We start from the raw sequence: 144,179 nt of genomic DNA on the forward strand, positions 1-144,179 counted from the left end.
ACTGGGCAACTTCTTCAGATGCTATGTTACTCTAGGCAGAGGTACTGATCTCTTAGTGTTATAGATGTGGTACCTGGATACATCCTACACAGACATTCAAGAGAGGGAGGGAGAAGCAATGCACCAGCAGTATTCCAGAAATTCTAGAAGGCACATGCTCGGGTTTCAATATTCATACAAAGCCACAGACTCCTTTCGAGGTTCCCTCCTTTGATGACTCACAGATTCCTACCTAATATCAAAACCACTCCTTGAACTTTCCCATGGTTCTGCCTGCTTCTTTATTTTCTAGTTATTGAGAAATCATTGATAGACCTTACAGTACAAGTTTAAGATGTGTTTGAACATATTTATTTTAAAGTGATTACTGCAATAAGTTTCATTAGCATCCATCATCTCATATAGATACAATAAAAAAGGAATAAATTTGTTTTCTTTTGTTTAGAACACTCAGAATTTACTCTTAACTCATATATCATACAGCAGGGTTAACGATAGTTAATATGCTGTACATTACATCTCTAGTACTTATTTGTTTTATAACTGGAAGTTTGTACCTTTGACTTCCTTGCTCCATTTCCCCCTCCCTCAACACCCCACCTCTGGCAACCACAAATCTGATCTCTTTTTCTACAAGTTTGGTTTACAGTATTTGTCTTTCTCAGTTTAACCTATTTCAGTTAGCATAATGCCCTCAGGTTCTATCCATATTGTCACAAGGCAGGCTTTCCTCATTTTCATGGTTGAATAATATTCCACTGTGTGTATATATGTATGTATGTGTGTATATAGATATATAATCTATGATATATTTAAAACCTATCATACACACACACACAATCTCACAACTTCTCTATCCATTCATCCACTGACAGACACTTAGGTTGTTTTCACATCTTGGCTTCTGTAAATAAAGGTGCTAAGAACATGGAGGTGCAGATATCTTTTCAAATTAGTGTTTTTGTTTCCTCTGTATATATTCCTAGAAGTGGAAGTGCTGGATAATATGGTATTTTCTGTTTTTAATTTTTTGAGGAAACTCCATACTGTTTTCCAATGGCTGTACAAGTTTACAATCCCACCAACAGTGCACAGGTACTCCCTTTTCTCCACATCCTGACAGCATTCTAACAGGCATGAGGTGATATCTCATTGTGGTTTTGATTTGCATTTCCCTAATGACTAGAGATGTTGAGCATATTTTCACATAACTGTTGGCCATTTGTGTATCTTTTTGGGAAAAATGTCTATTCTAGTCATTTGCTTAATGTTTAGTGAGGTTTTTTGCTATTAAGTTGTATGAGTTCTTTATATATTTTAGATACTATCTCATAATAAAGTCACAACACTTTATTAATTTAAGGTGTACAACATAATTATTTGATATATGTATATATTGTGAAATGATTACCACAATAAGTCTAGTAAATATTCACCACCTTACATATTTACAATTATTATTCTTGTGATGAGAACTTTTAAGATTTACTCTCTTAGCAACTTTCAAATATACAATACAATATTATTAACTTCAGTCACCATGTTGTACATTACATCCCCAGAATTTATCTTGTAACTGGAAGTTTATACATTTTGACCACCTTCACCCATTTCTCCACCCCTCACCTCCCACCTCTGGCAATCTCCAAGCTGCCTTTTGTTTCTATAAATTTGTTCTTTTTTTTTTTTTTTTAGATTCTCTGTATAAGTGAGATCATATAGTATTTGTCTTTCTCTTTCTGACTTACTTCACTTAACATAATGCCCTCAAGTTCCACTCATGTTGTCACAAATAGAAAGATTTCCTTCTGGTTTTTTTTTTTTTGGCTGAATAATATTCCATGGGTGTGTGTGTGTGTAAACATTTTCTTTATCCATTCATCTGTCAATAACATGTAGGCTGTTTCCATGTGTTGGCTACTATAAATAATGCTGCAATGAATATGGGAGTGCAGGTATCTCTTCAGAATGGTGATTTCATTTCCTTCGAATATATACCCAGAAGTGAAATTGCTGGATTATGTTGTAGCTCTACTTTTAATTTTTTTAAGAACCTCCATACTGTTTTCCATAGTGGCTGAACCAATGTACATTTCTGCCAACAGTGCACAGGATTCCCTTCTCTTGACATTCTTGCCAACATTGTTATCTCCTGTCTCTTTGATGACAGTCATTCTAATAGGTAGAGGTGATATCTCATTGTTGTCTTTCTGGATTTGCATTTTCCAGATGATTAGTAATGCTGAGTATCTTTTCATGTACCCGTTGGCCATTTGTACATCTTCTTTGAAAAAATGTCTAGTTCCTCTGCCCATTTTGTTATTCAGTTTGCTCATTTTTATACTATTGAGTCATATGGGTTCTTTATATATTTGGATATTAACCCAGTATCAGATAGATGATTTGCAAATATTTTCTCCCATTCTGTGGGTTGCCTTTTCATTTTGTTGATGGTTTCCTTTGCTGTGCAGGAGCTTTTTAGTTCGATATAGTCCCACTTGTTTATTCTTGCTTTTGTTGCCTTTGTTCTTGGTGTCAACTCTAAAAAAATCATTACCCGCCAAGGCCGATGTGAAGGATCTCACGCCTAAAACTTCTTCTAGGAGTTTATGGTTTCAGTCTTACATTCAAGCCCTTAATGTATTTTGAGTTGATTTTTCTGTGGGTAATGTAAGAGAGCAATTATTTTCATTCTTTATTCATTCATTTTCACTCATTCAGTTTCATTCATTTGCATGTGGCTGTCCAGTTTTCCCAACACCATTTATTGAAGAGACAATCCTTTTCCCATTGCATATTCTTGGTGTCTTTGTCATAAATTTTTTGACCATATATGCATGGGTTTACTTGGCTCTCTATTCTGTTCCATTTGATCTATGTGTTTGTTTGTTATGACAGTATCATACTATTTTGAGGAGTACAGCTTTGTAGTATAGTTTAAAATCAGAAAGTGTGATTCCTCCAGCTTTGTTCTGCTTTCTCAAGATTGCTTTGGGTATTTGAAGTCTTTTGTGGCTCCATACAAATTTCAGAATTGTTTGTTCTGTTTCTGTGGAAAAATGTTACTGGAATTTTTGAGATTGCATTTAATCTATATTACTTTGGGTAATAGGGACATTTTAACAGTATTAAACTTTCCAATCCATGAGCGTGGAAGTCTTTCCATTTATTTGTGTCCTCTTCAGTTTCTTTCATTAATGTCTTACAGTTCTCAGTGTACAGTTCTTTCACTTCCTTGGTTAAATTTATTCCTAGTATTTTATTCTTTCTGATGCAATTGTAAATAGGGTAATTAAGAAAACACTCCTATCTGATAGTTCATTATTAGTATATAGAAACACAACACTTTTGCATATTGATTTTGTATCCTGCGACTTTACTGAATTTGTTTCTTAGTTCTAAGAGCTTTTTTTTGGTGGAGTCTTTAGGGTTTTCTCTATATAATATTATATCATCTGCAAGTAGTGACAGTTTTACTTCTGCCTTTCTGATTTGGATGCTTTTTATTTGTTTTTCTTGCCTAAATGCTCTGGCTAGGACTGCCAATACTAAGTTTAATAAAAGTGGTGAGAGTGCCATCTTTGTCTTGTTCCTGGTCTTAGAGAAAAAGCTTTCAGTTTTTCATCACTGAGCATGATGTTAGCTGTGGGCTCATCATATATGACCTTTATTATGTGGAAGTACATTTTCTCTATACTCACTTTGTTGGAAGCTTTTGTCATAAGTGGATATTAAATTCTGTCCAGTGCTTTCTCTGCCTCTATTGAGATGATCATAAGTTTTATCCTTCATTTTGTTAACATGGTGTTTCAGATTGCCTAATTTGCAGATCCTGAATCTTCTTTGCATCCCTGGGATAAATCCCATTTGATCATGACGTTGAATCCTTTTAATATATTATTGAATTAGGTTTGCTAATATTTTGTTAAGGATTGTTGCATCTATGTTCACTGGGATACTGGCCTGTAATTTTCTTGTGGTGTCCTTTTCTGGTTTTGGTGTCAGGATAATGCTGGCTTTATAAAATGCATTTGGAAGTGATTCCTCTTCTTTCATCTTTAAAAGTTTGAGAAGAGTTAGCATTAATTCTTCTTTAAATGTTTGGTAGAATTCACCAGTGTAGCCATCTGGACCTGGACTTTGGTTTGTTTGGGAGGTTTTTGATTACTGATTCAATCTCCTTACTAGTAATCAGTCTGTTCAGAATTTTTATTTCTACTTGATTGAGTTTTGGTAGGTTGTATGTTTCTAGGAATTTATCCATTTCTTCTAGGTTGTACTATTGTATGGTGTATGATTTTCATAGCAGTCTCCTATGATCCTTTGTATTTGTGTGGCACTGCCAACGCTTTTTAAAATCATGAGTAGATATTGAATGTTTCCAATTGCTTTTTATGATGCATCATTAAAACAATTGTTAAAATTCTTCTCCTTCATTCTTTAAGCATGTTAATCACACTGATTAGTTTTTGAACACTGGGCCAAGCCAGCATTCTCAAATATAACGATATGAGCAAGATTTATTACATTTTTATATATTGTTCATTGCACTTTGTCAAGATTTTGTTTAGGATTTTTGAGTGGATACAACTGTAGTTTTTCCTATAATGTTTGTCATGTTTTGGTATCAAGCTTATTTAGGCAGTGGGGATTAGCTTCTTTTTTCTTCTTCTTTCCTAATCTCTGAGTTTTAAAATTTACCATTAACCCTTTTAAATGTACGGGAGACTTCACCAGTGAGATTTCTGAGCTGAACTTTTCTTTATGGGAATCTTGTTAATTATAGATCCAATTTATTTAATAGTTACAACATTATTCTGATATTTCTGTTTCTTCTAGTATATTGGAGAATGTGTCAATTTTATCTAACTTATCTAATTTTAATAGATAAGTTTAAAGCTGTTCGTAATACACTTAAAACCTTTTCAATGTTTGCAGCAGGATCTACAACGTTTCCTTTTTGATTCCTGGTGTCAGCTGTGTTTTCTACCTGTTTCCTTTTAATCAGTCTGTACCAGTGTTTATGGATTGTCTTAGTCCTTTCCAAGCACCAGCTTTTAGCTTTCTTGGTCTTCTTTCTAATTGTTTTCTATTTTCATTTATTTTTTTTCTCTTACTATTTCTTTCTACTTTTGGGGAGTGGAGTTTAATTAGCTTTTCTTATTCTAACTTCTTGAGATGAATGCTTAGCTCATTTATTTTCCAATCTTGTTCTTTACAAACATGCACGTTGAAGGCTGTGAACTTTAAGCCAGGCTTTCACTGTGTCCCACCCACCTGATTTATTAGTAGCAGCAGTACCTTTGTAGCTTTGTATGCATAAGCCTGTATTTTATCACTTATTTAAAAAGTATTATTGGATCTACTACTATTTACATTGCATCCTGAGTCTCGAAATTGTTTTCTTTTGTGCTATATGCATATATTTAATAAAAGAGGCGGGGAGCTTTCAGTTTCCCCTTGCCTCGAGGACAGATGAGAAATCCGTACACACCTGCCCTGTGCTTTCCAATTCCCCCCACCTTCGGTCTCCACTCTCCCCACCCAAATCCCACCAGCCCTCGAAGTTCTTCCTCAGCAAGGATTTCCCATCTCTCCCTTCTCTGAACTCTTACAGTATTTGATATCCATCTGCCTTGTCTTACCTCTCCCTACTAAACTGTCTTACAGTGTGGCTTGTCTCATGTATGAGTGAATTTTAAATTAGCTTATTGTGATAGGTAGAGGTTCTGGATCTTTACATGTATCTCGTGTCTCCCTCACCATGTTGCATGGTGCTAGACGTGTGACTCCCAGTAGTAACAGCACCAGACAAGGAAAATCAGTGTAACTGATGGGGGCGTGGCCAGTGCCTGCCCACATGCTCTCAGCGCTGCCCTTCCTGGAAGTGTAGCAGCTTCTGGTTGCAGTCCCCCTGCAACTCTGCTTGGGCGCCTCTCCCTGCTGAGTGTGCTTGATCTGCCATGTTGCTGGAGCGTTGTTTCAGTGGCACATGAGTTAGTTCATCAATACCTCAGTCTCCTCTCCTTGGGTGGGATGACTCTGAGGTGTGCTTTACGCTGTCTCCCAGGATCCCCAGCAGACTGAGCCCCAGGTGCCCGCAGTGGAAATCTCCCAATGAGTGCACCCTGATTAGCTTCCATCCCTACGGTGTCTCACTTCCCCATTTCAAATCCTTCCTGGTATCGCTTCCCAAACCTAGTACTGTTATTCGGCATGAAATCTCCACCTCAGGGAGGTCTGCTTCTGGAAAGACGCAACCCAAGACCATCTGTGGCCTTGCTGTCTTTCTAAAGGGATCATCCTCATGTGGAGATTAATGAGGCTTCAGAACCATTCTAACCATGGTTTCTCCAAGCTAACAGCACAAGAAGAGTTTTTGATACAATTCTTGAAATGAATTTTGCACAGTTTGGTGGTACCCAAGAGGGCAGCTCAGGGTTCCAATGCTGACACCGTCACTCACTGTGTGTGTGTCCATAGGAAAGTTACTCAGTTTGTTCAGATTTTAGGTTCCCAACTTAAAAATGCATAGTCACATCTGGTCCCACTCACCTTGCTTTCTGGGTCTGGGAAGCAAAGGAGAGACTGTATGGGAATGGGTTTTATGAACTGCCGATTACAAATAAAGTGTGGAGTAAAATGGAATATCACCTCTTCACGAGGGACTGAAACTATTCTTGTGATGTTTAGAAAACTAATCACGAGAAACAAAAAGAGGGAAGGAGGGAGGGATGAAAGAATAAACTTGCCCAAAAGATATGTTGCTAACATTTTTCCCTATGACTGAGGCATAAACCCAATTGTGAATTTTATCCAAGTGCCTTGTTTCGCTGAGAAAGAAGTGAGCTGGGAAGGGAAATGCAGAAAGAAAGATTAATGTACTGCATTGATTGTCCAGTAATCTTGGCCCAAAAGAGGAAGGTGACCACGACATAACTCCCCGTGTGAACAGGACTGTTGGACACACCAGGGAGCTTTGAATATTTGCTACAATGCTTACCTGTTTCTTTCTAAATTAATGAAACTTGCCCAACTGCCCCAACCATAATCCTGGAACATCAATGATGAAAGATAATACATAAAATGCTTATCTATCCCTTTAGAAATTGGCCACCTGGAACTTATTACCCAGGACACAAAATACTCCAAAGTTATAAGCCAAGTAAGTTAGACCAGCACAACCACGGGGTAGGGAGCTCACTCCTAGAAATAAAAGGACTCAAGGGAATGTGAAGAAAAATATCAAATTGTAGGATGTTAGAAACGGAAGCAACCTTGCAGGTCAGCTTGTTTAATACTCACCTCTTACAGGTGAGAAAATTGATATCTAAAGACCTGACATGGCCCCATATCACAATGACTTCATTATTTCCACAATATCATCATTTTAGAAATCTGTCACCTTAACTATTCCCATCAGGGCTTAACTCATTTTTAACCTCCACAACTCTGACTGGCATTCTACGTGAGAGGAAGCACTGGCCCACTCTCTCCACGGTCACACAGCCAGTAAGCAGAAACTTGCCTTAAACAAAGCTATTTTGCATCCAACAACAATGGTCCTTTCCATATACCCTCCTGTTTTTCTTGGTTTTAAGGTAGAGAGAGGACAGGGCAGTATTTGACCCTACAGGAACAGTCATTAAAATCTGACCTTCATTCTGAAAGACTACCATTTACTATTTAAAAGGAACACCAGAGGTTAAGGTGGAAATTGCTGCTTATTCAGAGAGTGAGTGAATGAATAAATGAAGGGCTGAAGATATTAAGAGTAAATGAATGAATGGATTTGTAATGCAATAGTTGCCTGCAATTACCTTAAATGTCCACAAGATGTCACTACTTTACACCACTTCAGAAAAGCCATCCACATTCAAATTGTATTCCATTTGATCTTTCGACAGAGATGATTTATCTTTTATAATTTAAAGAAGCTCGGTCATTTCTAATGCCTTTTGACTACTTCCTTGTTTTTTCTTAAATGTACCTCTAGAGAGACTGTGTAAACGTAGACTTTAAATAAGTCCTGAGACTTACTATTCTAATGCTGGAAAATATTAACCAAGAAGCCATCCACTAGATGGGTTCCCAGGCTGCTCCAAGGCTGGAGACCTTGCACGAAGCCCTTCAACTGCTCAGTTCCAAAGCTCCTGTCAGCACTTTCTTGTAATTCTACCGCGCTCAGTGCTTCAGAACTGAAGGAAGCAGTGATTCAGCAACATTCAAAAGACAGCACTTTGGGGTTTTAAATTGTGCTTCCTTTTTTCCCCCATCTTTCTGTTTTATTAGGTAAATTTGATACAATTTGTACATATACAATATATTGCATGTAAATACAGATACTGCACATATTTTTTTAAATTTACATATATGTACTGTTCATTGTTTCTAAGAATAGTTTAGAGCTTTAGTTTTTTAAACTCACACAGTTATCAAAGGACTAAAGCCAATCACAAAATAACAATCAACAGAATGTGGTAATCCAGTCATAACGGACAGTCAAATGTGCTTACACATATTCAAGAAATCAGTCATCTAGGTTGTAAATAATAAGTAGTTCATGTGTGTCCTTTTTTTTTTTAATATTCCATATATAAGTGATATCATATGGCATTTTTCTTTTCTCTTTCTGGCTTATTTCACTTAGAATGACAATATCCAGGCCCATCCATGTTGCTGCAAATGGCATTATTTTATTATTATTTGTGGCTGAGTAGTATTCCATTGTATAAATATACCACAATTTCTTTATCCAGTCATCTGTTGATGGACATTTAGGTTGCTTCCATGTCTTGGCTGTTGTAAATAGTGCTGCTATGAGCATGGGGGTGCATGTGTCTTTTTAAATTATATTTTTCTCTGGGTATATGCCGAGGACTGGGACTGCTAAATCATATAAGTCTTTTTTTAGTTTTTAAAGGAAACTCCATACTGTCCTCCATAGTGGCTGCACCAACTTACACTCCTACCAACAGTGTAGGAGGATTCCTTTTTCTCCACACCCTCTCCAGCATGTATTGTTTGTAGACTTTTTAATGATATGGCTATTCTGGCTGGTAAGAGGTGATATTTCATTGTAGCTCTGATTTGCATTTCTCTAACAATTAGTTGAGCATCTTTTCATGTGCTTGTTAGCCATCTGGATGTCTTCTTTGGAGAAATGTCTGTTTAGGTCCTCTGCCCATTTTTTTGATTGGGTTCCTTGTTTTTTGATATTAAGGTGTATAAGCTGTTTGTATATTTTGGAAATTTGTCCCTTGTTGGTCGCATCATTAGCAAATATTTTCTCCCATTCTATAGGTTGTCTTTTCATTTTGTTGATGGTATCCATAGCTGTGCAAAAGCTTTTAAGTTTAATTAGATCTCATTTGTTTATTTATGCTTTTATTTCCATTACTGCAGGAGCTAGTTCAAAAAATATATTGCTGTGTTGTATGTCCAAGAGTGCTCTGCCTGTATTTTCCTCTAGGAGTTTTATAGTTGTGCTTTCTTCTTGAAATATTTCTCACATTCTCCCTTGTAAGGACTGAAGTTCAAATAACTGTGGTGAGTTTATGTGTTATAAATGCATTTAATACAGAGCATACACTACACTCATAATTCAGTTCAGGGCTGTTCTGTACTTGCCTCTTGAGGTTTCTTCCCCATGTCTAAATTAGAATCCAGTTTATAAGTCAGAATTTCAAGTTTTTACACGTTTTAAAAAGACCACAGTTATGTTAACTAGATTTCAACTTCAGCTGTATTGAGCGTTGACAAAACTTGTTCAATTTCAAGACTTTATTCATGAGATCTCTTGATGCAAAATCAGCTTGCAGATTATAGATTTGTAAAGGTCCCAGCAAGCTTTGAAGTTTTATGTACTTTATTCATGTTCTGAGGGATTCTTTCTCCTAATCTTTCCCCTAATCTTTCTCAATTTTAGTTGAGAAAAAAAATATATTAATAGCAGGTCGAGTCTGGCCACCCTACGAAGGCAGTGAACTCCTTCTGTTACAAAAAGTGAATCTTTTCTGCTTGGGAGTTTTTTGAAGGTGGTTCCACTTGATAGACCAAAAGAGCTGTTTCACTTTCAAGGCTCCTATTTCCTTCCCCAACACTCCTGCTTCCTGAGGGGCTCAGCGGATCACGTAGCAGGCAGAGCAGGTGGTGGGTGAAAAGGCCTGGAGGAGGCAGCCTCGGCTTCCCACGCGCTGACGGGTCGTGGGATGAGTCAAAGTAATTTCTTAAAGAGCTAAAGTTAGCAATTAATTTACCTGTAAAAAATTAACTAAATTATTAGACCATGCTAGCGTCAACCCCCATTACAGCCTCACTGGTTCTCGCTCCTCGGTGTGCTCACTGGAGCAGAAGAGAAAGGGATGGAGGATTTAATGGCTCGAGGACATGCTCATGCCGTAAAGTTAAGTAAAAAATAAAATCCCAAACTCTGCAGGAAGTATTAGGCTTTTGTCAAAATAAGTACCTCTAAAAAGAATAAGAAAAATGTAACTATAAGAGAAAAACTAGAAATATAATAAAATGTCAACAGGCGCTGGGATTCTGGGGGCTTTTAGTCTTTTCATGAGTTTAACAATTTTCTGGAAGGAATATTTTTGATGAAGCAACAACCAGGGTCCACCAAGGAGCGGGGGTTGTTTTCTAAAACTCTGGCGCACTCATTCGCAGAACAGCATGCAGCTGTCAGAAACAGCCTTTGGGAAGTGTATGGAACAACATGGAGAAGTGCTCGTGGCATTTCCGCAAAGCCAGATGCGGGGGGCAGAACCTCTCTGGAAGGCTGTAGCCGAAGGAGGTGACAGTGGCTGCCTCCAGGGAACGGAGCAGGAGCACCGAGGGCAGGCCTAGGAGGGAGACTCATCCTTCTCTGTGTGGTTTTGCAAGATGGTCAGATCAGCACCAAACAAGAGTCCAGTATACCTGGTCTGATGAGAATGTGGACAATGTTACACATTGCAGGGTGAGGGGGATTCCTGTAGCCGCGCAGAGAACAGTGACACGGAGGCAGGCTGCAAGGCCATTCCCTGTATCCAGCTCCTCACCCACGCTTGCACAGAGAAGCACAGAAGTCTGCCGGCTCCAGCGTGGTTCATCGCCGTGGAAACGGAACAGCCTGAAGGTCTGTGATGGGCTGAGTCCCATCCTCCCCACATCCCTGTGCTGAAGTCCTCACCCCCAGCACTCCAGAATGGGATGGGCTACATTTGGAAATAGGTTCTTTAACGAGGTAATTAAGTGGAGCTGAAGTTACTAGGGGTGGACTCTAATCCAGTATGCTTGTTGTCCTTGTAAGAGATGCGAGCACAGACACGCAGAGAGAACCCACGTGAAGACAGAAGAGCAGGCGGCCGTCTCAGAGGCAAGGAGGGAGGCCTCAGAAGACACCAGCCCTGCCATACCTTGGTCTTGAACTTAGGCCTCCAGACTGTGAGACAGTCCAACTTTCCGCTGTCGAAGCCCCCTAGTCTGTGGGACTTTAGGATGGCAGTCCAAGCAGATAGTCTGTTAGCAAGGGATGGATGAATAAAACCTTGGGTACAACAGAACCACTAATTACCAAAGCTGTAAAGAAGATCCCAGCAGCACGGAGTCCAGTGAGCGGACACCCCCGGGCCTCAGTTCCGGCAACACTGGTCCCGGCCCCCTGCACTCCAGTGGCCAGAAGGGCTTGGTCCAGCACCCTGTTCACGGGGAGCCCGACACTGAAGGACAGGGGAACGTGGAGACCTGGGTTGTGACTAGGGCCATGTATAGGGCTGGCCTCTAAACTCAGGGGCCAGAACCTCACACCCCAGAGAAGCAATCCTGCTGGAGCGAGTGGAACTCACTCCTGCCCTCACTTGTTCAACTAACAGTTGACTCCAGTTCCCGTGTGAATCAGGGCCTCGCTAGATATGAAGATATAAACACACCTCGTGGTCAGCAGGCAGCCGGCAGTGTGGTCGGGGAGAGACGAATGGAATCAGGTCACTCAGGACTCGAGGGGTTATTGGGCAGAGGCCAGTGGGGGAAGATGTCACAGTGAACACAGCGTCTTCCATGTTCTATTTCCTCTGCTGGAAAGGCCTGTCAGTTTTGTTCGCTCAAAAAAGGCAGGTCTTCAGGCAGTAACAGTAACTGGTACGAAGGCACAGTCCCGGCTGCAGGGACAGGGCTGGAGGTGGGCAGCAGCACTGCAGGGCGGAAGCGGGCTGGTTAGGGTCAGAGGGGAAGGGGACGCAGTGTGTGCTAGACAGTGGGAGACAGCAGAAGTCTGTATGAAGAGGACGGGCTTGCTGGGCTGTCTGGGGAGATTCTCTAGCCGCAGCTTGGAGAAGTTGCGGGGGGGGGGGGGGGGAGAAGGGGTTGGTGATCAGGCAGGAAACTTGTTCCAGCTTCTGAGGCTTTTCGGGGCCAGTACACACAGAGACAGTTGCAACCCACCCGAGGCTGCAGCTGGAAATGCTGAAAGGTCATTTTGCCTGCGAAACACGAGACAATGGACAGAAAGTCCGCAATGAATGGATGATTGTCACTGGCAACTGCTTAGACTGCGTATATTTGAATGTCAAAAGTGCTTATTCCGATGATTTGCTTTGAAAACAAAAGAGGCCATTTGATCCTCAGGGCACTGTGGGTCCAGAAAGGCACAGAGAAAAAGTGCTGTAGTGTCCAGAAAAGCACTCCCCATCTGCCTCCGCTGGTTGGATCAGCAGTTCTGGAAAAACTGTGAGGTGGCCTGGAAACTGACATGATGCCATGGCACGTGGAGGCCAACTGATACCCAGGGGATGCAGGTGTCCGGGTCCCACGCCGAAACACCCAGTGCTCACCTGTACACTCGTTCTCAGGCCTTAGAGGGCCATGCTCGTCTGAGAAGTCAAGAAGAAAACTTCAGAGGGCTCCACTCAGTCCTGTTTGTCGCAGGCGGTGCCACTGCTGGAAGAAGCGTACGTCCCTGCGGGAGGTACAGTCCCTGCTGGAACGAGAGAATGTCCTTCTCCCCTCAGCTCCGCTACAGGAGAGCTCTGTGATGCCTCAGACAGGTCATGACACTCCCAGGGACTTAGTTACCGCAGATGTAGGGGGAAAAAAGCCAGGAGCTCCCAAAACGGAGATAGGATCCCTAGGCGTAACTCCAAACCAACCGAATCAAAGTGTCTGAGGACCGGGACCCTGGGGTCTGTTCGTAACCAAATACCTGTTGAGGCATCTATTCCCTGCGTAACCCCAAGATCTCTTGCTTTTTAAGATACTTGAATTTCTAAGAACAGGGAGAGAAGGAGACAAAGCACCACCATATTTTTGCCAGTAATTTGGGGGATTCTCATAGGAGGCTTGGATGACTCTGGGGTTTATCTTCCCCCCATTTCTAACATCTACTGCATTGCTCTCTTAGTCTGTCCTCTTCTCTCCTCCCAGTGCCAGCCCAAACCAGAGCCAAGCCCCCCTCTTTAAGATGGAAAGCGTCTCTAGCTCTGGTGGGAAGAGAGGGACATCCCAGGACAGCCCAGCAATTCTCCCCCTTCCTATCCTCCGGAGTACCCCCGATTGGTCTTCCCTCTAGGAACACGCCATCTCAGGTTGCAAGCTTCTGCCGCCTCGTCCTTCTGCTCCCGAGTAGGTCTGGGTAACTCCCCCGAAGTTCTGTTCACTTTTTCCAGCAAAGAAGTTTGCCCCCACAACATACATCAGGTACCAAAAGTCTAGGCCAACCTTTGCATATTTCAAAGCACATTATGCACATTAGAGAAGAGGTCTTTTTAGCAACCCAGGCACTGACAGGATACCTTCTCTAGAAGAGAGTCAAATGATTTGGTATCGTTCCCACCTCACCAGTTTGCTCCTTGCCCTGACCTGCCGAGGGTAAGAGCAAAGCACGGTTTCCATCCCCCCGGTTGATGGGATTCCTGCCGCGGGCAGTCCGCAATCTGTTGTCAACGGCACCTCCATTTCCCCACCCCTGCCCACTGAACAAGCTCCCCGAGGGACAGGGCCAGCCCATCTGCATTTGGAAACCACCGGACCAGGGGAGTTGTAGAGCTGCTTTCAGCCCTAAAGTCCTTTGTTAAAGTGCTTCTGCACCAGGAGGCGAGGTGGACTGAGTGGCTTGGATCCCGGTCTGGCTCTCTGGCTAACACGCTGGATGACCTCGGGCAAGTCACTCAGTCTCTGAGCCTTGGCTTCCACGTGTGCAAAAACAGGATATTAACAGCAGGTTCCCAGACTGTATTAGGTAACGTGAAAGGAATCGCCAGTAACCGCTAGTTCTCTGCCCAGTGCGTGAGAGGTAGCCTTACACAAGCTGAGGGACTTAGACAAAGCTCAGGTGCGCTGGCCCTTCTCTCAGCCAGTATCTTGCCTCTTGGACCTCATGACATCATTCACTGAGCCTGAAACCTTCACTGAAGATCCTTCCAGAGCGGGGTCCAGCCACCCCACTACCTCTATGGGCAACAGTGAGCAAAGCCTGCTCCTCTGGGCGGCTTCTGTATTCACTGGTACTGATTTGTTGCAAAGTCAGCATCCAGTTTCAGAACAAGGGCAGGCTTAACGTCACCTGGTCAGGAGGTTGGCGAGCAGTGATGGGGCAGTGCTGGGTAACCTCCGGGCACTGTGACATGAGGTAGCTCCAAACTTACAGGATGGGTGCTCTGAACACTGGATTCCCTGGGGCGCTCCTGCAGCAGGTGCTCTGATCTTGTCTTTCTGGTCACGCTGAGCTCTTTGAGGGCAGAGAACGGGTCTTTAGCATCTTTTACCTAACAGAATGCCAGACCTTTTCCGGACATGACGTTTGCTAAATAAGTGAATGCGTGAATTAATGGATGGACAGACCGGGGTAGGGTTTCAGATTATTTTAGCTCAACATCACTAATCATCAGGGAAATACATAGAGTATTTTAGATTTGGCCTTTTTGAAAACAAAACCATAAAATGTATTTCTTTTCAGCAAAGCTCATCAACCCAACAGATACGTATTACTGCATATGATATTTAGGACAATAGGAACTCTGAGGCAGTAAGAACAGACCCAATCTTCTGTCTAAACTTTGGTCCTAGATTGAAATTTTCTTCTATTGCTGAATGTTCCCAGGGGAAAAAGGTACTCATCTCTCTTCCATGTATTGTCCTGTCAGTATTGAATAAGGCTTCTTAATACGAAAAGTGTCCCCCAGGACCTAGCACTGCCTGACATACAAACTTTATAAGCCCGGGTCCCCCGGGCTGGACTTGTACTCCGTCGTGTAACAAGTAACTGATTCTAGGCGGTCCCTAAAGGGGCCAGTGGTCCCTGTCTGCCCAGGACTGAGGGGTTGGCAGAGTCCCGGCAAAGCAGGACTGCTGGTCACCCTCGCGACCACCTCCCTTCTCACCATCAGAGTTCTTCTCTCAGAAATGAGGGTACTTAAATACAGTGAAGCCCAGACATAAATCACACTGCAAGTTCCAAGATTTCACTATGATAAGGAATATTCTACACAGTCCACACCAATGGTGATCATACCATTTTTGCTGGCACACAAGATGTGTACTTTCCTTGGTCTTGCAACCTCAAGGTATTGCTGTTGGAGGTGGACCCTGGCGGATTTCAGGCACCTACGTCTCTCCCCCCGTCCACCATCTAATATTCCTCCTGGGATAGTGAAGCTGGGTTAAACTGGGGTAAGCCTCCTACACTGGCCCAGATGGGCTACTTCTTAACTTCCATTGCCTCCCCAGGGACCAGAGCTCAGGTTCCAGCACTTCTGCCCCAGCATCAGGACAGGTGCGTCATGTCCCATGTCGTTGACCAAAGAGAAGCACCAGCAGGGTACCTCAGGGAAAGGCCCACGGTCAGCAGCTTTCTTGGGACGGCCTGGGGTTCAGCTCTCAGCTCGACCACTGAGTCTGTCTGTAGGGGAGCTGGCAAACATCCTCCCGATTCTGTTTCTTCATCTGTAGAAAGGGCTTAAATCCTACCTGCACTGTTAGGGATGAAGATCAGACGTCAAACCCCAAACCCAAACCATCCAAAGTACAAACTGAACATATGATGCTCAACGTTTAAGTAAAACCTTAATATTGTTCACATTTGTTAAAATACACACACACACACACACACAGATATATACACACACTTCAGAATGGCAAGTCTCTACGTACACAAACCAAAAGCAGTTCTTCTCAGAAATATTTCCTTTATATAGAAACGCAGCATTCATTTAGTAAGAAACTAATTTTTTTACCATTTCATTTGATGTGAACAAATTCTTTCCTGCCAAGGTATGTGACTGAGGGAACAACCTGGTGGCATGTACTTTACTATCATTATTATTATTAATTTTCCACAACATTTAATATGTTTCCTTCTCCTACATCGAATATCACCCAACAGAAGTTCCCAAAAGGAGCCACAGCACATTCATTACAAAGATAGAAAAGAAAACTGTCTTTCAAGTTCTGCTTTCCGATAGGATGAGTCAACTAAAACAAAGTCAGATTTAATCGGCTGTGAAACTGAAAAAAAAAAAAAAAGGGCGGGGGGGGACCAGCCCGAACATACATCATGGCCGTGGTCATCAACATGTCTCTGTGAAGTGAGAGGAGAAAAGAACAGTATCTGCCTCTTCTTCCCAAGCTTCAGTGTAACTTTTAAGAAAAATTATTTTTAAAAAGACATGGTGCTGCCTCGGTGCAAAATTTGGGTGTTTGCTCGGCGCCATCCCTGGGCACGCAGAAGGCGCGAACGCAAAGGAAAACACCTGGAAAACAGCAGCCCCTCTCCAACTCCTGGGAGACGTGGACAGGGGACCTTCTGATTTCCAATCCTGGCTCATTTAAGGAGCAAAAGAAGGGTTTCATCCCTGGGGGAAAAAAAACACAGCCAACTTCAGGACACATGCCTGACCTTCAGTCCATCCAAACATCCGTTCACGGTCAGTCCTCCTGGCTCGTCAAGTTTTCTGTATTCTGGAAACTTCCCTTCACGCAATCCCTCCCCGGCAGTCTTCTGAGTGTAGTTACTGTGTTTGAAAACAGTGATGTCGCCAGTCAAAGGACCTGGGGCTCCCGGGGGAATAACCATCTCTGGGTATGTTCTGGCAGACAAGGCACCTTGGCTTCACCTTCTAACCTCTGGAGTAGACGTCCAGGTTTCCAACATCCAGATTTCAGTGGCTGGAAGTCATGCTGGAAAAGCAGAGACCCAGCTGCCCAGAATGCACTGTCCCTGCCATTCTGGCACATTCTTCCCTACCCCACCCCACTCACACGTCCTACAAAATATTAAAATAAATCAACTGGACGTCGCTGATTTAACGGTACAAAAAGGCTTTATAAAAATACTCCCTGCACTTAAGAAACGAAAACAAAAAAGATGCATGTAAACATGGCCTCTAAGTCCCCGGAGAACTCTGGAGTCTCTCCATCTCATCTGTTCAAAGATTTGCAGTCTTATGCGCTCAGCTTTTTTTTTTTTTTTTTTTAGAGGTATCAATCTGTTTTTTTCTTATTAACAGAGTTCAGAGTCTGAGACCGCCTTTGACCATGAGCTTGTGGTTTCATTGGCAGGAACAGGATGATCAGGAGACTGATGATGTGTAAGTAAAAGTACATGGATCTAGGAACAAATACACACACAAATTACATTTCACAGAAGGATACATGTGGGAAACGTCACATGAAGCAATGACATCATCTGCAGTCTGGAGCAAGTGAAGACTCTGCCCTTGGCACTGGTAGACCTGACTGCCCTCGGGCTTGTCTTGATCCATTCCACAGAGAACTCCCTTGGGTGGGTGAGCGGGCCCGGGAAGGACCGAACCCACAAAGCTGGGCAGAGCAAATCAACCAGCCCGTCCGCAGATAGACACGTGGCCCTGTCCCACTGACATAATGAGCATATGGAGAGAATTAACCCCAACAGCTAGAAAGCCACCATATTAAAAGCCTAAGGAGACATGGAATGCAATTCAAACCCTGCACTCTGTTCCCGAGACACAAATGCAACTGTACTGCAGCCAAGGTGTGCACCACTCAAGTGTCGGGGTTCTTGTGTACATTATGTGCCCAAAGAATCTAGATTTTGAATGCCTACTCCATAACGCAAAATCATTTTCCATCCAAACTAATAAGAAACAAGCTTTGCTTCTGAGGTTTGTAGGTTTTACAAGTGTGATATTAGGCACAATCTGGATACTCAATAAATACTGTACATCTCAATGCACGTAAGTAATGAGAAAACATTGCATTCGTACAACTGTTCTATATCCATTTAGAAAAACTGAATTTACACTTTTTCCACTCACCAACTGACCTCTGTATCATTCCCCAGCTTCTACGATCATAAGGTGTGGTCTACAGAACGTCAAGAGCTCTAGCAAAAGCAAACATTTCTTCTTTCAATAAACACTTACTACCTAGGATGTACGAAGCATTAAACCAGCATCTACAGAAAGTGCAAAGTCCCCGCCCCTTTCTCCAAGGAATGGAATGGTAGCAACGTAACCAGCAGAGGGGTCAACAGCCCCAGGTAAGTGATCATCTGATGTACTGTTTAGACCAGGACGTTACTGAGAGTGAAAGACATGCCTACAGTCAGACACGCTGGCTCAACAAGGGTAAACCAGGACTCTCACAGGCACGCTCCAGGCATAGGCAACTCCAGCTTTCAAAGTCTCTCCTAAAATATACTTTGTTCTTGCCTTTTGCCTTAATCTTTTACATATGGCCAAATCTACACTGGAGCAATTATGTTAGATTAAAGTCAAATATTTTGGGAGTCCAGGGGAAAAAATTCAGCCCCCCAGGAAGGTTTACTAACCTATTCTGACATTCCATACTGCTCTCAAATTTTAAGGACTATTTCGTCTTCTTCTTATGGAAGAACTCAGCTAGCATTTACAGAGAGCATGCCAGGACTAAACTAGGTACTCCAGATACACAGATGAAGAAAGCTTAGTTCCTACTCTAAAGGAGTTTTTTGCTATTTACAAAAGTTCCTACACAAACTCTAACATTCTTATACTTTGAAGTTAATAAAATGTTATCTAGTTAAATTCACAGGAAGGTTCTGCTCTGGACTGAATGTGTTCTGCCCCAAATTCTTATGTTGAAGCCCTGACTTCTCATGTGATGCTATGTGGAGAACTAGCCTTTGGGAGGAATTTGGTTTAGATGAGGCCTTGAAGGTGGTGGTGGGGGGGCTCATGATAGTATTAGTGCCCTTATTAGAAAATAAACGTAAATCAGAGTGTAAGCTGTCTCTGTCCCTCACCCCATCTCTTTCGCATCCCTCTCTATGTGAGGACACAGTGAGAAGGCAGCCTTCTGCAAGCCAGGAAGAGTGCTCTCACCAGAAGCCAAACCTGCCAGCACCTTGATCTCAGACTTCCCAGCCTCCACGACTGTGAGAAGTACATGTCTGTTGTTTAAATCACCCCATCTACAGTATGTAGTCCTACCAGCCCAAGCTAAGACAAGTTCTTTCATAATACATTTAAATGTTTACTTGGGGCTCATTTGCAACGTAAGGGGAAAAAAATTAGGCTAAGAAATTTAAAGCTGGGATTTGAAGTCACGATAGATTGGAAAGTGACTAGACGGCAAAATGAAGCCCACCTGACAAATAAATGTCAAGCAGGAAAGGATACCAGGAGAGACAGATTTGCATACAACTGCCATTTATTGCGTTACTGAATAGCCCTTAGGGAGGGGCAGATCTGGAATGCAACCAACCTACCTTTACTTTCATTTCTTTTGTTAGTCAGTGATTGAGATTCTTAAAAAAAACCCTTTTTTTAAAAAGATTCAGAAAACACCTTTAGAGGCAATCTGTAATAATGGGCAACATATGGCTATTAAAATTAGATACAATTGAAAATTCAGTTCCTTAGTCACACTAGCCACATTTATGTCTACACACACTGGTGGCCAATGTATTTGACAGCATTTTGGTCACTGTAGAAACTTCTATTGGACAGATCTGATCTAGATAGGGAATTTAAACTATACACATAAGCAACTATGAAAATGAGATAACACACTAGGTTGAACTATTTGAAATTGACAAAAGTGACCGAAGTGTCAATTTCACCCTGTTAAACAAAGGTGTTTTTTAAAAAATAAACATTTTAGATTGTCTTTCAAAAGAAATGGAAGTCTACAAGAGAGTGATTTGGATTGATAATGATTTGATTCTTTCCCTAGAGCCCCTGCCTAAGTGTAAAAATGCTTAGTTGGTTAAACACAATGCACATGATCATAAAAAAAAAAAAAATCATCCCGTCATGTGATTCACCAAGTAGTAACAGTCTTCCAAAATAGCTTCTCCTAGAGAAATTTTTAGTAACTGCACTACTGCTCTTGCTGTTTAAAGGAACTTTGCATCTGAAACTCGGGTCTTGCTGTGTGAGTTTTGCTAAATTACTCACCTTCTCTGAGCCTCCACTTCCATACATGATAAACAGTGAAACTGATACCTATCCTTCTCTCTTCTCAGCTCACTACCTTCTACCTTGAATTAATTCTTTATTCTGCCCACATGTGTTTCTTGGGTCTTCAGTGCACAGGGCCTCCTCCTATCATGAGGGGGCATATCTATGCTGCTCCCTGTGTCTGGGATGACCCACAGGGCTCCATCCACCACACCCACCATGCCTGCTTCAAACTCCCGTCATGCAGCCTCCAGGATTTAGCGAAATGTGACTTTCACCCAAGTTGGCTTCCTGTTCCCTGCTCACATAAATCTTTGTACCATTCAAAGTATGATCCTAGTGGATATTTACAAATATGTCAGTTATTTCCGGTCGCTTCCATCAAGCTACCCACTCTGTGGAAGCAGGGGTGATTTCTGTCTTTTGCTCCCCCATCTACCCCCAGATTCTAGGATACTGCCCAGCATCCTGTAGGTATTGAGTGGTATTGCATTGAATGCAGGCATTTCTGGTATAATGTAATCCATATAATTCCTTAAAAAAAACTCACATCTGGCAATATCATGTGCTAAAATACCAGGGCTGGGGTGGGTTTTTTGTTGTTGTTTCTTTTTTTTTTTTTTTTTTTTGGTCTCTCTCTAGTTCTTGTTTAATTATTAGTCTGCATAGTGACAGATTTTCCAAACATTGGAGGAAGCCTCATTCTGCTTGCTTAAGGAATGCAAGTCAATGTGTTTCAATGCCTGTTATGAAAAAAAAAAAAAAAAAAGTGCCTCCCTAAAAAAATCTGGTTTAACATAACACAGTTTCTATTTCACTTTGTTCCGTTTCTTTACAAAATACTCATCTCGGGGTTGAGGTCTAGCTCAGTGGAGGGCACATGCTTAGCATGCACAAGGTTCTAGGTTCAATCCCCGGTACCTCCACTAACAACAACAAAAACAAAAAAATCACTAAATAAAACAATCATCTCCTCACCATCAGTAGCAGCGCTCTCTCTCCCCTAGACGGGGGAGGGCATGGAGGAGGTTGGGTGCCTCAAACGAAAAAGTGAGGAGGAGGGCTCAGGGTTACAAGTTAGAAGCAGACAACTCAAAATCTACAAGACTCTGTAACCAGAGTGCCTCACAAAGACAGTTAGTACCAAAGCCAAACCCTTGGACAGCCTAGGCCGATCCCGCAACTGGGCTGAAAGGCTGCTTCAGGGAGCATTAAAATGTACAAGGTGATGAAGGGCAACGCGGACTGGAGGGCACCAAGACAAGGGAAAGGACATGGAGCTGTGAGCAGGTGGGGGCGCTGGAAGGAGGGCGCCGAGGAGGTACCATCAAGATGGAGCCAGGGGCGGGGGCGCCTCTCGGGGGAAGGCACCCAGGGAAGGGCGCTTGATTTTCTCCAGATAGAGCTGAGGGGACTCAGGGCTCCTTCTTCTGTAGCAGCTGAACTGAGGGCTTTTTTTTACTGAGGCTTATAATTCTTTTTCCACCATTCTGGCAACCTTTGCTTAGAAAAATGTGTGTCTAAACCAGCCCACTTCCATGTTACACTGACACAGAACTCCCACGCCCTAACTGTATTACAGAAACAGACTTTGTTGATGAGTGTTGCATAGTTCCCTCTATCTTCTTTTCCTATAACCTGAAAAAAATCCCCCCACTACTAGACACTGATACCTGGACTGGGTTGTGAAGGTTTCTTTGATCACCCCTGACCAGTGCGTCCAATCCTGGACGTACAAATAAGGCATGTTTGTCCTGTTTATTTCTAAGCCACTTTTCTGACGGTAGTTGTGTCCCATACTTAATCTACAGAAGTCCCCACAAATCGGTCAGTAAGACAAGTTAGTATTTATCGAGTGCAGACTACACGCCAGACCTTGGGACTGAGCCCTGGACACATCTGCCTTGCCCAATCCTAACAGAGGTGCTTTGAAATGAATTCTATTCTTACCCTCATTTTACAGTTGAGAAGACACAGGTAACGAGGTTAATAATGTGCCAGGGGTCACAGAACCATTTCTCCAAGAGTAGAGAAATGCAGCGAATTCCACAAGAGTGAAACAATAAAAGCAAGCAAGGATAGGGGTGCAGTTTATCTGGAGGGCTGGTGTTTGAGTATGAGGGCCAGACACCCTTTTCCTAAAGGCCTCTTGTCTGCGGTGCGACCCCCAGGCCCCACCCTCAATGCTGCATCCTACTCTCCTCCACCATGTACAAGGGCGCCCCCACAGGCACTTGCTGGAACTGCCATCTCAGGGGAGCACAAAGCCCTCTGCTGGACCATCAGATCAGTGCCCAGCCCCCGCCCACGTCTGCCCTGCACTCAGAATGCCCCACAGCCTAATCCCAGCAAAAAGAGGCAAGGCCAGTGAACTTACCTGCTGTTGGTCATTTAGACACATCCCTTCCAAAGTCCCTGCCCTAAGCATCCCTGACTTGTGTGAGGCGCAGCTGAAGGGCTCCCAGTCAACTCTGCTCATCTGCACAATGGCCTGTTAGTGTCTCAGCACAGCCACTTCCTCCTAATGCTTTCTCTAGACGTTTTCACACCGAAACCATACACAGCAATTGTCAGTACAGGTCCATTTCCCTTCGCCCACTCCCAAGTCAAACACAGAGAACACACGTTGACCACACAGTGGTCAGGAACAACGGAAACTTACTTGTATAAGCTGATGGTCGGTTCAACGGCAAGCAGAACGAAGGGTGCAACCGTGTAGGAGACGGCCAGCTGTGTGGCAGCCCAGGTGCCCGTGTCATAGACAGCCTTGAGGGCTTTCGAAGAAAGGAAGTAATGTCTGTAGTTGTTCCTCATCTGCGCTCCACGGAAGTCGCCAGGGAAGGGGTGGGAGGGCGGGATAGGAAAAAAAAAACAAAAACTTTTACTCCATGCATGCAGGCAGTATACCTCAGGGACACAGGGGATAAAGGATACCAGCCATCTGACTTCTATTTTCAACTAAAAATACCATTATGGTTTTCTTATCATAGAAAAGGTACACGTTCACTGTAGAAAAATTTTTAAAGACCAACTAAGCAAAGTCAGATATTTTTTTAAACATCTCCCAACAAAAAGTACTGTTTAAAAACTTGGCACATATCCTTCCAAGTCTTCTTCTGTTCATATATATCCATATTTATATTTTCAATAGCCTGTTTTCACTTAGTAACATAGGATTTTTTTCCATATCAGTAAATATTAAACTAAAATTAAACAATTTTAATTAGAGAAAAGTTAGTCTCCTGCCCCCGCTACTGTAAGCACTTGTGACCATACACCCTTGTAGAAAAGTCTCTGCGCTGTTTCCCAATTATTCCTTTGAGTAACAGTAATAACTATAATAATAAGAGCAGGTACCATTTACTGAGTGCTCATTGTGTGCCAAGCCTCTGGCTCAGGCTATACAGGTATCACCTCTTGATTCCCCCAAGTCTGTCATGTAAGCATCATGATGTCCATTTTACAGACAAACAGAATTCTCAGATGGAAAACGCTGGGTCAAAGAATACACTCATTTGTAGGTCTTCCGACACATGGAACTAGATTTGGCTCCAGAAAGAGGCCTAATTTCCAGCACCAAGGGCAGCATTGAAACAATGGCTCTTAGAGGTGGGACAGCCTCAAAGCCGTAAGGGCTTCCGAGGGCTGCCTGGGATGCTAAGGGCCCCTCCTGAGCTCTGAGTTCCTCAGACAGAGGCTAGAGGTCCATCCCTGGGCCGTACTGGGACGCACGTAAGAGATTTTATTAGGTAACTTCCTGGGCCTGACACACTTCATGACTGTTGGAGTTCATTCTCCTTTCAGGAAAAAAAAAAAAAAAAAAAAAGGAAATACTGTACTATCAACCTTCTCCTCTCCATCCCCCCAACTCATTTGTGAAAAACATCTCCAGGTCACCCAAGAGAAGGGCTTTACATAAATCAATGCTTTTAAGGCCCGTTGAGATCAACTGAACTAAAGACATTTTAAAAATAATACTCTGAATATGTTTACAAAATGCTGGCTTTTGTTTCTTAAGTTTATCCTCCTGGTTTTTAGTTTTATGATCCAAGGTGGTATATGAATGGGAGAAAAAACATCTTCACTGGTTTCAATGCACAAATACATACACTATACGAAGTGTGCTAAGCAGACTGAATAGTCATCAATTATTCATCTTGTTCACACATGTATTCCAACAAACCTTCATCTAATGAAAATAAGAATTTCATGGTGGGGGGGGGACTTTAGTTCACTGTGGTAGCCCCAGCACCTACCGGCACATAGTAGTGCTCCTGAAATAATAGGAGATGGATTCAAGAATGAGTGCACAGTTATGCTGGAGCTCCCAAATCCACATCTAAAACACAGTCCAACAAAGTTCATTAAAAGCTCTTGGCCCCTGAATAAGGAAAGCCACAATCATAGTCAAATGTTGAAATGAAATAAAATACAAGCGTTTGTATTTGACAATTAGAATACGCGGAATTGTAATTACTTATACGCATGTTCATCTCATTCTTGGAGGGCAGGCATCATCTGTAGTCTATTACTATCATTGCTCTACAGCCAGCAAATGTTAGGAACAGCCTAGGAACCACTGAAGGCTACCCGAAAAAGCTGGAGAACCAAATTTATAACATTCAACAAGGACTTTACACAAACTAATTTAACTCGATCAGGCATGAGAGGTTAGAGCAGTCTCCAACAGGCCAGTTCCTGGGGCTGCAATTTTCCTGGCTGCTCAGAGTCTGAATTATTTCTAGGTGCAGGATAATGAAATGAGAAATTAGAGTGTAAGCAAAATGAAGTCTTATATTAATCAACAATCATCATCACCTGTAATTAGTAGGCTGCGTTTACAGCCTTTAATGATTAAAAATGTTTTCATCTCTTAAGGTACTAAACATTGCTCCTAAAAGTCCTTTTGTGTTGCAAACACCCTCTGTAAGCAATACAAAAATAAAACGGCTAACCATTTTATGGCCAGAAGTTCCCGTATATTGAAGTATTTGCTTTCATGGGAAGACTTCCGTTGTATGATTTTTCAAAACATCGCTCCCACCCCAACCCCGACTCCTGCTGGGACCTAGAAGATGACACGCATCCAGGCATCCAGTTACTAAGGAAAAGACATCACCACTAGAGGAAGCTTACCGTCCTGGCTGCTAGTGTGACGAGGATTCCAGTTAAGAAGGTGAAATAGTATCCAGGGTAGACACCATGCCACAAGGCAGACAGGATGAAGGTGAGCACTGTGGGGTACCAGGGAACCCGCTCGTAGCACACTCTGTGAAGGGAGGAAGGTACACTGAGCCACAGGCCGAACATACCAGGAACTTCCACCTACACCTGCATCTCTGTGGATCAGAGCATGCAAGCATCACCTGGTCCCCGACTGATAATCCAAGCAGCCTTGAACTTATTAAACACTACCAGATAGGCCGTTCATAGTTCAACCTTTTGGGGAGATGCATGAATCTTTAATCTCCTTAGAACTAAATGATCTGGACCCCATCACACAATATCTAATAAAAGGTCCCAATGAGAGCTCCTGCCTTATAGAAGCTTATTCCACCAATGGCCTGATCTACCAGGAATACCTATGGATAAGTGCATGCCGCTGGCACTAAAAATTTTAGAATCAGGATAAGGGTCTTTAAAAGCAGATATCCACATTTAGTTGAAATTAATTTACTTCTCCAAGCTGGCCCCAATGCCATCTAACTACTCAGCATTGCAACCTTTTTGTCTCTCTTGGCAATGACTCCAGCACAAAATCAATGTGTCCATTATATGACCTTTTCAGTTCTCATGGCATCCACTGGATTCCAGTCCACGAATTTGCCTTTAAGAGTGAGGACATCGTGAGGATCTAGAAATGTCAGCAAAAACCCTGGAGATCGTCGGCTTCTTGGTTGTTTATTAAAGTGACAGGAGACTTCCTCCCAAATTCAGTTTATGAATTGCCAGTAGCCCTGTTAAGGAGCCACCACATGGCTTCCTCAGTGAGAGGACCCAGGTAAAGGATAAAATAGAAACCCCAACAGTTAACACTAACCCAGCCTAGACGGCTGTCAAAAGTAACCAAGTTAAATCCAAACTAAGGATCCTGGCTCTCTCTTCATGGGAAGAAAGTGAATCTGAGGAAGGAAACACAGGTCGGGACCCCATTTGTAATGTTTCTTTTTGAAACAAGAGTTAGTTTGCATGGGCATTTCTTTCTTACCCTCTTTCTTTTTGTCTGAATAAAATATTTCATTTTCTAGAATAATTTAAAAAAATTTTTTCATCTTTTATGTGCACGCACGCTTGTTCAGTCATCAAAGAACATAAACTGCCAGTGGGGACTGTAGGACTCTTATACATTGGAATTACTCAATGTACAGAACAGAGTTTTAGGCAAAAACAATCTGCAAAATTAACAGCAATGACATTAAGGGCAAGTTTTCAAAAACTGCATGTTCAGGTCACTTGCCTGAGTCGACTTTGTTGGGCTCATGATACATCGTCTCTTCTTTTACCCCAATGTTTTAACCTACGAAAAGCGCTACTTCTCAGAAACAGTAGAATCTACAGCCTAATATCTTTACACTCACCTGGCGCTCATAGGATGGGAAGGCTTACTACCTAGAAACTGCCGCCTCAAGGATAGCATGTCATTAGTTCCAAATTAAGGATTGTTTTAAATTTCGGAACGTGTAGAAAAACAAGAAGAGAAATAGCAACAAAATACCAAGTTGAAAAGCATGAACGCTGCGGGCACCATAAAGCTTTCGATACTAGGGATTAACAGCAACCCTCAGTGATCTGACGCTGGCAGTGACCCTCGCTGCCATCTGAGCAAGAGGGTCTCCTGCAGACAAGAGGCAGCACACATCACAGAGGCGAAGAGCTTGGCTCTGGAGACAGACTGGGCTAGTATCGATCACTCGTTCGCTGTGTGACTTTGGGCAAGTTACGTAACCTCTCTGTGCCTCGCTTGCCTCATCTACAAAATGGCGATAGTAACTACCAACATCTCATGGGATTGATATGAGAATGAAATGGGTACCTGGTACACAATAATGGCAGTATTAAATGTTTGATACATTAACAGAAATATGCTACGTTGTGACCTTCTCAATTCACTGTATTTCTGCTCTCTCATTTACACAGCATAGACGTTCATACCAAACAAAAGTGTCAGACGGCATTACTGCTGGCAGATGGCCACTGTTTACCTAATGATGCCCATCCAAGCATACACCAGTGCCATGAGTAATGAGGTCACTGGTGTGTTTCTTACCGCTTCAGCCAAGAAGCTGTCTGAATATTCCAGTTGTCTACGTACATTTTGAAACTTGTGGCAGTCTGGAAGGGAGAAAAATAGCACCTATCATTAGCTTTAAAAACACCCCGAGAAATGGAAAGTCCTCCCCAGAATTTCCCTCGTGGCAGATTAGATGGGCTCTTTCTATAATGATGACTGAGTCGAGAGGAGACAGTAAAATTTCCCCGTGTTTCTAACATCTACTTTGCAACTAAAACTTGGCTTGCAAAGTCTCCATTTTTCTTAAAAGCTATTTTCAAATTATAGGACAACTGAAGGAATGTTCTGTGTGTTTTCCTTCCATTCTGGTTCAACAAAAACTTTTCAGTCATCTGAATTTTAAAACTAAGTACTCTAAAATGGGATTTGCCACAGGAAGGGTTTAATCATGTGAATTTAGCGCCTTTACGGAGACAGTCTGAATTTAACTGTCATCTTTGCACGGACGCGGCCGTCTGTAAACTAGGTCAGTTTTGTGAAGTTAGTCTACAAAACAGCTACAGAGGTTCAAAGGCTTCCAATTGCATCTGGAATAATAAGAGATTTTATGCATGAAGGAGTCACAAGACAAAAGAAAAGAAAGAAACATTGCCCAACTGGCAAGGATGCAGGTGATTCAACCACTGAGGAAGGGAGATCCCAAAATTAGCCATCAATGGGGCTTTCTCATTCAAAATAAAAAAAGACTTATCAGAGGCTGAAGCAAACATCCAAGAACAGAATTCCTCATGAACGTGGTAGGAAGTGCAAATGCCACTTTTTTCTGTTTTCTGTTTCAACCGTAAGAAAACCTTAGGCTACACTTTGGCTTAATCTGTTACGTTTGGAAGGGAGGGAGAGAGAACAGACTGATGACAGATTTTTGTATTATGAGTTTTTAATTTCAAGACCCTAAGGAGTTTTATCCGTCCATGTCTTCTACGGCTAATAAAATGCTATACACACAGCTTCGAGGTGCCTTAACTAAATCAGACTCCCTTGGTTTTCTTTAGCTCCCTGCTCTGTATCAACTTCATTGGAAAAAGCAAACTTTCTTCTTCTGGTTTTCTTTTATAATAAAGACATAACTCAGCCCTTTACCCAGAACACACGCCCACAGTGAGAGGACTCTGTCTTCTGGTGCACTGTCGAGGGGCCAAGTGGGCAGCCCAAGGTCAAGGGGAACCACTCTGAAGGACCCTTGCCCACAGCACTCCACAGCAGCCGGCTGTGGTCCACGAGTTTTGAGGGAGAGAATTTTAGTGGGAAAAAGGAAAATCGTACTATATTGCTCTCTCTCTGGCATCATCCATATAGGAAAAAAAAAGAAGCTTGTGCATTATTTACGCTGCTTTTCCAAAAATGAAAAAGGTTGCTCTGGGGGCTGGAGCTTGTCCATTCAACATGAAGAGATGTCCCAGGCATCAAGAAGGTGGAGGGTGTGTCCCCCATGTCTCCTTGTAGCCTAGTTTCCACCTAATATGGGTGGCAGGTGGTCGTCCCCACATCCCGGGTTTTCTGTTGTACATGCACAGTCCCCCTCTGCCTGGACTCCCTGGTGGCACTCTGCCTGCCCCGTGGTGGGTGGAGAACCATCACCAACAGCAACCATGCGTCACCTGGCTAGAGAACCCGCACTTCTGTAATGTGGAGAATCCGGCCCTTACCCCCCCCCCCCAGCTGCAAGGAGGAAGTGGTTCAAGACTTGGCATTCTTTTCAGCCCCAAGGGATGGCCATGCCAAGGAAACCAAGAAGGATGTAGCCCCAAAGAGACCACCTCTAGTGATGGAGCCATGGAGAACGGTAGTGCCAAAGCAAAGCCAGCAAAAGAGAAAAGCCACACTGACTCTGGTAGCCTAAAAGCATGGTGACCATTCTTAAAAGCGAATGCATGCTAAATGTTTCCAAGGGAGCCACAGAGAACACGTGTGATGGTGAACTGTAACTACAACTGCTAGTCTGTATTCTTGACCGAGGAGAGCAGAAAGTGAGCAAGAGAAAACGACATCTGTACTTTTCGAGTTGATAGAGTAAGAATGGAAGGAACAGAAAGATTTGCCTGGCTATTTTTCAAATCTGTGTGTGTGTGTATCATTATGACCTGGACCATGAATACTGCCAAGAAACTAGGTATCTCAAAAAGAAAAAAAAAAAAGAAAAAGATCCTGAGATAAAAAGTGTCTGGGAGGCTGCTGGACCTGATACTCCCCGAGAGCAGCTTTTCCTGGGACACTGATAATGAACTCTGGGTACCACACTCAAAGCAAACCATTTGCTTTGTTCACCATGACAGCCTGATTTAAAAGCATGATTAACTCACCTCAATCTTCCAGATGTTTAGGTTAGAAAGTAGATCCCAACAGAAATTTCCATTCTTATCCACTCCACTGAAGCCAAAGCCAGCTGCGTTATTCACTGCATCAGCTATGGTTTTTAAAACAACACATTAGGATATAGAACAAAAGTCACATGGCTGCTTTAAAGGACACTACACATCTGTCTAGCTTTAAGATGAAGACAGGCGGTTGTTTCCTTGGAAAAGAAACAAAAAAATTGTGAAGGACCTGGTACCATGATGGAATGGAGTTCTGGCTCTTTGGAGACCTCAACTTTTATTCCTTCACGAGCATCTAGTGAGCACCTGCTAAGTAAGAAGAAAGATGCCAGATGCTCACAGAATGCAAGATGAGAAAAAGAGCAATGAAGGAACAAAACAAAGAAATGGGACAATTTAGTGACCAACTTGATAGAAGAGGAAAGAGAAAGGTAAAAATACACAGAAGCTCAGAAGCAGAGACCAGAAGATCCAGGGGCCCCCATCCAAGAGCTGTCATTAAAGATGGCTGGACACAGGCTGACAGACAGCATTTCATCAGGAGGAGAACCAGCTCTGAAAGAAAATGGAGCTCATTCTGGACGTGTGAAGCATGACAAGCCACTAGGATTGCAGTGGAGGTGGTTAAGACACAGAAGAACTTAGAACCCGGGAAAAAGAACAGAGCTAGAGATGTGAATCTGGGGCCAGCTGCCACAGAGGCCACGTGTGGACACAGTCACCAAAGCCATCCTACCTCAAAGTCAGTCTAAAAGCCTCACTTCCATCATTATTTCACTTCCATAAACTCTAAGAAAGTGTCCCCCAGCCGTATTTCATTTCTAATCAATTCCTTAATGAAATTTTTTATAATCAAAGAGGTCTGATGAAATCAGCATGCTTGCATTATGAGGCCAAGAGGCTAACTTTCTCTTTCCATTTGTCTTCTTTTCAGCTCATTCTGTTATTTTCTTAAAAAAAAATAATTAATCAAACTAATGAAGCCATAGCACTGTCAAGTCTTAGGTCTGGGGGAGATTTCAGAGAAAAGTTTCTTTCCTGTGGCTCCATGCATTCAGTTTTTATGGGCGTTCATGTCCAACTCACGTCAGATTCCTGCAGGGCTACTCTGAAGAAAAGCCACCTGTTCTAAGTCTGGCTCCCTTACTCTTGGCAGAGTTGATGATTTCATCTTGCTTATCTTATGCTTGGCTTCACTGTAAAATGATCTGGTTTCTTTTAGAAGAAAGAAGGAAAAGTACTGAGTTCTGATATGTCTTTCTCCCAAGCTGACTGAAAGGAAACTCAGTGGAAAAGTTGAACAAAGCCAGGACAGGATGTTTCTGTGAAGAAACTGACAGTTTTCAGTGTGTGGCCACAAATGGTGAATGACAGACATAAACTAAACCAGGAGAAGATGAGCTCTTGAGGTCTGTGCTGACAACTAAAACCAGGGCTGGACTGACCATGCGGGACCAGCAGAGCAACCCCAGGACCTTCCCCCATCTCCAGCCTCAGATCTGCCTCACCTGGTCAGATCTAAAAAAAAAAAAAAAGCAAAAAAACTTTTTTGGTGCTTACTATCTCCCCAGGAATCTACAAAGCATTGCATGGACATTTCTCATTCAATGCTCACAATGGTGTGAAGATGATGAGGAAGAGTGGGGGAGGGGCAGGGCTCCCGGGTCCCTAGCTCCACTTGGGAACGGGGTCAGTTCATGGCCAAGGGAGAGTTGTCTAACTTCTAGAAACCTTTTCTCTTGAGCAGAAAATGGATATAATAACGGTACCTATTTTAAAAGGATGTTGAAAGGATTAAACCAAGTTGAGTACACGTAGCGTGCATAGCACAGGGACTGGCCCAGGTCAGCAGTCGGAAAGGTTAGCTGCTATTATTATTATTATTATTATTATTATTATTATTATTATTATTATTATTATTATTATTATTATTATTATTGGTGGTGGTGTTGTTATTACCACCGCCCCAATCTTGCTCCTAAGAGGACTAAAGCTCAGTAATGATGTTAACATGAAGATCACTCAGCGGGTCGACAACGCCAGAATCTGAAGACTAGCCCTCATTCCACAGCCGTCGGAGAGGGGGACGATGGAGAACCAGAAGCGGCAACTCTCAGAACCACCGCATCTGACAACGTGAGAACTCCTGCCGCCCCTTCAGCACATTCTGCTACTGTGTATCCAGGACTGGGTTTTGCCTTAGGGATTCTCCGTCCAAAGCTGTCTGCTCGCATTCTGCATGGCTCTAACATATTACTGAAGATAAATTAATTTGGACACCCGTATTTTAGAATCTGTGATCTTGAGAACACAGCCTGGGCTAAAACTGACCACACTAACTAGTACTAATTAGTAGGAGAGGAACAATCAGCCTTATGCCTTAAGTTCAGAGAAAATAGCCATATTCTTTTTTTCAGGTTTTTTTGGGGAGGGGTGGGGAGTATATTCTTTCAATAGAAATAGAACCAGAACTAGGCTTACACAGTGCAGCTTCACTGAGATGCATCAGGAGGCCAGCTATAGGATTAAATTTATAATTATGTATAATTAGTACATCAATTATAGGTAAACGGTGTTTTAAGGAGATGGATAAAACAATTACTCGGTTAAGCAGCTTAAATATTCCCTGTTGCACTCTTCACTGCTTCTTTATTCATAAAGGATACAAAGGTTAATTTCGGGCCAGCCCATGCAATCTAAACTAAAACCAACTTCAAATTGAGGCCACGCAAATTAATGAACTGTTTCTATGGGAGCTACCCTAAACAATACAGAAATGGGAGGAGGGGGGCAAAGAAAAGACAAAGAGGTAAGTCCATGAGAGAGCTATCCACAGAAAGGGCTACTTCTGTACTCCAGGTACCTGGGCTCATTCCCCAAGTGGCATGGTGATGCCAGACACCCCCTCCCACCCAGATACCCGCCAGCACGACCCGCCTCGTGTTAGACTTTGCCTATGAGACCATGGAATGGCCTTTCTTTCCACCTTAAATCAGGAGCTGATTTAGTCCAGAAGCCAGCCCTTAAGCCCTGGGGTACAGAATGCGGGAGCGCGAAGGGGAGCGGGGAAGGAAAAGGAGGCTGAGTGAAGAAGCAGAGGGTGGTGAAGGAGTGAGAGAGTCTCTGTTACACTTACACACACACACACACACACACACAGTTTAGAGCAAAGCAAAAATGCTACTTCACATAGAAAAACATGCCCGCTATTCCAAGTAGGGTTCCATCCAGAGCAGGTGTAATGCCTACCTACTAAGGAAATTAGTTTTAAATAATAGAGCATCTGCAGAAAAAGGAATCAGATACCAGGAGACTCCGGGAGCCTCCCCCAGGGGCCAGTCCATGTACATCCTCTCCTCTGTGATCCTGCCACTGGGACAGCCCGGGACGCCTGTCGCCTGGTTGGTGGGCTCACCTGTGTTGCCACACAGGGGAACAATCTTGAGGACTGAGATGTCTCACCTCTGAGTTCCCCACAGCACAGAGCCTGGCAATCAAAACTCCCTGAATTAAACTGAATGTGACCAGAAACAATTTCCCACGTGGCGAATTTTAGAAAAGCTCTCAGTCTCTCTCTGATCAAGTGTTACATAAACACTGCCCTGGACTGAACTTACCTCTGAACACTTCAACCTTTAAAAATAATTTGGGTGGGTGCATGGGTACAGCTCAGTGGTGTAGTGCCTGCTTAGCATGCACGAGGTCCTGGGTTCAATCCCCAGTACTGCCACTTAAAAAATAAAGAACTAAGTAAGCCTAAAAATAATTTGGACCAGGAACAGGGGAGAAAGAGACATGGGGAGTTATGACTTTAATGAACAGTTTCTGTTTCAGGTGATAGAAAAAGTTCTTGAGATGGATGGTGGTGATGGTTACACAACACTATGAATGAACCTAACGCCATTAAATTGTCCACTATAGACGGTTAAAATGGAAAATTTTATGTCATGTATATTTTACCACAATAAAAAAGTAGCTGGTGAAAAAAACAATTTAGTAGCTACAAACTTGATTTTAGGGCTAAAAAACTGGGAGCATGAAACGAGAGAAGAGGAACTCAGTTAAGTGCCCTGCCCTCGCTGATGGAATATGGACTAGGCGCTAGGAACCGAGTCCAACAATCTATCAGACTTAATGGGCCAAGTCACCGCTCTCTGACGTCAGGCCCCGGTCACTTTCTGCTAAGGTGTTAAACGTCCCTTCCCGAAAGGGCTCCCCACGTAAACAGATGCGCCGGCCCCGCCTTATCCAAATACTTTACCGTTCTTGGTAAGTAAATAGGTGGGTTTACGGCTCACTTTAGCATAGATTGAAGCTTTCCCAGTCTAAAATTCTTTAAAAGGAAAGAGAGAAAAGTTTAAAGTTGACTAAAGTTATCTCACAGGAAAAAAACAGTGTGATAAAACCAAATTAAGTTCAACTTTCTACCTTCGGAAAAAACCACTTGGAAGTCGGCTTCTTTCTAAGGCATAAAGCTTAACCCACAATGTCTTAAAAAGTGTGACCTAAGGTAGCAATTAGCACACGTGATAGTAAAAGGAAGTCAGTGTGTATCTTGTCTTATGGACAACCCAGAAAAATTACAAGAAATCCAGATCAGTCTGGAGCTTTTCCCGAACTTGGCCCTGCACTCAATAGCCATGTTTCATTGGTAGAAGCAGCAGCTTCCAGGTTCTGACATCTGTTACTAACTTTGGGTTTAAACAGCAGCCAGGATTTCTTTTCTCCTGATCATGGATAATTGAGCATATGGATGGCGGGACGGGGAGGGCTATGCTGCCTTCCATTAGGTACAGGTTTTTTGTTGTTTTTTGTTTTTTGTTTTTTTGGTTTGATTAGGTGATCCACACGTGGCTCTGGCCAAGCCACCCGAGGAGGCCCCTCCCCTCACTCACGTAGCACCACTCCGTGGAACTCACCTAACGTCCAGGCAAAGTAATACTTGGGCTTCGAGGCTTGCATGACAACGTACAGGTAGCAGAGCCGAGCCAGAAAGTTTGCTCTGTGAACAAACCAGTCGTCAGCCAGGCAGGTGGCAGGGAAGGTCTTTGTGAGGGTCAGAAACAACAGGAGAGACACCAAGGTCATGCACAGTTTGTGTATCACAGCTCCCTGAAAACGGGGGGCAGAAAATGAGGGTGAGCATTCAGAAGCCTTTTCCAGAAGGAGTGGTGGGAGGCATTCGTCCTGACGGCAGAGACTGCGTGACGGGCTGCAGTCCGATGCAGGATACACCTCGGACCCTGAGGGTGTATCTGCAACAGAAGACAACTTTCACCAGCAGGTTCTACCGAGGGGCTGGAGGTCTCCTTTCCCAAAACATAAGAGAAATCAATAACCTTCCAGGGTGGCAATCTTCCATCAGAAAGACAGACCCACTGGCCTTCCACTTTGCAGCAGGCAGGGCCCAGGAAATGGGTTTGAATTGCCAGCCAGGAGCACCCAGGCTTAGCTAGGGAGAGTCAACGTCTGAGCCAGGATGTGGGCAGGTCATGGAAAACTTTAGAACACCCTTCAGGATGGTTTACATGCAGTCTGCTCTGCAATTAAGATGCACTGAGGTTTTTAATTCCCCTGGCTGGATTAATTCTGCCCGATCCCCTTGACATTTCAGGGAATGCCAGCTAACAGTTACAGCTCCCGATTTTTTATAAACACACTGCTTTGATTTGTAATTTAGTGACAGCAATAGCACCTCCCTCACGGGGCAGCTTGGGGCTGAAGCGCGTGAGTATTTACAAGGTACTGAGAACAGTGCCGGGCTCCCAGTTAAGTGCGCACCACGATTCACTATGACACCACCGAGGGGGGCAGCAGCTTGTGCGTGCCAGGCCCCCCCATCGGTGTGTCTTTAGCCAAAATGCAGCCTCACCGCTTAGCAATCTCTGTGCACAGAAATGCAAGCGTCTCCTTGGAGAGTGATGTGAAGACTCTCTGATAATATCATTTTTCAAATAAAAGCATGTGAAACAAACACAGCACTCCTGCGACAGAATCTGCCCAGAAACGCCTGTGGTTACTTTGACTTCTCACAGCCACGGCGACCTTACTCTTAGATTGTGTCAGTAAAGCCGCTGGAGCCCAGACTCACCCTGAAGTGCGAGGACCCGACTATGTCAAAGCTCTGAAGATTCATGCTTAATTAATCAGTCACTTACATTTTCAAATACTCAAGATTGCCCAGACGTTTGCATTTTTAAATAACTTATTCTCAATTTCCCCTTTTCCAATTTTCTCCATCCCGTCAATTGATTACAAATTTCCCTTAAATCTATGATATTTGATCTGAATGAATTGAACTCAAGGACAAAGTTCAATGAGTTACCCTAATGCTGACAAATTTGAGATGAATACATTTCAGATTAAAATTAAAATATGATTTCAAAAAACATCTTGAACTCTCTCGACGTCAATAAAAGCAAGCACCAAGCATGCGGGTGTAAAACTGGTTTCCCTTGCCAGAAGCAGGTTCTTCAGTCAAAAGCACATTTATTCTGGTCCCCACTCTTTCCCCCACTACCTTTTGTGACATAGTATCCTTCGGCTGTCTATGAATTTCTATTCATTAAGACAAAATGCCCATAAATCTGAATGTGTTAACTAGCCCAATGCTGAGCACATCGTAGGCACTAAATATTGGCTGGTTGGCTAATGGATGAGTTGCTTCAATATTCCCAGGCAGTGAGCTCCTTTGTGAAATAAACATTTGTTGCTCCAACACAGAGAACCACGGCAAATACAGACCAATACTGGTGTTTTAAAACAAATAGGGGGAAAAGTTATCAGCCAAGCTTTCTGGTAAGGTGTTTGGCTTTTAATTAGAACTGTGTTTAGTGACAGTCAGCCCGGGCAGCAAAGCTCTATTTTCTGGACCTCTGAGTCAATACTTAGCACTAAAAACTTACAGTGGGAGAAGGTTCTGGCAGGCTGTGGAAACCTTTTTCCTTCCAGTTCACTTCCAGCAATTTCATGTGTGTATGTCTCCCCTCAATGAAGGCTACATAATCCTTGAAATTGTTACAAGGGCCAGCTATGACACTCATGAAGTTGAGAAGGTAGCTTAAGTATTCCAAAAAGGAGGGTTTTGCTCTGCGAAAATAAAGTGAAAAAGTTGAAGAGTCTTCAGTCTTTGATTTTTCTTTCATGTTTGCAAATGTGCCCATCGTAAACACAGGTGTTATTTCCGTAGCTTGTTAAACGTGATGTGATCTTTCCTTGTTCTGTTTCTTTAAAAGTCCGCCTAAGAGAGAAATCTAGTTGAAAGGACGTTCATGAGGTGAGTGGCTCAGGGGAGGCGCAGCACTCCGTGGCGCCCTCTGCTGGCCAAGCACAGCTATAACCGCGGAGGACCAGGACTGGGGCAAAGGCACCTCAGGGGCTGGGATATAAATGTTCTTTCCCCACAACCTTGGCTGGCTGTCTACCCGAGAAAGTGAAGGCAATAAAGCTAAGTAAGGCAGGGTGGGAACCAGTGGGTCCAGATGCTTTGAAATGGGAAAACTCCCTCCCAACTGCCAAAATAAATGCAAAACAAATGATGCGTGGAACCGGTTTCCATTTGAAGAGGCCGCATAGGACTATCACTGTACAGTCTCTCATCTGCTCTGGCATCCAGGCACGAGGTCCTGGACAGCAGACAAGGGTCGTGGCAGGAAAACATTCTGTAGAGACCAGTTCTGTCTTGTGTTTTTAATGGCATTTTAAAGGGCATACTCTGCAAGCAGGAAAGAATTGTGGGGAAAAGCTCCCTAAGATGCTATGGCTAACCAGTCACTGGAATTATGCCCTAGAGAACTGACACCCCATGGTGCTTAGCAAAGAACTTGATTCATTAGAACCGTCCAGTGGTTCTCTCTGCATTGCTTCCAGGTCCCAATTCCTTCAGGAAGGGATGAAGCACTCAATCTCCCTACTACCTAGGACCCTCTCTTACACATCCTGGTGGGAACCCCCGCCATGGCTGCACCACTGTCCCCAGAGTGCCACATGCCACTCCCAATTCCTGTATCACTGTTAGCCTCCCACTCTACACAGCCCCCCTCCCTCTCCAACACCCCCCACCCCCGCCCTGTCTACTGCATGTCAACACTGGCCAAAGTCCCCCTTCAGCCTGTAGCTTCCTCCTGTTCCCCAGCCCATTTTTCTCTCTCCAGCCCCACTTCCTTTTTCATGCCGGGATTTAATCCTACTGATGTGCATTGATCATTAACCCTTTCTCAGAGACCCCCAGACACATGCCCAAAAAAAACAGACAGAACCACCCCAGTGAAGGAGAATCCTACAAAACTAACAAAATTACAGAGCCATTTACCCTTTGGTCTAGCACTCTCACGTCTGGGAATCTATCCTACAGCTACACCCAAACCCATTTGAAATGACCTATGAACAAGGTTATCGTGGCTTACCACTGATCAGAGCCAAAGACTGGTAGACAACTCTGGTGTCCATCAAAAGCAGATTCGTTAAAAAATCAGTATTACATCCATATAATGGAGTCAATAAGCAGATATAAAAAAGGAGGATCTCTGGGGACTGATACCCAAAGGGCTCGAGAATAGATTATTAAATTCAACTTACTTTACAGCAAGTCGATGTTGCTCAGTGGAAAGGTCTTCAGCTCTTCGGGCTAGTCCTATGGAAAGAAATATTTAGAAATAAGATGTTTGAAGTGATGTAGATAACTAATCCTAAAAGGAGCTTATAAAACTTACTTGAAAGAAGTGATTTTTGTTTCATAAGCCATAAAGTGTCCTCGTTTTCCATTTTTTTAAATGCCCTGGATCAAAGGGCTGCCCGTAAACACACGTGTGAGGCGGAAAGTCACTTTTGGTTCTTACGAAGAAGGAAGAATTCCAGGGTGACCCCTGTTTAACTCGCTCGGTATGAACACGGATCCCGGGGAACCCTCCACATTCATACACTCCTAACACGCTGTGTATGTTTTTGTTGCTACATGACAGACAAGCCTGCCTCTGCAGCCCGTGCCAGCTTAACTCCCTCCCTGATTACGCTGGTGCAGACGCCAGTCCACGCTGAGGATGGATGGAAAGGGGCAGGGAAAGGAAAAGAACAGGAGACACCACCCTGAATGCAGGGGACACACAAAACGATTGTCAGGAGATCTGTCTTCTTTTAAAACCCATCCATGCCTTGGATGGACCTGGAGATGGTCATTCTAAGTGAAGTAAGCCAGAGAGAGTAAGAAAAATGCCATATGATATTGCTTATACTGGAATCTAAAAAAAAAAAAAAGGACACAAATGTACATATCTACAAAACAGAAACAGACTCACAAACACAGAAAACAAACTCACGGTTACCAGGGGAAGGTGGGTAGGAAGGGATAAATCAAGAGTTTGAAAACTGCGCCTCTTAGGGAGTGATGGAAATGTTAGCTATCTTGATTGTGGTAGTGGTTTTGCTGGTGTATCCATTTATCAAAATTCATCAAATTGTACATCTGAAATATGTGTAGTTTACTGTACAGGAACCATACAACGATAAAGGTGTTAAATCAGTCAGTCAATCAATCAATCTACCCCATCCATGCCATAGAACTCCCAACCAGATCACATCTGTGCTTCCTATAAAATGTGTATGTTAACTTAGGGTCAGGGAAACCCAAGTGTCACCTTAAAAGCAAAGGAGGTTGACTTTAAACCCACATATTCAGCTAAGACTGATTATGGTGAAAAGACAAAGTGTTTGTGGAATTTACTTATTCCTCCTACACACAAGAAAAAAAAGAAAAAGGCAAGTAAACATTTTGCTTCATGTAAGCAATGTTCCCTCCAAAATAGGGTAAACTGAGAATGCTTTAAAAAGTGAATTTAGTCAAAAAGCCTATGTATTCAAAACAAAACCAAACCAAGAAGCAATGTTAAAAAAAAAAGTCACACTTTTTTCTAAGATCTTATCAAATAGTACATACAGCTCTAGCAATCCCAAAATTAAATTGATATTAGCCATCGATTTATGTTGCTTATATTCGTCTAGAGCCACTACCAGATGGTTTTCAGGTACAGAAACACAGACCAACTCACCCCGCTCTGCCCAGAGCTTTCCCGATTTGGGCACTAAAAAATCTCAGACCCTGGGAAACTCTCGATTCTGGGCAAAGCAAGAGCACTGGTCACCCTAGAAAGACCATCCTCGGAATAAAATTACTCCATTCTCTACATAATGACTAATCACCAAGAATGAAGTAGGAATAAACAGGGTCAAAATGAAATTAAATCAGTTTCCAAGCTTTAAGGATAAACAAGAAGACCTGCTAGCAGAGGTAAAATCTTCTCAACCTGTCAACACACAAGGGAATTTCAACAGTCGGAAAGCATGGGCCAGAGGCAGTCAAATCCGCAGAACAGACTTTTAATTGCATCTGGCATCTCTTAAGCCCGTATTGAAATCTCCTGCCCAGCTGAAGTGTAACTCAGTTTTAACAGTGGCAATAATCACACTTTCTGGCCATTTTCAGGAAGGGTCTGAGAGAAAAAAGGTTCAGTTTTCTACAAACAGAAGATTCCTCCCAGCTTTTTATAGGGTCAGGCTGATTTCATTAGATAATTTTCCAAGCCCCCCCCCCCAAAAGTTAACTAGCCAATGCTGTTTACTCTTATTACCTCATAAGCATCTCAGAGATTAAACCAAAGAAAAAGGATGCCATTTCTTCTTAACAGATTGGGAAAGGAAGGGCAGGAGCGCCACAAATTAACTTAAATTTAAAACACTGTAAAGCTATACAGAAAACCCACTGTTCGCAATGCAAATATGTCAATACTCAACGCTCCAGATTCAGCAGGGAAATGGGAAATAATAGCTGGGAAAGTAAAAAGCTGTGATTAAAGCGTGCTGCAAATTTTTTTTATAAGACACAGCAAGATCTGCCAGCCCGTGTCTGGACTTGGGCCTCATGAAGAGCCCTGAATGTCAGGCTCACTCTTAGAACCAGGAGGAGGGTGTTTTTCTCACCGTCATGAACTTGGAACGCCAAGGTTGTGATCTTCTGAGTGACAATCATCAGGGGCCTAAAAGGAAGATAGAAAATAGTCAAGATCGGCAAGGTTTTGCCACTGAGGGAAAAAGGAAATCTTTTATTCCATTTCTGAGCACGGTAGTTTTTCATCTTGAAAATGAATAAATACAAAAACACTGAATTGAAAACAATTTTTATTTCCCTTCCAAATCACTTTAAATCAGTAGCTGTAACAACGCTGCACAACCAGGTCGCACTGCAAAGCCCCCCTTACGCTGCTGCTCACGGCTCAGTTCCAGGACCAGCGCCGCCAGCACCACCTGGAGCTCGTTTGAAACGCTGGAATCCCACACTCCATTCCAAACCCAGAAAATGAGAACCTGTGCTTTAACAAGACCTCCAGGGAATTCAAATGCACGCTTAAGTGCAAGCAGCACTGGTGTGGGAGACACCTAATCCCGTGCCCTGGTTCCACCTGGATGGATACATAGTTTGGTTTCTTCATCCTAATCTGGTCTAATATGCTTTGTTCTATTTAAAGGCAATCACCCCATAGTAAAAGGTTCGTAAAATGTAGCTGCTTGTAAGTAAACCACTGAGTGACAAAAAAGTAACATGAATCTTAATTTGAAAAAAGCCATCAAATAAAAGCCTAAGGATGCCAAGGTAATTCAATGGAGGCAAGAACAGTCTTTTCAACAAACAGTGATGGGACAACTAGAAAGCCACATAAGAATACAAAAAGGAATTCAAAATGGGTCAAAGACCTAAATATAAGAGCTACAACTATAAAACTCTAAGAAGAAAACACAGGCATAAATCTCCATGACCTTAGAGTTGGTGATGGCTTCCTAGATGTAACACCGAAAGCACAAGGAAAAGAAAGGAAAAAAAAAAATTAAATGGGTGTCATTAAAACTTAATTTTTGTGCTTCAAAGGACACACACCGTCAAGAAAGTGGAAAGACATTTCACAGAATGCATGAAAATATGAGCAAGTCACATTATGTGCTAAGGAACTTGTACTACAATATATAAAGAACACTTACAACTCAACAATAAAAAGACAGAAATAACCCATTGAAAAATGGCCGATGGATCTAAAGCAAAAAATATACAAATGGGGAATAAGCAAATGAAAAGACGCTCAACAGTAATCAGCCATCAGAGAAATGCTGCTCCAAACAACGAGATGCCACTTCATAAGCACTAGGACGACTAGAATCAAAAAGACAGACTGAGCTGGCCAGGAGGTGGAGAACCGGAACCCTCCTACATCACTGGTGGGAATAAGAAATGGTGCAGCCACTCGAGAAACAGTCTGGCAGTTTCTCAAAAGGTTAAATGTAGAATTACTGTATGACCAAGCAGTTCCACTCCCAGTTACATACCCATGAGAAATAAAAATATGTCTACACAAAAACATGTATGTACCTGTTCAGAGCAACATTATTCATAACAGCCCAAAAGGAAATAAACCCAGTGCCCATCAACTGGTGGATGGATAAATAAAATGTGATATGTCTATCTGATAGAATATTACTCAGCAATAAAAAGAATGAAGTACTGATCCACACACCACAACGTGGATAGACCTTGAAAATATTATGCTGAGTTGAAGAGGCCAGACACAAATGGCCACATATTGTATGATTCCATTTATCTGAAATGTCTAGAAGAGGCAAATCCACAGAGAAATGAAGTAGACTGCTGGTTGCCTAAGGCTGGAGGAGCTGGGAGGAAATGAGGGGTGACAGCTACCACATACAGGTTTCTTTGGGGGTGATGAAAGTGTTGTAAAATTAACTGTGGTAAATGGTTGCACTCTCTGAGTTCACTCTGTGTATATGTCAAAACCTGCTGAATTGCATACCCTAAATGGGTGAACTATATGGTATGTGAATTATAGCTCAATAAAGCTGCAATTAACAATGGCGCCTGTTTTTCCAATCATCTAGCCTAGTTTAGTACCTTTAATAGCTCTACTTTTGCCCAATGAGACAAGATAAAATCCCCCTACCCAACTACCATCCTTTCCTTCAAACCTTCTTGGTTTAGCCTGATTTTATAATCTCTGCTCTGGTGGCTTCTTACTCAATTTGCTGCCTCTGACCCATATGGACTGATGGCTCATTTGCATAGAAGGCTGAGGTTTTTGGTCAGCATCCTATGACCAGCAGCCCTGGGATGACTCTAGGATGCCACACAGCCTCTGTGCCCTGAGCCCAGGCCAGGCCCAGGTGCGGGAGGATGGGATTGGACACAAACCACCTTTAGGCCGAAGCTGATAGGTCAGCTGCACTCAGCCACCTCTCTATGAGCCCGTTCCCTTCTTTAATTCCTCTCGTTCTCATTCTATTTTCCATTTCTTTAAAATAAGCATGTGATATTTTACACTATCAATATAAACTGATAAGATAAACTATATTAAAGAAAAGAACCAACGAACGCCCTTTGAAATCTTAACACGAACGCTCAACTTTGCATCTTATTTGCAAAAGCTCAATGGTCAGCATTGAAAACAAGATTCCTCATGTTGTGTGAGGCAAAGAGAAGGGGAAATGAGTCTGACTGTGGAAGGGAGGGGCAGCGGTGCTCTGCCCTGACTGGGGAGAAATGGGTGTGGCAGACAAGGGAGCCACCAAAGTGGCTGTTCTATGGCAGCAAGACATGCTCAGAGCTGGCACTGGTTTTGACCACACTCTTATCTTGGGGGGGGGGGGGAAGCCAAAAAAACCCTGCTTCCAAAACATGGAGGCTTGGGTTTTAGAAATAAGGACCATTGAAACTTTCTATGAAACTAACTTGAATCCCACTCCTGGGCATATATATATCCGGAGGGAACTCTGATTTGAAAGGGCACATGCACCCCAATGTTCACAGTAGCACTATACACAATAGCCAAGACACGGCAGCAACCCAAATGTCCATCGACAGATGACTGGATAAAGAAGATGTGGGGTATTTATACAAAGGAATACTACTCAGCCAGAAGAAAGAATAACGCCATTTGCAGCAACATGGATGGACCTGGAGATCATCATTCTAAGTGAAGGAAGTCAGAAAGAGAAAGAAAAACCCCTATGATATCACTTATGTGTGGAAAAGAAAGGAAGAAAGGAAGAAAGAAAAGAACACTAATGAACTCATCTACAAAACGGAAACACAGAAACAGACTTGCAAACATAGTAAACAATCTTATGGTTACTGGGGGAAAGAGGGTGGGAAGGGATAAATTTCGGAGTTTGAGATTTGCAAATATTAGCGACTATATATAAAAACGGATTAAAAAACCAAATTTTTTAATTTGCATAGCACAGGGAACTATATTCAATATCTTGTAATAACCTTTAATGAAAAAGAATATGAAAATGAATATATGTATGTATGCACATGACTGAGACATTGTGCTGTACACCAGAAATTGACACATTGTAACTGACTATATACTTCAATTGAAAAAAAAGACTAATTTGGTCTGACAGACCAATAGAACTTTGCAGCTCATCTTCCCGATACTCAATAAGACCTCTGACCCAGAATGCTTAACAGATGCCGACAACTAGTTTTCTTGAAAGGGACTCATCCTAAGCTTCACATTCAAGGTAGTTCCCAAATATGACTGTTTTTGTTTCCAAAGCCTTTTTGTCTTTTTCTTTTCCTGTAAGATTGTAAGTCTCAGGAATCAGTCTCAGGACCTCAGGTCCTAGCCTTCCTTACACACATTTGATGGCCACACATTCTGATGACTATGCAATTTACAAACCAAGTTCCTACATTTGATTTAATCCACAACTTCATTTTAAAAGGGCCTAAAAGATTGATGTAACAATAAAGGAAATCTGTCATGGAAGTAGCCTGCCCTTCTCCGTACAAATATAAGATTTGTTTTCCTCTTTCTGAGGTTAGATTTCATGTGTTCCATAATTAGGCACATGTTCAGAAGAGCATTTATAGTCACATAAACAGTGGGCACTGGAACGCACCTCTCAGATCAGCTGCTGGGGGAGCGTAACTGACCGGCTCCAGTGCTGAGCGCGCACCTCCCTGAGGCTGCTCTCGGCCAGTGACTGAGCGCAGCACGGTACACAGCGGCCCCTCCATACAAGGCAGGGTGCTCCCCAGCCACGGAATTCTAGCCTGAGGACTTATCATTGAACTCGCTGAAACTTTCTTAGCCCTGCACTGCAGTCCCAGGACGTCTCTTCGTCCCTTCCCTGTCCCATCTCAGGGCTCAGATGTTCATTTCCAACCCGATGGTTCCCCCAGCCTCATCCAGCTGCCTCCTGGTCTTCCCTCCCAGGTATTTCACTCAACAAATCTCATACTTCTGTTCCCACCTTGGCATCTGCTTCTCAGAGAACCTGACGGAGGCAATAGCTTGTACTGAATATCTAGTTCAATGTCAATTAAAAAACAATTATTCAGTATGAAATCTGCACCTGTGAGCACATGTAAGAACATATTGTTGTCATTCTTTAGGAAAAAATATCCCCTTTTGCGGGGGGGAAAAAAAAGCTATGGGTCAAATAGTGTTACACATCATCCAGACAGTATTCTCAATAATACACTCTTTTAAACATCTGAAGACATTTCTAGCAACTTAAATAAGAAACAACCACACATGTGATCATGGGTTTGTAAAACACAGCATACGGATAACTTGTGGAAAAGCAGATCTCAAATCCACCAACTAGAACTACAGCCTGCTCACTAAAAGGACACGGAGAGAGTCCTCCTACGTTCTTACTTCCCTGCGGGCACAGGGAGAGCACCAGAGGCTTCTGCTTAGAGGAATTCTGTTCGGAATGCTTTCTCATCCATCCATTTGTTTGAACTTGTGGGTAGGGCAGATGCCAAGCTTAGACTGCACAAGGTACCGTGATTCCAGGGTCAAATCCATAGTCACTGACTTATGATAAAACTCAAACACCATCCATGTTGCCTTTCAATCAAAACATGATATAACCGAAGACATGTTTATTGGTTTATGATTGTAATTCATGCTTTTGGGGGGGGGCAAAAATACAAAACCCAGGAGATAGAAGCACATCGTACAGCAAAGGAAGGACACAGAAAAGCGCCTTCATGCAGCCAAGGGACTTCCTCAAAGGCAACCGGCATTGAGCTGTACTGTTCACCCAGCCCTTGAGAAGCAGGCCCTGTCTTTGGATGTTTACACACCCATCAGTCAGAGCCCCTGCCCTTGAATTTACGGGAACTGTGTGACGAATCTGAAACCAAAGTTCGAGTCCAGCGTGGCTGAGGTAGGGCCACTTCTTTTTTGTCCTGTGAATTTTTTTCATTTTTTTTCAAAAATGAGTTTTTTCTTCCTGAACCTAAAATTGTTAGTGTAATTTGGATAAAGAAATATAGGAGGAAATGAAGTAAGGGGAAAACAGGCAGATGGAGATGTGTTTGGAGTAAAAAGATACAACAGTGCCACTCTCCCCACCACACACACACACACACGCACTCAATGCCTTCTGATACACACGTCGGGCAATTTACCAGAAATGGTACCCACTCATCCATTTCTATTTTCCATACCAACTCCCAACCAAAAAATAACCTGTTTCTAAAACATTAAGTGAAACTCCATTTTGAGCAACATTCCAATAAAACCTACCTCTGGTACCTTAATCTTTGGACCTAAAGCGCTTAAGTTCTCTGTCCTGGTAAAGCTACGATGGTACAATGAGACAATGCAGTCATTAGAGGTGTCAAAAGAGCCGACCAATCACAGCAGGCCGGCCAGCATCGAGCCACAACTGACACTCAGAGATCTTATTTTCCCCAACAGGTAATTTTAGATCCAAAAAGTTATACTTCATATTTTCATCAATCCTTTGCTTATAATACAAATCCACTTATAATATATACATCCTAGGAAAGCAAGGATTCAGACAAGCAAGCAGTTTGGCAGGTTCGGAGAATCCAAGCACAGCAAACTTCCAATCAGCCGCAACCTAGGCCGGGACTGCCGTCTTGCACAACAACAGGGGGCGCCAACATACAATGCAAACTGTGCAGCCTGGGGCCTGGCCCCAGCAAGCTGAGGGAGACACAGGAGGCTCAGGCCGGACTTCCTCATCCGCTTGTTGCTTCTGCCCCTCCGTATCCCCTGCTCCCTAGATGACTGAACAGGGGGGTGATGACATTACAGCTTCTGTAGAATGCTCCCAAACTCCTATCAACTACGCCAGCACGCAGGGGGAGAAAGTAAGGGACTCCTGGAGTCATAGAGAGGGAAGTACATAGTTCCACAGGCTTCCCAGGGCTGCAAATGAAGGCAGTGGGAACTCCTCTGGACTCATTTCAGGGTTCACTGGTATCTGTTCAGACCCATCATGGTCAGTCAGAGAAGCATGTGCTTTCACTCTTTCCATTACTCTTCGTAAAGATCTGACATCTATACTTCGGCACTCGGCAGCAACAGCAAAATCCCCTGTCCTCCATGTCAGCAGGAATCCACCAGATATACTTGATATAACTTACACGCACATCCTCAGAACTAAATTCATTAGCACAGTCTTACCAGCCAATGTAACCAGCCCCAGATGACTCTTCTGTGCACATTTTACAGACCCCAAGGGACTGATTCAAAGTCAGCAGTTCAGCTGGCCTCAACCAAATCAAGATACTCACCCAGAAAAATCTGTAGTGAGAATTCCATAGTGGAAGATGTATATCCGGCTGATGTGGCATATTGTAAGGTATCCCATTGCTACAAAAAAGGAGTATCTGGAACCAAGAACACAAAGGATCAGATTATTGTGCATGACAACAGTGTGCTCAGTCCATTTTCCCTTCTTCCTCTCCCTCACCCCACCACACCCAGGCAACTGGTCACAAAGTCCTATCTACATCTCAGCCTATCCCCTCCCCTCACTGTCACATCCACGACCCCGAGCCCTTCATCCTTTCTCACCTGGACCACTGCCGTAGTGCTCAACTTTGGCAGCATAATGGAATCACCTGGAGAGCCCACAGCCTCACCCATCAGGTACTCTGATTTTACTGGTATTGGTATGGGGCGCACCTGGCAGGTACAACTCTAATGTGCAGCCAGAGCTGGGAAACGCGGACCTGTAAGGTCTTGCGTTCAGATTCTCCTCTACACAAACCAACCTGCTTACACAATGATCTTCCTAATACACAAACCATCACCATACTGCCAACCACTCCCTTCCTGAGACACTTTGTTCTCTTGGCTTCCATGCTCCTTGGTTTCTTCCCATCTCTCTGGTTAATTCCTTCAAGGCTCTTGCTAAGCTCATCTTCCTCCATCTACTCCCTCGGCGTTAGCATCCCCAAGTGCTCGGCTCAGGACCCTCCCTGTCGATGTCTAAGGCTTCAATTACCACCTGCTCACGTGCACTCCCTGGCTTCCTTTGCAGACGGGCCCTGACCCACCCTCTAGTATAAACTAGTAATGCACACACATATACATGTGCACCATTCAGAACATCAAGGGGAGGGTATAGCTAAGTGGTAGAGTGCGTGCTTAGCATGCACAAGGTCCTGGGTTCAATCCCCAGTACCTCCATTAAGGAAAAAAAAAATAAATCTAATTACCTCCCCCTCCAAATAAACGTAAAAATGTAATAAAGCAACAAATAAAATTTTTTAAATTAATCAATTTGTACTTATAAAGCTATGTGATAATCTGATTAACTACTGTCTCCCTTAGTAGCCTGAAGGCTCCATCAAGCCAAGGGCGGTCATGTGTGTTCCATTCACCACTGGTGTGTATGTAGCATGAACAAAAAACTAAAATGTCATTTGTCTTAAAAGTCTCCGGTGGGCCCCCTCTAGTCGCATCAGAGCTCCCGAACCCAGCACACAAGGTGCTTCCCAGGCTGAGCTCTGCCTTGTCTCCCCAGAACCCCCTCCAGCCACGCTCCATGTCCACCCAGGTTAAACCGCCCTGGACTGCTCCCTTTCCAGAACTCCATCCTGCATTTTCAGGCCAGATCCCTTTCCACGTGCTCCTCCCTCTGCCTGCAACTCTTTTCTCCACCCTATGGTCTATCTGGAAACTGCCTAATTATCAGAAGACTCAGCTCCCACGTCACCTGGCATAGCCTTGCTCATCCCACCCCCACTCCCAACACAAGTCATCGCTCCACTGCCTGCATGTCTCCAGTGCAACAGGTTAACATACAGAATTATAATATTAAAAGTCTATGTGTGTATCTGTTTCCCCAACTCATTGTGACCTTGAGCATCCCAACCCTTGGCCACAGGAGGGGTTCACTTAACTGTCAGTAGAGATGAACTGAAATGAGAACATTAAACATCTGTAATGGTTCAGACACTCATCAGAAACCGACATAAATTCAGGAGGGATGACTTTTAAACATGTGTCATAAAACAGGGAAGATATATATCCTGATATTAAATTATACTGAAATTCACAAATTCACATTAAAACCGCTCATGAAGACTAGATCAACCGAAGGAACAGTCAAGTAGTGAATAAAAATTCACTTGGTAGCAAGGGAAAGCCGGCTGAGCGTGAAGGGGTTCTGTAAACTCTAAAGCCCCGTGACTTGACTTTCTCTTTACCATCACTGGCAAACAAAGATGTTACCACACAAAAGACAATTTTTCCCTACCCAGGGTTCATCCTTAACCCTCTCCAAACCAAGAAGATGGTGCACAAAGCAAATGATAAGAAAACCCAGCTCCCCGAGGAGCTGAAGCCGTGGAATGGAGTTAGGTCTTTCTGCCCCCAGCTCCTAGTCCCTTTCTTAAGCCAGTTCACAAGGGTCACGGCAGAAGCACAAGCAGATTCAAGACACTCTTCCAGGACCCTTTCAAGTGCAGCCACGCCTCTGCTTCCTCTTTCTCCTCCACAGGAGCTAGACACAACCTTGCCGTGACCCCCCCCCCCCCAGCCAAGAGAGAAAAGCCAGTTCAATTCAGTTGTTATAATACGACCCACTTATCAAGGCTGGGGCCAAGTACTGCATCCCCAAACAAGAGGGCAATGCACTCATGCCCTGGACAAACCTGAAACATCTAAGGAATCCAGGAACGGCAGAGAGCATGTATTCTGGAGACAGACCAACATGAGTTCAGATCCCAGCACTGGCAAAACTAATCTGTGGTGTGAGAAGTCGGGACAGTAGTCATGTTAGGAAAGGAGGGTGTGGTAGAGACTGGAACATGAGTGATGGTAACATTACCCTTACTGGCCTGCGTAGTGGTTCCAGGAGTGTATTCACTCTGTGAAAACTCACTGAACTGTATACAGATTGACCTCTCTGAGCTTTCAAATTTTTCATCTCAGAAAAAAAAATTATATCCTATGGAGTTGTCCTAGAAAGAATATATTTGCAATAATGGTAGACAATATTAAACGTAATAATATATATCATATATAAAATTATATATGATATATAATGCATATATAATAAAATAAACATCAAATATAGTTATATTTTAATATAAATATATAACAAATGTGTTAAATATACTTATATTTAAGTATAAATATAAGTGTATAATATAAAATATATTTAAATATAAATATAAATGTATAATATATAAAAATATTTATATTTAAATATAAATATAGAAATTAATTTAAAAATCATAAACTCCTATTTAGTATATCATTTACATCAAAAATAATGAAACATAATATATTTAAAAGAGCTTGGTCTAGCCCTTGGCACCAAGCAAGCATTGCAAACTTGGTAATTATCATCAAGTTCCCATAGAAGGCCTTCCGTCCTAGGAGGTACTATATTCTGTTCCAGTTGGTTCATATAAAGTAAATTAATGCCTGTGGTTTCTGCCCAACATAGTGGCTTAGGGAGGAAGTGGACATGGTACCCCAAGAACTCTCTAGACAAATCCTGAATAACCACAGTCAGTCCTGAAGTGGGTCAGTTCCACATGGCAGCAAATGCTCGTCCTCCTCTCCTCTTCCTCAGCCGTCAGAGAGAACTCATAACGCAGTGACGGCAAGAGGAAAAGTATTCACAAAGAACCCAGAAATCCTGGTCTTCAAGAGAACAAGTTCAAACCACCACAAAGCCCACATTTAGCAGGAAACCTGACGTGCAGAGGAGTTGCCTGGCTTTTCCATACTCACACTGCTAGCAAGCCAGGTTTCCTGACTCCAGGCTAGTGATCTTTCTCAGCGGCAAGAGGAAACAACTTCCCTCCATCGGGAAATGTGAACCACTCCCTACTTCTGCAGTACTGGCAACCACACAGCAGAAAAAGAGGGGCAGAAACTTGTTCTGGTATTTTTCCCTTTCGGTCTTATGACATGGCCCTCTGCTACCACAATATTATTGTGGGGAAACAGAAAGCCTGTCTGTAAAGGGCTTGGGTCTGCCAAGGCCGGAGGACTCCATTCCTGGCCAGAGACTAACACAGTGAACCTGGAAACAGAGCTTGACCCTCTGAAAAATGGACCACACCCCCTCAGCATCACACAAGTGTGGGGGAAGACGACAAATATGCTCTAGAGATGCAATGACATTTTTATTCATCATTTAATTGCTTCCAACAGCACATTTAGGAAAAGCCAGGCATTTTTACCTCCCACTGAAAAAAGCACTTTGTCATATTATGAAGAATTTCCAAAACCCATCCTTACCATATTAGAAATACAGATTTCCTATTTCCCTTCTGAAGGGCACTTAGAAGAGAGATGACTAGAAATCAGATCTCCAGAGCTCATCTGGATACGAAGTGGAGTGTCTGTACAAGTTAAAAGCAGGCAGAAAAGATTTCTCCTTGAAAACCAGAAAGTTATTGAGAGTAATTATAAGATTACACCTAAAAAATTAAATTCCAATGCTTTCAGAAAATTATTGCGCTAGTAGTCTTATCAAAGAGCCTTCAGAAGCTGAAATAAGGCATCTCCTTTTTCAGAGAAGCCTCTGGAAAGGAAGTCATAGAAGGATAAGTGTCTTTTCGAATATACTCAGTCATTCATTCCACAAATATTTATTGAGTTTTTACTTGTGCCAGGTATTATCTTAGGCTCCGAGGGTACAACAGCAAACAAAAGAGAAAAGTCTTTGTTTTCACAGAGCTCACATTCCAGTGTTACTGAAAGGCCAGATTAATACTGAGGTTTCAGAAAGACCATGGGAAACAGAGACAATGCCAGCCAGACACTCCAGGGATCTTCGCTGGCTGTCCAAGCATGGAGCCGTCAAGGTAGAATTAAATTACTTCTCTACTTTGAAATCAAAATATCATAATAGAATATTTCTTCCTTTTTTAACAGTTTTATTGGACACCTTTAAAGTATGCAAAGTTGTGACATATTTCATACTCAGAAAACCACAGCTAAATCCAAGATAACGGACAAACCCGTAGCCCCCACCCAGGCTGCTTCGGGCCCCGTGGGCTCCCCTCTCACATCGCCCTGACCCACCCCACCCGCAGTGACCTCTGATCTGATTTCTGTCACCAGAGGTTAGTTTGCACTTCTGAGAACAGAACTTGTGTGGCCTCTTTCATTCAGGATGTTTATTTGGCGATTCATCCATGTCACGGTGTGTGTCAATCATCCCATCGTTTTTATCGCTGAGTAGTGGTCCGTTGTGGTAACCATGCGGGTTGTTTCCAGGTTGGTGCTATCACAAATAAGGCTGCCTAATTTCAACAGACTCTCCTTCACCTGAGTCCCAGTTTGCATCATGCTTTTTTTAAGTAAAGCTTTCTCTGAAGACTCCGAGCAATTAAGACCTCATCCCTCCCTTCTGATATCCCAGAGGACTCAGGATATGGCCAACAGGGACGGGTACCTCTTTATCCTGGAAATACATTTCAAAGTTCATGAAAAACCTCACCGTGCATTGTTCATTCCCAGGGTCTTACCTGTGAATGTTGGATACACTTGCAGTGACCATGATTCCGTAGCTCATTAGCACCAGCACGAAAAGATGCACAGAGTACCTTTAATACACCACGGAACAGGGGAGGGAGAGAGAACACTGAGTAAATTTTGGTTAACATACCTCTCAGCCACCCACACTGCCTCTCTACCTCCACTCCCGCCAAAAAGCAAATGGTCAATTAACTCAGGTTTACGGAAGAGAAAATAAATCAAGTGTTTTTGTTTATGTAATTAAGATACCGTATCTTGAAACGACTCTAGGAAATCATGGCCTAGTCGGCCAACTGCAGTGAAGAGAGCTCTTTTTTTTTTCCCCAGGACTGTTTTTATTTTTATTTTATTTTTTTCAGTCTACTAAGTTATCAAGAGCAAATTTTATTTTATTTTTTTTTTAACATTTTTTATTGATTTATAATAATTTTTACAATGTTGTGTCAAATTCCAGGGGCGAGCACTCCAGGACTATTTTTATTTTAAAGAACTAAGATCAAAGCTGAGCTGCCCCAGATACCAACACTCTTACTTGGTGGTAATTCAAAATACTCATCATTCTTTGTCAAATTTTCATTAAAGACGGGAAGAGCAACATTCCAGAGTCCTGAACAAATTCCGTTAACTTATACTTCTAGAAACGTTCATTCCTAAAATTTCTTCCTCAAGAAGCACCACACCCAGGGTGTTTACTCGGCTCACCTAGTAAAGGAAAGTCTACTCTACAGGGTTTCTCTGTTAAAGAATGACACATTCCCTAAGATCAGCACTAAAACTATTGCTCTTATCTCTAGCAGTGACGCAAGAAAAACACTAATATCTCCAACAGTTAGGAAAGGTTCCTTGTTGGGAAAATAAGATATCGTAACATTCCATTTACATGACTCAGGGTGAGATCAGCAGATGTCTAATTTTAAGAAGAATTCACCAAACTGACTTCAAATATTGCAGTTTATTGGTTCCAGGTTCTTAACGGTAAGGGGAGATTCCTGCAACATCCCCATTATTTTACAATAAGAATAAATATCATTTTTCTTTAGTGCCTGGGAAATGCTAAGAATATTGCCACAAAACACCCAAACGATAAATATTAGAATTTGGGAGGCTCCTACTCACCAGCCAAAACAAAAGATGACAAAATAGATGCCAAAAATGGTAGCAAATGCATGCCGGACATGGGGACTGGTTTTACCGGGACTTAAGTAGATGCGGAACCAGAAAGCAGCACACAAAGCAAGGAGCTGGCAGGCCACAAAATTCACCTGCGGGGGAAAAGGAGAGAGTCAGAACCTGTACTGTTGGCCTGCGTGTGAACTTTCCCTACTTTTTTTCTGATCTCCTCATCAAGGTGCATCTCCGACCTGGATTTGGATGTTTCCCTCAGTAAAGCATTCATTTAGAGGAGCTACGAGAGATTGAAAAGATAACCTTACCCTTGTCTGGTATAAGAAGTCAAGGAGCCCAAAAGTCTCTCCTCCAATCCTTGGAGACTAGCCAAGGTTGCTTTCTCATCGACCAACAGGAGACTTTTTATTGGAAACAGCCTTAGCTGATTGTGACATCACTTTGCTGGGTGTCTTTCCCTCCCTCCACCTCCCCTCCTGTATTATCCTAAGATAAAGAACGTGTTCTTTTTGAGATGCAGATGAGTCAAAGCCATGCGGCTTCCCTCACTGGTACCTAAGAAATCAGATGCTTCTCCAAAGCAATCATCAGCTGTTTTCTGATTCTCGTTTTTCTCCTTTTAAATTAACACCAAATAAGTAAGAGCATTGTTGAAACCCCAGGTGTGACACTAAAGATCCAGAAAAAAAAAGAAACAGCCCTGCATTCAACTTCCAATGCCAATACTATCCAGTTATGAAAAATAGGTACTGCATTTCCTTAGAAAAATCTCAGTGACCTCTCTTTCAAAAATATTTTACCTAAAAGAAACTATAAAATAATTCCCTGATACCCTTAGGAATGATCAGCTGATTTAACTCAAAACCAAAATACATTCAGTGGTCTAACCATTAATTTACACCAGAAAAGCAGTTTAAACTGAGTATTCAAGATGAAAACTTCAGTATCAGTTTGCTTTTTAGAAGGGACCAAGGATATAGATATCTGAATAGACCCTCCACTTCAGCCTCGGCAGTTTCTCGCGCTACAGAAAACTGTGGCTGTTGGGGAAATTCATCAGGGTTATGCTCTGCGGGAGGGCAGAGGGAGCCAATGTCAGCTCGACCTGAGCTCATTTGTTTCCCCAATTAAAAAAAAAAAAAAAAGAATACTTTAAACTCCTTATCATTCATAGAAAATAATACTTGCAGAGTATTAATTTTTGTTCTGCATTTTTATTTTATTTTTAAAAATTGTGCTGGGTTTCCCTTCTATTTGGAGATCATTCTCCGCCAGTCTTTCCAAAAACGAATTCCTGTTACTGCCTCACTACGACATTCCACCTTGAAAGACAAGAGAGGATGTGAAGTGGGATCCTAGTCTGCAGGATGTGGTCATAGCTCTTAACAGCCTAAATGAACAACCAACAACACACACGCATGCAGAGAGAGAGAGACAGAAATAGAAAAATAACCATCTCAGCAAGGTTCAGAACATAAAGGAATTGGCAATGAGAAAATCAGAGTCACAACCGTCTGTGAGTGATCAATCACATGTTCTTTCCACCTCTCTGCCCAGGGACCAGCCCACAGTCACAGCAGAACATAGCTACTCAGGAGAGCAACCAAGGGGAAATTGGCTCCATTCTTTTTGGCTGGCCAGTAATTACTGAGCGTCCCTGCACGTGAGGAATGATTTGGCGGCTAGAGCAGCAGTTCTCAAAAGTATAGCCCCTGAGCAGCAGCAGCAGCAGCAGCATCAACTGGAAACTTGTTAGAAATGCACGTTCTCCCCAGACCCACTACATATGACGTTCCCAGGGTGGGCTTAGCGATCTGGGTTTTATCAGGCCCCCAAGTGACTGTGATGCACATGCAAGTTTGGGAGAAAAAGATCTACCTTCAATAATAATCAAATTAAGTACCTGTGACCTCTCAGCCATGACCAGCAACAGATCCATTGGTTACCAGCTGAGCCAGACTCCTGGACTACAAGACCCAGGTCCACCACTTCCTGGCTGAAGAGTTACCAAGCTCACTTTGTTTTGGCTCCCAGTCCACATGGTGGAGGTAATAACAGTCATGCTACTTCACAAGATTGTTTTGAAGACTAAAGAAGTTAATATAGATCACTCAAAGCAATCCTGGCATGGACTATTAATTAATTAAAGCACCTGCTATTAATATTGTTCTCTACTAAATAAACACACAAATTATATACAGATTAAACTCAATATGCGGTCATTACTGCTGAGCTGCTAAGAATTGGCTTCTTCAGTCCCCTCCCTGCTGCCCGTGGACTGAGCCCCTTGCCCGCCCATCATTTAGGCAGCTGCCTGAGTTCCGTGTGCTTTACTTCCACAGAGAGAGGCGATGCAGCCTGGGACAAAAGAGCCAAATTCGGCGTTTTCCAGTTTCTGAGTAGACTTTTGTAAACCCAAAGCAGAGATAAATCTCAAAGTCAAAGCAGTCTCCAGAAACTTAGGTAAGATTCCTTTTTCCTTCTGAATTCTGAAAGGTTATCTTCAGAGATTCAGAGCAAAAGGAAAGAATTTAAAGCATGGAGTCTCTACCATAATCCCAGAGGGAAAGAAAAGCCCTTCATGATGTAAGAGCTATTTTTAGCACCAAGGTTGATAAAGAGTTTGGCCAGCGAACTGAAGGAGGGCTGCAGCGGGGCATGACTGGCACTTAGATGTGGGGGCAGAAGGGCAAGAGCCAAGGAGCTGAGACCACGGAAGTGGATGGGATCCCTCGGGAAGTCTGGAGGAAGGATGCAGGTATCACAGTAGAAGAGATGGTTGCCTCGCTTCTCAGAATGCAGCCTGGGGAGGTGGCCAGCTCTGCAGAGGACTCCTTTCAGGAGGCATCACACAGGCCCCTCTCCCGGGCTCTGAAAACAGCAGAGAGGCCAGCTGAGAGCCAGCAGGCCTGAGAGGGTCTGTAGTCGGACCGAGCAGCCACGGAAGGGGCTGTAGGGAACGGCAGATGATGTAGCAGCCAGAGGTCAACACCCAAGACCACAAGGATGGGTTCCTCCCAAGCAGAGGCCAGCAAGGTCTGCAGACCCTTCAGGGCCTAGCTCATTCCCAGGTGCAGAGGGAGACATACCTTTAATATAGCCAGCCTTAAATGAGAGGTGAGCTGCCTAAAACTGGCAATTTAGCCTGAAAGCTGAATTAAGTTTACTAAGGAGAAATTTTTTAAAGTTCCATTCTTTGGATATCTGTCATGGCTATAAATTTTAAACCCACTATGACTACCACTATTAGAAATGTGCACAAAATTTTACATACCAAAAAAACACATACGCACACACCTCAGTATTATTTCTAGGAGCAAGGAGGAAGCTAAAAGCTCAACGATTAGTAAAGACACTGGTCAACACATGAAACAAACTAAAGGATGCAACTTGTATGATAATCCTTTTCAAAAGAAATATGGTAGTGTTTGCTGTAAGCCATACTCTTGACCAATGCCTGGAAGTTTATTCATTGGACGATGAAAAGCTAAATGCTGAAAAAAATGTTGAGGAATTATTTATAAGACAAAATTAAGTAACCTACCTACACATAGGATAATAGAGGCCAAGTAATTAATGGTAAACCCATTCAGTACAGTAAAAAAGGGCATAATAAAGCACCTATAATAAAATGAAAGCCATTTGCTGTAACTAATAAAAAGCAGAATATACTACTATATGGACATGTACAATAATATTTAAAAAAAATAGTGGCATATGGAAAAAGGCCAAGATAACATGCAAAACTGAATATGGCTATTTTATCAGGTTGACAGGAATCTAGGCAAATTCTTGGTAAAATTTTTTTCAGTGTGTAATTTTAATTCCCATGTGGAGTTTCTCATACACACACACACACACCCCAACTACAATCAGGGCACTCTAAGAAGCTCACAACAATCATTTGGGGGGGGAGGCAACTAGGTTTGTTTGTTTGTTTGTTTATTTATTTATTTATAGGTACTGGGGGTTGAACTCAAGACCTCGTGCACGCTAAGTATGTGCTCTACCCCTGAGCTGTCCCCTCCCCACTCACAACAATCCTTATTTAATTCTACTTTATGCTCAGGGTTGCATTCATTAGCACCTACTATAAATTTTAGAGAGGAGTTAAGCATAAACAAAAGTCAACCTGTAAAAAAGTTTCACCTTAAAAACACCTTTATAAGTGGCAAGATGTCAGAAGTAACAATGTGGATGGTCAAAAAAGATGGAAATAGGTATCTCCACATTTACTAAACCTTCACATTTAGAAGGCAAGTGTGCCAAGTTTTTACTTTTCTACCGATGCCCTCTCTCCAGAGCGGGAAAGAAAGCTGCACTTTCATTCGTGATGCCCAACAACAACGCCCTCCACAATTAAAGGAGGGCGTGGGCCCTTCTGCACAAGGAGACGGTAGAGCACAGCCGTTTTCATCAGACTCTTCAGCACAAACAAGCCTGACAACTCAGATTCAGCAAGAGCTCGATTTCCACAGCTCTCGCGAGATTTCAGAGTCACGGCAAGATCACACGACACGTGGCCAAGGCTTTGACTTCATAATTCACCAAAGCCCAGTCAAACTGAGCTGCAATTTTCCAGTGTGAAGTTTTTCATCTCTGCTCTCACGTGCTGCCAGAAAGGCATTGCTTGGGGATTTCTGTTCCATGGCCTTCATATTCTTCCAACAGAAAACGAACTTCGCCAGGAGAGCAAAACACTGCCTCCCTCCTAACGAAGAGATGCAAGCAGGCTATTTTTAACAAACTGCAAATATTAACAGTCCAAAATTATTTCCCCTCCTACAGTGATTTCCCAGTAGTTCACCAGTGAGGTGCAGGCAACTGTCCAGCCCTGGAATGTTTTTCTCAGCAACACTGCCTTATATGCTCCAAGACAAAACCAATGTAATTAAACAATTCCTTATTTAAAGGCGAGCCGTTTCTCCTCCACAAACAGTGCTCTTTTGCATGGCCTCCTACAAATAAATGTGGCCGGGGGAGAGCACGAAACACGCAATTACTTTCTGTGCCACGGAACAAAAAGTGTCTGTCCCACAGCCTTCAGCCACTTTGCACTTTCAAAGACACCCTTGTTATACTTTAATTCCAAACGCCTCGGACTGTCAGCAAGAAATGCTCTTAAGACTGTAATAAGCCAATGTTTTCCAAGCTTGTAGATGAGAAAATATTATTTAAGATTGATAATCAGTGTGCGTAACTTACAACCAAGCTTCCAACTGACATTCTGTCTCATCGTAACAATAAATACTGTTTTTGGGGTGCTTATTATGTGGGGGGCCCAGTGATAAACCTTACATAATTGATGAGATTTCAGCTCCACCACAACTTCAGGAAATAGCTTCCTCCCACTTCCCATAGGAGGAAAAGAAAAAAACGAAACAATTAAGTACCAACCGCTGAATTCACAAAGCTAGTGAGTGACAGCCGGGGTTTAAACCTGGTCTGAGTCCTCACACAGTATAAAGTACCTCTTGCCCTCAACTCCAAACACTCTCCCCAGTAATACAATCACTCAGGGAGAATTTAGTAGCTGCCTGAATTAATCTGCCTAGGCTGCCGTAACACAGTGCCATAGAATGGGGGACTTAAACAACAGAAGGCTTGATTGTCTCTTAATTCTGGAGGCTCCAAATTCAAGATGTTGGCGGGTTGGTTTCTTCTGAGGCCTCTCTCCTTGGCTTGCAGATGGCCGTCTCCTCCCTGTGTCTTCTTGTCGTCTTCCAACTGTCCATGTCTGTGTCCAAATTTCCTTTTCTTATAAGAACAGCAGTCATTAGATTAGGACCCACCCTAATGATCTCATTCAACTTAATTACTTCTTTACAGACACTATCTCCAAATATAGTTGCGTTATGAGATACTGGGGTTTAGGACATTTGGATTTCGGGGGGAACCCAATTCAGCCTATAACATTTCCCAATAAAAATCCTCTACTCAAACACGTGGAATGAAACAGACTCCACGTTCGTTGCTCCTACAAGTGGGAAGTTAGCAAGACCCAAATCAAATAGTGAGGGATGCTTGAGTCTTTGCATAAGCGAGAGCCTCCTTCTCACCTGGAGGAACCTCTCAGCCCACAAACAGAGACTGAGAGGGCTTCCCAGCTGCTGCCAACTTCCTGCTCCTGCTTATGTCAAAAGCTCATTAGCCAATAATGGGTTTACACGTGCTGAGAAAGTTCATTACCCCTTAGCCTGCACTTCAAACACACAAGTTTTAAATAGTAACAGTCGGCATTTACTGAGCACGTATGTTTACTAAGCTCAATAAATGCTGGCTGTTATTCTAAAAGCTTCACATCTATTATCTCATTTAATCTTCCCAACAACCCTCAAGTGTTACTGAGGAAACTAAGACATAAAGTAAATGGCCCTGAAACACTCAGCTACAGGGCAGCACCGTGAGTTAGAGCGAGACGCTGAGTCACTACCCACTGGGGCCTCTCAAGACCTCACCCTTGTCCAGGGGAAGCCTTGGATCAGCTGCTCCAAGTCCTTTCCAACAGCTCTCCTTTGAGGTTTGCACAAACCTTCTCCATGAGTTTTTTCATTCACAAAACAAGCCTTCTTCCATCATTTCAGAGTAAGTCATCCAGTCCTTCTCTCATTATCTCAGAAAAGATTCCTATAGACTTGGTCAGAGTTTAAATTGTACAGGAAGACATGGGGCTGACCTTATTCTGTAAATTTCATGTCATGTATTAGTTATGATTTACAATTAAAAACCCTTTAAAAACCGACTTCAATGGAGACAAAGGGGAAAATATTTATGCCAATTCTTTAGCCATGGCAAAGAAAAACCTTGAAATGCGTGGGTGATATCTTTTAAGGAACTTTCTCCAGCTTTCCTCCCACCCCATAAATCATACCCTTATAATCCTTGGCCACGTAGGCAGGGAAGCCTTAATACGACTCAGGACCATTTGAGGCATCCTGAAAAACCTTGCCCGCAAGCATGCTGTCACCTACCTCCCCTGGAGATATCATTTGCCCGTTAGAATTAATTCCGATGTTAGCCAGTAAAAAATAATACTAACTAACAATAATAACAGCAGCTGGTACTTAGGGTGCTTTCTATACCCCAGGCACAGCTCTGAGTCCTTCTGCCTGAGTAACTCCTTCAATAGTCACAACTCTTTGAGGCATTCCTTTCATAAATGTGTACATTAAGTCACAGGTTAAGAAATTTTCCTCCAAATCACACACCCAGTAAGAAGTAACACCAGAATTTCAACTCCAGGAATCTGGTTCCAGCGTCCATCTGTTCAGCCACCCCGGAATGATTCACTGAGTTCAATCTTCTCCCGTAATTCCAACATCTCAGTTTTCCAGATGAGGGAAGTGGAGCCCAGAGATGGCCAATCACTCACAGCCTATGTCACACAGCCACTGAGCATCAGAGCTGGGACAAGAACTAAGGCGACCTGACCCTAGTCCAGCACACCTTCTCCAAATTCCCCAGCAGCCGTGGATGTGGGATGGAAATAAAACAGGGTGCAGGGGGTCAGACAGACCCAACTAGAAAGAAGTTCTGAGTGAGGAACCCTGGTCTGCCAAAGGGAGGAGGTGACACACACTGCTGAAGGAAACACCACTGAACAAGCACTGTAATGTTTGGGGACAACTTTATAATCTTTTATGTTTTTAATTGAGATACAATTGACATATAAACTTGTATTCGTTTTAGCTGTACAACATGATTTGATACTTGCATATATTATAAAATGATCAATACAGTAAATCTAGTTAACATCCATCGCCACACATAGTTACATTTTTTCCTTGTGATGAGAAGTTTTAAGATCTATCTCGTAGTTACTGTATAACACAGGGAACAATATTCAATATCTTATAATAACTTACAGTGGAAAATAATCTAATATATATAGTAGCAACTTTCAAATGTACATTATTATTAACTATAGTCACCATGCTGTCCATTTTACACCCCATGACATTTATTTTACAGCTGGAAGTTTGGAACTTTTGACCCCTTCACCCATTGCACCAACCTCCCAAACCCGAACTCTGGCAACCACCAGTCTGTTCACTGTCTCTATGAGTTCTGCTTTGTTTTGTTTTAGATTCTACAAAAGTGAGATCATACAGCATTTGACTTCCTCATTCTGACTTATTTCACTTAGCATAATGTCCTCAGGATCCATCCATGTTGTCACAAATGGCAAGGTTTCCTTCTTTTATGGCTGAATAATACTCCTTTATCACACACACACACACACACACACACACACACACACACACACACACACACACACACACACACACACACACACACACACACACACATTTTTTTTATCCACTCATCCAGCAATGGACACTTAAGGTTACTTCCATGTCTTGGCTATTGTAAATAGTGCTGCAATGAACACACAGGTGCTGATAGATTTTCAAGTTAGTATTTTTTGTTTCCTTTGGAAAAATACCCAGAAGTGAAATTGCTGGGTCATATGGGTTCTATTTTTAATCTTTTGAGGACCCTCCATACTATTTTCCATAAAGGCATCACCAATTTATATTCCCACCAGCAGTGCTTTTCTCCACAACTTAGCCAACATTTATTCTTTCTTATCCTTTTATTTTTATATGAGTTCTTTATATGTTTTGGGTATGAACTCCTTATATACGATTTGCAAATATTTTCTCTGATTCCATAGGTTGCCTTTTCATTTGTTAATGGTTTCCTTTCTTGTGCAGATGTGTTTTGGCTTGTTGGAGTCCCACTTGTTTATTTTTGCTTCTCTTGCCTCTGCTTTTAGTGTCAAATCCAAAAAATCATTGCCAAGACTGTATCAAGAAGTTTACTGCCAGTGTTCCAAGATTTTTATGGTTTCAGGTTCTACATTCAAATCTTTAATCCATCTTGAATTAATTTTTATGTTTGGTGTAAGAAAGTAGTCCAGTCATTCTCTTGCATGTGGCTGTCCAGCTTTCCCAACCCCAGTTACTGTTGTGCATTCTTGTTGAAAATTACTTAACCATCAGTGCTTGGGTTTACTTCTGGGCTCTCTATTCTGTTCAGTTAATCTACATGTCTGTTTTTGTGCCAATACTATACTGTTTTAATTACTGTAGTTTTGTAGTATAGTTTGAAATCCAGGCACAGGATATCCCCAGCCTCTTTCTTCTTTCTGAAGATTGTTTTGGCTATTCTGGGTCTTTTTTGGTTCCATACAAATTTTCAGATTATTTACAGTATGGGGCCATTACAAATAACACCCATAAATTAGGAGTTTGGAATTAACAGATACACACTACTATATATAAAACAGATAATAAGGACCTACTGTATAACACAGGGAAATATATTCAATCTTGTAATAACCTATGATGGAAAAGAATCTGAAAAAGAATATATATATCTATATGCATAACTGAATCACTTTGCTGTACACCTGAAACTAATATAACATTATAAATCAACTATACTTCAATAAAAAACAAAACAAAAACAAATATCACCATAAAAAAATCCTTGTACATATATCCTTATGTACTGGTGATTTTAAATTTATAAGATAAATTCCTAGCAGTTCAAATGGAATATTTATTTAAATTTTTAATAAATATGAGCAGATTACTTTCTCTAAAAATTGAAATAATTTTTTACTCCCACCTGCCCCACCAGTTACACATGAGGATGTGTGTTTTACCCCCTCACTCTTGCCAGCAGAGGATGCTATGAATCTTTAAAGAGATTTTTCCAGTCAGGTAAAGAACTGGTAACATAGTAATTTCAATCTGCAGTTTCCTGACCACTGGTTGAGCACCTTTTCATTTACTATTGGCCTCTGGCCAGTGCATTTATTAGCCACTAGACTAACATTTTCATTACTGTAAAAAGGAACTCATGCAGATGAATGAATGCACTTAGGTTTAGTCAACAGCACGGTGTCTCAGTATTTGTGGTTCGAGGACCCCAGCAGATACCAAAATCTGGGGATACTCAAGTCCCTTATATAAAATGGCCGAGTACAGTCGGCCGTCCATATCTTCAGGTTCAGCCCACTGCAGGTCCGCAGTGGGGGAGGGCAGACAGTGCTGAGACGTAGCAGAACACAGAGTTAGGGGCACAGGCTCTGGGGTCAGAGGCTGAGGACTGGATCCCAGCTCTGCAACCCTAGCTAGTTATTTAACCTGTGTCTCCAATTCTTCTGTAAAATGAGAATGATAATACAGCCACCCTCACAGAACTAAGTGAGTTAATACATGTAAACTGATTCGCCCTGTGCCCACCCAGCATGAAATGCTCAGTGCATGCTAGATTTTTCTTTTTTGAAGTACAGTCAGTTACAACGTGTCTATTTCTGATGTACAGCACAATGCCCCAGTCATGCATATACATACATATATTCGTTTTCATATTTTTTTCCATTAAAGGTTATTACAAGATATTGAACATAGTTCCCTGTACTATACAAAAGAAACTTTTTAATGCATTGCTAGATATTATCTCTTTCTTTGTTTTCTATCAAGCTGTTTACCCAACACAGTGGCAAGGAGAAAATCTCAAATGTACTAGAGTTGATCAATTTCTCTGCACATACTTTAGTAAAAAGCATAGAAATGATGAACACCCCCAACCACTGATGGCCTACCAAATGCATAATAAGCTCCTGTATAGTCAGACACCTGTCCTGAATGTAAAAAATGCAATTAGTCCATCTTCTTTCCCAAATGAGATTCAAATGAGCTCATGACTGCGCTTTAAAGAAGCCATATTCATTACTCTAACATTTTTTAAAAATCTCCTCATTATTTAAAAATTCTTAGACATTACATAATTGAAATAGTAGAATTAATCAAGAAATATAAGCCCAACCAGCATGGAGCAGGAATCAATTATTCTATAATACGATAGTGTCGCCTTTCTTATAAAAAGCAACTATACACACACATGCAGGCACTGTGTTTGGTTGTTTCATGTCACTAGGGAGACAACAGGTACAAATATCATCAGTATTTTCTCAGTGGGAAAAAATGGAGAGGTTAAGCAAGGTTACTTAACAAGAGAGAGGGAAACAGACTCCCAAGTCACCTGTTTCCCCAACAATATGTTGTCTCCTAAACAAAAAACCCAACCTGAACAATTTCTTTCCTGGCGGACTAAAGCAAAAACTTCACCACTCCACAGAAAGTGCCCTCCATAGACAGATCCACTTTCGCATCGCTCATAATACTACTTACTATTTAAGATGCTACTGTGAGAGATCTTTGGAGACAATGGAAAATGCAGAACCAGGGCTATATTTTCTTATGCAACACCCTAGGGTGTGACCAATTATCTCAGACTCCTATGAAATTCTCAAAAGTCTCAACAAAGAATTAATTTTAATTCAGTTTAAGTTGAAAATTAAACATATCACCATTTAGCCTTTGTAAAATAGAGCTCTTGTGGGGCCCGATGGGATACAACACAAATGTCACAATTCCAAGAGTGGTGAGGCCCAAGACCTGGAGCCATCGTGCACCCATGGGCCATCAAAGTGCGAATATCTGTGACTCTCCCTGCTCCCTAGGAACTAAGCTATTTTGGTTCCTATTATGTAATCACCTTCTCTAAAATATGTGTTTATAATAAAAGGGGAACTCCAATTTGGGCCAAGAGTCAAAGGAATTGTGCATCCATATTAAAAAACAAAAAACAAAAAACCTGAGCCTTCTCAACAACAAACAAGACAATGGTTTTCAAAGGCAAGAAACAAATGACCAACTACAGGTTAAAAAAATTTCAAGTAGTGAGCAAGCTTATCTTTGGTGCTTATTAATTTTCCCACCTATAGAGTCATAAGATGGGGCAGGGTGAAGGATTTGTATTTTAAAAATTTAATTACAAAGAACCCCTAAAATCATACCCTGTTTCTTAACCTGCCCTTCATGCCATAAATCACAACATATCCTTAACGCTCCGAAACAACTGCTCTGACCAAGTTACCAGCTCCTTGTCTGCTAAAGCCCAGGAATGCTACCCAGTCTACGACTGCCTCAAGTTCTCGGCAACATTTGATGCTGCGCGTTGTACTCTGCTTTCTTCTTGACTTCCTGACACCACGTTCTCTTGGCTGTCTTGCCCTTTCTGATCGCTCTTTAACTCTCTCCTTTGTGAGCTGCCCCTGCCGCTCGCCCTGCTAAAACGGTCCCCTCTGGGGACATCCCAGGGCAGCTGTTCTTCTCATGCTACGTCACATGCCAAAGAATCTCTCCTAATCTTGTGCCTCCAAATGCCAGCAGATGACTTACAGATCTTCTTCTCCAGCCCAGATGTCTCTCCTGAATCCCTCGCATACACCCCCTCACCTACTGGAATCCGCACTTGAATAAACCACAGACACATAAATTTCTCTGTGTCCTAACAGAGCTCATCATCCTCCCCCTCAGCCAGTCCTTCTGCTAAGCCTCTTTATCTTAGGGCGGGCCCTTCAACCACCCAATTGTTCAGGCCAGCAACCAGAGAACTCCTCTTCCTTAAACCCAATAAAGAGAATCAATCTCCTCACTCTATTAATCTACCTTCTACATCTCTCTTAAATATTTGCTTCCCTTGCTACATCTGCCTGAATTCAGGCCACCATCCATTTCACCTGGACGATGTCAACAGCCGCTTAACTAATCTCCCCACCTCTGACAGTGCTCAACCCTCCCTCCACTCCTCCTCCATCCTTCTAATCTCAGCTTAGAAGGCAACTCCTCCAGGAAGGCTTCCCTTCTGCTGTTCCCACAGCACCCTAAGCGTCTGCGGTCACATCTTCTCTTGCTGTGCTGTAATGATCTCATGACCTGAGAAGGCAGAGGTCATGTCTACCCTTTCAATCAATGTATCCATAGTGCCTGCTATAGGTTAGGGTCTCAATATTGGAGTGAATGAATGAATGAATGAATGGTAGGCTCAGGAGCAAGGGAGGTTGGTCAGCAACTCTTAGGAGGATGAGAAAAGGTAGATAAAGGAACGGCAGAGCAGAGAACAAGTAATAAAAGGCTCTGAAGACCATGCTTACTCTTCATTCTGTAAAGAATGCAGTTCCAGGCTCTACTAGGCATTCAGAAAATGTTTATTGAAAGTTTGATATGCAAGGATGGACTGTTCTGGAGCCACGGGTAATGTCATCAGAAGTGTTCTTTGAGTTACAGGTGTCACTTTTTAAAATTATCAATGTTATTTCCTGTACATCTATTTAGACGCAATTAATAAAACCAAACCTGATGATGTCTTTCATATCTCATCCTTACTGCCATCTTCAACAGAAAGCATTACAGTTAACCCCATCAATCCAACCCCAGCAGCACTGCTGACCGCAGGAAATCCTTTTACGTTCTTTAACAGAAGGAAAACAAAAGAGAAGATGATAAATACGCTGTGGTATAAACTGCTATGAAAAATTGATTCCTGCATTTTCTGATCCTATACCTCCAAAATCAAAGGAGGAACTACTGCTTTGCTTTCTCAATTCTTGCTCTTAAAACCAAACAGAATGTGACATCACCTTTCTCGCCTTTCCAAATTTGTACATAGCAAATGCCCTGTTCTCCTGTTCCAAGAGAAGTAAATCCCCAGGAAAGCTACAACTACAGTGAAAATTCCTGCAAATTCATAAAAGTAAAATATGTATGTACGTATACACATGTACATATATATACATATAACCTTGATCTATAGATCAACTGTATATTTAATACACATTTCAACATGATAGGATGCACAAAAACATGGGAAAATGGCAAAAAAAAAAGTGTAGAAATGTATGAATACAGCTTGGCTTGGATACACTCGATGAAGAAAAGGCAAGTCTCTTCCATGTCACACAAAATCGGAATTTTGTGGTCTGTGACTAATAGAAACTGGTATTTTCTAGCCCTCAGTTCCCATACAAGAAAAAAAAAACTTCTGCAAGTTAATCTAGGATTTAAATCTTAAAATTCCACAAAATCATCCTAGAGACTTAAACAGGTTTTTAAAAGATACCACAATTGAATGGAACCATTTCATCAGAAATGATTAATGACTCATTTTGGAAAATACCTGAAATAGAGTCAAAATACATTTGGCTGTTCATAAATAGGATATAAAAGAAATTTAAAATGTTGTTTGACTTAGGAGGAAACAGACCAGAAATCAGACACATTTTAAAATCTGAGGATTATGTGAGGAGCTAGGCAGTGCCAGTAAATATTTAGGAATACTGTGTTTAAAGAACAGAGAAAGGAGAAAGACAAAAATGTTGGGGAAGGAAATAAGGAGGGAAAAGACAAAAAGGATATAGTTCAACTGCTGCGTCTTACAAGACTGTTCTAAAACTCAGAGATCTTAGAATTGGCAGCATAGTGTAAGCAATTAAAAGTCTAGATGAAGTCTAATTATTTTTCCAATAGAATGTGATGGTCTCTCTGGATCCTGGGGCCCTATCACAGTGCCTGGCCCATAATAAGCATTTAATCTCCGTAGAATGAATGAATAAGAATGGGAAAAGGCATAGAGAAGAAAGCTAAAGAAAATCTAGGAGAGAAAGGAGGAACACTAAGACAGCCACAGCAGGTATCACTCAGTGGCGCCCACACCTGGTGGCTCCAAAGAATGACTCTCCAGCTCCTCTCCCTTCTTGGCTTTACAGAAGATCACAGCTACGTGAGTAATGGCGAAATTATACTCTGGCTTTGCTGGCTGGAAAACTGCTTGATTTCTTTCTCTAGAGTTGAAAAGCAAATGCCAGTCTAACCTGATGTTCTCCTACTCTACCCACCTCTTCTCGATGCCCAAGGGACCAGTCCTACACATCACAGCACACGCCAGGCTGGGGGAAAGCAGCTCCCTCTCCATCCTGGGGCCAAACTCCTCCGACTACCTGGTTGGCCCCAACAACCTGGGGCCAGCCACCTCCCAGGGCCACCGTGCACTCCAGTGAAAAACGGGATTAATAATAACTGTCAGGACTTCTGCAGAGATTTGCATGTTTGACAAAAAAACAAAGGGTTTGAAGGAATCTTAAAAATGATAGCACACTAACTAAACAAACCTGTGATGGCATGAATCACAATGCTTGTGGTGCTGTCAAATCCACCTTGGTCCGAGGAAGACACATATGTACATGGACAACGTGCCTGGGTGCCGGCGGACCACCTCTTCCCGGTGGTAAGGATGCACTTGCTCTTCTCTCATGAAAAAACTGAGCCTTGGGGGGAGCGTACAGCTCAGTGCCAGAGTGAGTGCTTAGCAAGCACGAGGTCCTAAGTTCAATCCCCAGTACTTCCATTTAAGTAAATAAATAAATAGACAGATAGATAGAGTTTAAACAACCTGAGCCTCATAATATGGTTCATGTTGTTGAGTATGCTCAAAAGAGAAAAACTAAGACATGTGAGGGAGAAATAGGAAAAAAATATCAGGAGTCCAGGTGCCCCGGCCACCACTCTGCGGAAAGGTGAGCAGCACTGCCACACGGGTCAGCTCCAGGCGGCCGCTCCCGGGTCCCACACATCACAACGTGCCCTGCTGTGTGTGGCACGGGGTGGGGGGGCAGGGGAGAGGTGACTCCAGGCTCAAGAAGGAAGGGCTCCTTCTTGTGAGTAGCTGGAGAAAATTAAGAGTACTTGAAAACAGTTCCACTCATGGGATCCACGCTAAAAAAAACAGACACCAAGTAACCAATTGTGGAGAGGAATTCTCAAAGCAAAAAGTTAGTTACTATTTTTAAGATTCCCCTGATTTCTACTTCCGTGACTGACATGATGGGTGCCTGTCAGGAGGGAGGCAGTGACATCCAAGGGAGACAAGTTAATTCACCCTGGATATATCACTTAATAGGACAGTCGAGAGAGAGTTCACCGCAAAGCCACTATCCGGCATTTCTGAATGCAGGATGAAGACTTCTGCAGGCAAGCAGGGCAAACAGAGGGACGTATCCAAACCATTCCCTCCCCTAAAAGCTGGTCCCCTTTAAGAACCCAGCCAAAAAGATGTTTTTTAATTAATAAAAATAAGATAGCCAGAAAGGCCCAGGGGAGAAATTATCTGATAGCAGGGACACTGCTTCCCCTTAAATGGAGAATTTTAAGCTTAAGTTCTTAAGACAAATTTGTATTTTCCTCTTCAAGAGAAATCCAAGAAAAGAAAATCCCTGTTGGAAAAGATACATCTATTTGCAATACACACCGAGGAACCCGATCGCGTCATCAGAGCTGTCAGCAAAGAGCTATCTGGAGCTTCATTGTGTCGGCATGTGTGTTTGGGGGTTTGTTTCAGGGTTAATATAGTGCAGCATTGTGGGTAAAAGCTAATTTTTTCTTAAAGCCGAAGCTTTGAGCTGTCCCAGACTAAGAGGCAGAAGAGATAATGGCATTTACCATCAGGTTTTGCTCCATTTCAAAGATAGTAAAGAAGTCTAGCTTCGTAATTATTAACTAAAAGGATGAATAGAACTGGACAGTTTACAAAATATTTCATACATATTAGAAACATGGGATTTTTTTTAACAGTCTAACCTACCATTCAGAATTACCTGCCAAAAAAAAAAAAAAAAAAAGAATTACCTGCCCATAGGTTTATAAAAACACTACTAAAGACACTAATTCTTGGTGTTTCAACAATTAAAAATAGGCTGGTGCTTCGTCCCCTTTCACTCGTGAGTTGGCCTTTGATTGCCAAGAAGTTACAGTCTCTCCTGCGTCATTACCTTAAGCAGCAAACAGCAACCAAAAGGGTTCAGACCTGCCTTCCCTTTACTCTGATGCCAGCCTACAGCACCCATCACGTACTGTCCAGTACCCTAAGTGTCTGCGCACATGTCAGCTCCATGACTAGACTGTCTCTTCCTGGAAGAAAGGATCCTTGCCTGGCTGATCTTTGCATTGCCCAGAAGGTAGACACTTCTTGGGCTCTTTTTAACAAACGTCTGATGCAGTTTAATGTCCTCCAACCTTCTTTAATTTCCCCTTTATTCCTTTTTCCCAACCATTTCCATCCCCGTTGGTCACAATAGTGGCCATTTCCGTATGTTCCCTGATTCTCCTGCCCACCTTTACCCACCCCGGCCCTGCCGGTTTCCACCCTTTGCTCAGTCCTGCCTTCTCCCCAGGGCCTCCCAGTCTGGATGCTCAGACAGGCCTCATGGGCAGCTCACTAACCGCATTCTTGTTCTAATAACCACCAGTGGCCCTGGAAGGCCTGCACCCCACATTCTGTCCCTCACAGAATCAGCTGCTCTGATATTTTGCCCACTAAACTCAAGAGTTCCTGCCCTTGGTGAATCTGCCAACAGAATTCCACTTTGAGCTGCCCCAAACATTATTTAAATTTCTCGTCTTTCTAATTTCTGGCCTTTAAATATGATACCAACTCTCCCCTCTACCACCCAACAAATACCAATTATTTTGTTAATTTTCATTTTTAAATTTAAAAACATATAGGGTATCCATGGACAAGTGACTTGAGGAAAAACTTTCATTTCATAAATGACATCTTACGTAAACTTGTAAAATGTTTTCAAATTGGAGGTACACAAAGGCTCAATTAGAACTTAAAACTTAAGAATTAACGAAAGTGAAATGGACCAGAAACCAGTTTGATGTCACCCAAACTGAGTTTAATGAGACATATAATTAAAGTAGAAAAAGTAGCAAATGATTACCTTGAACTGATCAGTCTTAGGCAGTGCTAACAGCAAGCTAAAAATAGAAACCAGATCATTTAACCTTGTCTACTTCGCAGCTGCCAAAGGACTTGCCCATGGAGTGTATTTTCCATCCTGGTGGCTGCAGCGGAGAGGGATGAATGGTGAATGATGCTCTGGCCACATAAGAGGCCACACTGGGCCCTGCTGTGGCGACCTGTCCCTAAGTACCACCCCAAGGCAAGGGTGGTCAGAGCCACTCAGTGGGGTAGGACCATCTCAGGTGGAGGAGGAAGCATGTCCCAGCCCTCCCCAGATGCCTGCAGTGTAACCTCTCCTTTCTCCTTCTTTTTAAAATTTCTTTTCCTTCACCCTCTTGTTATCAGTTCCCTTCTGTCCTCCTTCGTCCTGCCCCCATGTTATTCTATTTTCAACTGCTGCCTTTTCCTCTTCTTCCTGTTTCCTTCTCTCCTGAACTCTTAAGTGAGTGAAAAGCAGCCACTTACATTTATTCAGTTCAATAACTAGTCCCAGAGAGCCCGTCCGAGGCCAGGCACTGTGCTCCATGGCGCTAGATGTACAAAAACGGCAGGTGCTGTGGTGCCCGCCTTCCGGGGAGAGGGGTAAAGCAGGTACAACAGACCACTAACGCATCATCGGTCCTCGCACACAGGAGACACGGAGCCCGCGGGCATGCGGAGGAGAGAGCTCACATCTGCGTGGGGAACCAGATGAAAAAGGGGGACCATCCGAAGGGGGACTGTGCTTCCAACAGAGCATGATTAAAGGACGCAGGTACATATACTTATGATCTAGTGCCTTGGATCGCTGGGAGACTAGTTTACACCTACAGTAAGTTTAAGGAAGAGATGACAGTATGCACATTTTCTCATACGTGACCTGGTGGAAGAGCGTGGCCTGGGCTTTGCAGTCTGGGGGACTTGGGTTTGAGTCCCTGCTCTCCTACATAGATCTGGGTGACCCCAGACAAATGACTCAAATTCCTCCATTATAAAATGGGAGTATCGGCCTGCCTCCAAAGTTGTTAGGGGAATCTGAGTCACGCAAGATTACTCAGACCTTTCCTCCTGGGCCCATACATAATCAAAGGCTTCTCATCTCTAGAACGTTGGGAAGAAACTGTGCTCCATTTTCTCCTCCTCCTCACTCGGTCTGCTGAGGGAGGGTATGCCTGACACTAGGGAGACCCTTCCTTCCTTTAGAAGAGGGGAGCGATGCACTGAGGATCCGCTCTCCGGCCCTCTCTCCTGAGATGCTTGCCCAAAGGCTGCCCAGTCTCCCTGCCCCCTCCCACAATGGGTAAGCCCCCAAGGCAGCTCTGTGCAGCTGCTCCACCCGTCCCTGGGGTAAATCAGCTCCACTCAGGTTGCAGGAGCTCTTACTTAACCCCAGGACCACACTGACATCTCCATTTCAGCTTTCTCACTATCAAAGGTGTTATCCAGACCCCTAGCTGACCCCTGTGCACGTCTCAATTGGCTCACAACCCACAGGTGAGGGTACAAATGGAACCCCCCCAAACCCCGATCGTTTCTGTAACTCTGGAAAACGATGGTGAATTTTTCGGCAATGAAGAAAAAAATCAGAAAACGCAATGGAAAAGGTCAGTATTACATTTCTAAAAAGAACAAGTTGACATACAGTGCTCTCCAGACACTGGAAAAATCCCCTGGCCTTATCTCTCACTCCTGTCCAGAGAGGCGAGGCCGTGACGCCAGCCAAAGAGAACTCCCGGTCTTCTGTTGCCTTTGTTTCTCTCTCACTCAAGGCACCTGGCAGGCCGCCCTGTCCTCAAGGCTGGAATGCAACTAAAATAAACGTAATCTAATCCATGGTACTATGATCTAGATAATGTGCTGACAGAAAGGGGAGGTCTGCAAGGATTTTATTACACAGCAAAGAAAAAAAGAAAAAAAAGAGTTGACCACATGAGCACCCTATAGGTGAAGAGGTGCTTCAACCATCTGACCCAGGCATGGCCATATGATGCAGCTGGCTCCACGTGGCCGGCATAGCTCAGTCACCATGCCCCCCCAGATGCCCACCCAGCTGGCTCCACTTACTGCGGATTATACTTTGAATTTGCAGAGAAAGTCTCCTATATGGGATAGAAATAGAATGACAACCCCCCATCAGTATTTCCATCCTGGTTACCACTTGTATGAGTCCCAGTGAACAGATAAAATGGCATTCTGTTCAGCTGGTGTCCATCCCTGAGCCCCATCAAGTGTAAGTCCACCAACAAAAAGCAAGACTCTAGACTAATGAACAAAGCTAAGAACAGGATCTGAACAATTGTGACTCCATCAAGTGACTGCTGCCAGCAAGGTGCTGCCCCCAAGGTTTGCCATGCAGCTCCAAAATCTCTGACATCACTTCTCCTTAAGTTGAACGGGATCTTAGGAATCCATGGACAATAACTCACAGCAAGATGGGCAGGAAGAGGCAGGGATGTAGCATCCGGGCTACCCAGGAGGGAGCCGTGTTGGGAACCATCCAGATGCTGCGCTAACAGGGAAGTCCAGCCGGGCTGGCAAAGCCACCTCTGTTGATCAGAGCATCCCTGGTCACTGTGCAGATGGGGTGGGGAGGGGCAGGGGGAAGACAGGGCACTGTCTACAGTGAGGCCATTCACAACTGGTGGGCAGAGAATAGTTGGTGACAACCCAGGTAGACTAGACCATACTGGAAGCCCACACTAGCAGACATGGTACAAAAGATGGGCAGTTACTCTGGAGAGCAGACTCTAGACATTAGGCCAAGGCTGAGGGCGAAGCCTCAATCCCTGGATGGGTAACTAACCCCCGTGTGTCTATAAGCCTCTCCAAAGTGAGTGGTCTATACTCACGCAAACAATCTTCTACCGTATGAACTGCTTACAACAATCTAGCCACGCCTCTTCCAGGCTTAAAGCCCTTCCAGTACACCCCAACTCCTGCCATCATCTGACTCCCAACTCCCCACCTCCTCTCTCCTCTTGGAAACCATCTCCTCCCACCTACCCTCCCACCCCCATCTCTGCACACACATGCAAGGCTAGGTGTCTGCCTACAGGTGTACTACTGTATGTCTCTAATGTTTTAATTGTCACATATCATTGCATTTTTTTTTTTTGCATGCCTGCATTCTAGCTAAGTTTGAGTTCTCTGTAAGCAAGGAACAAGTTTTACTCATCTTTGTAAGCCTAGCACCTAGGACAGTGTCTAACACATGATAATCAAAATTACTTTTATTCTCTAAAGCCTTAGCACTTCTCGTATGTTTTCATTCCATTCTCTTCCAAAGCTATGATGCAAGTATTATCATCTCCATTCAACAAAAAGACTGAGACCCAAGGGGGGTTAGCTGCGTGCCCTCACAGGGAGTTAATACCAGCTCTGACTCCCTGTCTTCAAGTATGGTTTCACATCAATAAATGACTGGGAGGAAGGAAGTGGGGGTGAGAGGGTGAGAGGGCTGGAGTCTGCTGAAAGCTCCAGCTATGTCTTCATCTGCAGGCATTCCATCTCCTCCCTCCCTTGGGGCTCCATCACCCCAGGGAACAAGAATCTATGGCTTTTCAACATGATTATGGGTATTTGAACATGAAGCCACCTTTTCTAGATTCCACATGTAAGTGGAATCATACGGTGCTTGTCTGTCTCTGTCTGACTCCTCTCACTGAGCATAAGGCCCTCAAGGTTCATCCATGTTGTCACAAATAGCAAGATGTCCCTTTTGGAGGTGGGGGAGGGAGCTGGATCATATTCTGTTGCACATATATACACCACACTTTCTTTATCCATTCATCCATGATTGGACACTTAGGTTGTTTCCATGTTTCGACGGTTGTGAATAATGCTTCCATGAACACGGAGGTGCAAATGTCTCATCGAGATCGTGATCTCATTTCCTCTGTAAATATACCCAGAAGTGGGACTACTGGATCATAGAGTAATTCTATTTTTAGTCTTGTGGGGAACCTCCAGACTGTTTTCCATGGTGGCTGTGCCAACAAGTGTTCCATCTTCACTGATGCTTCTAGCATAACTATTCCTACTGTCCTCGTTCTCCAGGTCCAAGCACTTAAAAATGCATGTTCCCTGAGTGTCATCACCCTTCCTGCAGCCCGGTGCGAGGGGATGAGAAACAGAAAGAGAGGCAGTATGTGACCTAGTGTGGAGGGACAAGACCTTGCTCTTTGAAGCAAGCTTACCGGGCAAGTTCCTTCCTGGCTGGCCCCGGGTCTGAACCTGGAGGGCCAGCGAGGCCAGCCTGAAGTGTCATCACTTTGGAGCTGAGCCCCGGGGGAGCCTTTGACGGAGTAGCACAAAGAGGAATCTTCTATCAAAGGTACACCTGGACAATGTAAAGGAGTTTAAACTCTATCTGGTTCTGGAACTTAAGAGAACCACATGAGAAAGTAAGCATCTACTTCTGAAAGGAAACAAACTAACCAGAAATTCAGAAGAAAAGCCACAGAGCCTTGAGTTACTCCAAATGGTTGACATCTAGTTAACGAAACACATACCACACTCTGACACATGGAAGGCAAAGCCGAAGCCATTCAGCTTAAGCAAAACCTGCAGCCTGTAAATATGGTTATAAAACTATTTACCAAGTTGGTTGGAGACATTTCTTTCAAACTTAAACATCTTCGGGATAAAAATAACTTCCTATGTTTATTCCACTAAAACATCTTTGACCACCACAACTTGCCCATTCAGATATTAACATAAAGTCCTCCTAAGGACCTGAGGGAGGATTCCTAAGCTTCTTGGAGTGTTTAAACACCGACCAATGGCAACTCCGTGTGCAATAACCATTTAATTCAAAGGTCTAATCTCACCGCGGCCACATTTTATTAAACCCGAAGATACGAGCGAAATAGTCAATAGTAAAGGAAAAGAGCACAACTTTGGTGTCCGACAACCAGTTCCACCAGTAGCCGGCTTGAGCAAGTGATCTAATCTCAGTAAGCCTAGATCATCTTGTCTGTAAAATGAGGAAGGGAAGAAGATTCCTGTTAGGAATAAAATTCTTGCTAGGATAATTCTGAAAATTCCATAACCATGCACATGGAACACATCCAGCACAAGCCTCTAAGCGGCCCTGCCACAATTCAAGGGGAGCGTTCTCCAGGGCAAACGGCTACTACGGTGCCCTGGAGCTCACTGTCCTCTCCTCATTTCCCCTGCAAAGATAGTGCCAAATTCTGATCTTTACAAACTCAGAACAATTTACCAAACCAGGAGAGGTTCGGCAACCTCTACCTACGGCAAAGAAGAGGAGGAAACAGAGTCATGTCACTTAAGAGTTAGACTCCTGGCTGAATTAATATGAAAGAATAAGCAGAAAAAGAAAAATTTCCGTAGGTCAGGTCGAGATAAGAAGAAACGTTAACGGCGCACTGGTTTTCTACCTAAGTTTAAACATGAAATGGGAACACTATACCGGCAGACCTGGTTTTATCGTGCTTCACTTTGCTGTGCTTCACAGATAATGTGTTTTTTTTTAACAAATTGAAGGTTTGGGGCAACCTTGTGTAGTCAGATGATGGTTAGCATTTTTGAGCAATAAAGCATTCTTTAATCAAGGTGTGTACGTTGTTTTTTAAAACATAATGCTACTGCACACTTAACAGACTACAGTGCAGTGTCAATAGAAATTTCATATGGCGCTGGGAAACCAAAAAATTGCTGTATTGCGATATTTGCTTTATTGTGATATTTAGTTTATTGCAGTATTCGCTTTATCATACTGGTCTGGAACCAAACCCCCAGCATCTGCGAGGTCTGCCTGTGTGAGTCAGAAGCGGCAACCCTGCAAACTGAAAGGGCACCTAGAGAAGAGGGTGTTCGAAGCTGCCTCGGAGTCTCTGTGGGAACGAGACATGGCAGGCCGCGGACAGTAAGCAGCGCAACACACATTCACGCCTACAAACCTGGCTTGGCTTAGAAACAGCAAGGTGCCTGACCACCGTGGGGGACCCGACATCCCTAAGTGAGCAAAAATTTAGAGCAAGCCCCTAAAGGAGTAAATGCTCGGACAAACCTTTCCCCAATACTCAGAGTATTTATGCTCCAAAAAGTCACGTCTTCTCTTGACTCCCAGCTTCCCAGGCAGCTCCTGAAGGGTAGATTGATTCTTTTTTTTTTCCTTCCAGTTTTATTGAGATGTAACTGACATACAGCACTGCATCAGTTCAAGATGTACTGCGTAATGACACGACTTGCATACGTCATGAAACAATGATCACAGTAACTTTAGTGACTGTCCATCATCTCATGTAAATACAAATTAAAGGACCAGAAAACAATGCTTTCCTTGTGATGAGAACTCTTAGGATTTACTCACTTAAAAACTTTCATATAAACCATATAGCAGTGTTAACTGTATTTATCCTGTTGTATGTTATATTCTTAGTATTTATTTATCTTGCTACTGGAAGTTTGTACCTTTACTACCTTTATCCAGTTCCCTCTCCCTCCACCCTTGCCTCTGGTAACAACAAATCTGATCTTTCTTCCTATGAGATTGTTTGCTCTTGAACTATAATTGACTTATAACACTATATTAGCTCCATTTACACCATAATAATTTGATGTTTCTATACATTTCAGAATGATCACCACACTGAATATAGTGACCATATGTCACCATACAACAATATTACGTAGTTATTGACTATATTCCCCACAGTGTACATCTTATACATGTAACTCCTTTGTTTTAGAACAGGACATTTATGTTCACAGGGACATGAACATCTGCTCATTTTTCAATCAGTTGTTTGGTTTTATTGATGATGTTTTCTGAGTTTGGAGGCCTAAGTTCACATGCTCTATATGGCCACCCCCTCAAAAAAAAATCCAAAATAAGAAACACAATTTTGGTACCCCTAAATTGGGAGTGCTCCCAGGTACCCTGGCAGATGGAAATCCTACTTCTCTCAAAAAGATGGTGCTTTGATCAGGTCTTAATATTCTCCCAGATAAAGTACAGCAGAGAATGAGCATCCAATCAAAAATCACCAAAGACCCTTGAAAATTAAAGAAAGCAATCACAGAGACATATATTATATGATTGCATTTATACAAAATGTCCAGAATAGGCCAATTTATAGACAGAAAGCAAATTAGTGGCTGCCAGGGGCTGGGGGGTGAGGGGGTGTGGAGAGGTAGAACTTGGGAGGAGGTGGGACCTGCTAATGACACAGGGCTTTCAGGTGGGACAAAAAATGTTCTAAAATTAGACTGCGACAATGGTTACATAATCTTGTGAACATACTGAAAAACACTGAATTGGAAATGGGTGAATTCTAAGGTACAGAATCCCAGATCAGACAGAGGACATGAATGGGAAAGTTGGTGAAATTCAAAAAAGTCTGGAATTTATTTAATACTTATATATCAGTGTTGATGTTTTAGTTTTGACAAGTGTTTTAGTCTTGAGGAACACTGGGGGAGACATGTATAAAAACTCTCTGTACTATCATTAAAACTTTTCTGTAAATTTAAAAGTATTCCCAAATAAGTTTTGTTTTTTAATCTCCATAGAATATGATCCATTATTATGAAGCAAAAGGCAAACCTTAAATGACACGGAAGTCACTTCCTGAAATACTGGTGAGAACTTTAACATATTCATTTGAGCTAAAAAGGAGTAATTACACAACGACAAGACAGAGGAGTTCTCTGAAGCCATCAAGTTCAAGGCCTTCTTCAGGAAATAAGACACATTAGTGGCACGCCCTCCTATGGTCACCTAGCCAGCATTTTATGGTCCCCATTGATGGCCACGCCACTGTCTGTGGCTTTCACCATCTTTGGTCAACTCTTTTACTCAAGTTCATCTCCTTTTGTTTAGCAACCTTCAGTCCAGTTCTTAGAACTGTATTTCCTGCTCTTTTCTAACTTCTCCGTATCATCTAGAAACTTTACAACAGAGAACCACGTCTCAACACATGCAACTCTAGTATTTATTTGAGAGTTGCCAAGTACTTACGAGATGGTTTTCCAGTTCTTTCAAAAACATGTAAGTGGCCAATTTCTAAATCATTGAACAGCCTTCCTTCAAACTGTCTCTGCAGTTTGGACTCACTAAGAAGAAGCACAGTCATAATTCATTACTGGTTCCTAAGATAAAATTGGGCCTCACCTTGTATCTTGATGAAACGATTATTTTTAGTTTATAAGCCTCTTTTTGTCCTTCTTTTAAACTAAGATAACAAAACTGGCCATCAGATAAAGATAGACATATACATAAAGACACTGAATACCTCACTAGAAAGATAAACACACGTCAACTTAAGTTTTGCAACTTCGTCAAGCTAACTATAAAACTGAGGTAAATGTTAACTCGATAAGGTTGAGACTACAAAATTGTCTTCCACTATACCCTTTTGATAAACTCCAATCCAGGCCCTACACATTCAAAATGTTAAAAAAAATCTTTTTGTCCTTCCCTCCGCAAAGTGCAGGAAATGGCTCTGTGAATGTAATTTCATAGACATGTTGATTTGCTTCCATTTTGTTAAATAACCTGCAGGCGAGTTAACACTTAAATGTCTCAAGATGAATGGGCAATTACCTTTGGGAACAGAGAAATGAGGAAAGCCAGCTCAACATCCCTAGTAAACAAGAAACAGAAGCGCTTTTTTGCATGATCTTATTTCCAGAGTAAAGCACACGAATTCCTAAGGCATTCTGACCTTACTCTAATAAGAAGATAAAAGGAAAAAAGATTCCAGAGCCGGAGAGCCGATACACTTCAGCCAACATGCGTGGAAATGCTGCGTGTGTTTCACTGGGAGAAATAAGAAAGTCAAATATACAGGTACATCCACTGAAAAGTAAAAAAGAAAAAGAAAAAGCCTCAGGTTGTGGGCTTTACCCTCAAGAAGTGTTCCTTTACAATCCAAACCCAAGCCTTCCTTGCTACTGTTGAAGATCTTGGAATCACAGAGTCTTAGAGCTGAATTGGTCATAAAGAGCATCGTTTCCACCAGATGGAGGTACCAGGAATTCTGGAGCCGTGCGCTGGCACCAGGCTGATTAGAGACAGAACCATTTTCATCCCTGAGGCACAAGGGGCAGGGCATCATTAATGACCTCGTGCCTAAGTCCAGAATGTACCCCTCTCCCTCAGAGGGGAAACTGGAGGCAAGCCCCATCTTCTGCCCTCTGCCCCGAGCATAGTGCTCATGCCCCAAAACGTCCCACTGTAAGTGGCCCTCGTGCTCTCCCTCCCGTCTCATCCACCGACACCAGCACATCTTTCAGTCTTAGCTAAAGGCCAAGGCCGTTCCTGGAAGCCACAGAAACAGAACTTTCAGAGAAGGCAGAAAGGAAGTCAACGTCACGAGAGCTCTGAATATGCAGATATGAATCAATCCCTGAGAGACACTGTTAAGTTTCTTTTTAAAGACGAGGAGTGGAAGAACCGTACACTATCCTTCGTGTCAGAAAAGACAAAAAGATTCTGTGCGCGTGGACACATAGCCCATCTAAAAGGATGCCACCAGCTGCCAGGGGGGAGGGGACCTGGGCAGCTGCAAACAGAAGGGAGGGGACACCACAGGGACTGACATTTCACTATATCCCTTTTTCTGCCTTGTGATTTTGATACTAAGTACATAAGCTACCTCAGCAGAAAACTAATTTTTTAAACTGTATTTATATAAAATAAAAACCAAAAAAGCAAAAAATAAAAAGCAATTAAAAGATTAATAAACAGTAAAGTAACAGTAATTTAAAGGTAAATAAATAAACAAAAAAAAATTTTTTTAAAGACAGCGCAAAAAATAATGTGGGGGTGGGACTGCTTGGAAGAAAGACCAGTGACGTTCACAGTTAAACCGCTTCATGAAATTTCACCAAATGACTTTTGAATTTAGCAACTTCCTCTAGGCCTCAGCAACCTTTTGCTGAATACCTCTGCTGAGCTTGTTCCAAACGAGAGCCACAGAATGATGACTGAGACAAAAGTGAGGTGGGTGGGGGGGTTAGGGAAACAAACCACAGTATTTTTCATTCTGATTACTTGCTTGAAATAAGAACTTAGAACCGCCAGAACAAAAACTTTTCAAATGTACCCCTGCTCTTTTTTTCAGATGAGACTAGAACCCAAGCTCTGTGGTGCTGTTTGGGTAAACAAACCTGAGAATGGAATATTTACAGTAATAGGATGGCTTAGGAAATCCCCAGCGCCACCTGCACCCCCCCCGCCCCAAAATCTTAACGCAACACTTAGAGCCCCGTTAATGCTGGTGTGGACCTTCAAAACCATACTTCAAAGAAGATTAACCACTGATAGCAAAGTTATGAGCAGAGCCCCACTATTACAAGGAAGTTGGTAAATGATTCACCAAGTGCCTATTTTCTCTGGATAACTAAAAAACACATTACAAATGGGTTAATGAGTTCATCTTTTGCCAGATGGTCACGTTTCTTAAGCCCTAAGGGACAGCGGTCTTTTCATAAAGCATATTTTTAACCAGTATACACTACTTGAAGTTACTTTTCCCAGGGGCCACTCTCTATCCTTGTGCTATCCTGGCAAAACTGCTAGAAATTCTCATTAATAAGACTGCGGCAAGTCTCTTCCCCTTGTTTACTGGAAGGGTTGACTGACTTGAAATAGAAAGCTTCTGAAAAGCACACAGCCAAACACTGTTATTAAATTACACATACTGAGTTCTTTTTACAAATTGCTGTGACAAAAGATACTCCAGATTGTGTCTCCTTAGATAGATAATCTTTTCATGAAATTTTTCTTGATAAATATAATTTGGAGCGCATGCTTTGAAAACAGTTGGGAGTGCCCGGGTATGTGGCACTTTACATACATGCGACTTGATTTTAGACTGCCAAAGGAAATTTCTACATGTTGTCCACACAAACCTGAGACAACTGGGCCCCCAAAATGACATTAATATCCACATTGATAATCGCATCTAAGCAATGCGCCTATCAACGCCACATGATGCAAACGGAACTGGAGAATTTTATATTTAAACAACGTAAGATTAACTTTTAACTCCCATCAACTGGGCCATTCATCAACTTTCAAATCAGAAACTAGGCCTATTCGATCTGAAATGCAGGTTCCAAATAATAAACAGGCCTAACCGGTTGGTAAAAAGAACTGGCTCCTAATTTTACCTTGATTTAGTCATTCATTCCAATATAAGCATGTAAATAAAATTCCACTCCAATGGAACCAACATTTATTTAGTTCATAACTTCATGCTAAGAAGCAGCAAGATGACTATGATTCATCGTCAGTCACGCCCACCAAGAAAGTTCACCTTTCCATCTTTTCTCCAGTCTCAGGACCTTTGCTTCAACAGCTTCCTCTATCTGGAATGATCTGCCTGTCCCACCTGGCCCCACCCCTGCACTTTCCCCTTCTCCGTCAAAAGCAGCAGCTCCCAGGAAGTGCTACCTGCCACCCCACCGCCGCCTTCACCAAGACAGGCCCAGGGCAGCTGAGGCCCATGTGCACACATTTTTTCCAGCATTCAGCACATTTATTTACAAGAGCTTTCACCGAATAAAATAATTTAACAAGTGCATATAGATTTGTCTCCTAGAAGGCACAGACCCTAATTAATATCTATATCCCCCTCCAGCCCAGTGTTTGGCATCCAGTGCTCGGTAAGTAACTATAGAAAGAAGCCTCTCAGAGTCAGGCAGGGCAGAAAGACCAATGAATATCTGAGACATCAGGTTAAGAGGCCACATGTGGAAAAAAAGAATGAAATATTGCCATTGGCAGCAACAGGGATGGACCCAGAGATGATCACAGTAAGTGAAGTCAGTCAGGAAGACAAACATCATATGATATTGCTTAATGTGGAAACTAAAAAGTAATATAAATGAACTTATTTACAAAACAGAAATAGATTCACAGACAAAGAAAACCAACTCATGGTTACCAACCGGGAAGGGAAGCGGGGAGGAGTAAATTAAGATTATGGGATTAACGGATACCGTTACTATGCATAAAATAGATAAGAAACGAGCACCTACTGTATAGCAGAGATATTCAATATCTTATAACAACCTATAACGGAAAAGAATCTGAAAAAGAATATGTATATGTAACCAAATCTGCTGTAGTTGTAGCAGTCTGCTGTACACCAGAAACCAACACGATATTGTAAATCAACTATATGTTAATACAAAATATTAATTAATTAATTAATTAATTTTAAAAACTGATTTTTTTTTAGAAAGCATTTGAATGCATTTTGTTTGGTATTGTATTTACTTAATAGTGTTTAATTAGTGCTCAGTGTGCACCGGACCCCTAGGATGGGGTAGGCTGGAGGGAAAAGGGGATGGTGGGCACTCAAAGAACACAGCAGGCTGACCGCCCCTCCTTAGTCTCAGCTGCTGCCTCCTTTTATAACAGGCTAGGAGAGCTCTTCCAAAGCCCTTTGGGAGAGGTACCATCCTTTCAGCCAAGAAGTACCTCCCTCTAGACTTCACTCAGACTCCTAACATTGAATGAGATGTGCCCTGCAGAGCAGCTGGCAGAGTCCTGGATAGTGGAGCTGGTTATACCTTCCCCAGGCTGTCAGAATCCATCAGTCTCCACGTTCCTAGAGAGCTTAGGTTCCGCACAGTCCTTTTCTCCACCTCGCATCCCCAGTCACCTGGGCAGCTTCAGTGTTTAGGTGGACAATCCACCAAACCTCCCAGTCTCTCGCCTTGCTAAAGCGAATCAACTTTCACCCCACCCCCACGTCACCACCCTGACTTTCATCACCGCCCAGGGAAGCTTCACTAGGAATCTTCCACTCGAATATCCCGGCCCCCGCCTCTCTCACTTCCCCTGCATCTGCTCCTCAACATCCCTTCAATCTCTAGATGTTTCCCTTTTCACTTTCATCACCCCCAATACTTGTCAGCATCTTTCAACACCCTTGCTTCTTAAGGTTCCAAAATCCTTCCCTGCAAACGCCCAACTGTCTGTTTTCCTTTTGCTCCTCGAAGGAGTTGCTGAAAGAGAAAAATGACATATTGGCACAAATTCTAAAATTGGTGATTTTCAGTGGGCTGTTTACGCTCAGCATCATGAAACTGTCCCCATTCAGCTCTTCCTCTGCTCCCCCATAAAGACTACTCTAAACATCCACTCATCCTCAAAACCCCTGCTCCGCCCCCATCCCTGCACCCTTTAGCCATGACCTCCTGCCCCACTTCACAAAACCCTTTCACAGCTTAAACCCTTCAATGCCTTCCCTTTGATGATCAGTGTGTCTAAACTTCAGTGGGCACGAGAATCACCTGGGGAGTCCCTTCACCCTGACTGATATGCATTCGGATTCACTAGGTCTGGGCCGGATCCAAAAAGCATACTTGGCAATAGATTCTGACGATGGCCCATCTACCAAATTTGAGGAAAATTAGTGCAGAGCAGGGATCTGCAAACTCCAGCCCTCAGGCCAATTCCAGCCCCTGCCTGTTTTGTGTGGTCTGCATGCTAACTATGTTTTCACACTTTTAAAAGGTTGGAGAAAAAAAAGTCAAAAGAAGAAAATTTCACAACACGTCTAAATTACACAGAATTCAAATTTCAGTGTCCATAAATAAAGTTTCAGGAGAACACAGCCATGCCCAGTGATGTACATATTGTCTGTGGCTGCTCTCAGGCTACAATGGCAAAGCTGAATAGTTGTGACAAAGCCCGTACAGCCACAAAGCCGAAAGTATTTACTGTCTGGCCCTCCACAGAGAAAGTCTGCCGCCCCTGGTCTACAGGATGAGGTGCAAACAACTTGTCAGAGTCTTCCAGCTTCCTGGTGATGTGGCCCCTGCCTACTTCCCCAACCTAGGGTCTTCCGGTCTTCGCAAGTGCAGCCCCAACAGCCACTCCAGCGACACAGTTCCTTGAACGAAGTGCACAATTTCACACCTCCCCACCTCTGTACGTGCGGTTCTTTCTACCCACTTTGCCTGACAAATTCTTCTTTGACCTTCAAGACCCAATTCGTGTTCCTCCCCACCTGTGAGACGCTCTCTGACAACCATTCCTCACCCCCTCCTCCGCACTTAATTAATTCGTATTCTAGTTATCTGTATACAGCAGTGGTTCTCAAATTTGGAGGTGTCCCAGCACCACGTGGGGGGCTCATTAAATCACCCACGGCTGGGTCCACCCCCAGAGTAGCAGAGGGGGCGCCTGGCAGAGAATGTATGTACATTTCTAACAAGTTTCAAGGCTGAGGCCGCTCATCCAGGCACCGCATATGCGCAACACTGGGGGATTGCTCTGTCTCCGCCCCACCCAACAGTGAGTTTTTCGAGGATAGGCCCTTTTTAATTCATGTTTGAATCATCACAGCCTGGCACAGTCCCGGGAATTCCTGGAACGCAGCAGAAACTCAGTATTTGTTGTTTGTGCTCTAACCAAATGATCTTCCTCCCATAAGCCAATGATTTTCAATATCAGACAATGAAAGGAAAATTAAGTGGGAAGAGGAGGGCTGGCCTTGCAGGAATGATTGAGGTGAAAAAAAAAAAAAAAATAAGGCTCCCTGCAGGAAGGACATTCTGTGGCCTGCCATGTGCATCCTGAGCTGGAAAGTCCTAGTGTGACGAGCGGATTGTTCAAGTCAAAAACCCAAGGGTACAGCCTGGAGGCAGCACCAACAGAGGGGGGGGGTGTTCAGTGGAGAACTCTTTCCCTCAAAAGGCCCATCTACTATCCACTTTAAAAACAAGATTCTTTATAGAGTACATGTTTAGCATGCACAAGGTCCTGGGTTCAATCCCCAGGACCTCCATATAAATAAATAAATAAATAAATAAATAAATAAATAAATAAATAAATAAATAAATAAACAAACAAACAAACAAACAAACAAACAAACAAACCTAATTACCTCCCCCTGCCCCCCCCCAAAAAAAACCAACAATAAGATTCTGTATATCAAAGTTTGGTAATGTACATCATTAACGTTGGCGTATACTGTTACCAATGATAAACATTTCTTAAGCACCTACTACGTGCTTGGAACACAAGGAGAGAGAAAACCTGGACCTCAAGGAGACTTTAAATTAGTTGGAAACTCAGCATATAAACCCAGCAGAATACTTAACAAAATAAGGTAACATTTACTACGCACCAAGTGTAAATGCAAACCTTTTCAAAGGTAAACAGTAAATTCTACAGGAGTCCAAGGTGCCCTGTGGTTTTCCCATCTCTGTGCCACTAGGGTACCATCTACAGACCTCTATTAGCACCTACACAGGTCTGTGAGTATACAGCATTTATATGCTTGTATGGTGTATAAACTCTCCCTTGATTTTTTTTTAGCCTTCTATTTCTACGACCTGATCAGGTGCCTGGCACTGCTAGTGATGTGAATAAATATTTAATTGATTTAATAATGACTGTGGAATGTGAGCTCAGTTATTAACTAAGGGCAAGACTTAGATAAGAAGAGAACTGAAGGCTGGGCTGCTTTCCACGAACCGGCTGGGGAACTAACCAGGTGACTGAAAGCTTCAGGCAGGTAAAGACACTTTGTGGTCAGAGGCCCTGGTGGAATCATCAAAACCCACAGCTGGTATCACCATTAGTCAAGAGGGCCGGGTCTTTAGAGCTGGTCTTCCTTCATTTAGCCTTTTAAACTGTAACACAAGCTTACCTGAATAAACCCAAACCTTTAGCTGCTTTAATCTGAAAAATCATTTCCTGAATTCTTTATGTCCTGATCTATTTTTCCTTTGCTCTTTTTTTTTCTGCTGATGCTAAATTGGGGGGAAAAAATTGAAATCCAGACCAAGAATCCTAGTTTAATACCAAATTGATACTTTATGCAAACACACAAATTTGGAGGATGCCGGTTGGTAAAAATAGCCTTGGCACTCAAGGTTCCCCAAATTGTAAATTCCTTAAAACCAGGAATTTCCCATCCGGCACAGGTCCCAGGATATGACTGTGTACCACACAAATTAATAATGTCAGCATTATCACATCCATCCTGGCAGCTGCGTTAACTTTGCAAACTTCAAAGGTTAAATGTCATTGCCCACAATGAAAGCAAAGAAAAGAGGGTGTGAGCAGATGATTTAAAGAAAAAATAAAGCAAAACTTTAGTCATCCTCCATTCCTTGCCTGAGCTCCACATCTGCTCCACAGAAAGGGACTCATTGTTTTAGAAATGCAGTTTTCAACAAACTCATCTGGGAAGCACGTGTGGAGGCCCCTAAGTCATCATCCATGTCCTGTACTCTAGATCTGAATTGCTGCCCTCTAATTAAATAAAATGATTTTGCATTTAACATCTTCAGGAGGAGGCCAGGCTAGTTAAAGTCCCTGGAAACTAAAACCACTGTTCACAGGCTCCCCGCCAGGAGCTAAGAGAACAGATAACTGGAGGAATCAGATGAAAAATAATTAAAGAGTTCTTCACTCACACAGTAGAACAGCTCAGCAGATATTTCAGTTTTTGCAGATAATAAACTACTTGACACGGGGAGACCCAGAAGCCCAAAGACATTCTCAGAAATGCAGTCAATTCAGAAATTACAGATACACATGTAAAATGTTAACACATTAGGGAAAGGACTCAATACCTTTAAGTGGCATAAGAAGAGCTATTTGGGTAACTTGAGGCATGTTTTATTTTTAGTATATCGCAGGCCAATAAAAAGTCACTCCTTAATGGGCCAGGAGCAAACATAGTTCAAGGACTGTGCTCTTATCCTAGGACTGTTCACCAGAGCTGCCTCCACCTTTCTCTTTCCCATTTTGTGCCCCAGGAGGAGCCCCTACATCACCCAGGCGCCCCAGGCCAGCCACCCACTGAGGGCCACTGCAAGAGATGGAAAGGCTGGGGGACGGGGAGCAGAAGGGCTGAGGTCCTCTCTCTGCCTCCCCCCTGCATCCTGGCAACAGGACACCCTCCCTGGACCCCTCCAGCGTCCAGGTCTTAGTATCTGAACATCCTTTGCCAATTCCCTTGATGCCACCCACACCTCCTCTAAGCAGTTCTTTAAAGTTTCTTCATTGCAGCCCATTGAGTTGAATTGCTTCCTGCCAGGACCCTGTCTGATTCAAGGACCTTCTTGATGGAGGGCATTTTATATCCACATAAAATGTCTCAACTCCAAAAGGTATGTCTTACTGACATCTCCCATTTGACATGTGGGGACCCTAAAGCTCCAGGATGGTAGAATCCAGCCAGCAGTCACAAAGGAAGATTTCTGGCAGAGCAGGAATCACCCCCAAGTCAGTCTAACATCTAAGACCTTTAAAAGCCCTTGAAAGTGTGAGGGAGAAAAACACATCAAGCTTCCAAACTCTCATGCCACAGCTGAGCCTCAAACCACATTATTTATGGTTTGGGATGCTCCCGCGGCCTAAAATAAGCTGGCTGGGGCATTGCTCTTTCAAGCACTTCTTCCACCAAAGTCACATGCAGTTGACTGTGCTGGGGGGCAGGGGGGCTGTCCTAAGATCGAAGAGAGCACAGGTGCTCCTTCCTGGCCCGTTGTCCACATTTTTCCTTCAGTTCACCTGAGCCATCCCTCCTCCCCAGGTTTAAACATCCCACAGGTTCCTGTGTTTTGTTTTTTTTTTAATAAATTAAAACAGAAATCCAGATTGGGGGTGGGGGTAGATGCAGTTATAAAGAGCTTAATACCATCGTACTAGCACCTCTCGGTCATAAATCTCCAGGGTCCATTATCTGTCTCTTTCCATACAAGAAAACTTCCCTGGATTCCTCTCTCTAGCTGTGTGGCATTGCTGAAAACAGAAAACACAATTAAAATAAATCGTGATGGAAGGGAGGAGTAAGGACAAAGTAAACTCCCCTGAAGGAAATTCGGCTATTGAGTCATATTTCATTTCAGGGCTAAAGAATTTGCTATTATTTCTGCCTTGGCCTAGGTCCGTGGCAGCCACTACGTCCTCACTGCCAGAGCAGGGGTTAGCATCCGACACGTCTCCCAATTTCCTGACCTTCTGGATTTTACAGCTGATGAGAAGGCAACAGTCAGATCAGGTGGAGTTCGGAATCAGATCTGCAAAGGGAACCAGGTAGAAGGGTGGCTCGGTAAACAGCACCTGGGATAAGGCACACGTCCAGGTCTCACTTCCTCACTGCTGAAGGAATGTGAGTGGAAAGAGCAGCAGATATGTGCGTGTTTGAAGGAGAGAAGAATTTTGAAAAAGACCACCAGGGAGAAGCAGAGGAAGAAAACTGGGCGAAAACTCGGCATAAAACAAAGTCAGGAGTACAGGAGGTCCTCCCCCACGTGTCTCACCCAATCCCACTTAACCCAGCACAGCTGACTCTCAAACAACATGGGGGTTAATCTTCCTGTAATTAACACTCAGCCCTTCGTATCTGCCATTCCTCTGAATCTGTGGACTTAGCCAACTACGGATGGTACAGGATTGTAGTATTTACCATTTTTTTCTTTTCCATTTTTTTATTGAAGTATAGTCGGTTTGCAATGTTGTATCAATTTCTGATGTACAGCATAATGTTTCAGTCATGCATATACATGTATTCCTTTTCATATTCTTTTTCATTATATGTTACTACAAGGTATTGAATGTAGTTCCCTGTGCTCTACAGTAAAAACTTATTGCTTATATTATACATAGTAGTTAGTGTCTGCAAATCTCAAACTCCCAATTTACCCCTTCCCACACACATCCCCCCTGGTCATCATAAGTTTGTTTTCTGTCTGTGAGTCTCTTTCTGCTTTGTAAATACATTCATTTGTGTCTTTTTTTTTTTTATATATTCCACATAAAATTGATATCTATGGTATTTTTTTCTTTCTTTTTCTGGCTTACTTCACTTAGAATGATGATCTCCAGATCCATCCATGTTGCTGCAAATGGCATTATTTTATTATTTTTTATGGCTGAGTAGTATTCCATTGCATAAAGATACCACAACTTCTTTATTGAAAAATATCCACATATAAGTGGACCCATGCAGCTCAAACCCATGTTACTCAAGAGTCAACTGTGTATTTATTGACTCACTACTAAATACGGGGCAGACCTAGCCTGCAGCACCTAAAGAGACAAGAAAATGAGTTAAGACAGCCTCAAACCCTCAGGAAGATTTCTTACCTGGAATTATTGTTCTTTGTTTCTATCTTTAGTTTTAATGGTAGCAGACAGTTCCTGGACAGTCCAAACAACTTCAACAGCTCTTCCCCCACTAACCTGTCCCACAGGGATCCTGGACCCTCAAGGACAGACGGACTGAATATACTAAGGTCTTCGGAATATCACAAAAAACCAAAGCATCCTGTGTCCCTTGTCCCTTGCCGATGGATATCATACATGGTACAAAATAACTGTCACCCTGATTTCACAAGCCTCACTGCTTAAGTCTAAAACCTGGGTCTCCCATGCAAAAGTCATAGGCTATTGCTTATAGGTTAATCAGCCTTAGTTTCTATGTAGGGTCATCTAAAATAAAAATAATAAAGACTAGAGGCCACTGATGAAAGACACATTTGATTCGTTTATCAGAATGCTTCAGAACATGGTTACAGGAAACGAGGCAACCCAAAACTTCAAGCAAACAAACAAAAAAAGTTTATTCGAACCTGCTGTGCGGGGTGTACCAATTTTTTCACACTTACAGGAGAAAAAGTCAACTCAAAAAAAAAAATCCACCTGTCTAGTTTGAAGCTGAGAAATCTGCTATGGGGGCAGGGACGGAGGCAGATACTCTCCCCAGGCTCCACGCGCGCACCGACTCGGGGAAGGGTCCTGCGCTCACGCCCCAGCCGCCCGCAGTTACCTGGTCCAGCGGGATGCCCAGGAGCTCGCTGAGCGGGTGCAGACAGGTGGAGCCCGTGGTGCGGTAGGAGAGGCTGGACGGCGGTTCTGCTGCCATCCTGCATCTTCGGGAGGCGGCTGCCCCGGCCCCAGCCCGCGCCACCCTGCTCGGCGTCCTCCCGCCCGAGACTGCGCCTGGGTGGCTGTCCCGAGGGGCGCGCGGCCGCCTAGCTCGCGGGGACCCAGCCGCGAGCCGGGGGACGCGAACAAGCGCAAACTCTGCGGGCGCAAACTTGGCGTTGGCGCTGCGGCCACGGGCGCGGTAGGAGGGCCGCGGCCCAGCGCGCTCTGCTTCCCGCTCCCCTCCTCTCGCCGCTCATTGGCCCGGCCGCCCGGGACCGCCCGGGAGGAGAGGGGAGGGCGGAAAAGTGGGGACTCCGAGCCCGGCCCCCGAGCGCCACCCGGCCCGCCCTGCCCGGCCTAAACCCGGGCCGACCCGAGAGGGAAAGCGACGCCAGCGGGCGCCGCCGCCCAGCCCTGCGCCTGGTGGCGCGCAGCCCCGGGGCGGGGGGAAGCTCCTCTTCCTTCTCCAGAGCTCCTCGACCTCTCTCCCCGCCACACCAAATGACTTCCACCCCGGCCACCCAGGAGGGCGCCTTGCACTCGGGAGCACCCCGGCCCCACCCTGTTTTGGTTTCGCTGCAGTCTCGGCACCCCCCGCGCGGACTAAGATTTCCTGCGCTTTCCTTTCAAGCTTTCTCCGGTACAGTCCTTGCTGCAGAGGGTTACTCTGCCAGTGGCTGGAAGCCCAGGGAGACCCCGGAGCTGCTAGCCAGCGCCCCAGAGCCCAGCCTCCTCTCTTCCCTTGCATTCCTGTGGGCAAGACCTAGCTTCCGACACCCTGATCTGACGTGGTCTGGGTCACAGCGTACACTAGGACTGCTAGCTTCTGATCTCTGATGGGCCCTTCCCTTCGGATTGAGAAGTATTTCACCCGTGTAAGAAAAAGTGCCACTGTTATATTGTGTGTATTCTGATCAGTTCTTTGAGTTCTAAAAAGCGGTACCTGACCCGTTCACTTCTTTGTCCTCAGACGCCCAAGTGTATCACTGGCACTTGGAAAACTTTTTCAGCTAATTAATAGGTTTTGAGAATCATGAAAGTCTTGATCCTTTCCGGGAATTGCTGTATGCTCACTGGTGAAGAAGACTTTCAGGAAAGCAGTATTGGAATCGGATAGGTAGGGGGGAAAAAAAAAAAAGTGAGTTGGTGTGAATCTCCAGGCTTCAAGCCCAAAGCTTTTCATCAGCAGTTGACCTGGGAGCTGTTACTGAGCCAGGGAGCCAACGATTAGTGGATGGAGAATCCAACCAAACGGGGGCAGTAACTTTGGGCAGAACTAAACATTGTTAGCAATAATGCCTCCAGCTTCAAGTCCAACTGAAGGCCTGTCAGACACTGATAACAACTTTCCCTCCAAGGCTAGGCCTCACCCTGGCCTTCCTGGAAGAGTTTCATCAACCAGAAAACTGCACTGAACTTTAAATGGCCAGGCCAGAGTTTCTCAACTCATGTTGCCTGTTGAGGAGCAAAAAATTGTTCCTACCACCACTCCCTGTCCCCATGGAGACTTTACAGGAGGCTACCACCACCAGATGACAACCTCTGCTTTAATACACACACACACACACACACACACACGTGCTTGAGGATCAATTAGGCTAGACAGGCTCATTTAATATCACATAGTCCTGAAACTGACCAGAATTGAAGTGATGTTCCTTTAATCATGAGCAAGATGACAGCTTAAGTGAGGTGTCTTGAGGGCAGACGGGGCTGGAAAGCACTGTTTAAAAAAAAAAAAAAATCAACATTTAAATGTGAACTGCCAGAAAAGTAGGCCAGTTTGGGTAGTATTTATAAAGCAAACACGCAGACCACTCATAATTTTCCACAAAGCTATGCTCTTCAGACTTCAAAAAATAGTCTTCACATTGGCGTAGGTTGAAAAACAGAAGATGAACCCTCCACAGATTTCCTTCTGCTCAACAAAACACAGATTATAATCTAGTCTAAAAGTTTCCCTTAAAGATGCGGGAACTATGCTTAGATCTTGAAAATGAAACCTCACAGAACTTAAATCTTAATAATTCTGTTCTACTGATACTATAGTGCAATTAATGCTCAAAGAACTATTGGATGATGCAGTATCAAGAGGAGGGATCAGTTACACCATAGGCTAGTTAAACTGGCTTCTGCAGGATGAGACAGGATTCTAAGATATATAAGAGCTGCACCACAGACCCATCATCCTCTTTTCCTTCCCTTTTAGCTCGGTTTCCGTCCTCTGTCAATCATAAAATAATGATCATTATTACATGTTTGAGATAACTTTACAAAAGTTTTCTCATTTACCAGGGACAATAACTCATGTGGTAGTTATTATAATCTCTATTTTACAGATGAGGGAACTGGAGTTTAGAGAGTTTAAGTATCTTGGTTGTTTGGGGAGGTTAAATAAAACATGCCTGCCTGATTCCAGAGCCTGGGCTCTCGGGCACTATGCCACATTGCCTCCTCTGAATCAAAGCATTTCTCTCTTCAGCAAGAGGCCCACTCACACACCCACTCGCCCGTCATTTCTGTGGACAGGAATTGTACTTACTATTCCAAAATGAGGTGGCGGGGTGATGCTACAGGCCTCCCCCCACATCTCACCTGTTTTCTACCTGCAGTAGAATGAGGTTTGCTATCAAGCTCAGGTTTTTAACCTTTATGAAGCTATGCTCAGAATGTGAAGTCATCAGAAGCTGCAGTGCTGGTTCTGATGACTGGTCCAAAATTAAAGGCCAGACAAAAAGACCTGGAAAAGATGCTGGCATGTTTCAGGGGAGCAGCAGGAGACTATTGTCTGGAAAAAATTCAACACCAGTCTCGTGCCAATCCAGAACCAGCCAAAGATGCTCAAACAGCAAAACTCAATGAAAGTCATCTTCAAAATTTACAAAGGTATAACCCTTCCAGAGGATACATTCTAATGATTCAACCAGAAATAATCACCAATAAAAACTAATTCTGAGTTTGGGAATTTTCCCTCCTCTTCAATCTTTTGGAAGAGTTTGAAAAGGATCGATATGAGCTCTTCTTTGTATGTTTGTACACCTGAAATTGACACAACATTGTAAAAAGACTATACCTCAATAAAAATATATATTTAAAAAACTAATTAAAACCACCTACATATGACATAACCCATATAAAATGACATAACCCATATAAAAATAAATTACTATGCTAACAATAACACATATTTGCATAATGGTGTTGTATATTTACAGAATATATTCTCTTATATTGTCCCCTTTGATCTTCCCAGCAACCTTAAGAGGTTGAAAGGGCAGGTGTTATTATCATTTTTATTATTATGTCATCATCATCTTCATTTTTATTCATGAGAATCCTCAGTTTCTGGCAATTTGCAGCTAGCTTATCCAGCTAGTAAACAGCAAAAGTTAAGATTCAAACTTGGCTGTTCTATTGTTCTTTTTATTACACAGAAATCTTTTTATTATACTAGGAGTCCACCTTCAGGAAAACAGCAGAAATTGTTGCCTGCATAGGGTATTAAAGTCCATGCTTAACATTTGAGATCTGATCCAGAGAATGGTCTAAACTGACCCACGATGGATATCATTCTGGCTTTTTATTTAAGCAGTTTCTTTAAGCATCATCCACACAAAACCATAAGGAATTTAGATTTTGCCATCAAGTCTCCACTTCTATACATTTTAGCTCCACCATTCTGTGTTTGCTTGAAGCATCTATTGCCGCCTACCTGCCTAACATATTTTCTGAGTTGAGATCACAGTTAAACATTGTTTTCATATTTGCACGTGTTCAGAAAATTAAGAAATTAATATAACTAAGCACCTACCAAATTTATCTATTATTGCTGAAAATGTAGCATTTTCTCCCAAGAATACTATCATTTAGTCATTCAAGATAAATCAACACAAATCCTCTCAGCACACTAACCTGTTTATATGAGGGAGATGCTGATATGTCTAAAGACAAAAGAATCCAAAATAATACACCAACCTCTGAAAGAAACCAGTTATGAGAAATTCAAAGCAGAAGTTAGTCCCTGATAACTGAATGCAGAAATAAAGCCTGCTCACTATTTATCATAGCCAAGACATGGAAACAACCTAAATGTCCATCGACAGATGATTGGATAAAGAAATTGTGGTATATTTATACAATGGAATACTACTCAGCCATAAAAAAGAATAAAATAATGCCATTTGCAATATGGATGGAGCTGGAGATCATCATTCTAAGTGAAGCAAGCTAGAAAGAGAAAGAAAAATACCATATGATATCGCTTATATGTGGAATCTTAAAAAAAGACACAAATGAACTTATTTATGAAACAGAAAGAGACTCACAGACATAGAAAAGAAACTTATGGTTACCAGGGGATAAAGGGGTGGGAAGGGATAAAATAGGAATTCAAAACTTGCAGATACTAACTACTTATATATAAAATAGATAAACAACAAATTTCTACTGTACAGCACAGGGAACTATATTCAATATCTTGTAGTAAGCTATAATGAAATAGAGTATGAAAATGAATACATGCATGTTTATGTATGACGGAAACATGCTGTACACCAGAAATTGTCATATTGTAAACTGACTTTACTTCAATAAATAAATAAAGCCTGCTAACAAAATTCCAACAACTAAAAACACACATAACAATATTTATAAATACAATTTTGTACAATTTCTGAGTGGTCAGGATTGGAGCCTAAAACACAGAAGAGAAACAGGTAATGAAAGTCTAAACAACCCAGCCTTTAGAGCAAAACAGAACTGGATCAGAAAACCAGTACTGCCTTTTTTACTGGTTTTGTGACTTTGGGCAAATCAATTATCTTCTTCAAGTCTCAGCTTCCTCTATAACATGGGAATAAGAGTTATGATCTCTTGTGGCTGGTATGACTGAGGGAATGATTATATGTGAAATAACCTGTCACAAAGTAATTGTTCAAAAAAAATTAATTACCTCTGCTCAATTGAAGCTTACCCTCTACAAACTAACATTTTATTTTTAACTTTAGTGTTTCGAGAAGCTATGTCTCCAATGGATTGCACGTGTCCCTGCATACTTAAATAGAGTTAGTGATCACAATTTTTACTGATGCATCAAGAAATACAGTGACGTTTTGGAGTCCGCTGACTTGTCAAGAGTTTGTCCCTGCACTGAACTATGCCCAAATAGGTAAACTTTTTTCAATTATTGGGTCTACTTTCTAGTTTTTCAGTCTCCTCTCATATTTCAGTTGTTGCTGCCTTGATGGCTATTTTGGTTCTTCTAAGAGTTGGTGAACTCTATAGAATTACTAGGCTTTGGCTAAGTGCCCAAGGAGTTCTTGGAGAATTGAAGTACAGTGGTCCCCACATATCCGAGGAGAACTGGTTCCAGGACCTGCCGCTGATTCCAAAATCCATGGAAACACAAGTCTTACAGTCGGTCCTCCTATGCGCGAGCTCCACACCCGCAGATTCAACCAAGCGTGTATGGAAACATAGTGCTGTTCACGAACTGCGTGTACTAACTAGACGGAGGGCCGGCTGTGCTTGAGTTTGAAGTAAACGTCATGCTATCTATCTTGGGAATTCAGAGGGTTTTGTTTTGTTTTTGTTTTTTTTCTCTTAACTTCCTGCTTCTTTGGCTGTGCTCCAAATAGTTACTTTTGCCAAAAAGGCATCCTATGAATAATAAAGTTTTGATTGAACATATTGTCTGAGGACAGAGAGATGGGCAAAAACCTATTGCGAATGCTGCTAGGATTCACTGGCTGCAGGAAAAAAAAAAAAAGAACAAGCCCTAGAGGCCGTGGGTGCCCTGAGGTGCTTGGTGGCACTTTCTCCATCCCTATCCCAGCCACACCGTGGGTGCTGCTGCTGAGACCAGGGCATCTTAGGCTTCAGGAAGCCCCACCGCGTTAATCTTTTAATCCTACACCTCATATTCCTCTCGGAGACCACTTGGACTCTCCCTCAACTCCTACTTTTACCTTATTTCTTCACTCTTTGTTCTTCTGCCTGATTCCTAGGTCCAATAATAACAGTGCCAAGAACAACAATGCTTTAGAATGAAGGGGTCGGTGGCTTCTTGGAAATCAATGCCGCCGATGGTACCCATGACTTCTCACTTAAATCCTCATCATCCGGCTTGTTGTTCACAGCCTGTGTGGCCTTTGGTGTCAGCACATTGGGCTGCAAGCCCCAAATGCTGAGTGTACAGGGAAGTCTGTTATTTACAGGACTAAAGTAGGTATTTGTCCCTATTCCTTTCGCCCTTTTCCTACACGCCTATTGTGCCATTTCTGCAACTTTCACCCACTTCCAAACATTTTTCAATCATTATTAGCCAATGATTTAACAGTATCTCAAAAACAGACTAGCAGGTTCTCATGTTGTCAACCTCCAAGAGTGGGACATTAAGCTTCGTTGATCACAGGACATTTTGTTGTTGTTGTTCCTAATGCATCCTCCAGGATTAGCATGCCTGGATTCACTGGGGAAAACAGTGCTTTTGCTTGTGAGGACTGAGTCAACATTCAGCAAATGTTTATTGAGGAACTGTTGTTTATAAAACACTATTCTAGGTGCTTGGGATACACATCAACCCCAAACAGACAAAAATCCCTCTCCTAACCCTTCCCATAACTCTCACAGGGGAAGATGTAACCAAAAAACATAAAAAATAATACTAACACGCCAGAAGATGATGAGTGAACTGAATAAAAGAAAAGTGCAGCGGGGTGAAGGGTGAGTGGGGGCAGGGCTCACATGTTGCAGTGTTTTATAGGGCGGCCAGAGGAGTCCTCACTGAGGAGATGACATTTAAACAGAGACTTGAAAGCAGCTAAGGAATTAACCGAGCAGATTTCTGGGCAAAGAACATTCCAGAAAGAGGAACTGTCTAGTGCAAAGATCCAAAGACAGGAGCAGGCCTGGCAGGGTGGAGAAACATCGGGCTGCTAGGAAGGCTGGAGCGGAGTGATTGAGGGGAGAGGGGAAGGAGATGGGCCAGCGAGGTCTGGGGGGCCAGTCCCAGGCCATTTGGGACTTTTGACTATTCCTCTGATTTCAGTGGGGAGCCACTGCAGGGATTCGAGCAGAGGAGTGTCTGTACTCTTTAAACAACAGCTCCCTTTGTCCCCTCCCCCCAGCCCCTGGTAACCACCATTCTACTTTCCACTTCTATGAACTTGACTACTTTTAGCTACCTCATGTAAGTGGAATCATCCAATATTTTTCTTTTGGTTACTGGCTTATTTCATGAAGCATAATGTCCTCAAGTTTCATCCAGGTTGCAGCATGTGACAGGATTTGCTTTCTTTTTAAGGCTGAACAATATTCACTATATGTACAGACCACATTTTGTTTAGCCATTTATCTGTTGATGGACACAGGCTCTTTTCACCTCTTTGCTATGGTGAATAGTGCTGCTATCAAAATGGGTGTGTAATTTCTTTGAGACCCTACTTTCAATCTTTTGGATATACACCCAGATGCGGGATTGCTGAAACATACAGTAGTTCCATTTTTTTTTAATTGAAGTATAGTCAGTTACAATGTGTCAATTTCTGGTGCACAGCATAATGTTTCAGTCACACATATACATACATATATTCGTTTTCATACCCTTTTTCATTATAGGTTACTACATGGTAGTTCTATTTTTAATTTTTTGAGGAACTGTTTTCCATAGAAGTTGTGTCATTTACAGTCCCACCAGCAGTGTACAAGACTTCCAATTTCTCTACATCCTCACCAACACTTGTTATTTTCTGTTTTGTTTTTATTCAGTAGTAGCCATTCTCATGGGTAATATCTCATTGTAGTTTTGATTTTCATTTCTCTAATAGTAATGTGGAGCACTTTTTCATTTATTTCTTGGCCATTTTACATCATCTTTAAAGAAACATCTGTTCAATTCCTTTATTCTTTTTTTGGTCAGTTTATCTGATTATTTGTAGTTGAGATGTAGGAGTTCTTTATATATTCTGGATATATCAGATATACGATTTGCAAATATTTTCTTCCATTCCATTGGTTGTCTTTTCAGTCTATTGATCGTATCCTTTGATGCACAAAAGTGTTAAAGTTTGATGTAGTTTCATTTCTCTCTTTTCACTTTTGTTGCCTGTGCTTTTTTGTTATATCTAAAAAATCACTGCCATGTCCAATGTCATGAAGTTTTTCCTTTATGTTTTCTTCTAGTTTTCCAGTTTTTGGTCTTATGTTTATGTCTTTAATCTATTTTGAGTTAATTTTTGGATATGGTGGGAGATAGAGTCCCAACTTCAGTTTCTTGCATATGGATTTCCAGCTTCTCAGCACAATCTTAGACTGTCCTTTTCACACTGAGTGGTCTTGACACCCATTCGAAGATCGTTTGACCACATATGTGATGGTTTATTGGAATTCCCTCATTTTTAATGTAAAATAATTGAACTATCTCTTTATTTGCCAAGCTCTTTAAAATCCTGCCTATAAATGGTCTTATTATTTTCCTACATAAAGACAACTATTTTATCAACTCTATTATGAATTTTCTCCCTGAAAGGGATTCTCCTGCCAGCTGTGAAAATTTTAGATTTTCCCCCTACTGTGACCCCTATGAACCCAGTCTTCCTGGGCTGAAGTTTCTGTGTAAGTGTGTGAGAAACAAAACTGGGTAACAAACTAGTGGTTACCAATGGGAAGAGGGAAGCAGGGAGGGGCAAATTAGGGATATGGGATTAAGAGGTACAAACTACTATGTATAAAATAGATAAGCAACAAAGATACATTGTATAGCACAGGAAATTATAGCCATTATCTTGTAATAACTTTTAATGGAGTATCATCCGTAAAAACACTGAATCACTATGCTGTACACTGAAATGAATATAAAACTGTAAATGAACTATACTTGAGTAAAAAATAGACAGGAACAAAAAAATAAAAAATAAACTGTATTCTCAAATGAAAGCAACGATAAAATTAAAATTCCTGTGGTTGTAAGGTTTATCAAGTGTGCTAGCTCCCTGGGAATCCTTCAATTAAATTCTAAAAATCTTCATTGAGTGCCTACTATCAATTAATCAGCAAGTACTCCTCTAAATAGGAAAAGACTCTTGGGAAGTATTCAAGGAGGAATTCTGATTTCATAATTGCAAATGTTCACCAAAGGGTAGGGGGGAGTTGGGTATCTTAAAAAATAGTTTCAACTGCAGGCTCTATTTAACTCAGATTTTTTAAAAAAAAATATTTGGGAAAGATGGAAGGAGGGAGACAACCAAGCATAAGCAAAATATGATACTGACTTGTAAGAAACAGCAGGAAGTCCAAAATCTAGTACTCTTGGAGACTTGCCTTGTGAGACGTAGCGTCATGTAAAGAAGGAAGAGGGAGGCCGCAAGTTCAGACAGAACTGGATGCACTTGGGAATCTGAGTCTATTTCCTTATCTGTAAAATGGATATAATGACTCTTCCTAGAGAGACTGGGGTCACATCAGATAAAGTCCCTGGCGCTAAGTAGTCACTCAACAGATTCCCCTTCCTCCCCCAACAGGCCTCACCTTACAGACATTTTTATCAATGACTTGTCTGAAGTCAAGGATACGTTCACTTGAGATTACAAATGATATGAAACTCAAAGAGTAGGAACTATATTGGATGAAAGTTCAAGTTCAGAAAGGTCTCCTACTACTTGCTATGTGATCTGTGGCATGTGTTAAACAATTTGAACCTCAGTTGGCTTCATCTATACAATTAGGATAATTATTTTTGCCAATTTTGCAGATTAGGGTGAAGAGCCAATCATATCAGCTTTGTGAAAGCTTATCTAAACCATAAAGCACTGTATGAATCAGTGGTCACTCAAGGGTGCCATGTTTATATGTGTGAGTGGTGCACTGCACAAAGGGCTGCATTTAAAGGTACCACTCACTTCATAGACGTCAAAGATTTGTATTCTAGGGCAACAATTTTCTGACTGGTGGCAAAAAAAGTGCCTTGTGCTACAAAATTGGTACATTGAATAATTTTCCACAGAAGACAGTAAAGTATCTTGAAAGGAGCTGTAGTTTTTTCTAATTTTTTTCCACAGAAGCACTTTGTAGGCTAGCAGTGTCCCTGTGGCCATTTATCCCAATTATCTCCAAAATACAGAATAAAACTATTTCATAAAAACAATGGAGAAGAGTATTAGTGACAATTATAACTTTGAAAATAAAATGGATGCAGTGAGCTTCCTGTCCCCTGGGGTATTCAAGAAAAGACTGACTCACCATTAATGAAGGACATTATATTAAAAAATCTCTAGATCTTCAGACTATACTACAGCTACAGATAAAGCTACAGTAATCAAAGCAGCATGGCACTGTCACAAAAAGAGACACATAGATCAATGGAACAGGACAGAAAGCCCAGAAATAAACCCAGGCACTTATGGTCAATAAATCTTCGACAAAGGGGGCAAGAATATACAATGGAGAAAAGGTAATCTCTTCAATAAGTGGTGCTGGGAAAACTGGACAGCTACATGAAAGAGGATGACATTAGAACACTCTCTAACACCATACACAAAAATAAACTCAAAATGGATTAAAGACCTAAATGTAAGACCAGATACGATAAAACTCCTGGGGAAAGGATGCTCTTTGACATAATCAAACAGCAATAATTTTTTGTATCCATCTCCTAGAGTAGTGGAAATAAGAGCAAAAATAAACAAATGGGACCTTATTAAACTTAAAAGCATTTGCACAACAAAGGAAAACATAAACAAAATGAAAAGACAACCAACAGAATGGGAAAAAATATTTGCAAAAAATGTGACTGACAAGGAATTAATTTCCAAAATATACAAACACTCAATATCAACAAACAAATAAACAACCCAATCCAAAAATGGGCAGAAGACCTAAACAAAGATTTCTCCAAAGAAGAAATACAGATGGCTAAGAGGCACATGAAAAGATGCTCAACATTGTTAATTATTTGATAAATGCAAATCAAAACCACAATGAGGTTATCACCTCATAACAGTCAGAATAGCCATCCTCAAAGAAATAATAAATGCTAGAGAGGGCGTGGAGAAAAGGGAACCCTCCTACACTGTTGGTGGGAATGTACATTGGTGGAGTGACTGTAAAGAACAGTACGGAGGTTCCTTAAAAAATTAAAAATACTTACTATATGATCCGGCAATCACACTCCTGGGCGTATATCTGGAGAAAACTCTAACTCGAATAGATACATACACCCCAGTGTCCACTGCAGCACTATTTATAATAGCCGAGAATTGGAAGCAACCTAAATGTCCATCAACAGATGACTGGATAAAGAAGATGTGGTATGTATGTGTATATGTGTATGTATATATATATATACATGTATATACACACAATGGAGTCAGTCAAATTCTCCACGAAATCATGGGAACTAAAACAGAAGATCGACATTGTGGGTGCTGAGAGAGAACAGAGAGCATTTCATGGGAGAAGCAACTCTAGAGAAAAGGGTCTGGAGAGCAGATGGACGACTAGGAGATCTCCAAGAGTTGGGTCTTTACAGTTAATTTCTCATTTAAATCACCAGTATTCTCCTTCCAAAACAGAACCAAAAGCAAAGGGGACAAATGGAGTGTAAAATCTGGGCAGGACAGTGGTCATCCTGGAACAATTAAGATACAAGTAAGATGAGAAGTGTCTGGATAAAGTTGCCACCTTCGTCCCCAAGCCAGGTGTATTTTAAAAGCATCTTTATCACAGCCACCCCTCTGCTACTGCAAACCTCAAAGCAGGCTCAGACCTGACCAGTATCAGAACAATCCAAAGTACCTGTCAAAAAGGCAGATTTGAGGGAGGTGGGGGCTTCATAGCAGATCTTCCAAAGCAGAATGGCTAGTGTTGGGGGCCAGGAATCTTCACCTTAACCAAAATTCCCCAAGGAGATGAAATTGAGAGTCAGGGAGGCAGGTGGCACAAACCCTTCCCTGTGAGAGAGATCACTGAAAACAGAATAAAGACTCACCATCAGGTGAAGGGCAATGAATTGGAACAACAGGAAGAAAATGTGAAGAAGGAAAGCTTTCTGTTTCCCAGCATTGTGGCCACTGCTGAAAGGAGCCTTGAGAAACATATGTCGTCACTAATAGATATTTAGCCTTCTTAGATTTCCGTCTTCAGACCCAAACTTTTGTGTTGCCAACTACTTGGTTATCTTCAAAACAGAAAAAGGTGAGGGGTTGGCATAGGGGTATAGCTCAGTGGTAGAGTGCCTGATTCGCATCACAAGGTCCTGGGTTCAACCCCCTATAAATAGATAAATAAACCTAATTACCTCCCCCCAAAAAATAAAAAATTAAAATTAAAAAAAATAGAAAAAGGACTGTATTTCACTCTGAAACAGTATCACTTTAATCATTCCATCCTTTCTATAGCCATGGGGGAAATATGTATTAATTGCAGTTAGGGGAAGACTAGCAGCAGCATTTAAAGGGAGCAGATACCTCCTTAAGCACACGGTCATCTCTTCACCAATGGCTGCTGTAAATTCCCGGCAGATTGTAAGAAAAGCAATAACAGTGATTCTCACTGGATACAGCTTAAAAGGCTTTTAGTTAAAAAGAAAAAGAAGAGGAAAAGAAAGAAAGCAACAACTATATTACTATGTCTGCCATTTTGAAATTTTATTCCTGATGGGCTCTTGAATATGGCTCAGGATTCAAAAACCTTTTAAAATCCTTTAAAGTTTCAGCACTTCTTGCTAGCACCATCTGCATAGAGGAACACTGTTTTCACATTACTAAATTGTACCACACCTATCTAGAGTATTTTGCTTCTAACAGGTGTGGCCTTGGCCACACCTAAGTCTCTTTTTGTTTTCAAGCCAAAGTGGGAATTTCGTGGCTGGAGACCAATTCTTTTCATTCTTTGGAGCTTCATCAAGATTAGCTGAGCTACTTTTTCAAACCTAGGCTTCCTCCCACTCTGCTGGGCATCTAATGGGGGCTACTTTCCAGGGCTATAAAGAAACTTCTGTGTCTTTCTCTTCCTTTCACTTCTTTAAATTTCATTTCATGGTTCATTTTCTTAGAAGATCCCACCTGTTTTTCAAACTCTCAAGCCAACGCTTGAGTCATGTAGTCTCCCAGGGTAATTTTTATGTGTGTTTAGCTTTAAACCAAAGTTCACAGTCTTGGCTACACATCAGAATCACCTGGGGGTAGCTTTTTATAAATTACTGATGCCAGGGCTCTCTTCCAGGCCAATTAAACCAAAATCTCCTGAGGTGATTCCCCAGCAAGATATAGACAAGCTTATTCTAAAATTTATATGTAAAGGCAAAGGACCTAGAATAACTAGGGCAATTTTGAAAAAGAAGAATAAATTGGAAGGAGTCACTCCACCTGATATTAAGGCTTATATATAAATAGCCAAGTGATCAAGATGGTGTGGGACTGATGGAGGAACAGATACAAAGATCAATGGAACAGAAGAGAACTCAGAAGTAGATTCACATAAATATGCCCAACTGACTTTTGACAAAGATGGAAGAACAATTCAAGTGAGAAAGGATAGCCTTTTCAGGAGATGGTACTGGAACAAACAGACATGCACAGGCAAAAACTGAATCTGAGACTAAACCTCTTATCTTATACAAAAATTAACTCCAAGTGGTTCACAGACTTAAATATAAAACTATAAACCTTTCAGAAAAAAAAGTAAGAGAAAACCTTCAGGACCTCGGGCTAGGTGAAGCGTTCTTAGGCTGGATGCCAAAAGCATGATCCTTAAAAAAGATTTTGGATCTCATTGAAATTAAAACTTTTTACTCTGTGAAAGACCCTTAAAGGAGAATAAAAAGACAAGCTACAGAGTGAGAGAAAATATTCACGAACCATATATCCAACAAGAGTTGTTTCTAGAAAAATATAAAGAACCCTGAAAACTCATGATAAAAAGTGAACAATCCAATTTTAAAATGGGTCAAAGTCATGAAAGGACATTTCGCCTAAGAGGGTGTATAGATGGTGAACAAGCACATGAAAAGTTGTTCAACATATTTAGCAATGAGGGAACTGCAAATTAAAACCATGAAATATCACTATACCCCTACCAGAATGGCTAATTAAGAAAAAAGAAAAAAGAAGGCACTAATGAACGTATCTACAAAACAGAAACAGATAGTAAACAAACCTATGGTTACCAGGGGGAAGGGGGTGGGAAGGGATAAACTGGGAGTTCAAAAGTTGCTAATATTAACTACTATATATAAAACAGATTTTAAAAAACAAATTTCTTCTGTATAGCACAGGGAACAATATTCAATATCTTTAATGAAATCTTTAACAAAAAAGAATATGAAAACGAATATATGGATATATATATATGTGACAGGGACATGATGCTGTACATCAGAAATTGACACAGTGTAACTGATTATACTTCAATTAAAAAAAAGTGACACCATCAAATGTTGGAAAGAATGGGGAGAAATGACCACTCATACATTCTTGGTGGGTGTGTAAAATGGTACAGCACTCTGGAAAATAGTTTAACAGCTTTTTATAAAACTAAGCATGTACTTACCATATGAGCCAGCAAGTCCATACCTGGTTATTTACTCCAGAGGAATGAAAACTTAGGTTCCCATTAAAACCTGCACATAAATGTTTGTAGCAGCTGTATTCATAACAGCCCCAAACTGGAAACAATCCAAATCTCCTTCAGTGGGTGAATGGTAAAACAGACTGGGAAACACCCACCCCATGGGTACAATACAACAATAGGGAACCAACTGTGGATACATCAACAGCTTAGATGGATCTCAAGGGAATTATGCTGAGTGAAAAAAAGCCAGCCTTAAAACATCACATACTATATGATCCCATTTACATAACACTCTCGAAATACCAAATTACAAGGCTGGAGAACAGATCAGTGGTTGCCAGGGATGAGATGTGGGAGAGCAGCATGAGGGAGCATTACCCCGTGGTGATGGCATAGTTCTGTATGTATATTGTGGTGGTGGTTTCACGATTCTATGCGTGTGCTAAAATGCACAGAAACACACACACATAAGCGTATATAACACTCATGAAATCTGAATCAGCTCTTGTACACTGCACCAATATAATTTTCCTAGAGTTGATATTGTATTATACTGAATGCAAGATTATCATTGGGGGGGTTATCATTACACAGGCTCTCCCTGTAGATTTTTTCCCAATTTCCTGTGAATTTATTATTTCAAAGTAAAAGTTTTAAGCAAGAAAAAAAAGTGCATTAATAAAATGCTGGTATTTGGGCCCTCTTCCAGGCCAAGTAGATGAAAATCTCCTGGGGTAAGACAGGCCATTAGTATTTTTTAACTCTCTCCAGATTATTCCAGTGTGCACTCAAGGTTGAACCACAGTTTTAAGCGAGCGTGGATTTCCAAAAATATGTAAATTACAAAGATGATAACTGTCTTTATTAAAAGACTGTTTACAATAGCAAATTGATCATAGGCAGTTTTTTCAAGAAGTGATCCGTCTAAATCACTTAAGAAATCTAATTTACACATCATCTTTTAGGAACACACATGTCTAGTGTTCATGCTGAAGCATGTGATCAGTGATCAGGAGCTATTGCTATAAAGGAAGATGAGTAGTTTTAAAATAGATGTATTATCTGCAAGTGAGTGTTATCCTTCGTGGTCATCTTTGGAAATATTACCATTATGAGCACAGTGTTCAAAATGGTACTAGAATTTCCTTGTTACAATGCCTCAGATTCATCCCTAGTATTTGCAAAGCCTGGAGGAAGAGTGGAAATTCAGATCCACATAACACGCGTATTAATAATTAAAAGTTATAAATCAAACCAACAATTAAGTAAAATATGCTCTATTCTTCTCATCTGACAAATATATCTTTGTAGTAAAAAGAAAAATACTGCCTGTAAAGCCGTGGTTTTTATATGTCTAAAAGTCAGTAACTGAGTTTGATTATCATTTGCATAAGTTTGTATATTTTGCTCATAGATTGGCAAACTTGGATAAGTAAAAAAATAAAGACATATAATTTATAAATTCATTTCAGAATTTTTCTTTCCCTTTCCTACCTCTTAGGAAAAAAAATCACTGGTTATGTGGTGCTAATCAAGATTTTCACATAATTTGTATTCTATTGATGCTAGTGATTTAAAGGATTAAAAAGTCAAAAAGTATGTGTAATCAAAGTATATATTATTTGAATGCATTTTCATAAAAATGTAAATTAAAGTAACAGTTAAAAATCAAAAAGTTACAATTTTTACGTGTGTACTTTCCAAAAAAGTCATTTTTCTTCCAAACTTTTAAAATCACTTACTGAAATAGTGGGAGGTTACAAATTACAATGAATGAATATTAAAATTTAAATCAAATTATTCAAAGTTGGGTTTTTTGAGATTTTAAATAAACATTATTACATATTTATAAAAACACAATCACTCACAATTTTAGTCTTCAGTGCCCATCTAGTAGCTAATGTAAAGAATTAGAATCATACTGCATACACGTTACATCCAGACCTACATCTGTATTTATAAGTCATATGAATTGCTCAATATTACAAAATCTTCCTCAGCTACCATGTGCAATTCTTGTGAACAGTCTCCTCCATCACAAATTGCAACATAAAGAGGGGCTGAAAGTACACAGTGAACACTACCTGGGAAATGAATCTTCCTTCAGCAAGAATCTATTGTATGCAGCTCTCTGAGAAAATGTATTTGACTAGTTTATTAATTTCTCTTAATGGCTAACGCTTGCAATCGCCTGACTCTCCAAAGCGGTGTTGGCAGAGGTACCACCTCACAGCACTGGGGTCTGAACAGTGTTAATCATGGGGGCAGATGATTTATGGATGTGAGTTACTGTACCAGTACTGAGCACTAGACTCTGAGCAATAGAGGCTCCACGTGTCTTTATTCTTTAGTGCATTTGTGATATATGCAGTGTCCTCTAAATCATAGGCCCAATATCCGGGCTCCTCTTACCCAGAACTAGAGTCAGTCTGGCCACATACATAAAATAAGTCTCATTTTATTGTTTATATCTTGGTTGTGTGTGTGACCCATTGGATTACCAACTTTATCTACCGCCCTGGGATCAAGGTAACTTCTGTTCTAAAAATTATGCCTGTCCACAAATGATGGTCTTTTTACCATTGAAAGGTTTCCAAAGAATATGCCAGAGACTCAAAAGAAGAATCCAAAACAATTTGATCAGTGGCAGAATTCCTGGAATATCAGTGTAAATTCATAAGGTAAAGCACTACTAAATAAAAATATTGATTTGTTTATTACACGTCGTGTCATTTTTAAATGCTATCTCGAAAGCTCAGGAGCGCCTGGCTACCACCCTGCAGAAACTGGATGAGTCTCAGAGAGCCCCTGTGTTCTCTGTTCTTATGTGGGGTTTCAGAAAAATTCCCTTTGCCACTACTATCATCTCCTCTTGCGTTCTTTCCATTATTTTTCTGTACACATTATTTCCCATAATTACCATCATAAGTATATACATAAAAATTGTATATTCTAACCATCAACAAAGAGATAATCTACAGAATGGGAAAAAAATATTTGCAAATCATATATCTAATAAGGGGTTAATATCCAAAACGTATAAAGAATTCATACAACACAACAGCAAAAAACAAATGACTCAATTAAAAAAATAGGCAAAGGAGATGAATAGACATTTCTCTAAAGAAGACATACACGAGGCCAACAGGTACATGAAAAGGTGCTGGATATCACTAGTCTTTAGGGAAATGCAAATTAAAACCTCCATGAGATACCACCTCACACACATTACAATGGCCATCATAGAAAGGTAAGAGATAAAAAATGCTGGCTGGGATGTAGAGAAAAGGGAACCCTTGTTCACCATTGGTGGAACTGTAAATTGGTGCCACTACTATGGAAAACAATATGGAGGATCCTCAAAAAAAAAAGTTAAAAATAGAACTACTATGCTAACAACTCCACCTCTTGGAATGTATCCAAAGGTAACGAAAACATTAACTTGAAATGATACATACACCCCCATGTTCACAGCAGTATTTACAATAGCCAAGGATGGAAACTACCTGAGTGTCCATCAATGGATGAATGGATAAAGTTGTGGCATACACACACACACACACACACACGCACACACACACACGATGGAATATAGCATAGCCATTTTTAAAAAGCAAGGAAATCCTACAATTTGCAACAACATGGATGGACCTTAAAGGCATGTGCTATAACCTCATAGAGAAAGGGATCTGACTCGTGGGAGAGGGATTGGAAGAAGGTGGTCAAAAGGTCCAAACTTCCAGTTACAAGATAAGTAGGTACTAGGGATGGAACGTACAACACGATGACTAGAGCTGACGCTGCTGTATTATATACAGGGAAGCTGTTAAGAGTAAATCCTAAGAGTTCTTACCATAAGAAGAAAATAATTTTTTTCTTTATTCTTTTCTTCTTTTTTTTCTTTTTATTGTACCTATCTGAGAAGACAGATGTTAGCTGAACCTATTGTGGTACTCATTTCACGATATATGTAAACCAAACCATCAGGCTGTACACCTTAAACTTACACATTGATGTATGTCAATTATTTCTCAATAAAACTGGGAGGGAAAAGCCTCTAATGCTGTCAGCCCTCTCCCCAAACAAAACAAAAAGTATACAAACAAAAAAAGACTAGCAGGATTCCTGGAGTACATGAAGACTTTTTGCCACTGAAAATTACCTGGCCCAAGACTGTATACTGGTTCCCACATTTTTTTTTAACATCACTGTACTCGCTGATTAGATGTTCTTTCAAGCTGCCAGAGTAAGATTCTGAAGTCCCAAATGGCTGTCAGCCTTATCATCACTAGCCCTGAAGGGCTCCTCTGGAAGGAACTTCTCACACTTCACATGTCCCTGCTCTTTGCAAATTATTTTAAATGACTTCTTAATTGGAAGCACTACCTCACTCATTGCTGATGAAGCAGGCAGGAGCTGCAGAGCCATCAGGAGACCGTGATGGTGCTGATTCCCCTTTTCCTCTCTGAGGACCCCTGTTTCTAACTGAAGTGCTTGTGTCTACTCTTCAGCCAGTCTTGTGTTCTTTACAATAAAACGTGAATTATTTATCTCTATGTTGCGGATTTTTGCAGGCATCAGAAAACTCATCTCTAGTTGTCCTTATTTTAATGATTTTCCTTCTCTACCAATGACTTCTGACAGGCATAGAGAAGAGATTATTTCTTTTGGGAAGAATTATCTATGTAGTTTGTCTGCAATCCACATAGAGTTTCCTGTATGTTGAGGAAAGGTATTGAGTGATCTAACATTAGGAAAACTTCTGGTGAAAACTCAGTAAGAAAGCATCGCCAAATTCAAAATAAATCCTTTTTCCCACACTAGTTAGGAAAATATAGAACTCAGCCTACCTTCATTAAGAATTTGCTTAGATCAACTATGCCTCAATAAAAAAAAATGTTAAATTAGAAAAGAGAAGTATTTGTGAAAGAGATAAATGAGTGAATAAATAATAAAACTACCATCCAAATTAATTTTGAAAAGAATTTGTTTAAATTTTTCAAAACTGTTCAAAATTTTGGTTAATAAATTTCTTAAATTAAAAAAATAATTAGTGCTTGCTTCAGCAGCACATATACTAAAATTGGAATGATACAGAGAAGATTATCATGGTCCCTGCGCAAGGATGACATGCAAATTCGTGAAGCATTCCACGTTTTTTTTTTTTTTTGAGATTTGCAGATTAACTACTATATATAAAATAGATAAACAACAAGGTTAAACTGTAGAGCACAGAGAACTATATTCAATATCTTGTTGTAACCTATAATGAAAAAGAATATGGAAAGGAATCGATGTAGGTACATGAATGACTGAAGCATTACATTGTACCCCAGAAACTGACACATTGTAAACTGACTATACTTCAATAAAATTTTTAAAAAATAATTATATATTCTTATTTGCCACTGAAGTTCTTTCTGGCTCTGCTCATTTTACTTGTGTGAGCAACACTTTGCAAGCTACAGATATGCCCAATTATTTTCTGAGAATTATTTTTTCAGGTACTTAAAGGGAAAAAAATGAAGAGAAAAGTTATATAAAATTAAAATTGTTCAAGATCTATACACTGAAAACTATAAAACACACAAAAACAAAGAAAAATTAAAGAAGGTTTAAGGGGACAAATAGAGAGGTTATACCTCGTTCATGAATTGGAAGACTCAATATTTGTTAAGATGGCAGTTCTTCCCAAATTGGTCTGCAGATTCAACAGAATTCCCATTTAAATTCCAGTTCTCTTTTTGTCAAAATTTATAAGGTTTTTTTTAATCTTATATGGAATTGCCAAAGAACTAAAATACCCAAAGCAATTTTTAGAAACAGCAAAGTTGGACATTCGGAGGGAACAGTAGCACAGTGGGCCTTGGTGAGCTGGAGCCCATGCTGCTGGTCACACGCCTAGCCGCCATCTTTGCTACTGTGGCCACTCCACTGATGTGCCCAGTTCCAGGATGGCCAATGACAGAAGGCCGCTAATGTCAACTGGCCAGAATCATCTTGCTTACTTGGTTGTTTAGTGCATCTCCGATGACTGATACATTCTGATGGGTATTAACGTGATACCAAAATCTTCATATTTTGTGCCCATTTTTTTATGCCCAGCCATATGCCTCTAATCCAGACCACCTTTTTGCCAAACTTCCAGTCCTTTTCTTTCCAAGCTCCATCGCCATCTCTCTTAAGCAAGTATATAAAGTAAATGTAAAGCTTCCAAAGATAATTATGAAGGGAGGAGCTTTGAAAAGAGATTAACCTGTAGCATCTGAGCATACTTGGGTTCAAATCCTGGCTCTTCCATTTACTAAGTGACTTTTGTCAAGTTATTTAAACCTCCTAGCCTGTTTTATTCCTTTTTTCAAACTGAAGTATGATTGATTTACAATATTGTGTTCATTTCAGGTGTACAGCAAAGTGATTCAGTTATATATTTTTTCAGATTATTTTCCAAGTTATTACAAGGTATTGAATATAGTACCTTGTGCTATGTAGTAAATCCTAGTTGCTCATCTGTTTTAGTTATAGTAGTTTGTACCTGCTAATCCCATACTCCTAATTTACCCCTCCCCTTTCCTTTCCCCACTTGTAACCATAAATTTTTTTCTACATCTGTGAGTCTATTTCTGTTTTGTAAATAATTTCATTTGTATTAAGTTCTAGATTCCACATATAAGTGATATCATGTAATATGTGTCTTTCTCTGACTGACTTTACTTACATATGACAATTTCTAGGTTCATCTATGTTGCTGCAAATGGCAATATTTCATTCTTTTTTGTGGCTGAGTAATATTCCATTATATATATTGGAATATGGACAATTATATATATGTATACCTGTATATATGTATAGAATGGAATACACACACACACACACACACACACACACACATACAACACCTTCTTCAACCAATCATCTGATGATGGATATTTAGGTTGCTTCTATGTCTTGGCTGTTGTAAATAGTGCTGCTATAAACATTAGGGAGCATGTGTTGTTTTGAATTAGAGTTTTCATCTTTTCTGGATATAGCTCAGGAGTGGGATTGCTGAATCATATGGTTGCTCTATTTTTTGTTTTTTAAGAACACTCCATACTGTTTTCTTAGTGTTGAGCCTGTTTTCTTATGATTAAAAAAGGGAAACTCCCTATCTTAAAGAATGGTGTGAGAATCAAACAAGATAACGCACGCAAAGAAATGCTGACCACCGTAACCGTCTCATGAAAAGCACTCAGTCTTCCACACTGGGTAGTAAGAACAGCCCTCATCTCTTTTACAAATTTCCCTGAAACTATATCTGATAGCTATAAGGGACCCCAAGGCTAGCATGTAATAAACTGTACTTGGCAGGGTTGTCAAATCAAAAAATGCTAGTGGGAAATTTGGACATTTTCTAAAATGCTTTCCCATAACCACCATCCTTTTTGGTAAAGCTTTCTGCAGCTAAATCTCCTGCCCTCTCATCAAAAGCATACAATGAGACAGAGGAGGACAAGCTATTAGTAAAAGATTGTCAGATATCCCAGCTGGATACCATACATTTGGCCCTTCTTCCCTGAATCTCTGAAAACCTAAAATTGATGGGAAAAATATTTGAGAGGTTCCTCCCAGCTTTGTGGGTAGGACACCTTTCTTAAACTCTTGGAAAAGACATTCTTGAGTCCTCCAGTATCCAAATCACCTCAGACGGCATCTAGCCAATGCCTACTGGTAAGGGAAACTGCACTGAAGGAAGATGACTCAGAGCCCCTGCCAGGCACAATGCCATCAACAAGACATCAACAAGCTTTGGGGATGCTAAAGATGGGAGAAGTTCTTGCCCCTCCAAATTTCCTGATCCTCTACCAGTCACTTTCCCTATCTCCATTAATTGGTTGGAAGTCCTAGTCACTCTACACTGTCATTTTCGTTGTGTCATTTCCCCAGTGGTAAATCAACACACTGATATAGGAGTGGCTCTGCAGAATGATTTGAGGACTTATAAAAATGATCAAGGCTTCGTAAAGCCTGCGTACAGGTGTTTTATGATGAGGCATTTCAAACAGACAATAAAGAGGGGAGAACAAAATTAGAGGCTCTTAGTCACCACCATCCAGATTGTTCTCATTTTCCCCGTGTTTGCTTCAGATGTTTTTAAGGAAATAAAATGTCACAGACGTGGCTGGAGCCCTCTTTATAGCTCTTTGGGAAGTTACAGTTGTTGTTATTATTCTTTACACTTTATAAATACCACCTTGTGAGCACGGTAGTAATAAATCTGAGAACAGTCTTTAAAGGCAAAGTGAACTTTTTCTCCGCCTACTGCTATGGGCTTTCATTTAACAGTTTCAGGGTATGTTTTCCTTCTCATTTATAGGGCCATTTTAAAAAATTTTTTTCAGAGGGTCTCAAACTCAGAATTAGGATGCCTTGTGCTATTAGGTTGTGAACCAAAAACAGATCTAAATGTGCTTTGAAATTTTTACCTGCTTTCAATCTAAGTTATCAAAGTTTAAAATGCTCAGAGAGGTGGAGAGGGTATAGCTCAGTGGTAGAGCACATGCCTAGTACGCACAAGGTCCTGGGTTCAGTCCCCAGTACTTCCATTAAAAAAAAAAAAAGATAAATAACTAAATAAAAATCTAATTATCTCCTCCCCCCAAAACAACAACAAAAAATAAAATAAAATGCCCAAAGGGATCATGAAAACTTGTATAATTTCACAAGTGAAGGTATTTGATTTTATATTTTATTGCCCTCATAGACTCGCCACTTAGAATCACAAAAATCCCTCCAAAAATAACTGTTTCTTGCCCAAGTGACTCTCTTTCTATTCAACTGACTTTTTATTTATTTCCATCAAAATTGGAAAGTTTACTATGTACCAATTCATTCAAATTTACATAACTCAGAGCAAGAGCCCAGCAAATGTAATAAATTATGTATTTTTAGTCATTACCTATATTTTAGTTAGCATCTAGATTTTTACATTCTAGAAGACTCAGCTGTCTAGAAGTTTAGAAGCTTTTTTGTTATTTTCCAAGGACCCATATGGAAAATCCAGACTTCCTCACCTTCCCCTTAAGTTCATTAATTCAAATTATTCTGTGATGAAGTCTTTATACCTATTCTTCTGGAAGGAAACCTCCCTCTCTTTCCTCATCCAGAGGAACTGTTTTCAAAGAGCAAAACAACTCATAATCTTCCCAAGATATCCTTCCCTGAGAAGTCCTTAAACCTTCTCAACCATATAGAAGTATCTTCTTTTCCTCCCAGACAGGAAGTCCTGTAAGACTTCCCACCACTTTTAATCTGTTATTCCATTCCACCTCGTACTAACGCTATTTGTGAACGAGTCCTATAGTCCCTTGCAGACACTGGCTATCACAAGGGACGGGCCTGCTTGTTACCCATTCCTTTTCTCTTCCATAGCACCTAACTCAGTGCTTTACCCAGAGAATAATGAACGAAAGAATGAATGATCAAATAAACAAACATGTCAGTTTGGGGACAGCGTCTCATTCATCCCCGTTCAGTCTTGGTTACATAAGAAAAGATGCCAAACAGTAAGAACATGCTCCCTGGCTGCATCGTGTAGGTTAAGTGGTGCTCAAGTTTGGGAAGAATGTGACCTTGGGGATGGGATTCTTGCCTTTTCCAATCCTAACTCTGCCACTAGCCAGTCAGGAAACCATTGATTAAATGACATTTTTCTCTTAGACTTGCCTTCCCTTTCTCTAAAGCAAGGAGGGTAATACCTATCTTGCAACAGTATCTGAATATCAAGTAATAGAGCAGAAGAGAGCTATGCCTTGCTCTCACAATAAAGAAACAGTAACTATACGTGAAGGTGCCTGGAGAGGGCGCTTGCTTTGGAAAGATGGAAGGTCCAGGCTCTGGGTCTGGCTCTGCCACAGGCTGACCGGCTGTGCAACCCCCAGGAAGTCATTCACCCTCTCTGGGACTCGGTTTACTCATTAGTGAAATGGAAAAGTGGTATGCGTGATATTTGAAGCCTCTCCCAGCTCTGCGATTTAGAAAACAAATGTTTAATGTATCAACTCATTATCACAGTATGTCTGGGTTGTCTCTTTTTCAAAACAATATCACAGTTGACAAATTTATAGTAACTACTACTTCTAAATTTTGTTTCCCTCATGAGAAAAATAAGAAACCAGCTTAAAAAAAAAAAAACCTATGCATCTTTCAGAAGAGTATTTAACTGCCTTTATATATGACACCATCCATTGAGAGTATTTTTGCTTCAACATATTTTTGCTGAATGAAGGAATGAATAATGCTTTGGTGGGTGTTTGCCAAAAGTTCCAGGAATAATCATTCATTTCTCTACCAGGCTTGATTCTTTATAAACAGATAGATTAGCTTTTTTTTTCCCCTCCCCAAATTGGCTTTGAGTCACTGATATGATTCACAACTTTCAAAAACAGGTTGAACCTGAAATTACACCTGGCAGGAAATGAGCTAAGGAACACATTTCAGGTGAAAAGGAGATGACCCCCACCAGAGAAAAAGGTCATTCTTCTTTTCATTTTCTGGTTCCCAATGTGCAATGAGGAAATGTCAACACATAGTTTTATTCTCATCTCTCTGATCACATTGGTTGAAATAGTAAAAAATCAAATGTGAGGTACAGAGCAATTAAATCACCAGGATCCAAAGGCACATTTTTTCAAGTGTGGCCGGCTTTCCCCCTCCACCCCTAGATGAGTCACTCAACAGGAGGTAAGCAGAGGAAGATGGATTGAATTCCGTGGGAGAAAAAGCACATACCAGGTCAGGTCTTGACCCACAAAGAAATCAGTGATGCCACAAGGGATGATCCAGATGGCAAGAGCTAGGAGATGACCACCAGAGAGGGGTGAAGGTGGCCCAGCACAACTCGCCCTGCTGGTGTCCTTTGAAAGGGGAGCAATGACAGAGAGCACGCAGCACGGGCATCACTGGGGAGGGGGACTGCGTGACATGAGGAGCCGATGCCTTTGCTTGTTCAGAGAGTCTGCCACGTTTGAAGAAGCATCCTCGAGGGTAAGAGGATGGTTTCAGTTCCCTGCTTTCAACAGCCTCTCTGCAACGCAAACTTCCAGTAATATCTGGAAGCTGCTTTTCCTTCTCCTGGCCTATTCTCCTAGTGTTTGTCCAGAAGCTTATAAAAGCAATTATTTTAGGGAAATAAGCAAGACACTGTTAAATAGGAATGGGGTGGTTTCAGAACTTAGGTGCCAGGAAGTGAGCTGGTAGCCACTGTAGGATGTGGGCAGGATAGGCTGCTGCCCTGGACCCCGTTTCAGAGAGCTCAGTCCTGCTCTTCTCTGCCCATGTGCTCCATTCATGGCCAAAAGGACACATCACTCTGGAGCTTATGACCGCTCTCTAGATCATACTTCGGGTACCCAAGACCTTGGAATTCCCTTCCCAAATAACCCTGAGGCCTCCTCCAGGGTCTGCATTGGTCTATTCTCCAGGTCTGGCCCAAGGGCAGACAGAAAACAGCTAGAACACGCACTCCTAGCACTACAGGTAGCCGTGGACGGCTGTTGGGGAGGTGGTAGAAGGTAGACAGAACTTGGATGCAAGACGAGGGTGTCCACGTGTGCCATGTACCACAAGGCCCTCACAGTACAGGATGGAGCTGGTGATGAGAAGAGAAGAGGGGTGGGCTGAGTGCTGCAGACACACAACACCAAGCGGTCGAAGAATTCTAAATTTACCTTGACTTCCGATCATGAAAATACATTCATCAAGATAGGAGGATAGAACATACTTTGTTTAGCAAGTTGTTGGCTTGGTTTATGACTTTTAGACCTATGCTATGTGCACCCCCACATGTACTCTTGCCTGGGCCCTGCAGATGTTGGAAGTGGGGTGAGGATACCACATATTTCAGTCTAAGCTTGGTTACTTACTGCATTTATGATGACGAGAGCGATTTGAATTTGGTCAGTAGTGAAGGATTACTTCTTTGACACGTATCAATTTTTCATTCTGTTAAAGAGATTGTTATGCTCTATATCCTGGGGCAATTTTTAACTTAACGTCAATAATTCACAGCAACACCAGAAGACAGACTATAGGTTTTAGTGTAAAGGAAAATGAAGGTGTCAGCTTGGATTATGGTTTCAAGAAACTTCCAGTGACAGCTGCTCATTTTATTTAAATTTCTAGACACTTTTTCCCTAATCGTCATCACAGAAGGACTTTGTGAGATCGGAGTAGTGAGCAAGTTAATGAACTTTCTGTATTTTGGTTTGTTTTAGAGACAGCACTATCAAAATGTTTATTCATCTTTAACTCTAAAAAAAAAAAAAAGAGTTCAGTAAGTCTCGACGCTTGTACCAGTGATTACTACAGTAACTACCTTGGGTGCCACACTCACTTGCCTTGCTGCTCTACAAATCATAAAAACACCAAGTAGACACCAAAGCCTTGTTAAACGCATCCTGACACAGTACAGAATTCCGTTGTATGGTTTGGGCTTGGTTATCAGGGAACCTCATTATCAAAGGATCTTGCCTGTGCTCTGGTCCTAACAGCAGTTTGGGGACCAGCATCGCTGTAAACTGCCAATTACCATGCATCCAGATGTTTTGAAAGTCTCTGTCAGAAGGGGACAGGATATTTTTCACTTTCTTGGCTTCATCACCATATTATTGGGGCTTTGTGTAGTTAACGAATGACTTGGAATAGCTACTAAATTCCATTGTCTTACTGGTTTGGTCACACCAAGTGTCGTGGTAAGAGAATATTTTGAAGAGAATATAAGTTCACTCACCATGCAGATGAAACCCAACCCTAAAAGGGTAATTGCCTTTACAGTGACAAAGGTCCATAGCCCATTCTCAAGTCTTTGGGAGAAGGGGACAGAGCCTCCCTTGTTTCCCCACTTCCAGAGGAGCACACGGTCCCCAGGGAAGTCCTTTTACGAATGCCAGGTATTGATCAAGCTGCTCTCCTTGGCCCTCAGGTACCATGTTGCTTTTACTCGCTCTGCAGCCTCTCTTGGCTGCTAATCGCCTTGCCTTGTTGGTACAACGCCAAGCTGGCATTTACCTCCTGGCTGCAGGCACACAGGCACAGCTAGTACCGTAGACATTCCCCTGCTGGTGACATTCCTCACCTTGAGCCCTGGCCGCCATCACTGATACCACTACCGCTGGCTCTGCTGGATCTCTCACCATTTGTTTGAAAAACAAACTTTTGGGGGTCATAAAATGAGAAAGACACTCGGTCTGGGTGGAGGCCCAGAAAGACAGAGGACAGCCTCCGAGCCCCACTGAGCATCCTACAGGGAGAGTCTGGATGGCTCTAGTGAGCAAACGATGCTCAATGAAAAGTAACTCCACAGACCTCATGGTCTGTAAAGGGCACGGACCATATCGTGAAAAGTGTCCATATGTAGTGGGTTGTCTTTATGGTTTTATTCTGAGTGACAGTGACCACTAAGCTTTCCTATTTCAGGCTTGTTCAAAGGGTTTTATGTATAGTATGTCATTCAGTCCTATTTAGAATCCCATGGAGTTGGTACTATTATTATTCTCAGTTTATAAACAAGGAACCTCATACACAGAAAAATCGCTTGGCTAGTAAGTGGTGGAGGGAGTAGCCACTGGAATCAAGTCAGTTTGATGACACGTATTCACACGTCCCCCCAGGGTGGGGTTCTTACAGCAACCGTCCAGCTGTCCTCCTCCTCTGAGGGGTGCTAGGAATGACCAAGGTGGTGACTCTCAGGGGCCCACTGTAAGGGCTGTCCCACCCAAACAAACATGCCAGCGACCATGCCTGTGCTAAGTCACCACCCAGCACAGAAGCTGCCCACTCTGGCCCAAAGAAGGGAACATGACCCAGGCCGGGTCCACAGAGCCCGCCCCCAGTCACGGCAGAGTCCCATGGTCCAAGAGGTGGACAGTCCAGGTCCTTCCCTAGGACCTTTCCAACAGAAATTCAGAGATGAACAGATGCCTCTGGCTGCAAATCCGTCAGGATGTGATTTTGACAGTTGCTGAAGGGCACTTTCCCTGCTGGGCAGAGAATGTCCATCTCTATTAACAGAGAAGGAAGCTTAAGCGTAACAAGTAGGAGAGAAAGAAGAGTGAAAGAGAGTGCTAACAACATCGGGGTTCCTGGTTCCAGTCCATGTGACCCCAGAAGGGCTCTAGGTCCTGTTGATGATCCTTTGAGCTACCTCTGTGTTCTTCAGATAAATCACTCTTCTGGCTTAACCTATTTTGTGGTGGTTTTCTGTCACTTGCTGCTCAAAGTGTCCTGGCTGGAGACTCTTCTCTCATGCTGCACCTCCGTCATCCCACCCTGCTTCTCCTTCAGCTGAGGAGGTGCTTCTGAATCCCACGTGGACCACATGCTGCGTGAGTCCACCTCCTGTGCTGATTCGCATCTGTCTACACCATCCCATCTGCATTCTGATCCTTGCACAGGAGGTTTTGGTCATTTATGCCTACAGTTCTCCAAGTTTCGCTTTCAGGCACACGTGTATAATATTCATATTGCCATCTTTCTAGATATTCCCATTTTAATTGCCGTTGCACAAATCTAAAAAAAAAAAAAATGTGAAAGTGCTCGAAAATTTGGGTACTTTCTCTTTCCAGTGATGAAAAGATTTAATCCTTGTCTTTAAGCTGAAAATGAGTAATGTATAGGTAAAGCATAGGCTGGAAATTTTCTTCCTAGAAGTCTGTCCCTCTCTGATTGATAGTCTCTGGTTGCGACGGTGGGGTTATAAATTGGCTACGTCCTGGAGTTTTGTTATTTAACTATTTCACCTTTACCATGTGTGAGTCACAATATGACTACATGTTTTGCCTGCAGTACAGCTGATTAACAGATAAGCAGCTCTTCCCTCCCTCAGTTTCTACTCTAGTAGACCACACTGTCTCTAAATATATACACAAAGACTGAAGAACTGGAAAGTTTAAATTGCTGAGTCAAAGACAAGAACCAAGAAGAGTTGAGATTTAACTCATTTGTATTATTTCTTCCTGTAGTTTTGAACTAAGAGCTAAATCTTGGATTCCAGCCATCTCATTTGGTTCTGACTTTTTTTTGGATGGCTTTGTACATGATAAACCAACAGAAGTCTTTTCCTGACATGGACCACGTCTCTTTATTTATTTATTTTATTGAAGTTTACAATGTTGTGTCGATTTTTGGTGTATAGCATAGTGTCTCAGTTTTATATATATATATACACACACACACACATATTCCTTTTCATTATAGGTTATTACAAGATATTGAATATAGTTCCCAGTAGAAATTTGTTGTTCATCTATTTTTATATATAGTAGTTAGTATCCGTAAATCATGAACTCTCAGTTTATCCCTTCCCACTCCCTTTTCCCCCTGGTAAGCATAAGTTTGTTTTCTATGTCTGTGAGTCTGGTTCTATTTTGTAAATAAGTTCATTTGTGTCTTTTTTTTTTTTTTAATTTCACATATAAGAGATACCATATGGTATTTTTCATTCTCTTTCTGGCTTACTTCACTTAGAATGACATTCTCCAGGAGCATCCATGTTGCTGCAAATGGCATTATGTTGTCGGTTTTTATAGCTGAATAATATTCCATTGTATAAACATACCACATCTTCTTTATCCAGTCATCTGTTGATGGACATTTAGGCTGTTTTCATGTCTTGACTATTGTAAATAGTGCTGCTATGAACATTGGGGTGCAGGTGTCATTTTGGAGTAGGGTTCTTTCTGGATATATGCCCAGGAGTAGGATTCCTGGGTTATGTGTATACCACAACTTCTTTATCCAGTCATCTGTCGATGGACATTTAGGTTGTTTCCATGTCTTGGCTGTTGTAAATGGTGCTGCTATAGACCACGTCTCTTTAAGATCAGCCTCCAGCATTAAGATCAGCAAAGGAAGCTCCTGGTCCTTCCCTCTCCTGGTAGATCCGAGGACAAGCCCACTCACCAAAGCAATCTGAAAAGTGATTCCATTTCCTGGGTGACGCAGGAGAAGACCTCTTTTAATAGCTTAAGTAAGCTGTCAATCAAGAAGTCTATTGAGAGCCACCTTCTGGACATTCAGGGGAAACTAATATCCAAGACAACAGAGGAGGCCAGTGCCAAGGGGCTCAGCTGCCCCAAGGGCTCTGAGTAAAACTGACAAATGCGAGAAATTCATCTGCCCTCTTTCTTTATGATCTCTTCCTCACTCTGTACCTACTCTTTTTCTAATAGAACCAGTGTTTTTATGCTGTCCCACCCATGCCGAGACCTGCTATTCCTTCTTTCCTACAAACACACATTAATTTACTCAGTAAATATATATTGGGCATCCATAACACAAATGTTAAGTGCTGGGGAGAAAAATTAACGAGGTTAAGGGAGATAGAGAGTAGGGCTGTATGTGCTATTTTTCTTGTTTGTTTCATCTGTATTACTTTAATTGTATTTTTAACTTCCTTTTTGGTCAAAGCAAGTCCTACTGAAAATATGCTATTTGGGCAGAGGCACTACAGAAGTGAGTGGGCCAAGCCATGCAGATATCGGACACCAGGGTAGGAAAGCTCAGCCCAAGGAAACCACAAATTCAGAGACCCTGAGGCCAGAGAGTGCTTGGAATGCTGTAGAAGCTGTAGGAGTGGTGTGGCTGGGGTCACAGGAGTGGGCGGGAAGGGAGAGGAGGAGCAGGCAGGTCCTGAGGGCGGGGTTGGGGGGGTTCTCCACTGTGCAAGGTGGGGGCCGCTGGAGGGCTCTGAGCAGAAGCACCACGGGAGCCGAGTTACATTTCAGCAGAATCCCCATGGCTGTTGCGTTGAGAAGAGACCCATGGGGGTGACAGAGCAGAAGCAGGGAGATTCGCTGGAGGCTATTACACACTCCAGGTAGGAGATTATGCCTTTGAAGTCATTTTGAAGATCTTGAAAAGTCATCAGACTTGGGTTTATATTTTGAAGGTAGAGCCAACAGGATTGGCTGATGGAGAAGAAAATCATGCGTGAATTAGTCTAATGGTTAGTGAATTAGATAATGGTTACTGTGATGGAGGTTCACAGCACACAGTGGAACCACAGCAGAATTTGTGCCTCTATCTGGCTGAAATGTAAGTTCTCTAATGAAATATAGATGCTACTCAACTCTGTCCTAAGCTCCTAGGAAAGGGCCAGGTATTTAAAAGATGCTCAATAAATGTATGTCAAATTGAATTCTGCTGGGGAGGTTGGTAAAGGCTTCACAGAGGAGAGGGTTTTAAGCTGAGACTCAAAGTAGTTTTCTAGGTGACAAGTGGCCTATAGGCTAAATTTACCAGCCATCCTGACACCTCTTCCCATACCCCAGGTAAAAGGACCTCTCCTTACTTAATATAAACTTGGGGAAGAGGAGGAGATTTAATCTATTAAATCACAGATCTCCTAGATCTAAGATCTTCATAGCAGTCAGTACCCAAGATAGGTGTTAAGAGAATATGGGAGAATGCTTTTGTTTTGTTTTGTTTTGTCTTTTTGGTTTTTTGGTAAGTCTTTTTTAAATTGTAGTATAGTCAGTTTACAATGTCATGTCAATTTCTGGTGTACAGCATAACAAGAGAATTTTTTATTTCAAGGTTAGAAAGATGTCCATATAAAATTCAAAAGCATAAACCATTAAAGAAAAGCTTGGTTAATATCTTGGGTGTATTAAATAAAGTGACATGACATAGAAGGGGAAAAGGTATTTACAATATAACTGAAAATGGATTTATAAAGATGTCTAATAAATCAATAAGAAAAAACAAAAAAGAAGACACTAATGAACTTATCTACAAAACAGAAACAGATTCATAGACCTAGTAAACAAACTGTGGTTACAGAGGGGTGGGGAAGAGGGTGGGAAGGGATAAATTGGGAATTCGAGATTTGCAAATATTAATACTATATATAAAATAGATAAAAAACAAATTTCTTCTGTCTACTCAATATCTTGTAGTAACCTATAATGAAAAAGAATATGAAAAGGAATATCTATATGTATACATATGAATGAAACATTATGCTGTACACCAGCAATCGACACATTGTAACTGACTATACTTCAATAAAATTAATTAAAAAATAAATAAATGAGGAAAAAGAAAGCTGAGTATAAAATTTATAAAAGGGATATAAATTGTCAATACCCAAAAAGGGAATTCCAAATAACAAATAAACATGAAAAAATTATTGGTAATCAGGCAGATGCCAATTTACACAATAGGTAGATGACATTTTCCACCCATCAGATAGGCAAAAATTAGTTTGATGGTGCCAAGTACTGGCAACAATGCCCAGCAACAGAAATTCATTACTTGTTCCTGATAATGTGTCACAAGAAATCTCTCATAAAGCTAAACATGACATCACTGTGCTCTAGCAATCTGGCTCTTAATCATATAACATGGAGAAATCTTACAAATATTTGCACAAGAAGACCAGACCAATAATGTTTATAATACTATTAAGAAAAATAAAATTGAAATACCATAAATACCCAATAATTAAGTGTATGAATAAATTGTAGCATTGCTATTTATAACAGTAGAGCTGTCTAGCTATTCTAAAATCATCTCACTGAAAAACACCCAGACACTGAATTAGTTACCAAAAAATACTTTTCAAATGCATTGCTAAGTTGTGAAAAGTAAAAGAAATCCCCATGGCACCCTATCCCAGAAAATAAAATACACAGGTTTCTAAAACCAGAGTGATACGTGAATACAGAATCTGGGACCTCCTGGGGACAATGCTAATTCCAGAAATGTAAGACTTAGAGGGTCACAAGCCAGCAGCCGGGGGAACAGGATCTAGGCCATTGTCTCTCAAAGGTAGCTTGGGGGGTTCTGCTCCTGGGACTCAACACCCCCCCACACACAGAAATCTGGGACCTTGAAAGGGTCTTGCTTTCCATGAAAGGGTAGACCAGAGGAAACACTCTCTGGGTTTAGCAAAGAGTCAACAAGAAAAATCTATCACCACCAAGGAAAAGGGAAAAAACAAACTCCTGTAAGAAATTGCATGACTAGGTTTATCTACCTGTGGATCTGGGCATTGAATTTAAATATTTGTGCAAGTGCTAAATCTCAAGAGAAATTAAATTAAAGTGGTCCCAGGGTATTAGTACCACCCAGGGCCAAACTAAACAAAGGTAAATTCTCTTTGGAGAAAGACATCCCCATCTCAGGCTTCCCAGGCTTCCCACAGATTAAGTCCTCAATCAAAATGCAGGAAACACTAGAGGAAGGAGACCCCACAAACTAGAGTCGCAGAAACAACAAATAAAAGATTTAGAGTCCCCAGTGGCTTCAGAGGTTGGAATTATAAGCTGTTATATTATTAGAGTATAAAATAACTATACACAATGTTTGACATCGAAGTTGGAATTTTGAAACATGCAAGAAGTACAATTAGACATACCTGGGCGGAGCTGAGAAGAAACCAGATAGACATTCTACAATAGGAAAGAGTAATTATTGAAAGAAGAAACTGAGTGAATACATAAGAAGCAGATAAACGATAGCCAAAAAGACAATCAGTGAACTGGCAGATAGATCTGAAGAAATCACCCACCACGTAGTACAGGGTAAAAAGCAGGTGAAAAGTGTGAAAGAAAGGCTCAGAGACACGTATTTTTAGAGTGAGAGAGCCAAAGATCGATGTAATGAGAGTTCTGAAGAAAAGAGTAAGAAAGATCGTCATCTTGACATGACAGCAAATTTCCTATAATTAATAACGGGAATAAATGTTCAAATTTGGGAGAAGTGAAAATACACCAGGACACAGTGTATTAAAACTTCAGAAAACCAAAGATACAAAAGATGTAAAAAGCATTCATATTGCTGGAGGGAATGCAAAATGGTAAAGCCACTTTAGAAAGCAGTTTGGCAGTTTCTAATAAAATTACACATGCACTTATCCTAAGACCCAACAATCTCATTCCTAGTTATTTACTCAAAAGAAATAAAAATACGTAGCCACAAAAGCCTTGTATACAAATACTTATAGCAGCTCTATGCTCAACCATCAAAAACAGGAGATAGTCTAAATGCCTTTCAGTGGGTGAACAGATAAACTCGTAAAGCATCTATACAATAGAGTATTATTTAGCAATAAAAAGGAACAGATTATAAACCTACACAACATGGGTGAATCTTAAAACATTATGGTGAATTTTACTATCTGTTATTATACCTTGTTAAACCTGACTTCATTTTTTAAAAATGTTTAAAGAAGAGGGGAAAGCATCCAGAGATAAGAGACAGAGATAAAGGAATTAAAGCTGTATGAACAGCAGACTTCTCAACAACGAGAAAATCCAGAAGACAGTAGAAAAATAAATGCTGAGAAAAAATAACTGTCAATCTAAAATTATGTATCTCCCACCCCCTGAAAAGTAAAAAACTATCTTTCATAACTGAGGGTAAAATAATTTTCAGATTAAAAAAAAAATTGAAAGAATTAAACTGCAATGTTCATTGAGAGGGATATAAAGGGCTTTGTAGACCCACTCCCCAGCAAAACTGGTGAAAATTATTACTTCTTTAAAAACACAATTGTTTAAAGTCTCTGGAAATAGACCCAAGGACATATAGCAAATAAAGAAACATCTTCTCAAGAAAATCTACTAAAATTCCGTAAGAACAATAAGAGCCAATGGTATTTGAACAGAGCCTCCCTTTCACCCCCCAACTCAGAAAGATGGAAACTCCACTCCAGACTGGTTCAGCCAAGAACAGAGGGCTCGCTCTCAGTCAGAGGGCTAGCTTCCCAGGAGAAGCAGGACATTAGCACTTCTTACGCTGCCTCTAGCTTCCTGTAACGGAGGCAAAGTTCCAGATATGTGTGGAGACATGGGAGCACCCTTCTTTTACCTAAACCCCATTTGTAGAATGGAGACTCCACCTCGGATGTGACATTGCTGAAAATAATGGGGACGCTGATTGTCCTTGACCCAGCTCATTAGGTAGTAGTTCTATACCAGGTCAAGCTAAAAAGATTTGAGGCTACTGTCTCTCCCTGACCACTAAGAACTTAGCTCTTAAAGTGGGGTGTCACTTTAAGAAAGAAGCATGTCATTGCCCCTTCCCCCTTCCCCCAGGGTCAGAGATTTCTAGAAAAGCAGGCTATGAAACAGATAGTTCCCAATCTCTTCCCAAAGGCACTGATTTTATTTGCAACAGAGTGTGGAGAAGTTCAGGCCTATGGGCACTCTCAAAAACAGTGGAAGTTGTGTTAACACACAACTGGGAAGAGTGGTAGATGCATTTGACTTACAGGCTAAACTGCAGACTCGTACCTGAGAGAACTGAAGAAGGAGACAGTTGGGGAGAGACAGCCTGGGTTCAGATAAATCTCAAACACTGACTAAAAAGTCCATGAAACGGAGTTATCCTTTCAAGGAAACCACATTTAATTTGTTTAGTCTGCGGAGCTATCTATGCCCCAGGGCACTGCAGAAAACAACAGAGCAGTCAGCCAGCAGTTAGCGGAACTTAATAGCTAGGTGTCGCTGGGGAAAGAGACAGTCAAAGGGTCAAAACAACTGTCATCCCAGTGTGACTGCGGGCATATCCAAGGTTGGGCTCCCTGAAGGACAACAACAGAAGCTTAACACTGGGAGGAAGGGTGATAACTACACGTAAGTAATCCAATCAATCACTAAGTAAATAAATAAACAAGCAAATAACAATAATGAGCCACGGACTGGGGGGGTTAGTACCTAGAGTTGCTACAACATATTATGTAAAAAATCCAGTTCCAACAAGAAATTACAAAACATGCAAAGAAACAGGAAAGTCTGAATCATACTCTGTATAAAAGCAGGCAACAAAAGCTGCCTGTAAGAGTAACCAAGATTTACCAGAAGGCCTTCAATATAGCTATTACAAAATGTTCAAAGAACCAAAGGAAACCATGATTAAAGAAGTGAAGACTGGGGAGGAGGGAAATAGCTCAGTGGTAGAGCACAGGCTTAGCACGCACAACGTCCTGGGTTCAATCCCCAGTATCTCCATTAAATAAAAAAAATAAAAAGAAGTGAAGATTGATGACAATGTCATGTCAACTAGAGAATATCAATAAAGGTAGAAATTTTAAAAAGAAACAAGGAAATTCTGCAGTTGAAAAGTGCAATAACTGAAATGAAAAATTCACTAGAAGAGCTCAACAGACATTTGAACAGGCAGAAAGAGGAATTAGGGAACTTGAAGAAAAACTGATACAGATTAAGCAATCCTAAGAACAGAGGGAAAAAAAAGATAATCAATAAAAATGAAGAAAGCAGCAAATAAATGTGGAACACCATTAAGTACACAACATATATGTACCAAAAGTACCAGGAGAGGAAAGAGAAGGGACTAGAAAAAATAATGGCTTCCCAAATTTATCAAGAAATAATAATCAGCACATCTAGGAAGCTCGATGAACTCCAAATAAAATAAATGCAAAGAGATCCACAGACACATTATAGTAAAACTGCTGAAAAGCAAATAACAAGGAGAAAGTCTAGACAGCAGCAAGAGAAAAATTATCCATCAATTGCAAGAGAACTCCAATATGATTAACAACTGACTTCTGAGCAGAAACAATGGAGGCTAGAAGACAGTGGCACATCATATTCAATGTCCCAAAGGAAAAAATACCCTCTAATCAAGAATCCTATCAAAGCTCTCTTTCAAAAATGAGAGCTAAATAAAGACATTCCCAGATAAACAAAGAAATACTAAAGGAAGTTCTTCAGGCTCAAAGGAAGTGATTCCAGATGATAATTTGAAACCACATGAAAAACAAAGAAGAAATGAGAAAGCTAATCTTATAAATACAAAATTAATATTTTTGTATAAATGCATACTTTTCTTCTTTTTAATTTATTTATAAAGCAATATGTATATAATATATCATCATGTCTGTGACATACATAAATGTAAAATATTTACCAAAAAGAGCACAAAAGAGATGTACTGGAGTAAAGCTGGAATGGGCTAAGGAAATAATTCCAGATGGCAACTCCACAAGAAAAAATAAAGAGAACCAGAAATGATAATATGGTTAATATGATAATATGCTTATTTGATTACTGCATATGACAAATAAGCTTAATAGAACCAAAGTTATTGATATATACTTGCCCTCTTTTCTTCTCTCAGTTTAAAAGACATAAAATTATATTAAGTAATCATTCTGACAATGCATTGTTGTGTTTGTAATGTTTATAGATGTAATATGTATAACAATAATATCACAAAACGAAGGAAAAGAGAATAGAACTAAATAGGAGTAATGTTTCTACATCTCACTGGAATGAGTTTATATGAATCTGAAGTTGATTCTGATACAATGTGAATGATAAGCTCTAGAAGAACCACTAAAAAAAACAAACAAACCAAAAAAGCGTAACAAAAATAATTAAACGGAGAAAAGCAAAAGCAATGCAATGGAGAGAGGATAATCTTTTTGACAAACTGTGCTGAAACCGCTAGACATAACAACATTCCATATGACCCAGCAGTTCCACGCCTAGCTCTATGCCCAAGAGAAATGAAAACATCTGTCCACACAAACACTTGTACGCAAATGTTTATAGCAGTATTATTCCAATAATAGCCAAAAGGTGGAAACAACCCAAACGTTAAGCGACTGATGAATGCATAAACAAAACGTATACCCTTACAATGGAATATTATTTGGCCATCTACAGCATAGATGACCCTTGAAAACACACACTGGGTTAAAGAAGGCAGATATAAAATAGCACACATTTTATGATTCTACTTAAATGAAATGTTCCAAATAGGCAAATCCATACACACAGAGAAAGGTTCATGGTTGCCAAGAGCTGGGGGAAGGGGGGATGGGAAGTGTATTAGATTCCTAGGGGTGCCGTAACAAATTACCACAAACTGGATGGCTTAAAACCACAGAAATGTATTCTATCACAGTACTGGAGGCGAGAAGCCAGGAATCTTAAGCGTTGGCGGGCCCACACTCCCTCTGAAGGCTCTAGGGAAGAGCCCCTCCTTGCCTCTTCCAAGCTGCTGGCGGCTCCAGCAGTCCTTGGCTTGCAGCAGCATCCCTCTCGTCTCGGCCTCCCTTTCACACGGCTCTCTTCCCTGTGTGCATCTCTGTGTGCCCCCACCCCTTCCTTAAGAACACTGGTCACTGAATTTAGGGCCCGTGCTAATTCAGAGTGACACCATCTTAACTAATTACATATGCAAAGACCTTATTTCCTAATATGGCGACATTTCAAGGTTCCAGGTTGATATGAAATTTAAGGAGACACTATTCAACCCACTATAGGAAGTGACTGCTAACAGGTACAGGGTTTCTTTTTAAGGTTATGAAAATGTCCTAAAATTGACTCTGGTGAGTACTGCACATACCTGTGAATATACTGAAAACCATTTGATTATATACTTTAAATGAGAAAATTGTATGGTATATGAATTATATCTCAAAAAAAAAAAAAGCTATCTAAAAAAGCAAAAAGAATTCAACAAGCTCCCAGCAAGGGAAGTTCTAAAAAATGTACAGGAAGAAGAAGAAAAATGATGCCAGAAAAAAAAAAAAATGAGGTATAGGAAGGAACAGTTGCTATTAGCTAGAAGTTAAGTCCCTCAGGGTCAGAGACTTCCTTTTGTTTACTGGTTGAGTCCCCAGATTTTTAGTAGGTGTTTAAAAATTATGTGTTGGATAAATGGTTGATGAGCAAACAAATTGGTAACTAGGGGCATAAATCTAAATAAACACTTTAATTAAATAATAATGTCTAATTTTTATGGTTAAAAACAAATAAAGAAGATAAAACAAAAATAGTGGACAAGCGCATGTGAGCTGGGAGAGTCTGATCCAAATCAGAGCAGCAAAATGCCTTGGAATTTCTGATGCACAGGCTAAACATATTGATAAATTATGGACTTTGTAAATTAAATATGTATGAAAATATTTCAAAAGGAACCATTAAAAGAATAAAAAGGGCATAACTTCCTAGCTAATTGAGCAAAAATTTGGGGGAAAAAAGAGAAAAGGAAGCTCAATGCTGCAAAGGAGGAAAGTTCAGATAATGTAGGGCAATCAGAGAACAAAAAAGCAAGAGGGCAGAAAAAAGATCGAAATACATCAGAAATAGATAAAAATAGACCAAGCCTTCCATTTGAAAGACAGACGGTTGGATTAAAGACAAATCTAGCTAAAGGCTGCTTAAAGACATACATCTAAATGTAAGAACACAGGAAAAGTATGTATGTAATATATATTTTATATTTGTAATACATATATAATATACACTACATATTTTTATAATTTTATAAATATATTATACATATTTTATATGTGTATAATATATAATGTATATTACATATATTATATTATGCATGTTATAGTTTTTATATGTTTTATATATCATAAATATTTTGTCTATCTCAAAAAGGGCACAAGTCCTGAACTCAAACCCTGGAACAAAAGTTTCCAAATTCAGATTAGTTTTAACTTTGTTTTAGGAAATTAATACAGACATATGTTATATATGACAGAACACCCCCAGTGGGGTTTTATGCAGCACCTCATCATCAAACACAGTAATATTTCTGAAAGAAATGCACTAACATTCACACTAAGTAGAATAAAGACTAAACAACTTCACATCAGCATAGATCAGGTTTTACTGCTAAATGAATTATGAAAAGAAATCCTTTTTTTTTTCAGGGCCTTTCGGTGTTCAGAACTGCAGATACAGAATCGCAGACTTGAAGAAGGCAAATACTAGAGAAAACAACTGGTGTACCTGTGACAATCTGAAACAAAATACGTTCTAAGGCAAACAACCTACTCAGGGTTACCAAATAATACTTTTAAAAAGCTTCATTCACCAGCAAGGTATAGCAATTCTAAACTTCTATGCTTTCATTGAGATAGTCTCCAAACATAAAGAAAAACTGATAGCACAATGAGGAAAATTTGGTGTACACACGAAATAATTTGATTTATTATACAACCAGTCTGTTCAGTATTTCAATGTGTGTCTTGTCTTCCCATCCACTTTACAATAAGTCAGGGATGAATGGGTAGCTCCCTCGCAAGTGAAATGTCCCTTATACTCATGACCTCCTTTGAGCTACAGGACCCTATGAAGTAGGGGCTGGTGTCCCCTTGTTGCAACAGAGATTAAGGCATTTGTCCAAAGTCCTACTGCTAAGTATCAAGAGTTTGGATTTAAATTTAGTTCTGTTCGACTCCAAAGAGCCAAGATCTTTTCAATGGCTCCTGAAATAGGCATAAGACATTATCCCTAGAGTTACTGAAATCAAAATGGCAACCATTACGTAGGAGAAATAAAATTGAGACTAGCGATCTATACATAATATCTACTATCGCTTTCCAGGAGGCATGTTATCAAGAGTCCAGGCACAGGAGACATGTTCTAAGGGCTTATACAATCCTCCTCCTCCTCCATCTCCCGAATCCTACATTTTCTCCCTGACCTTAAGACAGCTTGCAAATAAGATAACTCACAATCCCGATGTTCTGAGATTTCTCAGCCTTAAACTCACATTATTCTTTAAATTAAAAAAAAAGTAGAGTTGTTTAGGTAAGGAATGAATTCATAGTTTAAAATGTAAAGCCTTTTGAAACCTATTTTAAAATTTTTTTCTACTTTCATTCAATTTTCCCCCATAAAATAGAAAGAGAAAATAATAACTAACACCAGTCACAACAACAGCAAGTAGGCAAGAAAAGATACAGAGAAGAATAAAGTCTAGAAATAGAAACAACATATTTGTCCTTGTGTTTCAAGAACGTCAGAGACTACTCAAGAAGTGAAGTCATGCGAGATGTCCTTCTCTTCACCAGGGATAGCAGAGAAAGCTCAAGACAAAACACTGCCCTCATCCTGGGTCTCGAAGACTCTGGGAGCAAGATGGAGACGTGCATACTCACAATCCAACACAAGAGGGCGCTCATCAAAAAGGAGTGAAAGGTCATCCTGCTCTAAATGTGCACCGGAAGAGTAAATCCCTGCCTGAAAGGGCTGGGGATATTTTTAGCATCTGGCGCTGCTGCTAGAATTGGTAAAACAACGATCCAAACTGAGACTTTTTTTTCCCCCGCAATACTATTTTTGTGTTGCCAATCCCATTTCTGTAATGAAGCCTTAGAGACACTATATAAAGAATGAAAACACATTTTCCTGTCTGTATGGTAGAACAGAAACCAAATGAATTGCTCACATAGAACAATTCCAGTAGCCACAGCATGAAGTGACTCATATTTTAGGTAGATTTTTCTAAAAATTGGAGAATAGAAGGGATTCAGCCTGCATGTCCCTTTTAGAAAGGAAGGAAGGGAAGACGTGAATTTCAATTTCTTATAAAACTATGGAAGTGTAAAAACCTTGAGTTCAAATTCCAGTTTTATCTTCCTCTTAGCAGCTGGCGCGGCCTTGCCGTCCCTCCTACAGTGTTGTTACACGGTTTGTTGTTACAGGGTTTCTCCCGGATAACTCTTTCCTTCCAGTGGCTTCCACTGACAAAGCCATCCTATAGATCTAATCTGTCAGCCAAGAATCTGTTAGGTTTCCAGGTATCCAGGTACGCACCAGAGGTGGTGCGTGTCCTGTGGGCCAGAACAGACTCTGCGGGCTGACAGTTCTGTGTCTGAATGCTGTCTCCACTTCTTACTAGGTGTATGCAAACTTGGGTTAGTCTTTCAATGTGCCTGAGCCTCTGTTTCTTTATCTGTAAAATGGGGATAATAATAGAGCACAGATCGGGGTAGGGGATTAAGAGGTACAAACTACTATGTATAAATTAAATAAGCTACAAGGATATTCTGTACAATACAGGAGATAGAGCCAACATTTTATAAGAACTATAAATAGAATATAACCTTTAAAAACTGTGAATCACCATTCTAAATCAACTATACGTTGATAAAAAAACGTTTTAAAAATTGTGAATCACTATGTTGCACACCTAAAACATGTAACATTGTGCATCAACTATATACCTCAATAAAAAAGAATATTGCACAGAGCAATGTGAGGACTCAATGAGATTAAATAATATAAATCATATAGTAAAGTGCTTAGTCCAAGAATATGTTCAATAAATGTTAATGATTATAATTTATTTATTCACAAATACTTATTTGATCACCTAGGATGTTCCAGCTACCACGCTGGGTGCTTGGGACATATTCATGAGGAAAATTGTGAATGATCCCTGCCTTGGGGAGTTTGCATTCTAGCAGGGAAGGCAGAGAGTAAACAACAGGCATTGTAAGTAAGTCAAGTATGCTAGAAGGCAAGAAGGTAATAAGTGCCAAGAAAAGAAAGGGAGTAGAACAAAGTATAAAGACTTGAGAGGGCCAGTACGGCTTTAAATAGCGTGGTCAGGTAGACGGCATTCAGATGATGAGACTTGAGTAAAGAACTGGATGTGGGAGATGCCATGTAGCTATGGGGCGGGGGGAGCGCATTTCAGGGGACAGGAACAACCAGTTCAAAAGCTCCACAGCAGAGGTGTGCCTGGCTTCTGCCAGAAACAGCAAAGGAGCCCAGGGCAGCTGGAGTGGGGAGTACACCTCCAGACTGGATGACCCAGTCTCCCTTCAAACTACAGGACAGTCAAAACCAGATACGGCGTCTTCCTCCTTTCAAGCCTTCCATCTTATTTTTCCTCTTTATTCATGTTCAGTTCTTCCAAAATCATAACTTTGAAGCCATTTTTTTAATTTCCTGTTTTTACTTCATCCCTTACATTCTAGTAATTTTTTCTTTTCTTTTTAGAGTCTTTGGATTTATTCTTTCCTTTCCGTCTCTGTTGTCAGGACACGAACACAGATGAAGATCTGGCTCTAAGACCAAAAAATGTCTGGTGCCCTTTTTTATAAGTTGCAAAGGTCCATAAAACTTTATGAAAGCTGAAGCTGTCTCATTTTAGTTGCCTCTCCGTTGGCCCTCGGTACATGTTTTATCCGCCTCTCGGGTATCCAAAACTGCCACCACCCTCCATATGCATTCTTATCCACCTCACTGCTAGGTTTGTTCCAATATTTCTTAACTGGTCTCCTCCTGCAGTTCCTCCCATCATAATCTATACTACACAAAGCTTTCTGACTGCCCTTTCTAAGATGTTGCATTTATCAATCATCTCCGTACTCAGGGACTTGTAGAGTCAAAATTGCAATGTCTGTCCTCATCATCATGAACAGCTTGAGATTGGAAACCTAGCCTTAAACTTCTATTGTAGTCCCAGAAATGCTTAACATGGTGGATGCCCCATGGACACACTCAACACTTGTTCTATTGATTTGAAAAGAAAAGAAAATCGAGAGGAAAAAGACAGGATGAAACTCATACAGTGCCAAGTCTTCCCACTCTGAGGACCATATTGATTTTTGTTAAGTCAGGTTTATTGAAGTATAATTTACATACATTCTCTGAGTTTTGACAAGTGCATATGGCCATTAGCCACCATCAACATCAAGACACAGGACAATTTGAGCTAATAAAACATCCTCTGTGCTCTGTGTAGTCAACCCCACTCTCTGCCCCTGGCAATCATTGATCTGTTTACTGTTCCTGTATTTTTCTTCCTTTTCTGCATGTCACATAAATGGAATCATCCAGTATATGACCTTTTGAGCCTGGTTTCTTTCACTTAGCATAATGTATTTGAGATTCATCCATTTTGTTGCGTGTATCAATAGTTTGTTCCATTTTCCATGGTACGAGTGGCCCTCGGTTTGCTTGTCCATCTAGCATTTAAATTGTTTCCAGTTTGGGGCCATATGAATAAAGCTGCTGTAACCAGTCATGTACAGGTTTTTGTGTGAACATACATTTTCATTTTTCTTGGATAAACATACAGAAGTGCAACTGTTGGAACGTGTAATACGCTTAACTTTTTAAGGAAACGCCCAACTGTTTCCCAGAGTATCCTCACCAACAATACAGGATAGTCCCAATTCTCCCAGATCCTCAACAGCACTTGGCATTGTCCCTTTGTTCATTATTATGATGATTATTATTATTAAAAATAATTTTAATAGATACGTTTCATTGTGGTTTTCCTAATAACCATGCTGAGCATCTTTTCATGTGCTTACTTGCCATCCACATGTATTCCTTGGTGAAATGTCTATTCAAATCTCTTGCTCTCTTTAATTGCTTTGTTTGTTTTCTCACTGAGTTTTGAGAATTCTCTATCATACTGGATACAAGTCCTTTAACAAATATATGTTTGGAAATATTTTCTCCCACTCTCCAGTTTGTCTTTTTTTAACAAAGTACATACAGTAGAAGTCACATGGGTGTACAATTCTGTGTGTTCAACGCATGTATAGATTCTTGTAACCACCACAAATAGGATACAGAACATTCCAGCACCACAAAGAATTCACTCTTTTCCCCACCCCAACCTCTGGCAACCTGTTCTCTGTTCCCGTAGTTTTGTCTTTTCCAGTCTCTCAAGTAAATGGAATCATATAGTATGTAATCTTTTGAGACTAGCTTCTTTCAAGTAGCGTAATGCTGAGCAATAGTCTGTTGTATGGATATACCACAGTTTATTTACCCATTTGTTTGCTAAAGGACATTTAAATGATTTCCAGTTTTTGGTAATGAGGATTTTGGGAAAATAAGTGCATTCATCTCATGATGAATAAACATGAAATACTGGACATTGTTGAAGACAAGAGAGTCAAACAACACTGTTGGAAAAGTCAGCAAAGAAGGGCTAACAGAAAAGTGGACAGAGAGGCTCCATGGGGCCAGCTCATTTAGGATGATACCCTTAAGGGGAATGGAGATACCAAAGTCAGTATGAGAAGCTCTGTGAGTCAGAAAGGAAGGCTAGGTCAACACTGGACCCTGGCTTGCGGCCGATTGCAGGAAATGCAGTTGGACACAGGACAACTATTGGTAACGCTATGCAGCTACAACCATATTAAATATTTCACCTACATTTTCATAATCTCTCCTCCCTAATTCTCAGAAAAACATAATAATAAAACGCTCTTTGCAGCAGAACAGCTAAAACCTAAATCGGAAAGAACGTTCAGAAGCCATGTTGAGAAAGAAGAAAGGAAAAAATTCAGCTGAGAACCTGCAATGAGATATTTATTTGTTCCCTGAGCTTCCTATGTATCTTCCAAAACAAAAGGAGATCATTTTTATCCTTTTGGTTGTTAACTGGAGGGACGTCAGTTTTTCAGGAGAAAAAAACCTTTTCTGTCGCTAAATTCTCAGATAAATTTGTTGCATAGTTTCTTATATAAAAGATCTGTAAGAAATATTGAATAGCGTCATGAAAACAACAGTTTTGCAAGAGATGCAAAAAATTCTTCATAGGAAATTGCATTGTATTCCACCCTCAGCGTTACCCACCAGAACATAGCACATGGAAAAATCTGGTGTGTTCACATCCAATTTCTCAGACATGGTCAGTGGTACCACCTGGGTCAAAATCACCAGGCGCTACTTGATAGACATACAAATTCCTAAGCCCTATCCCAGATCAACTAAACCAAAATTTGGGTAGAAACGGCACAGGAATCTGGTACATGAAAGTTTGAAAACCATCCCTATAGAAAAGTATGGCTGCTTTTAGGTCATGGAATAATGCAGAGACAGAAATGGAAAGATTTGGGGAAATGAATAATTAACATGTCCTTTAAATCACCTCTCTTGGTATTAATTGCTTCCGCTGTGCTTTTGGCAGCCAATTAAGTGCAGGGTTCTTTGGTAAGTCCCTGGGGTGCAAACCTTCAATATTATTGACTGAACCGTGATAATTTAAATACTTTGAAGTACGTCTGTCTACAAAAAAAGCTGTCCTCTTGCTCATCTCTTCAAAAAAGAATCTTGATAAGCACATTAATAAAGAAAAGAAGAGATTGATCCTATTTTTGTTCCTATTGGCCCAACAATCTGCTGGAAGCATGTTAGCGCCCCGCACATTAGTGTCTGCACCGTCCATCCCAAATGAGACCTAAACACAGACCAAGAGGCCCTTAACTTGGAAACACCTTGCCTTATAAAGCTTTAGTTCACAGAGGTGCCTGAAAGTCATAAACTATAGTTCTTTAAAAATCTTCTTGAGTTTAGACTGTGCTCCCATGGCTGGTTGACGTTACTGAAGCGTTACAGTCTATGTCATGAATCTCCTCATTCTAACTTCAGGAAACCACTAAAGGATTTGTCAATTTTCTCTTTAAAAGCAGGATAAACAGAAGAGGCTAACCAGTGAGAAATAAGTGGAAATTTCAAGTCAAGAAAACATACTGCATTTATTTTATAACCCCATCTATGCTTAGATCTCATGCCTGCCCAGAACATCTTGATATACATTCATTTCCTTGGGAGAAGCTGCCAGGCTGTATAACAATGTCCACGGCCGTTGTCTGTGTCTGGCAGCACCTAGCATTTGTGCAGCCCTCCTTGTGAGCATGTGTGAAATGCTGAACGTGTTACAAAGCCTCTATCAGTGGTTACATTTTAGGGGGGAATACTCCACCACATTAACATAGAAAGACATGTTGCAATAACTTAGATTTCTACAACCCAATAGAAAAATGGGAAGGCTACTTCCACTGAAAATAACACAGTGAGGGGAGAGGGCAGAGCTCAGTGGTAGAGCACGTGCTTGGTATGCATGCGGTCCTGGGTTCCATCCCCAGGACCTCCATTAAAAAAAAGGAAAAAGAAAAAGAAAAGAACACAATGTTGAGCTTTAAATCCATGAAATTAAAAACACCATTTTGCATACCAGAACATGCAAAGAAAACCAATAACCACCACCATTGTTTGTTTCAGAACAATTAGACAAACAAAATATGTGAACATTGTATTTGACTTATGATTACATTTACTTTCATTTCTGTTTAACCCCATCCTTTTTTGTCTTGTGGGCTGAAAAACGGTGATGATAAATTTCTCATTCAATATGGACCATCCTTTTTTGTCTCCGCCACCCCCACCTTCAACTCTCAAGGAATATATTTCCTAGAGGAATGTTATGGTCTGTGTCCACATTTCAGCACTGTACACTGCCTTTATGTATACACATAAATATATACTTTGGGATGTTTACCTTGAAAGAAACTTTGGTTTGGCTTGATACCTTTTCAATCATGCAGTTGATAATAGCTGGAAGTTCCCTTAGAGTTCCCCAGTTTTTAAACATTAAATCTTTTAGACTCATTCCAGGCCATTTCCTTTTCTAATCCTTGACTCTTTCTTGAAATGACCCCTTTTAGTTCAGCCAAATGTAAACAAAACTGAATTTTAGCTCTGCTCTTACGAGAGCTGTGTTTAGACAATGATTTGCTCCAGGCCAGTGCTTTTCAGAGGGGAGATTTTGATCTCTGGGAATCCTTGAAGGTGAAAGATGACAAAGATCAGGAAGGCAAGATTAGAATTACATATGTATATATTTGTTCATCATGCTTATGTTAGAGGGGGGAAAAAAACCTCAAGATTTAGATGCCAGTAAAAAGCATCTAAGCATGAAGGACCACTTACATAATTCAAAAATATAGAATTTTCCTATCACTCATCAAAATAACTATTTATTTATAATTCTGCATTATTTCAAAATGGATTTTATTATATGATTCCATCTATATGAAATGTCCTAAGTAAGTGAATTCCTAGAGACAGAAGGGAGACCGGTGGTTGTCTGGGGCTAGAGGGTAGCGGTAGGAAGATCTGGGGAGTGGCTGCTCAGGGTTACAGGGCTTCTTTTGGGGGTGACGAAAATGTTCTAAAACTAGATAGTGGTGTTGGTTGCACAACTCTGTGCATACACTAAAAACCACCGAACTGCATACCTTAGAAGGGTGAATTTTATGGCTATGCGCATTATATCCCAATAAAGCTGTTATTTAAAAAGTGAATTTACATGGTTCCCGTCAGTCGATAAAAAGATGACAAACACTCCAACAGAAAGTGGGTGAAGGATCTGTATTGGAAACTCAAGAGAGGAAAAACCACAGTTAGGCCAGTAAGTAGGAAAACAGACACAGTGTCATGAGTGCTGGGGGAAAATGCAGAACAAAACAACAGGGAGATATTTCAAACCCATTATATTGGCAAAAATTATAACAATTCCAAAAGACGGCAGGGTGTGAAAGTCAGGTTCTCATCCATAGCTGGTGGGAACGTAAATCGGTACAAGGGCTTTGGAGGGCAATTTGGCAACATCTCAAAGTTAAAAATAAGCATATCCTTCAACGCAGGCAGTTTCATTCTCAGCCCACTCTCACATACCAGGGTAAGGAAATCCGTACAGGGGTGTGCATTAGCGCTGGTTGTAACAGGGAGAAAAGGAAACAACTCAAAGGCCTGTCAATAAAGGGATGCGGAGTTAAACTGCAGAGCGTACATGCAATGGAATACTGTAGAGCACCACGATAAGTGAGGTAGATTCACTAGGAGAAAAAATGTATTTATAAAACACATGCCATGGAATTTTTTTAAAGGGGAGGTAGAATAGGAGAAACAAGATAAAGTTAAGGGTTTCATGCACAGGATGAGGTTTGGCTACTGCTGGGTCACCTTTGGCTCTGAGCTTTCAGCAGCCATGCAAAAAGGGAAATCTGATCAATTACAGAATTAGACCGTGATGGGAAAACATGCAACTACGCCTGACACGAAGAGCAGAGGGAAATTTCCCCCAGGGTTTTCAGAAAGAGGCCACCGTGTGAGGTGGGTCATGAACAAATCCTCAATGTCATTCTCTCATCCTTAGAACGACTCTCATTTCCACAAAGACACACCCTTGTGCTTCAGTCTCCAAGATCATGGCTTTATCGGAAGATTCATTGCTGAGATCAGGGTTAGAAACTGAGGTCCCAAAGTACTTTGCTTGGCCAGCACGGTGTTTAAGATTTTTAAATGTGGCTGGTTTGATGGAGGAACTGAATTTAAATTTTATTTAGCTTTACCAAACTTTAATGTAAATAGTCATGTGTAGCCAGTCGTGATCCTACAGAGTAGGGCAGCTCCAGAAGACCACGGTTCCACCCTTCTCTACTTTGTTAAGCCTTTACTTTCAGCATCACACATTTAGATTATCTGGCTCCTAGAGGTGTTTTTGTTTGTAATTCATGTTTTAAAGTGCTATGTCTCGAGGAAGGACAGATTGCAATTTTCTTGCACATCCTCTTTTGTCCACTTATTCAATAAATACTCTCTCTACCTGTGTTATCAGGTCTGTGACAGACATGGTACCTACCACATCGAGGGTGACACAAACCAGTCAATCTATGACAGCACTGCAAAGATGGGCGATGCACGTGGTTGCGGGGAAGCAAGGTCCTCAGGGAGCATGCAGGACGGTGGCACTTGAAAATCCAACCTGAACTTGGTGGGACAGAGAGATGCCCTGTAAGGGAGAACTGAGAGTAAGTAAAGTCAGCTGGCCTGAGGGGCTGGGGGGACGGGGCAGTTCTTAGAAGAGGAAACAGCATGGCCTATTCTAGGGATTCAAAGAAATTCACCAGAATTTAGAACGCGGGGGCAGGCGATTGTGAAAGACTGACAAAGGGTGAGCTCACGCAGGATGTTTGAACTGACTTTGGACTTTGTCCTAAAGGCAATAAAATCCCCTGAAAAATGTCTAAGCAGAGGAGTAGATGCCTGTCATCTCTATGGTCAAAATAAACCCACAAGAATTACTGTATGATCCAGCAGTTCCACTCCCGGGGATACCCCAAAGAAATGAAAGCAGCAATTTGAATAGTTATGTACAGACTCATATTCATAGCACCATTATTTACAATAGCCAAAAGGTGGGAACAACCTAAATGTCCATCAGCGAATGAGTGGATGAATAAAATGTGGTCTACACACACAATGGAATGTTATTCAGCCTTAAAAAGGGAGGAAATTCTGACACACGCTACAACATGGATGAAACTTGAGGACATTAAGTGAACAAATCAGAGACAAAAAGACAATCGTTACATAATTTCACTTACATGAGGTTACGAGAATAGTCATATTCATAGAGACAGAAAGTAAAGCAGAGGTTGCTGGGGGCTGGGGCGGAGGAGGGAATAAGGAATTATTATTTAATGGATACAGAGTTTCAGTTTGGGAAGATGCAAAATTCTAGAGATGGATAGCGGTATGGTTGCACAACAACATGAATGCCACTGAACTGTATGCTCAAAGTGGTTTAAATGGTAATTTTTATGTTATATATATTTTACCACAATAAAAAATGAATGAATAAAATTAAATAAAATAAGCCCTTCATCATTTCTTGCCAAAACTATGTAAAAGCCTTTTAACTGACCTCCCTGTAACCATTCTTGATCCCTTATATAGTTTCTTTTCTATTCAAGAGAGAGAGTGATGGATGAAATGTGAGTCAAATCACCTCCGTCCCCTGCTGAAAAGCTTTCAGTGGCTGGACAGGTCTCTAGGGATCTGGTCCCTCATCACCTCCCTGGCCTCATCTCCTCCACTCTCCAATGGTTGGCTCCACTCCAGCCTCACTGGCCTCTTTGAACTCACTGAGCAAGTCCCACTTTGGAGCGTTTTCACTCTGGAACATTCTCTTTTCTGACATTCACCTAGTTTGCTTCCTCACACCGTTCTGAAGGTGCTGTCACCTCTCAAACACCTTCCTTGGCCACCGTGTCTAAAAACATTCCCATCTCACTTTCCTTTTATAGCATTTACCCCTGCCCATCATTTTAGTATGTAACATTTGCTAATTTGCTTATTGTCTGTCTCTCTTGCCATGCAAATTCCATGAATGTAAGGACTTAGTTTTGTATGCCACTGAACCCCAGGAATTGGAACCATGCCAGTAAGTATCTGCTGAGTGGAAGAATAATTGTATCTGTGTTTTAGAAAGATTGTGAGGATGGATTGCAGTGGGGACTAGAATGGGAGAAACCAGCTGGGTAGCTGCTTCTTAATCATACAAGCAGCTGAGATGGCCAGGAGAGTAGCAGTGGGGGCACCAGGAGATGTGGGGGGACGGATTTGTGGAGAAGGGTGTATCAGGAGGCGAGGTTCTCTCAGTGAAGTAGAAAACTCCAAAAGAGGAGCAGGTTTGCGGGAGACGTGAGCTCCGGTTTAATCTTGTTGAGTGGACGTTCTTCCTCGAAATGTTCAGTGGGCAATTAGATTTCTTCGACAGAGAGATCTGGGCTAGCAACGCAGATCTGGCAGTTCATAAATATAATCTTAGTGGAAATTTTGATAACTGTTGGGTGGCGGTTAGTTGGAGGTTATGCTTTTTGAATAAATACTTAAATGTACATATTCAATGCTGCCAATTAACTTCAGACTCATGTGTTTTCACAGTCAGCCAAGCTGGTCATATTTTTAAAACTGTATGGAATGCAGGAAATGAAACTTCTATTTTAAAAAAATGGAGAAATGCTACTCTTTTTTTTTTATACTGCAAATGGGTCCATTTTAACGGATGATACCCAATCCTCAAGCCATATATTCTATAATCCATCTGATTAAATATGCAGATTAATGTTTGACCTTTATGGGAACGTTGTTATCCTTTATATTTAAAAGCGATCTCCTAATCCAACTCCATCATTTCACATACGTGGAAATCACATCCCTGGGACGTCACCGACCACCCAAGCTCACACAGTTGGACAGTAAGAGTCAGACCTAGAACTCACCTAGTCACCCATCTGTTCCACCCAGTGAAGCTGCTGTCAGACACCGAGCCTTCACTCTTTATTACCTTTCTGCAAAGTTGAACGTGCAGCAAAACTGCTTGAGAATAAAGATATGGCCTCCGAGGCATGCTCCAATTTCACATTACTAAAAAGTACCAGCCATTTCTGCCTTCTGGATTTAAAGTCTGTGCTTTGATACCACTCAAAGACTCTTCTCGAATGAGTCTCTTACTTCATGGAAAAGTGTTATGAGATGATGTCCCTAAGGACCAAAACTTAGCGACCACTTCCAGCAATGAAATCCTACATGAGAGGCAGAACAAAGAACCATCTCAATGGTGATGGTTACTCAGTCAGAGCTAATAATGTTTCTGACCACACTAGAAAGTTAATTGTGGCAGACTCTTTTAAGGGCTACCCCCAAAGCCTCCCCAACCTCTTCTCCTTACCCCTTCCTACTATAAATTCTTCACTAAAGTGCA

At 41.6% G+C, this 144,179-nt stretch overlaps 1 protein-coding gene and 1 non-coding gene across 2 annotated transcripts; one reads left to right on the forward strand and one right to left on the reverse strand.

Annotated features, from left to right (window-relative positions):
• Positions 1 to 16,143: 16,143 nt before the first annotated feature.
• Positions 16,144 to 91,697, reverse strand: MBOAT1 (membrane bound O-acyltransferase domain containing 1). Its single transcript, XM_010980112.3, has 13 exons — positions 91,390 to 91,697; positions 53,963 to 54,108; positions 52,837 to 52,914; positions 47,629 to 47,724; positions 40,977 to 41,032; positions 38,583 to 38,637; positions 36,911 to 37,094; positions 34,925 to 35,117; positions 29,991 to 30,094; positions 27,667 to 27,731; positions 25,536 to 25,668; positions 23,062 to 23,213; positions 16,144 to 17,584 (listed from the first exon to the last, which is right to left on the reverse strand). Exons 1-13 carry the CDS (start codon positions 91,483 to 91,485, stop codon positions 17,458 to 17,460), a joined length of 1,485 nt encoding a protein of 494 aa, XP_010978414.1. The 5' UTR covers positions 91,486 to 91,697; the 3' UTR covers positions 16,144 to 17,457.
• A 19,411-nt stretch (positions 91,698 to 111,108) lies between these two features.
• Positions 111,109 to 111,215, forward strand: LOC116147848 (U6 spliceosomal RNA). The gene has a single exon (XR_004131440.1). It is a non-coding gene; the product is annotated as a U6 spliceosomal RNA (small nuclear RNA).
• The last annotated feature ends 32,964 nt before the right edge of the window (positions 111,216 to 144,179 follow it).

Source organism: Camelus dromedarius, chromosome 19 (genome assembly GCF_036321535.1).
Source record: "Camelus dromedarius isolate mCamDro1 chromosome 19, mCamDro1.pat, whole genome shotgun sequence".
NCBI lineage: Eukaryota > Metazoa > Chordata > Mammalia > Artiodactyla > Camelidae > Camelus > Camelus dromedarius.

Excerpts from the sequence above, each read along its gene's own strand:
- MBOAT1 (XM_010980112.3), bottom strand. The coding sequence starts at position 91,485 with ATGGCAGCAGAACCGCCGTCCAGCCTCTCCTACCGCACCACGGGCTCC. Across the intron at positions 41,033-47,628 it reads CTCACTACAGATTTTTCTGG|GCCCCTGATGATTGTCACTC; the intron begins GTGAGTATCTTG and ends TCTTCCTTTTAG. Across the intron at positions 27,732-29,990 it reads TAAACATCTGGAAGATTGAG|ACTGCCACAAGTTTCAAAAT; the intron begins GTGAGTTAATCA and ends TCTCCCTTCCAG.